The sequence below is a fragment of the Zalophus californianus genome, chromosome 9 (genome assembly GCF_009762305.2).
Source record: "Zalophus californianus isolate mZalCal1 chromosome 9, mZalCal1.pri.v2, whole genome shotgun sequence".
In the NCBI taxonomy this organism is placed as follows: Eukaryota; Metazoa; Chordata; class Mammalia; order Carnivora; family Otariidae; genus Zalophus; species Zalophus californianus.
This window is the reverse complement of record NC_045603.1, coordinates 94,253,016-94,397,194: the sequence shown is the minus strand read 5'-3', so window position 1 is coordinate 94,397,194 and position 144,179 is coordinate 94,253,016. Positions and strand designations below refer to the sequence as shown.

The 144,179-nt window shown below is 39.6% G+C and overlaps 5 protein-coding genes, 1 non-coding gene and 1 pseudogene across 6 annotated transcripts; 1 reads left to right on the top strand and 6 right to left on the bottom strand.

Annotated features, from left to right (window-relative positions):
• Positions 1–13,139: 13,139 nt before the first annotated feature.
• Positions 13,140–14,095, bottom strand: LOC113923037 (taste receptor type 2 member 46-like). Its single transcript, XM_027595528.1, is given in 2 exon segments — positions 13,140–13,840; positions 13,843–14,095. Coding segments are annotated over 2 exon segments (954 nt in total).
• An 18,577-nt stretch (positions 14,096–32,672) lies between these two features.
• On the bottom strand, positions 32,673–33,575 carry LOC113922281 (annotated as a pseudogene).
• A 1,026-nt stretch (positions 33,576–34,601) lies between these two features.
• LOC113922282 (eukaryotic translation initiation factor 4E type 2-like) lies at positions 34,602–68,590 on the bottom strand. The gene is made up of 3 exons (XM_035729330.1): positions 68,367–68,590; positions 62,756–62,981; positions 34,602–35,351 (listed from the first exon to the last, which is right to left on the bottom strand). Exons 1-3 carry the CDS (start codon positions 68,588–68,590, stop codon positions 34,602–34,604), a joined length of 1,200 nt encoding a protein of 399 aa, XP_035585223.1.
• On the top strand, positions 67,577–72,051 carry SMIM10L1 (small integral membrane protein 10 like 1). Its single transcript, XM_027594882.2, has one exon. It carries the CDS (start codon positions 68,589–68,591, stop codon positions 68,793–68,795), a length of 207 nt encoding a protein of 68 aa, XP_027450683.1. The 5' UTR covers positions 67,577–68,588; the 3' UTR covers positions 68,796–72,051.
• A 4,742-nt stretch (positions 72,052–76,793) lies between these two features.
• LOC113922283 (taste receptor type 2 member 42-like) lies at positions 76,794–77,782 on the bottom strand. Its single transcript, XM_027594245.2, is given in 2 exon segments — positions 76,794–77,479; positions 77,482–77,782. Coding segments are annotated over 2 exon segments (987 nt in total).
• A 6,718-nt stretch (positions 77,783–84,500) lies between these two features.
• TAS2R42 (taste 2 receptor member 42) lies at positions 84,501–85,475 on the bottom strand. Its single transcript, XM_027594246.2, has one exon. It carries the CDS (start codon positions 85,473–85,475, stop codon positions 84,501–84,503), a length of 975 nt encoding a protein of 324 aa, XP_027450047.2.
• A 50,480-nt stretch (positions 85,476–135,955) lies between these two features.
• LOC113923268 lies at positions 135,956–136,086 on the bottom strand. The gene has a single exon (XR_003520266.1). It is a non-coding gene; the product is annotated as a small nucleolar RNA SNORA22 (small nucleolar RNA).
• Between the last annotated feature and the right edge of the window lie 8,093 nt (positions 136,087–144,179).

Here is a 144,179-nt window from a genome sequence, read left to right as displayed (position 1 = left end):
GAGGAGGAGGAGGAGGAGACGGGCAAACACGTATGTAGCATCTCTTGCTGGAGGACCCTAAATCTATCGAAAGTAACATTTAAAAAGTGTCTCTTTCTCTCACATGAATACGTGTTTTAGTTTTGGATTGAGAGATGAATTCAAAGTGGTAAATGGGACAGGAAGAGAAGCTCTGTAAAGTAGTAACAGCCACAATCTGAGACCACTGAGGCACATGTGAAGGACTGGCATTAAAGTGAGTACTCTTGTTTTAGAACACTTAAGTCATTTTATGGTTTAAGTTCATGCTTATCACTTGACAAAAATGCCAGAATGAATAATTGGAGTACCCTGTATCATGATAAAAGAAAAGAAGGAAAGTAAAAAATCAGTGAATTAAAGAAAATATTTGGAAAATCAGACTGAAAGCTTCAGAGAGATAATTGTACATCCCTGAGATTTCAAACAAGATTTCAATTCCCAGGAAAGACTGCCAAGAGCAAGCTACTTATGACATTATGGAGGCTAAGAAATAAAGAGAACCCTATAAAGAGGGACACGGCTTTGCGGATTTCTGTTCCCTACCTCAAGGACAGAAACTTTTTTTTTGTAGACCTGCCACCGGCCAGTTCTTTTAACTGGAGGCCATCACGGGAGTTCATGGATACAGCAATCAGTGAAGAACAACCCAAATCCTTCCAAAGTAAGGTCTGGTTAGGAGCAAGGGTGAGCTGGGGCTGGGTGTGCAGAAACCAGGGGGCCCCATGATGGTAAGTCAGGCAGTGCAGAGATGAGGAAGTCAGGTGGACAGCATTGTATGGAGTATTTATTTCATCTTTTCAGTAGCAACCACTGTTATTGAGTCTGTGCTTTTCACTGGTGTATCTTTCTAAAACAGGATTTCTCAGCCTTGGCATTACTGACATTTTCTGCCAGATAATTCTTTGCCGTGGGGGCTTTCGTGTTCATGCTAGGATCTTTACCAGCATCCCTGGCCCTGTACGGTTACCTGGTAAAATACCAGATGATCAGTTAAATTTGGATTTCAAATAAGCAACCAATAATTGGCATTGTCTATCTAATTAACAAGTTTTCCTAGGTCCAAAACTGGTCCTCTATAGTATTTATACTAGACCTATCCCTAAGAGATACTAATAAAAAAAAGTGATTTAAAAAAAAATCTGGGGCGCCTGGGTGGCTCAGTTGGTTAAGCAACTGCCTTCGGCTCAGGTCATGATCCTGGAGTCCCGGGATCGAGTCCCGCATCGGGCTCCCTGCTCAACGGGGAGTCTGCTTCTCCCTCTGACCCTCTTCCCTCTTGTGCTCTCTATCTCTCATTCTCTCTCTTTCAAATAAATAAATAAAAGCTTTGTTAAAAAAAAATCTGATTTGAATTTAACTGAGCCTCCTATATATTTATTTGCTAAATCTGAGAAACTTAAACTAGATGCCAGTAGCATTCCCAATTGTGGTAACTAACAATGTCCCCAGATATTGCCAAGTGTCTCCTAGGGGGCAAAATCACCCTGCTTTGAGAACCACTGTCCTACAAAGAGTAGGTTCTTTGCAGATGAGGGCCTCATGGACTATTCTCCAGATATTAATTTTACTCACCCATTTAAAAATCTATTTTCAGCCTGCAATATCCAGGTCACTTTTCCAGGCTTTATCTTTCATTCTACTAATGATGATATAATTGACTCTTTAAATTACTTTCTGCAATGTTGAAGATTTGTCTACTAATTTTATTGCTGAGAAGTATACCATTTCCTTGCAATATCTTCTTTGCTTTATTAAAGAAAACATTGTAATTATTCTCCAAATTCTACTTCCAACTATTTTATTTAAAAAAATTATTGTTATTCTGTGCTTTTTCTGTGTCTTGCTACTTTTTACTTGTCCCTGATTTGTTTTTCCTTTGAAACATTTATATTTCTTTATTTGCTTAGTGGCTCTTATCAAATGAACTTCTGATTTCTACTATCTCTTAAAATTCTGTTCATTTTCTAATGTTTGTCCTTGCCTTCCTTAAACAGTCAACCAACTGAATAAAATTCAAATTCTGTTTTGAAGACTCAGAGTCCAGAGTCCAGGTCTGGTGGTTGTAACACATTTTTTTTTTTTAAGATTTATTTATTTATTTGAGGTGGGGAGGGACCAAGAGGGAAGGAGAGAAAAACCCAAGCAGACTCTCCGCTGAGCACAGAGCCCGACTATCTCATGACCCCGAGATCATGACCTGCGCCAAAACCAAGAGTTGGCTGCTCAACTGACTGAGCCACCCAGGTGTCCCTGTAACACTTCTTGATAGTCAGGGCTACTTAATGCTCTTTACTGATAACATTTAAAGAACAAGGTTTGTATTTGGAAATAACTATTAATGACATGTTACTTTGCATTAACTTTATTTTTATATTTTCAAATAAGGTTTTAGTTAAACAGGAGACCCTATCAGCTATTTGTATTTGGGCTTTCCTTCCCAGTTTTAAACTGATCATCATTTTTAGGAACTAAATCTGTAGATGTTTGTGCATGTAAATCTGTTTAGGCATACACATTGATACACATATAAATATATATTGTAATCCTTCATGTATTTCTATTTTATCCAATTATATGTTCATCCAACATATTAATAAAATTTAAAAGTGGAATGGTCTGTTTTCTATAGTACCTAATATAAAATGCATTATCAATATATTACAATTTTACTATTAAATACATAATTCCCATATCTAATGCAAACAAGGTAACAATTTTTTTCTTTCAACTTAAAACAAGCAGTACTTTCAGTAATGCTCAAGAACAAATCATAGAACACAGAGATAAGTAGTAGGCAAAAGAGACAAAAATGAAGTTCTCCTTTTCTTCTTCTTTTGTTTCCCCTTCAAAACATCATCATTCATATCAGATATATTTGTGAGAGCGAGGAATTATCTTCTCTCAGGTATACATCAGCTTCCCCAGGACACAGTGGGAGGCCTGTTTCACCTTGCTGTTCCAAAAAACCAGTACAAATGAATGGCCAAGAGGACAGAAAAAATGTTAGCATATTGGCAAACATCTTTGTCATCTCATTATCTAAAATAGAGCAGGTCAGGGGCGCCTGGGTGGCTCAGTAAGTTAAGTATCTGCCTTCAGCCAGGTCATGGTCCCAGGGTCCCGGGATTGAGTCCTGCATCAGGCTCCCTGCTCAGCGGTGAGTCTGTTTCTCCCTTTTCCTCTTCCCCTGCCCGCCCCGACTCGTGCTCTCTCTCTCTCTCTCTCTCAAATAAATAAATAAAATCGTTAAGAAATAAAATAGGTCAAATGGCAAGATCTCATCCTTTTTATGTCCAAGTAATATTCTATTGCATATATATACCATATCTTCTTTATCCATTCAACTGTCGATGGTAAACATGGTATAATGTATAAGCTTGTTGAATCACTATGTTGTACACCTGAAAGTAACTATATGTCAACTCTACTCAACTAAAAATAAAACAAAATAAAATAGGTCAAAATTATCATGGTATTGCTCAAATAGTACATAATAAATAGGAGTTAGAATGAAATCCTAGCTTTTGTAGCTCTTTCATGGGCTTCTGAGCTAAAATCCCTAGAATACGTACCCTGTAGCTTCACCAGCCTCATGTGGCTCCATAAGGAGAGGATTAGAAGAAGTAAGGAGATCAGTGACACTATAAAGAAGATTATGAACACCATATCAAGGAGAGTTTCAGAACTTAAAAAAATCACATGGTTTCTCTAGAAAATTGGATGTCAAGGTTTTTTCTGTTTTTTGCCCATTCTTGGACCAGTTTATTAATTAATATTTCCTTTAAAAGTAGACATATGTAGGGCATCTGGGTGGCTCAGTCGTTAAGCGTCTGCCTTCGGCTTAGGTCATGATCCCAGGGTCCTGGGATCGAGCCCCGCTTCGGGCTCCCTGCTCGGCGGGAAGCCTGCTTCTCCCTCTCCCACTCCCCCTGCTTGTGTTCCTGCTCTCTCTCTCTGTCAAATAAATAAATAAATAAATAAAATCTTTAAAAAAAATAAAAGTAGACATATGTAGAAAGAGAACATCACCTCTAATACAATAATGGGGTGTACTTTGTGAATTTTCCATTTCATCCAAGGGAAAATGGGATTAGAAAAGTTGGCTATCTTCAGGAAATAAAAGACATTAAAGTAGGTAGTACAGATCATGCAGAAGCAGTTGGATCCTATCCAGAGAATGTCAAAACTTAACATCAGATTCTTAAAGTAAGATATTTTCTCATTACCCATATTAAAAGCTAAAATCAATACCCGCAGAAACATCCTGGAGATGACCAACCAGGTGAAAATAAAATCAATCAGGAGACCTTCTGGTTCCTGATCCCATCAATGCTGTTTCCCAGTACAGTTAATCCATTTCCCAAAATCCCTATTATAAATTCTATGACAGAAATGATTATAAACAGGGTTTCCATCATGCTTGACATGTCTGTTGATAGGAAGTCTCTGCTTTCGATTAACCATTGACTGACTGATTGTAACTGCACTACTACAAATTTATGTGTCCAGAGCTGTGATACCCAATGAGTGTTTTCTTTCTGTTTTATTGGTAGCCACTACCAGTGTCTGGAAAGCCCCAAGCTATACTCCAAAAAATGTTCTTAGTTAAATTGTAAAATCTACACCCACTTTTCTCAGGTATCAGCTCGTGATTTTCAAGACAGATATTATATTCCCTGCCGCCACTGGCAATGATTATATTTTACGTGTAAAACTTTGCCTTAGAATTTGTATAACTTGAATCCCTGTTTGTTAACCTGCAAAATGGAGATAGGTTCTCTGGTCTAGTTTTGCAATGTCATCCTTAAAAGTTCATTCATTTTGATACCTTTTCCACTTGACTCATTCATCATCCTGGGGCTAGAAATCCTAAGCTATTTCTAAAGTTTATAATCAGCATATATACCTTCATTAGCAACCTCATCCATTTTTATAAAATACCCAAGGTTTAAGAAAATGCAAAAAACTTGCTCTCTCATGTTATACCAAAATCTTTTTCGAATCTGTGGTAGTTTTAAAATTTGCCATGAATTCTTTGACACTCCTTCTATTGACATTTGGAGTATATGTCCTCTCTTTGGTTTCTACTTCAACTAATAAAATAAATAAATAAATAACAGACATGACACCGTAGTAATTCATAAGCTCAGCCATAAAAAGCCATGCAGCTTTGTTCTCCACCACTGGGACATTTACTCTTGGAGCCCTAAGGCACATGCAGATAGTCAAACTACGTTGAAGCCACAATGACTAAACCACATGGAGAAGCTGCATATATAGGTCCTCCGATCAACAGTCTAATCTGAGCCCATATATTTAGACTGAATGTTTAATTTTAGCTGAAAAATTATCCTTAACACATCTACTTTTTGTTTTACTACATACAGCTGTTTCAAGTATGATGTGTATTCACCTTTTGTCTGTTTATTGATTTTCACAAAGAATCCTTTGCTTTACCCTCATCTATATTTTATTTTTCTATGTCATTTCTTTTTCTCATTATACGTGCAGATTATAAAGAAGTTGAGAATGCAACCTTGGAAATCAAATTGTTTGTGCTAACATTTTGATTTTTTTTTCCATTTTCTTAGGCAAGGTACTCAACCCTTTTTATTCCTAGTTTCTTTATGCACCAAATGTGGCATAATTGTTTTCAAGATCAAAAATGATAATATATGTAGAGCACTGAGGATAGTGTTTTTTTATATATACACTAAAGCCAAGTGAATGTTATTCTATTCCTAACTTCCATTTTTTAAAGATAATTTTGTCATTCACTTCTTATTTTTCACTGTTTATTTCCATTTAATGCAAATTCACTGAGCATAAGGAATAAAAGATCATTTTACGTCTTCCGTCAATATTTTGCTTAGTATTTTAAAAATTACATATTGACAAAGTCTTGAAGTCGGATTCACATATTTTCTCCTGTGTTCTTAATGTACTTCAGGCCAAGTGCACGGAGGGGCCTCTGGGGCTAGCATTATATATATAGATCAGAGTCTGAAACTTTCCAGCAGTTCATTTTAGAATGTTTATTTAATTTTTTTAATTTTTTTATTATTATGTTATGTTACTTACCATACATTACATCATTAGTTTTTGATGTCATGTTCCATGATTCATTGTTTGCATATAACATCCAGTGCTCCATGCAGTAGAATGTTTATTTAAAATCTGTTTCTCCTGGCAGCACCTGAGTGGTTCGGTTGGTTAAGCGTCTGCCTTCAGCTCAGGTCATGATCTCTGGGTCCTGGGATTGAGCCCCAGGGACGGGCTCCTTGCTCAGTGGGGAGTCTGCCTCTCTCTCTCTCTCTCTCTCTCTCAGTATCTCTCGGTCTCAAATAAATAAATAAAATCTTTTAAAAAATAAAATAAAATCTGTTTCTCCTTTAGTGTTTCATGCTCATTTGCATTTGTATTTCCTTTTCATTGTACTATGGCATTTGGCTTGCCTCCACATACATTCATTAACCTCTTGGCATTCCTATCGTTTTAAGGTAAATAATTGGCCCATTCATCTTTTTAAACATTTTTTTGGAAATACATGAATTCATAAATATGAATTTTCTAATTTGGCTGACATTTTGTGGCTTTGATTTAGATAGTGTTTCTGCTCTTGTTCAGTTCTAAATTTTGGATTGAGCCCAACATGGTTTTTCGGGGATTTTTTTGTATTGTTTTGCTTATGATGGAATTAGTGAGTAATTTACTTTCCAAGTTATGGAATATCATTACTATTAATATTATTATTACTATTACTATTATCTTACTAAAATATTGAGTTGTGGTGTTAAGAGAATATATTTTGTGTGATAGCCATTTTTTCCTTTTTGAGAATATTTTTGGCCTATTACATGATCAATGCTTGGAAAAATTGTTTCTTTGAAATGATTGTGTATTCTCTGCCGGTACAGAACTCTATCAAATTATACTTAATTGTCTTACTTAATTCTGCTTATCTATCAGCTTTTGAAATACTTAAAAATATTTCAAAATTTTAAAAAAAGGGGGGTGGCGCCTGGGTCGCTCAGTCATTAAGCATCTGCCTTCAGCTCACGTCATGATCTCAGGGTCCTGGGATCAAGTCCTGCATCAGGCTCCCTGCTCAGCAGGAAGCCTGCTTCTCCCTCTCCCACTCCCCCTGCTTGTGTTCCCTCTCTCACTGTCTCTCTCTCTTTCAAATAAATAAATAAAAATCTTTTTAAAAAAAGAAATATTTAATATTTCACTATATACTGACTCAGCATGAAGGCTTTACCCTTGAAGCTTTATCTCCAAATACAGCCATACTAGGGGTTAAGGCTTCAACATATGGCTTTTGGAGGGACTTACTTCAGTCCAGAACAGTCTTACTGAAGTAGATCCATTAGTAGCATTTAGTAGTATAGGTGTGTGTTGTGAATAGCACCAGCCTTTTTTTTTTTTAAGATTTTATTTATTTATTTGACAGAGAGAGACACAGCAAGAGAGGGAACACAAGCAGGGGGAAAAGCAGGCTTCCCGCTGAGCGGGACTTGATCCCAGGATCCTGGGATCACGACCCCAGCCGAAGGCAGACGCTTAACCATCTGAGCCACCCAGGTGCCCCAGCCCACAGTCTTTTTTATTTGGAAATGATACTATTTAATCAAATCCCCAGGACAAAGTTTCAGCTGAGAATTAGGAATTATAGTTACATTCTTCAAATGTAACTATAATTAGTTACATTGAAGAATTAGAATTCAGATTCTTCAAAGAATGACTCTTATTCTATACAAGTCATACTTTGAAAATACGAATCAACTGTCTTCTGACATATTATTTTTTGATAAGATTTTTCATGTTCTTCAAATTGATTATTCCCCCTTTGGAGATTACCTCTCACTAGTTGTAATTATTTTCTGAATCTCAATTTGCCTTTGATGGGTGCAATTTTTTTTACAATCTGTTTCAGTGTGAATGTGTATATGATGTTCCATTGAATTTAGAAAGGGCTAGAAAATGTATCATTGTTTTGTGTACTACTATTAACATGGATTATTATTTTAATTGGTCTGAGAAATCTTAAACAACAAAACACGTTTGATACTTTTCACACAGGTTTTATTTGAGTACCACACACAGAAAGATAGGAAGCGAAATATTGTCTTTAAAGACATTTTTAAAAGTTTTTAACACCAAAGCTAAACACTAGATGACTCTCCATTTACATACAAAGATGCCAGTTATCACCACAACTATTTAACACTTTGAATGTTGGAGGCATTTCATAACACAAGCCAACACCAAAACTAATAATTATTATTACAAATAATTAAGAAGAAGAAGTAAAACAATCATTATATGCACATGATATCCTTTTCTATCTGCAAAAGTCAAGAGAATGAGCCTTAAAAGAGCACATGTGACAATTTAGTAAGGCAACTGGCTTCTAACTCAACAAACAAGCAAATAAAAACAATGACCTTTTTGTAGACACATTAACCAGGTACTAAATATCACAGATAAAATTAAGAACAATTAATATACGCACCAAATTTACATATTTGTATATGCTTTTTCCACTAGATTCCAGATGTGGTTATAAGCAGCCTGTTCCTGTTGATATTTTGACTGAGTTTGGGGAGTAGCCTCACTCTACTAGGGATCACCCTAGCTCCCTCATGCACTCCTGGGTAAATCATGTAATGTCTCAAGAATTCAGTTTCTTCACATGAGAAACAGTATTATGCACATGTGAAGTATTAACAAGTAATGAAGTATACAAAATAACTGACACATAAATATCACAACTTCCTCTTTTTAGTGGCTACCAGTTACATATGCTCACTTCTCATTTTATTTTGCAGCTAATGTTTCTTATTAAAATGTCTCCAAAATGCACATAAAAAAGATGTCCAACATATATTTATTCAATGAATAGATGAATGAATGAATGATCCTCATCAGGAGGACAAGAAAATCTATTTCAAATACAAAGCTGGTATTTTGAAGAGATTTCTTTGTGAATATAAGCCATGAGTCAAGAATTCTTCATTTGTAAAAATAAACAGATTCTTTTTTTTGTATTTGTCTTTTTAAAATTTTTTATTGTTATGTTAATCAAAAAATAAACAGATTCTATCATACTCAATATTTAACGATACTGAACACAGGACACCTGATCATGATTATTGCTCTTTACTCCACCCCTTGAACTTAATTTATTCTAAATTTTTCACCTATGTAGCTTTCATTGCTGTCATACAACCAATATTAATAACATATAAACATATTTAAAGTTCATATTAATTATGTGTTACTTACTCAGGAGTTATTCTAAATTTCTGTACTATAATCTGGTTGTTTTCCATTCACCAGCAAAATAGAGGTACTTGATAAAATATAACAAAAATACCAATCTCCCATTAAGTTATGTACAATTAAAAGACTATCATCAGGGACGTCTGGGTGGCTCAGTTGGTTAAGCGTCTGCCTTCGGCTCAAGTCATGTTCCCAGGGTCCTGGGATTGAGTCTTGTGTCAGGCTCCTTGCTCAGCCGGGAGACTGCTTCTCCCTCTGGCTGCCGCTCCTCCTGTTTGTGCTCTCTCTCTCTCATACTCTCTCTCTCTCTTTGACAAATAAATAAAATCTTTAAGAAAAAAAAGACTATCATCAGCCAATCAGCCAAGATTTGGTATTCTTACACATTAAAATTAAAATGTATTGTGTTACATATTTAAAAGCTATGTTGGCAAATACAATTTATTTCTAAATACAAATTATATATTCTTAATAATGGTAAATGTAATCCAAGAATTCTTGATTGTGAAACTAATAATATGGAAAGGCTAATTGGAATTAAACAGCTTCATGATTCTGACAAATTTCTAAAATTTTTTTATTAATTCATCTCTTTGAAAAACAAAATGGCAAGAGCACAACGTTAAACCAAGCATAAGACCCCTCTAACGAGAAGCCCTGTGCCACTGCACAAGGCATGTACATTCAAAAAGCTGCCATGACTGGAGGGCATGAGTACATGTGAGTGACACAAGGGTGGACTGTATTGGACACAAACTTGTGTGCTTTGTCAGATTCCCTTCACCGTTTCCTATTCTTTTGGTCAGCACCATGCCTGAGCCAGATTATCCTTCCATTTTGGATTTGAAAGCAACACTACATTGTGGGGTATGAAATATGACTTTCAAAATGACCACCAGGGGCAAGATGAGCAGAGGTGTTAATCCCACTTTGGTAAACCCTGGCCAATAGGAAATAGAAGACAGGAGTGAGCTGATTAGATACACTCCCCGCTCCTCTCTCTCTTCCATAGACTAATGCTACATGTGGTTCCTCCTTAGAACCCTCCTGGAGGGGCACCTGACTGGTTCAGTCGGGTAAGCTGACCTTGGCTGCCTGCCTTCAGCTTAGGTCGTGATCCCAGGGTCCTGGGATGGAGTCTCGCATCGCGATCCCTGCTCAGAGAGGGGCCTGCTCCTCCCTCTTCCTCCCCCTGCCTCTCTGCCGGCTTATGCTCTCTCATGCTCTCTCTCTCTCTCTCAAATAAATAAATAAAACCTTTAAAAAAAAAAAAAGAACCCTCCTGGAAAATTTGTGTGTCAATGTGCAACACGTTGTAAGAGACTAGCTACCAGAGTGACACAACACAGCACATCTTCTCTTGCCTCATTTCTAGATGTTCTCCCTATTGCTGTCCCAGACTCAACCTTCCCGAACAAATGTCATCATTTTGAGCCCTGACTTTGATTTGGTTTTAGAGGCTCCAGGCTAAGATAGTCATTGAGTTATACAATTATTATTTGTTTACTTTATGTGAGTTTATAATAATAACAATAAAAATTGTATTTGGAAAGGATACAAAATATTATATCAAAAATAACATTTTAGTAAGGCAGCTGAGTTAGTAAAGCAGTTACTCAGTTTTAATAAATCAAATACAATTTTTGTTTATACAATACCCCGCTAGAAAAAAATCATGTAAAAAGATAACATTTACAACAGAGAAAATACATATACAAATGTACAGAATCTTTTATATGCTTTTTAAAAACTATTGTGATAGATGCCACCTAACTCCGGCGTTTCACCCTGTTTCCACTTCACACATATGAAATGGCCGTGCCAAGGTTATATTGTAGTGATATTTTCCCTAGAATTATGGAAGAGCCGTCTTCTGCTCTGAAAAATGCTTCTTCTTGGATAAGCCTGTCACCTTGATGTGAAACCAGAGCTGAGAATTCATGGCATCTGCAGGTTTTGTGATACATTTTATTTTCATTGGTTTCCCAGCTTTCCTAAAACTCATTCATTCATTCATTTACTTATTCATTTAAAAAAAACAGTTTTTAAAGATTTTATTTATTTATTTTTGAGAGAGAGAGGGAGAGAGCACGAGCAGGGGGGAGAAAGCAGAGGGAGAGGAAGAAGCAGACTCCCCACTGAGCAGGGAGCCCAACTCCACTCAGGGCTCCATCCCATGACCCTCAGATCAGGACCCAGGCCAAAGGCAGATGCTTAACTGACTGAGGCACCCAGGCGCCCCTAAAAAATTATTTCTGATCAACTCTTATATGGCTGGCTTATAGGTTTTAGGAGTCAGCAGTAAATAAGATCTTCACTTTTTCGAAGTGTATGTTATACCAGGAGAGACAGGTGATAAACAAAAATAGCAGATGTGGAGATGATTTATCTTAAGATGTAGAAAACTGTTAAATCGCCTAACACCAATACTTAACAGTCATGTAGAATTCGGTTGTTGGACAACATTACACATTTCTTTCCTATAATAGAGCTTGCTATCAATGAATATGCCAACACACATTCTCCCATTTCATTGTTTTCAAAAGATTATAATGAAACACCTCTTTAAGAAATCCCTTATGGGGGCGCCTGGGTGGCTTAGTCATTAAGTGTCTGCCTTCGGCTCAGGTCATGATCCCAGGGTCCTGGGATGGATCCCCGCATCGGGCTCCCTGCTCGGTGGGAAACCTGCTTCTCCCTCTCGCACTCCCCCTGCTTGTGTTCCCTCTCTGGCTGTGTCTCTCTCTCTCAAATAAAAAAAAAAAGAAATCCCCTATGATGATTACATGGACTTAACAGGTGCCATTTAATGTATGCAGAAAGGTTTATTGAATTATATACCATAATTTCTTTACTATTCTAATCATGAGTATTTTTTCAATGGGGAAGATTTGAGTCTTCTTTACTGAAGTTTTAAAAGAATTTTAAAAACAGAAGGTGTTTGAGATGTTTGGCGATTCGAGGCCCAGAGGTGGTTTAAGAGAAAACTGAAATATTTGAAATCAGATCTCAATTTCAAAAATGGGTCTGTCTTCAATCAAAAACTAGAAGAAATCACTTCCCTAACTGTATAAGGAAACTTACAACAGCATTAAAAAGAGGTCATGAGCATGTTTCTTTCTTCTATATCTCTGCTGTAGAACTCAGTTTTTTCTAAAATTTTCACTTACTTCTTTAAGTATTCTTCAGTAGAGTTTACTGTACACATATATAAAATTTACTTGCAATATGTTTGTCATTTATGAATTACACTGTGTACACCTTTCTTAATCATAGCCCTAACTGCTATTAACCATGAGGTAAGAATTTATGATGGAATAATATCTACCCCAAACATTCATCCTCACTGTGTGATTTAGAATTGACTGTCCTGACCATGGAAAAGACTGGAGATTCAAACAATGAAATCTAAGCACACTGTGATACAAATTACAATGAAAAATAGCAATGACATCCCGAGATAACTTGTCAATTCTGAAAAATGCATAAAGGTAGATCATAAATTTTTAATTGGAAGATGATACATAGAATATGTATGTGAAATACACATGGCTTCATAATTCTCTGGAATTTCTTATAATATTATGTATAATTAGATTGTTTATCTGAAAAAATTGGTGAGGGTATATTATTTCCAATCTTTTTTACATTTTTCATATATATATATATATGTATATACTTTCATGTGATAAGCTTAGGTAAGTCTTTTCTGAGTAAAACTCTGAAAATTACTCAATTACATACACTATGGAAGAACCAGTAGGAGGTATAAAATATTAACCTACATCAGGTAACTTTCTACTAGAACATATACAATGCCACCTCTTACTGATCTATGGAGTTGAGAGTTTCTGTTCTTTCAGCCAGCACGTCCCCTGGTATAAAACAGACAGAAAGACCTGTTTGAGCTTCTTGTTTCCCCAGATCAGGATAAATGAGTGGCTAGAAGGATACAAGAATCCAAAAGCTTGGCAAAGCATGAAGAATAGTTTGTTCTGCAGCCCATTAGAACTCCAGACTGTGACAATTAGAGTCAGGAAGTGACCACCTAATAACAAGAGAAAGGAGATCACAGTCTGCATGGCTCTTATGTGGACCTTGGTGCTGGGATCTTGGGATCTTCTACCACTGGATTGCATCTTCTTGAGATGTTTCCATAGGGAAAAGGTTAAGAGCAGGAAAGATGTCAGGGATATAGCAAAGGGCACAAAGTTTGCTAGCGTGAATACAGTCATATTCAAAAGGCTTACAATGTTCCCCAATTTGGTCTGCTTAGTGATGTTTCCTTCATATTCCTTCATCTTGCTTATGAAGGAATTTTTCTCATGTATGCTTTTCTCACATATGCTTACCACTGCAACATGAAAAACCAAAAAGAACAAAGACCCCAACAGTATTGCAAGAACTACACTTTTAACTCTCCACTTCAGGCGAAGAAAAATAAGGTTAGAGAAATTGGCTATTTTGAACAAATAAAATATGCTGAGGCTAGTAGCAAGCCAGATGCTAAAATGATTGTTTACCGTCCATGCAAATGAACAAGAAATCTTACTTCTAAACTATATAAAGGTGGATTCAACACAGTTGCATACCAGTTTATTAACATTACCCAGAGCAAACCGATTCTGGAGACCGCCAGAGCAGTGAGAATTTGATCAGCTGAGGACGTCTTTTGTCTCTTTATCCAGACAATGCAGTTCACCACTGCTATGAAGCCACTGGCAAAATTTCCTAGAACAAATTCTGTTATTACTAGGATGGAAAAAATGCCCGGTAGTAAAGTTACCATGTCTAGAAAGAAAAAACCAAAAAGCCAAGTCTAATGTCACTGGTGAAGAGTCCTTGAATATTCGGACCTTACGTTCTATAGGCAGCTGATTTCTGAGTGTGAAAGTAAAGTTCTTGTTTCTTTTAAATTCTGTGACCAATGTCAAGCAGGAAAGCACCAGGGTATGCTAATAGATGAGCTCAATGCTGTCTTGATGAAAACCATAGTTATTCCTCAAACAGCTCAAATTAACTTCTATTTATATACCTCATGTCCTTGCTGTAGGCTGGAATACTCATAATGGATGCTGAAGCGAAAGCTAAATTCTCATTTGCTAGCATGCAAATAAAGCCATATTGTCTTTCAGTGGTTTGCCATTTTTTCCTTTTTTAACCTCTTCATAATTTGTGTTCATCGACGCTATTTTTCACAGAGTAAAATTGAAAAACCCAAAACACAGAATATACAGTATCTTAATTGTTAGATAAAGCTGAGCCATAAGTAAGATTGTCCTCATTATGGACTTATTTTTTTAAGGTTTATGGATTTCTTTTTAATGTCACAATTATGTAGAAAGAATTCAAGCTTCTCCTATCAAAACATCAAGGGTTTGGGGGGAATGCCAATACTTCCCAAAAGCTGGTTGCCTATAACTAACACTTATGCATACTTCTATTGTTTACAAATGCATAAGCGCACATGCACACACACACCCACACTTCTTTAATAGAGAACTTATTGTCCTGTAATTTTCTTCTTTTTAAAGTAAGCTCTTTGCCCAATGTGGGGCTCAAACTCACAACCTCGAGGTCAAGAGTCACATGCTCTACTGAGTTAGCCAGCCAGGCACCTATGTCCTATAATTTTCAAAATGGAAAATGAATTTCAGGGAGTTCATCCAGGTTTAAATCCATCTTTTCTCTCAGTCAGGCTTTTCAGCCCATTATTTTTAGTTATTAAACATATCTCTCATGCTTAAGCCTTTGATAAAGTTTCTCTCTTGAGTCTATTTAATATTTAAATATTATTTAATTAAAACATTCAGAAATTTTCTAAATATCCCTTGGAAACTTAAAAGAACATGGGCTTCCACTGTAAAGTCTGGACTTCTCTATCTGTAAATATTCTGTTTAATTCATTTTTGATTTCTTAATATTTTAAGATTAATAGATGTTAAAATTAGTCTCTACCCTCAGATTTTATTCAGTTTCAGTTTTTATACTATAATATAATTATTTTTAGCAGAGGATCTTAGAGTTGGACTGCCAGGAAGGAAAACCCGGATTCTTTGCATCATATGTTTCTAATCTATTTCAAAATTACTCTGCCAGGGCACCCATGTGGCTCAGTGGGTTAAGCATTTGCCTTTGGCTCAGGTCATGATCTCAGGGTCCTGGGATCAAGCCCTGCATCAGGCTCCCTGCTCAGAGGGGAGTCTGCTTCTCCCTCTGTCCCTCCCTCTCCGCTCTTCCTCTGTCTCTCACTTTCTCTCTCTCAAATAAATAAATAAAATCTTTTTTTAAAAAAATTACTCTCTGCCTCACTCAAATCATCAAATAAAATGCAGATGATTGTATCTTCCTCAGGTGGTCTTTGTGAGAAATTAGTACATTATTTGTATTAAGTTCTTTCCCTTTTACCTGTCTGGTACAGAGCAGGCATGGAGAACTGTTACTCATTTGATCCTGTGTTATTCCATGCTTCAGAGTTAACCTGCAAGAACTTACATTAACGAATACAATGTAGCAGGTTGAAAAAGCAAGATTTCTCCCTGTTAACAACTGGGATTGGGTAAAAAATTGTCAAAATTATATTTTATATACATCACAGAGCTGTGCAAGGAAGGAGAACCAGCTGAACTAAAATCCAGCAAGAGAAGAATTTTTTTAGGTGAAGAGATGATCTATGTATTCAATGCAATCCATATCAAATCCTAGAAGCTTTCCTGCAGGAAATGAAAAATATTCCTAAAATGTATATAGAAAGGCAAAGCACCCAGCATAACTAAAAGAATTTAAAAAAATAAGAACAAATTTGGAAAATTACATTTCCAATGTAATGCTTGCTAGAAAGCTGCATTCATCAAAATAGTGTGATACTCCATATGACCTCACTGATATGAGGAATTCTTAATCTCAGGAAACAAACTGAGGGTTGCTGGAGTGGTGGGAGTGGGAGGGATGGGGTGGCTGGGTGATGGACATTGGGGAGGGTACGTGCTATGGTGAGCGCTGTGAATTGTGCAAGATTGTTGAATCACAGATCTGTACCTCTGAAACAAATAATGCATTATATGTTAAGAAAAAAAAAAGAAAAAGATAGCAGGAGGGGAAGAATAAAGGGGGGGAAATCGGAAGGGGAGACGAACCATGAGAAACGATGGACTCTGAGGGACAGACTGAGGGTTCTAGAGGGCAAGGGGGTGGGAGGATGGGTTAGCCTGGTGATGGGTATTAAAGAGGGCATGTTCTGCGTGGAGCACTGGGTGTTATGCACAAACAATGAATCATGGAACACTACAAAAAAAAAATAGTGTGATACAGAATGATAGACATATATGAATCAGTGAAACACAACTGAAGTTCAGAAATCAGCACTAATATTCATGGTTAACTGATTTCAAAAAAGGTATCATGTTAATTCAGTGGGAAGAATGATGTCTCATTTTTCTAACAAATAATGCTGGGAAAATTGGATATTCACATAAATAAAATTGACTTTAGACCCTTATTTCACACCATATGCAAAAATTAACTTAAAATTGATGTTAGAGCTAGGCCTATAAAACTTTTAGGATAAAACATAGGAGGGGCTTCTGTGTGGCTCAGGTCCTAATCCCAGGGTCCTGGGATCAAGTCCTCATCGGGCTCCCTGCTCCAAGGGGAACCTGCCTCTGCTTCTCTCTCTCTCAATCTGTTTCTCATGAATAAATAAATAAGATCTTTAAAAAAAAGAATAAAACATAGGAGAAAACTTTTGTAAACTTAGGTTTACAAGTTTAGGTTAGTTAGGTTGGGCAGACCTTTTAAATGAGAAAACTTATGTAAACTTAGGTTAGGCAGACCTTTTAAATACAAACCAAAAGCATGATGCATAAAACTTAGATATTAACAAATTGAAGTACATCAAAACCAAAAACATTTGCTCTACAAATACAAGTCTGATTTCATGATTGCAGAGCTGCAGTAATTAAGTCAATATGGTACTGTGGTTTGCTTCTACAAGTAGATCAGTGGATTAGAAAATAGTATCCAGTGATAGACCCACACATGTATGGTCAGTTCATTTTGACAAAGGAACCAAACAATTCCGTGGGAAATAAAATTCTCTTTAATAAATGATGCTGGGAAAATGAATAATGGTATAAAAAAATGAACTTCAATTTTTACCTCATGCCACATAAAAATTAATTTGAGGTGATCTTAGATTTAAATATAAAAGATAAAACAATAATGCTTCTAAAAAATAATTGGATTATATTTCTGTGACCTTGAGATAAGCCAAGGTTTCTTAGAACATATACATGCACATGCATGTACACACACATACAAAAAGCTAAACAAAAAAGAAAAAAGTGATGAATTATACTTCATGAAAAGACACTATCAGGAAAATTACAGGGGAGGCCTGGGTGGCTCAGTCAGTTAAGCATCTGCCTTCAGCTCAGGTCATGATCCCAGGATCCTGGATCAAGCCCCACATTGGGCTCTCTGCTCAGTAGGGAGCCTGTTTCTCCTTCTCCCCCTGCTTGTGTTCTCTCTGTCAAATAAATAAATAAAATCTAAAAAAAAAATTACACTGTTTGCCATATATATGTTTATAAATATATAACATATGTTATATATATGAATATATATATATTGCAAAGGGCTGTTTTTTAAATATATGTGTATACACTAAATACTCCTTCAACTCAATTCAAAGAAAACAAACATCTCAATTTAAGGAAAATAAGCAAAAGATTTCAAAAGACCCTTAACAAAAGAAGATGCAATAAACCAATAAAAAGTTGCTCGACATCAATACACATAAGGGAAATGCAAATGTAAACTACTTCAAACCCACTAGAATGCTAAAATTAAAGAAACTGACCATGCTAGATTGTGACTATGATGTGAAGCAACTAGAATTCTCATATATTTCTGCTGAGTGTAAAATAAACCAGCCACTTTGGAAAACTGATAGATAGTTTCTAATAAAGTTATACATACATACTGCCAACAATTCATCTATTCCATTCATGTATTTATTTAACAAAAATTAAACATATGTCCACAAAAAGACTTTAACAAGAATGTTAATACCAACTTTACTCATTAGAGTCCATTACTACTGGAAATAGCTTAAATACACATCAACAGGGAGATGAATTAAAAAATTGTGGAATATCCATAGAAGAAAGTACCACTTAGCAATAAAAGAAATAAACTTAGCAAAATGAATTAGTCTCAAAAAACTATGATGATTGAAAAAAGAGCTGGGCAAAAAAGAGTATGATTTGTAAAACAAGCAAAACTGAGACAGGAAGCACAAAAGTAGTCTGGAATCTGATCAAAAAAGAACATAAAATAATTTTTGGAGGTGGTAAAATTGTTCTATACTTTATCATGGTCATTGTTTCAAGGAGGTATATAATAGAGCTCATCAAATTACATAAAATGGGTGTGTTATACTATATGTAAGTTATACCTCACTAAAGTTAATATTAAAAATAAATAAATAAAAATGAGGGCAAAATATTTTCAGAGAAACAAACTTCCAGCAGTACCTCACCAGTGGAAACACTGAAGGGTGCTTTTCAAGTAGAAGGAATCCGACTCCAGATAAAAAGTCCGAGATAAGAAATCAGCCTTTCTGTCTCCGGTTTTCCCCATCCATGAGTTAAATAAATCATTCCACTTTTACATTTTTAGAAGACTCATGTTTTCAACTTTTAAAAGTTATACTTTGACTCTTTTCATGGCCAGAGGATTCCCAGGTGGACCCACATGCTGGAGCCAGCAAACTACACTATGCGGCCCAAGGAAAGTCTGTTATGGACTCTGCAGGCCCAGGCATGGGCATGTCTTGTCCAGGCTCCAAGTAAGTCCCACGTGGCAATAGAACTGGATTTTTACCAACTCTATGTTTCTCTTTCCTTCCTGAATCTGTGTTTTTATTTATGATTCTGAATGTTGAGCAAGTTTGGTTCTGGTTCTAATTTGTGTACTGCTAATATATTATTTCTTATTTGTGACAGCTGTGGTGTACAGACCCTACTATGGTCCCCATGATTACCTCTCCCTAATGTTCACATCCTGCATAATTCCCTCCTTTTAAGTGTGGCATTAAGTGTGTGACTTAGTTCTAGTCTGCAGAATATGGCCAGCATGAAGGGATGTTGCAGATACTTAAGATCCCAAATCAACTGATTTTGAGTTCATTGAAAAGGACACTATCTTTCATGGGCCTGATATAATCAGATTAAACTTCAAAAGAATGATCTCCACTGAGTGAGAGACTCTTGCTGGCCTTAAAGAAGTAAGCAGCCCTGCAATGAAGTGCCTATGGAAAGGGCCACAAGAAAACGAATTCTGCCAACAACCTGCATGAACGTGGAGGTGGATTCTTCTCTAGTCAAGCCTACAGATGAGGATGCAACACTGTCAAAATGTTGATTTCAACCTGGTGAGATCCTGAAGCTGAGAACACAGCTAGGTCTTGCCCAGATTCCTGACACAAAAAAACTTTGACATAACAAATATTGTTATTTTTTTTAAGTCAAGTCACTAAATTTCTGGTAATCTGTTGCATAGCAGTAACAAATGGATATAGTGACAGTGATTCAGAATTTAGTGTTTTGGTGTATTTGATAAAGAAGATCTCTCTTCCAACAGGTGAGAAATGCTCCACAATTGGTTTGCTAGTTTTTTGTTTATCTGTCTGTGCAAGAATATATCTTGCTTCTTCTGGAAAGGAGAATGTCTGTATTAGTGAATTTTATAACTGTACGAGTGAATTTTTGTGTTCTATATTTATTCCGTCCTGGGGCTGATGTTATACAAAGAAGCAAGCCCTCTGTGTTTCTGTTTGCAATTGACAAAAGCCTTTGCCTATTATTATGAGTATGAAATTTTTGCCTATAGAATAGATTATAAAGTCTCTTATATGAAGTGGCAGTGGCATATAGGAATGCTGTTTGGAGGTTTTGGCAGACCCCTATAGGAGGATCATAGTGTAGGTCCTTAGGATTTTGGAGCAAAGCCCTGCCATCCTCCAAAGCTCACTACTCTCCTTTTGAGAAACAGTTTTGGGCCTGCTACTGGGCCTTAGTAGAGACTGAATGCTTAGCCATGGGCAACCAAGTTACCACGTGAATGAGCTTCCCATCATGAATGGGTATTATCTGACCCTCTAAGCCATAAATTTGGACATGGACAGTGACATTCATCATCAAATGGAAGTGATATCTATGTGATTGGGCCTGAGCAGGCCCTAAAGGCACAAGTAAGGTACACAAAGAAGTAGCAAATGCCCATGCCCCCTCTCTGCTACACTGCCTCTCTCTCCCAGTGTGTACCTATGGCCTCATTAAGGAGTTGTCTCTGATCAGTTGCCAGAGGAAGAAAGGACCTGGGCCTGGTTTACAGTGATTCTATCCAATATGCAGGTACCACCCAAAAGTGGACAACTATAACACTACCACCCTTTTCTTGGATATCCCTGAAGGACTGCAGTGAAAATAAATCCTTCTAGAGGGCAGAATTCCAAGTAATGTACCTGATTGTGTATACCTTTGCTTAGGAGGAGAATTGGACAGGTATTCAATTATATACTCATTCATGGGCTATGGCCAATAGTTTGGCTGGGTGGTCAAGGGCTTGGGTGAAACATGATTAGAAAATTAGTGACAAGGGCGCCTGGGTGGCTCAGTTGGTTAAGCGACTGCCTTCGGCTCAGGTCATGATCCTGGAGTCCCGGGATCGAGTCCCGCATCGGGCTCCCTGCTCAGCAGGGAGTCTGCTTCTCCCTCTGACCCTCTTCCCTCTCATGCTCTCTATCTCTCATTCTCTGTCTCTCAAATAAATAAATAAAATCTTTAAAAAAAAAAAGAAAATTAGTGACAAGAAAATATGAGAAAGATGTTTATAGACAGACCTCTCTGAATAGGCACAAAATGTGAAGGTATTTGTGTCCCATGGGAATGTCCACCAAAGGGTGACCTGAATAAAGGAGGATTTTAAGAATTAAGTGGATAAGATGACAGAGTCTATGAATACATCAGTCTCTTTTCTCAGCCACCTCTGTTCTTGCCCGATAAGCTCATGAATAATGTGGCTCTGGTGGCAGGGATGGAGATTATGCATTGGCTTAGTAACATGAACTTCTGCTTACAATGGCCAACATTGAATGTCTAATCTGCCAGCAAGTGAAACCAACACTGAGTCCCAGATATGGCTCTATTCCCCAGAGTGATCCCCAGAATAATGCCAGTTACCTGGTGGCATTTTGATTATACTGGACTGTTTTAATCAAGGAAGGGACAATGTCTTGTTCTTACTGGAATAGTCACTTACTCTGGATATGGATTTGCCTTCATTGTACACAATGCTTCTGACAAAACTATGATCCATGCACTTACAGAATGCCTTTTCTACAATCAAGTCATTCCACACTGCATTTCTTCTGATCAAGGAACTAACTTCACAGCGAGAGAAGTGTGGTAATGGGCTCCTGTTCATGGAATCCACTGTTCTGACCATGTTCTCATCTTCCTGAAGTAGCTGGCTTGAGAGAATGGTGGAAGTCTCCAAATCACATAGCTCTGAAAGCAAACAGGGCTTGCATTCATGAATCCCACAGGACCAGAGCAAACAAAGGAACAGTTGTTAACTGAGTGCACAATTACCCCCTGTGGCTATGCTCCCTGAGCTTTGCACAGAGGTAGCAGGCAAAAAGCTCATCTCCTAGTGATTCCCTAAGAGGTTTAATTGCACACTTTCCCAGCTGCTGCCTGATAGGTCAGCTTCTAATCAGCCTGTATCTAGGTGCTGACTGGGATTGTCCCAGGAGACCAAAAGAGCTGGTGATATTTCCCTGGCATTCACCCCCTGGCTTGCTCCAACAATAAAAACAAATTGCCAACTTCTCCCTAGAAGGAGTTGGTACACACATCAAATACTGCAACTTTTGCAACCTAAGGGGCTAGGCCTCAAATCATTTAGCTCTGAGAACTAATGGCACCCAGCATTCATGAGTCCCCCAGGACTGCACAAAACATAAAGGTGATTATATTTGGGTGCACAGTCCCTCATAGTAATTATTCCCTCTGGCTCAGCACAGAGTGAGTAGGCAAAAACGCCTAGTTTGCAGTTTCTCCCTGATAGGAGCTGGATTGCATATCTCATGTTCTGACATTCACAGCTGCACCTAAAAGTTGGGTTTCCAATTAGCCTGCATTAGGGAACTGAGGGGGAAAACAATTAGAACTCACCAGGGAACCCGAACAGTCATATGGGTATTTCCCAAGCTTTGGGAACACTGATGGGCCTTAACACACCCTCATCTACAGGGAGCCACTATGAACAAAAGCAACAGCTTGGACAATTACACAGGTTTGAGAGGCAAAGAGGTTCTCATGCCAGGCTGATGATGAGGTTCATCTACATGAGGCAAGTCTGTCAAAAGTGGGAGAAGTGGGGGTGCCTGGGTGGCTCAGTTGGTTGGGCAACTGCTTTTGGCTTGGGTTGTGATCCAGGAGTCCTCAGATCAAGTTCTGCATCGGACTCCTGGCTCAGTGGGGAGTCTGCTTCTCCCTCTGACCCTCTCCCCTCTCATGCTGTTTCTCTTTCTCTCTCTCTCAAATAAATAAATAAAATCTTTTAAAAAAATTTTTTTAAAAAGTGGGAGAAGTGGCTGTTTTATCTCCTGTGTAAAAACCAACACAGTCAAAGAAAATGAAGAAACAGGGGAATATATTTCAAAGAAAAGAACAAGACAAATCTCCAGAAACCAACCTTAATGAAATGGAGATAAGTGATTTACTGGGTAGAAAGTTCAAAATCATGTTTGTAAAGATGTTTATAGGAGGTCAGGATATATAAAATAAGAATTACAACAAAGAGAAAATATTAAAAACTACCAAATAGAAATCAAGGAGCAGAAGAATAAAAATCATTGAACTGAAAAATTCAAAGAATAGTTCAACAAGACAAATCAAGAGGAAGAAAGGATAGTGAACTCAAAGACAGGGTGGTTGCAGTCATTCAATCAGAAAAACAAAGAGAAAGAATGAAAAAGAGTAAAGATAGATGAAAAATCTTAAAGCAAACATAATAGTAGACAAAGAAGATCATTATATACTGATAAAGAGGTAAATTCATTAAGAAGAAATACCAATAGTAAATATATATGCACCAAACATCAAAGCATCCAATTCAACAGCACATTAACAGGATCACACACCTAGCTAACAATACCACAGTAATCATGCTGCAATATATTAATGTACCAAACCAACACATTGTACACCTCACACTTATACAATGTTATATGTCAATTATATCTCAATTTTTAAAAAAAGGATCATACATCATGAGCAAGTGGGATTTATTTCTCAGATGCAAGGGTGGTTCAACATATTCAAATCCATAAATGTGACATACTACACTAATAGAATGAAAGATAAAAATCATATTATCATCCCTGGCATTCTCCCCCTGGCTCGCTCCAACAATAAAAACAAATTGCCAATAGATGCAAAAAAAAAATTTGACAAAATAAAACATCCCCTCATGTTAAAAACTCTCAACAAATTAAGTATAAAAGGAACAGATCTCAAAATAATAAAGGCCATATATAATAAACCTACAGTTAATATCACGTCCAGTGGCAAACAGAAGTTTTTCCTCTAAGATCAAGAGTAAGACAAGAGTGCCCATTCTTACCACTCATATTCAAAATTATACTAGAAGCCTCTGCCAGAGCATTTATGCAAAAATAAGAATCATTATGCAAAAAAGAAATTAAACATCCAAATAAGAAAGGAAGAAGTAAAATTTCCCCTGTTTGTAAATGACATAATATTATAATATAGAAAATCATAAATAATCCACAAAAAATGATAGAACTAATAAACAAATTCAGTAAAAATGCAGGAGACCAAATCAATATAGAAAAGTCAGTTATGTTTCTATACATTAAAAACAAACTATTGATTGGTAGGGGGGAGAGGGGAGGTTTAAGAAAAAAATCCCAATACTAACAGCATCAAAAAGAATACTTAGGTATAAGTTTAACCAAGGAGATGAAAAATCTGTACTGAAAACTATAAACTGATGAAAGATATTGAAGAAGACACAAATAAATGGAAGAATAGTCCATGTTCATGAATTGGAAGGATAAATAATGTTAAAATGTACATAACACCATAAAAATCTACAGATTCAATGCAATTCTTAGAAAAATTCCAATGGCATGCTTTGCAGAAATAGAAAAGACAATCTTAAATTTTGTATGGAACCACAAAAGACTCTGAAAAGCCAAAACACTCTTGAGAAAGAAAAACAAAGCTAGAGTCATCACTCTTTTTCATTTCAAACCATATTATAGAAGTATAGTAATAAAAACAATGATATGGGCATGAAAACAGACACATAGATCAATAGCATAGAGTAGTGAGTGCAGAAATAAACCCATGTATATATGGAAAATTAATTTTGGACAATGGCTCCAAGAATATACAATGGGGCAAGGAAAGTCTCTTCAAAAAATCCACTAGAAAAACAGGATATTTACATGCAAAAGAATTAAATTAGACTCCAGTCTAACACCATACACACAAATTAATTCAAAATAGACTGAAGATTGAACATAACTCTGAAGCCATAAAACTCCTAGAAAAAAAATAGGGATAAGCTCCTTAATATTGGTCTTGGCAAAATGATTTTTTAATATTTGACACCAAACAAAGGCAACAGAGATAAAAATAAATGAGACTATCTCAAACTAAAAATCTTCCACGAAACAAAGGAATCCATCAACAAATCAAAAGGCAACCTATGAAATGAGAGAAAATCACAGATCTGATGAGAGGTTCATATCCAAAATATACAAGGCACTCATACAAATCAATTAAAAAAATAATAATCGGGCTTTAAAATAGGCAAAGTTTTTAAATAAACATTTTTCCAAAGAAGACATACAAATGGCCAACAGGTACATGAAAAGGTGCTCAACATCACTGATTAATAGGGAAATACAAGGGGCGCCTGGGTGGCTCAGCTGGTTAAGCGACTGCCTTCAGCTCAGGTCATGATCCCAGGGTTCTGGGATTGAGCCCCGCATCGGGCTCCCTGCTCGGCCAGCAGCCTGCTTCTCCCTCTCCCACTCACCGTGCTTGTGTTCCCTCCACACTGTCTCTCTCTCTCTCTCTCTCTCTCTCTCTGTTAATTAAATAAATAAATAAAATCTTTAAAAAAAATAGGGAAATACAAATCAAAACCACAATGAGATATCACCTCATACCTCTCAGAATTTCTATTATCAGAATGACAAGAGATAAATTCTGGGAAGGATGTAGAGAAAAGGGAATCCTTGTACACTTAGAGGAAATGTAAATCGGTACAGCCACAGGAGGTTCCTCAGGAAATTAAAAAGAGAACTACCATGTAATTCAGCATTCCCATTTCTAGGTATATATCCAAAGGAAACAAAACCATTATCTCAAAGAGGTATGTGTATTCGCATGTTCACTGCAACATTATTCACAATAGCCAAAGTATGGAAATAACCTAAGTGTCTGTTAACAGATCAGTGAATAAATAAAATGTGGTAAGTATATAAACAATGGAATATTATTCTGCATTTAAAAAGAAAGAAATCCTACCAATTGTGACAACATAGATGGACCTTGAGGGCATTACGCTAAGTGAAATAAACCGGACAGAGAAGATAAGTAACACATGCTATCACTTATATGTGGAATCTAAAAAGAAAAGCTAAGCCCTTTGAAACAGGAAGTAGAAAAGTGGTTGCCAGGGGCTGGAGGTGGGGGAAATGAGGAGAGGTTTCTACAATGGTACAAACTTTCAGTTATGAAAGGAATAAGTTCTGAGGATGCAGTTTATAGCATGGCAACTACAACTGATAATACTGTATTGTATAACTGATTTTGCTAAGAGAGGAGATCCTAAGCTTTTTCATCAAAGAAAAGTGACCATTTGAAGTGATGAATGTATTAATTTACTTGATTGTGGGAATTCTTTCATACATAAAAAGATCATGTTATACACTTTAAATATATTACAATTTTATTTCTCAATTTTATTTTAATAAAGCTGGAAAATTTTTTAAATAAAAAATTTTTTAAAATCAAAGTAAAGGGTCATGAAAATATTTTCAACACATGATTTCAGAACTTCTATGAGCCATAATTGCAATATGTTTTCTATTATTCCTCTATTTGAATGGAGCTGTTTGTTATGGTTATCCTGTCATTTCAACCCTACATACCACATCTTTGCCAGGAAAATAAATTGTCTTTTAAATTTCTTAATTACCAGATTAATAAGAGACATAACCAAATAGGATGTAGATTTTAAGATCCTGGAATTCAAGAATAGTGCTCTAACAATAACACTTTGGGTGATGCTCAGATAGGAATGAGCATATTTTGTATGTGGGAGGAGCCGGAATCATTTAACCAAGAAGGTAAACTAGGATGGATTGCCTCATTTTCCTGAAATTATTTAATCCTCACTGTAGCTATACTCTTTGGATAGTAATCTTTCAGTACCCTCTACCATGGGCAGGGTGACTGCCTTGCCCCTTGGCTTTGAGGTCAGTCATGTAAAATTGCTTTGATGAATTGAGAATTAATAGATGGGACACAGTAAAGATTTGAAATGGCTCCTCCACTGGGGCCAGCCCCATCTTGCTCTTCTTCAATCACCATGAGAACATGCCCAGATTAGTGAACTTGTCCCAGAAGGAAAATGACACTAATGGAATCAAATTTTCCCAGCGATATCCAACCTAAACTGACAACCACCCAAACTGTACCTGACTCCCAGATATATACAGAACTCATTTAAAAATCATTGAAACAGGGTGCCTGGGTGGCTCAGTCGGTTAAGCATCTGCCTTGGGCTCAGGTCATGATCCCAGAGTGCTGGAATCAAGCTATGTGTCGGGCTCCTTGCTCTGTGGAGGGTCTGCTTCTCCCTCTCCCTCTGCCTGCCATTCCTCCTGCTTGTGCACACTCCCTCCCTCTCTCTGTCTCTCAAAATAAATAAATTAAATCTTATTTTAAAAAATCACTGAAACAGCTATTTCTTTTAATATAATCTGTTTTTCTCAGGCTGTTTATAAGATTTTCTCTTGATCTTTGGATTCTTGTAGTGTTTATAAGTTAAATTGTTTTTGTTATCTTGTCTGAGGTTCAGTGGTTTCTTAATCAAAGGATTGAAACATTTTATTAGTTTTGGGAAAATCTCAGCAATATAACTTTCCACCCCTTTTCTCTCTTCTACATTCTAGAACTCCAGACTGTTAGACTTTTTGACTGTAACCTTCATGTCTGCTAGCCTGTATTTTCCATTTATTTGGTTCTTTATGCTTCATATTGGATAGTGTGTGAATTTTGTTTGCTAATGATGTTATCAAAATATGAAGGGGGTGCACCTGGGTGGCTCAGCTGGTTAAGTGTCATCTGCCTTCGGCTCAGGTCATAATTTGGGGGTCCTGGGATCACTCTCAGTGGGGAGTTTGCTTCTCCCTCTCCTTCTGCCCCCCACCCCCAGCTCATGCTCTCTCTCTCAAACAAATAATTAAAAATCTTTAGAAAAATATGAAGGAAAGATTCTGTATTATTATATAAAAGCTATATACATGTTCATAGGAAAGTGCAATGTTTGTTTGGCTTGAGGTCATTTTGCCATAATTTTTAGAAAAAGTAAAGGGAAACCTAGCAATTAAATTACTATAAATAAGCAGGTGGAAGGAGAGGGAGAAGCAAACTCCCCACTGAGCGTGATCCCAGGACCCCCAAATTATGACCTGAGCCGAAGGCAGATGACACTTAACCAGCTGAGCCACCCAGGCGCACCCCCTTCATATTTTGATAACATCATTAGCAAACAAAATTCTTCCACCTGCTTATTTGCATTTCCAGTTACTGTGATTAAATCCGGGTTATTTTATTACAGTAGTCAAAGTAGCACTTTATATACACACACATATCCAAACACTACACTGAATATGTATTATGCTTTACAAATTTACCTTTCTATATCTGTGACTTTTTTTCTCTAACAAAGAACCAAGAAACATTATAGATCCAGTTTGTCCATTTTCATTGTTTCATAGTATTCTATTGTATAAGTATGCCATAGTTTATTTACTCATTTATCATAATGGACATTTGTATGACCTCAATTCCAGCTCTTAAGAAAAGTAGTAATATACACATTTTTGCATATATATCCTGGTGCCCAAGTACCAAACATTCTCCAGTGATTTAAATAGGAGTGCAGTTAATATGTTACAGGATACACATCTTCACCTTCATTACAAAATACCATACTGTTGCACAAAGTTGTTTTTCCCAGTTTTCAATTCTATGAATACTATATGAAACATCCCATTGCTTCGGATCCTTTCTAAAATTAGTAACATCAAACTAATGTTTGTACCTTTATATTTATTAGATTATTATTACACTTACTTTACATTTAACATAATCCCTTTTCTATTCTAATTTTGAATTTAAGTTGAAAAATTGAAAAAATTTTGTTATTCTTTTCCCTATGACCGTGATTACATATATTTCTTCATATTGCATTGGATAGCATATACATTTATTAATGTTCCATATTAGTTTTACAAACTTTCTTCTTTCTGTCTCAAATAATCTGCTGCTGCCAGCTAGCGTTACTATAGCAGTGAAATTTCCCTTAATGAAACATTATATCAGATCACTTTGAGAAAATTTATTAGGTAACAGCATGGGGTAAGGGAAATTATAGTGCTGTTCAACATCTAAAAGGACCTGATAAAAGGAATGTTGAAATTGAAATGAACCTACAAGGACTTCTGTTAAAGTCTTTTCCCTTAGAATACGGAAACTTCTTTCAAATTCTATGAAGCTAAATGTATTCATTTTCTCAGAATTTAAGATATCACAGTAGTCTTGGGTATCTGTGTTAGCTTGCTATTTCTCAAAATTATTTGCCATTCTTGACCCACTCAGTGCCGTTTGCCAGTCCCATGAACCCGTTTCCCTGCATTCCTAAGATGACTTCCGCTGCCACCACCAGAAAGAGATCTTCATTCCAACTCACATTTCCATCAATGTATTTCTGGTGTGGTGCCTCACTGATGGCTTCATAGCTAAACAGTTGCAGGTTGACATCCACTTAGAGATGTCTGCACCATAATTCCAGAAAGGACAACCAAAATTCTGCTGTGTGATGTAGATGCAGAGACCTTCACAAAAGAATAGTTCCCTCTATTGATACTTTAATTCCAGTGCTAAACCAATTAGTTCTGGGAAGAGATACGAAGTTTCATGAATACCCCTCTTATTATTTAGTCAGGTACTATCTAATTTCCAGAGGAAATGTTAATCAATCTCCACTGATCCTTGAACCAGCTGAAAATGTCCATTTGTGCTAATGATTAAAAGGATGAAGTCAGGTATGAAAACATGCAAATATGAGACATTATTTTTCCCCTAAGTTCTACTTTCATCTTCTCTGAGCCATACATTTGAATGCAAATATTTTAGATTTTGAAGGAAATTGCTAGAAAAAAGTTTTATATAATTATTATTGTCACTCATTCTATCAAGTATTTTTATTGATTCAATGATTTATAGGAATAATTTAATGAAATTAAATTATTTATAGTTCAAAGAACACTCTCATGTTCTAGAACAAATAAGTATAAATAATTGGTTGCATAATATTGTAAGAGCTAAATCAGAACTTATAAGCAACATATGCTGGGAATATACATGAGGAAGCTACAGATGTTACAGTGCAGAATCAACTATTGTTTTATGTGGCTAGGAACATTTAGTTTGAACTTGAGTTCTTTAGAATTTATGAAGAAATAGAGAAAAAGAGCTGATATTCATGATGGTTATAGGGCTTGTATAAATTGTCAAAGTGACACGAACAAGCTACATCATGCCTCTAAAGGCAGAAACTGTTTTACAATAATGTATTGGCTATTTCAATTGTAATGGTACTAAGTGCTCTCCAACATCCATGTCCTTGATTGCATTTCTGCTCTTCGTCTGGGCCACAGAGAGACTTACTTCCCAGCCTCCTTCACAGGTGGTTGTGGCGATGTGGCTGAAATCTTAACAATGTCATATGAGTGAAAATTATGTGCATCATTTAAAGGTCCAACCCAACAAAAATCTCCCCATGAACACTCCTCCATACACCTTTTTCTTCCTGGCTGTCAGGAATGGGGATGACCCCGGAATACGTTTGCTCAGCCTAATTCCCAGGGTAACTGTATTGAGAAGGCTCTTCAAACACATCAGTACTCTGAAAAGATCAATTTAAGTCTATACTATGTATGAGTCATTTTATGTTTTGTAGCCTATTTGTGACAACTTTTTGTCCACCCAGTCTAATGTTGAAATTGGAATTGAGAATATGCTGTTTCGTGTAGATGCATTTGAATAGTGAAGAAACAAAACCAAGAATCCACTCAACCTGCTGATTTTGTGACGGGTTTTGTTTTCATTGGTTTTCCAACCACAATACGCTCTATTCATCCATGTCTTCAGTCATTAGCACATCATTTGGACTAACTATTCCCAGGGCTGGCTTTATGGTCTGAGGAGTCAGCAGGAAACAACATAGACATGATCTCCACATTACATTGTGTATATTCTGCTGGGGCAGACAGATGATTAAAAACAAATGAATAAATTAGATGTAGGAATAATTTATCTTAAGGTTTCAATGATGTTAAAATTTCCTAATGTAAAAATCAATTTGGTATGTAAATTCAGTTGCTGAACCAGGTAATACATTTCTTTCTTAAAATAGAATTTGTTATTAATAATACATCAACACACTATTTCATTATTTTCCACAAGACTGTAATAAAACAGATGATGAAGACATTCCCTATAATTATTATATAAACATAACAGATACTATTTTAATATATGCAGAAAGGTCATTATGTACTATCATTTTTTTTTAAGATTTTATTTACTTATTTGTCAGAGAGAAAGAGAGAGCACAGGCAGGAGGAGAGGCAGGCAGAGGGAAAAACAGGCTTCCCACAGAGCAAGGAGCCCAATGCAGGACTTGATCCCAGGACCCTGGGATCATGACTTGAGCCAAAGGCATACGCATAACTGACTGAGCCACCCAGGCATTCCAGTACCATAAATTTTTACTATTCTTATAATGAACATATTTTTTTAAAGATTTTATTATTTATTTGAGAAAGAAAGAATGAGAGAGAGAGCACAAGAAGGGGGAGGGTCAGAGAGAGAGAAGCAGTCTCCCCACTGAGCAGGGAGCCCGAAGCAGGACTCCATCCTAGGACTCCAGGATCATGACCTGAGCTGAAGGCAGTCGCTTAACAAACTGAGCCACCCAGGTGCCCATAATGAACATATTTTTAAGACAAGGAAGATCTGAGTCTTGTTATCTGAAGCTTAAAAGAAACTTTTTAGGTAGCAAGAGGGAAAAAATGATTGGCAATTCAGAGATTCAAAGATGAGAACTGAACAATTTGACTTCAGATTTCAACTACCAAAAAGGTCTTCTTCATTCAAAAATTGTAAGAAATGACTCTCCTAGCAGCATATGGGAACATAGAAACATTGAAAGCAAGTCATGCTCATTTTTTTTCTTCCTCAATCTTATCGTAGAACTTGATTTTTTATCCAAGAGTTTACCTACTTGTATCAAATCTCATATTCTTTAGCATTGTTTATTGTACACATACATAAAATGTATTCTAAATATATTTATCACTCTTGAATTTTATTGTGTGCATCTTTCTTTTCCTAATAATAGCTCTGATGGCTTTCCGTTAACCAAGAAGAATTCATGACGGAATAATATCTACCCCAAACATTCATCCTCAATGTGTGATTTACAACTGAATATCATTACCACACAAAAGATTGAAGACTCAAACAATAAAATCTAAATACTGTGGTACATATGTGTGGTGCTGATTACAATGGGAAATAACAATGGTTTCCTGAGATCAAGTTGTCGGTTCTGGAAAATGCATAAATATAGATCAGAAATTCTTCAATTAGAAGATGATACATAGAATATGTATATGAAATACACATTGCTTCATAATCTTGGAGAAATTTCTTACAATATTTTGTATAATTAGATTGCTTACCTGCAAAAGATGGGTTAATGATATGCTAATCTTATAATCTTTCTCATATTTTTCATAAATACACACTCACACCTTTTGTGATACGCTTAGGTAAAAGACTTTTCTAGAAAGCACTTTAGAAAGCACTCAATGTTATACTCATTAGAAAAAGAGGAAAGAAGTATAAAATGTTATAGACTCCATCAACTTGTTTTCTCCTAGAAAACACATGATGCCCCTCTTATATCCTTTCTTTCAGCCAGCACCTCAGCTGTCACAGAAATGACAGAAAGTCCTCTCTCAGCTTCTTGTTTTCCCAAATCAGGATAAATGAGTGGCTTGAACATGATTCCAATAGCCTTGCAAAGCAGGAGGATCAACTTGTTCGGCAGCCCATTAGAACTCCAGACTGTGACAATTAGAGTCAGGAAGTAACCTGCTAATAACAAGAGAAAGGAGATCACAGTCTGCATGGCTCTTATGTGGACCTTGGTGCTGGGATCTTGGGATCTTCTACCACTGGATTGCATCTTCTTGAGATGTTTCCACAACGAAAAGATTAACAGCAGGAAAGATGTCAGGGATATAGCCAAGGGCACAAAGTTTGCTAGTGTGAATACAGTCATATTCAAAAGGCTTACAATGTTCCCCAATTTGGTCTGCCTAGCGATGTTTCCTTCATATGCATTTTCTCATATATGCTTACCACTGTGACATGAAAAACCAAAAGAACAAAGACCCCAACAGTATCACAAGAACTATACTTTTAACTTTCCACTTCAGGCGAAGAAAAATAAGGCTAGAGAAATTGGCTATTTTGAACAAATAAAATACGCTGAGGCTAGTACCAAGCCAGATACTAAAATGATTGTTTACCATCCATGCACTATGAACAATAAGTCTTACTTCTAAACTAAATAAAGCTGGATTCAACACAGCTGCAAACCAGTTTATTAACATAACCCAGAACAAACCGATTCTGGAGACCGCCAGAGCAGTGAGAATTTGATCAGCTGAGGACGTCTTTTGTCTCTTGACCCAGTCAATGCAGTTCACCACTGCTATGAAGCCACTGGCAAAATTTCCTAGAACAAATTCTGTTATTACTAGGATGGAAAAAAATGCCCAGTAGTAAAGTTACCATGTCTAGGAGGAAAAACAAACCAAAAAGCCAAGTCTAATGTCACTGGTTGTGATCCCTTGAATATTTGGACCTTACGTACTATAGGCAGCTGATCTCTGAGTGTGAAAGTAAAGTTCTTGTTTCTTTTAAGTTCTGTGACTAATGTCAAGCAGGAAAGCACCAGGGTATGCTAATAGATGAGCTCAATGCCGTCTTGATGAAAAACATTGTTATTCCCAAATAGCTAAGTTGACTCCGACTCACACACTGTGTGTCCTTGCCATGGGCTGGATTATTCCATAACTGATGTCAAAGTGAAAGCTGGGGTCACATTTGCTAACATGCAAATAAGGACATATTGTTTTGCAATTTGTTCCTTGTTTAACCTTTCCATAATTTGTGTTCACCAACTTTAGTCTTGAGGTAGTAAAATTTAAAAACCCAATACATAGAACAAACAGTGAATGTTCAAACTGTTTCATGGAGCTGGGTTATAGCTAAGATCTACAGCGCTATGGATTTATTATTACTTTTTTAATGCCAGATTTACATAGGAAGAATTCAAGCTTTTCCTATCAAAAGCATCCAGAAAAGATAATTCTCTCTAAAAGCTGGTTGCTGATAACTAATACTTTAAAAAGTTTTATTTATTTACAACCTCATAAACACACATACACACACACACACACACACACAAACTCACCCAAATACATATGCATCTCATGGATGGAATTACTGTCCTATAATTTCCAAAATGTAAAACCAGTGTCAGGAGATCATCCAGTTTAAATCCTCCCTTTCTCCCATGCAGACTTTTCAACCCATTATTTATTTATTTATTTTTAGTTTAGCACCATTTATTAAGTGATCTCAGCTGTTGTTATAGCTGCTGCGTGTCAGCCTGTTCTTAAAACATAAAATGCTCTTCCAATTCCTCTTGTCCAGGACAGAAGGATGTTCCAGGTAGCATGCCAACAGAACAAGAGACTCCGATGATGCCAGCTTCAATGATGGTGCCATCCAGAGAGGGAGAGGGTCATGGCACATTCAACCACGGCTCCAGAGGTTTTGAAAAAGGAGCCTTTGGGGGCCCAGGCTGCCTGGCATTTTGATGCTGTCGGTGTGGGTTTTGTACTCCGTAATGGTGTTGGGAGGTAAGTTAAGCACTCGCCGAAGCGTATCCCAGATTCGGGCTGTGGTTGCTTGGTCACTGACAGTCTTATTCCATATTGAAATAATGTCCTCCTGAAACCAGAGAGAGACCACAGCCCCACAGATCTCCTCCCCAACCATGAACTGTTCCCCCAACATGGCCAGGATAAGATTCTCCCAGCAACGGGATGCCAAGCCCTTCAGCAGCCAAATAATCCACTTGCCACCATTTTTATTTGCATCATCCTCCCACATGGGTTTAATTCCTTCTTTGAAGAGATGGAAGTCACCATGACCTGTCAGGTCCCCAGGACGTACCATGCGGCTATAAAACCTCCAGAACTGCTCCACAGAGGCAAAGGTGCCAATCTGTTTGATATTCTGTTCATAGCTCTGTGAGCTGGTGGGACGGCCGGGCATCCTTCTGGAGTACCAGAAAGTATAGTTGTACTGCAGGGGATGCTCTGCTAGTCCAGGAACAACAGCCTTCCTCTTACTGCTGCCCTGACTTTTGTCTCGTTCTGTTTCTTCCTTCTCACCATCTTTCTGTGTGCTGTTTTCTTCATTCTGATCATGGCCTCCACTGTCATCGTCTTTCAATGCATCGAACTTGTTGTTCAGCCTCTCACCGCCACCGTCGCCACTCTCAACCCATTATTAATAGCTACCAGATATATCTCTCATGCTTAGGGCTTTGATAAAGTTCTTTTTTGAGTCTATTTTATATTCAAATATTAATATTTAATTAAAATATTCAAGAATTTTGTAAACAGTTTTGGGCATTTCAAAAGAACATGTGTTTTCCATTGCCAATTCCAGTATTTTCCATATATGAATATTCAATTTTGTTTTCTCTGTTTAATTCATTTTTGATAACTTCTTTTTTAAGATTAATAGATGTTAAAATCAACTTTTACCCTTGAATTTCATTCAGATTCAGTTTTTGTAGTAATTGTTTTATTTTTTTATTTTTTATTTTTTTAAAGATTTTATTTATTTATTTGATAGAGAGAGAGAGAGCACAAGCAGGGAGAGCAGCAGGGGGAGTGGGAGAGGGAGAAGCAAGCTCCCTGCTGAGCAAGGAGCCTGATGCGGGACTCCATCCCAGGACCCTGGGATGATGACCTGAGCCGAAGGCAGATGCTTAATCAACTGAACCACTCAGGCACCCCTGTAGTAGTTGTTTTTAGCAGAGGATCTTGAGCCGGACTGCCAGGATGAGAAACCCAGATTGTCTGCTTCATACATCTCTGATCTTGGACGCTGTTTTGAAACTACTCTCTGCCTCATTATGATCATCAGTACAGTGCAGATAGTAATGATATCCTTTCCCAGTGGTCTTTGTGAGGAGTTTGTATACTATATTCCACCTTGCCTGTCTGGTACAGAAAGGGCAGGAATGTTGTTCCTTAGTCATTTGATCCTGTGTTGTTTGATACACTAAAGTTAACCAACCATAACTTCCATTTAGGAATAGAATGTAGCAAATTGAAAAAAGAAAGATTCCCTCCAATAACAAGAAGGATAGAGAGCAAATTGCCAAAATTGTATTTGAAATTCATCATAAAGCTGTGCAAGAAGGGAAGACCACCTGAACTAAAAACTGGAATACAGAGTCTTCTCAGGTAAAGAGATGATCTATATATTCAGTGCAATTCCTCTCAAATCCCGGCAGGGATTTGATATATATATAATATGGAATATTATGCAGCCATCAAAAGGAATGAGATCTTGCCATTTGCAACGACGTGGATGGAACTGGAGGATGTTGTGCTGAGTGAAATAAGTCAATCAGAGAAAGACATGTATCATATGACCTCACTGATATGAGAAATTCTTAATCTCAGGAAACAAACTGAGGCTTGCTGGAGTGGGGGTGGTGTGGGAGGGATGGGGTGGCTGGGTGATAGACATTGGGGAGGGTGTGTGCTATGGTGAGCACTGTGAATTGTGCAAAACTGTTGAATCACAGATCTGTATCTCTGAAACAAATAATGTAATATATGTTAAGAAAAAAAAACAAAAAAAGAAGAAGATAGCAGGAGTGGAAGAATGAAGGGGGAGAAATCAGAGGGGGAGACGAACCATGAGAGACAATGGACTCTGAAAAACAAACTGAGGGTTCTAGAGGGGAGGAGGTGGGAGGATGGGTTAGCCTGGTGACAGGTATTAAAGAGGGCACATTCTGCGTGGAGCACTGGGTGTTATATGCAAACAATGAATCATGGAATACTACATCAAAAACTAATGATGTAATGTATGGTGATTAACATAAAAATAAAAAATTTAAAGAAAAAAAGATAGTGCAGTATTCTCATGCAGCTAGATATATATATTAATGAAACACAATTGAGAGTCCAGTTTAATATTTACATTCATGGTCAATTTGTTACTGAGCCCAGTTGGGCTGCCTGTCACTCGAAAGGCCATTACTCAAGAGATGAGATTTTGTTTGTTTTATTTTTTAAGGTTTTTATTTATTTATTTGAGAGAGAGCATGTGCATACAGCAGGAAGGGGCAGAGGGAGAGAATCTCAAGCAGACTCCCTGCTGAGCATGGAGCCCGACACAGAGCTCGATCTCAGGACCTTGAGCTCATGACCTGAGCTGAAATCGGGAGTCAGACACTTAGCTGACTGAGCCACTCAGGTGCCCCTCAAGAGAGGAGTTTTTGATTGGAAAGGAACATGAGCTTTATTCAGGAGGCTAGCAACCTGGGGAGAAGGCCGACTCTTGTTCAAAGCCAACTCAGAGATTTCTGCCTGGCCCAGGGTTTTTAAAGGGGTTTAGGGTAGTTACTCAGCAAAAGGAGTGCAGTGGTCTGCAACATTTCTTGATTATGTGCAGACCCCATGATGCCAGCTACACACATGATCTCAGTGCAAGGGGGTCATGCTGGGGGTCCGGTTCTTATTCCGTGATGTTTAGGAGGACTCTGTTCTTTCAGCAAAGGAGGGCAAGGTCTCCTGATACACAAAAGAAGTTCAGTAAAATAATTTGTGACCTAAAAGAAGAAAAACATTTTGCTAAAAAGTTGCTACGTTAATCAGAAACCCAAGGTGGCTTCATATAGACTTGCTGGCTGCTGTGGCCTCGGAAAGTTCCGGTCCTTTACTCCTCAAGGCCAGTGGCCTACAAATCTCAAGAAAAGTAAATTAGTTCTTTCACAGATCAAGGGCCTTAAGTCAGTAAGTAAGGAGGGTGTTAACTTGAAGCAAGTGAACCCTTAAGACCAGCTGGAGTGCTACTACAAATGAATTCAAGAAAGGTATCGAGGCAATCAAGGGGAGAAATGATCTTTCTTTTGTATCCACAAACGAAGTTGGGACAATTAAATATCCACATTCATAGAGATAAATTTAGACCCTTATTTCATACCATACACAAAATTAACCCAAAATTGATTGTAGAACCTAAATGTAAGAGGAACAACTATAAACTTTAGAAAAAAACATAAAAGAAAATTTTGTAAACTTGAGTTAGTCAGACTTCTTAGATACAACATCAAAAGCACAATTCATAAAATTAATAAGCTAATAAATTGGACTGTGTCGAAATTGAAAACTTTTGTTCCCTATGATGTTCACACCCTAATTCCCTCCCCTTAAACATGGGCAGGACTTGTGACTTATTTCTAGCCTGCAGAATATGGCCAGCATGAAGGAATGTTGCAGATACTTAGGATCCTAAATCCCTAATTCTGAGTTAATTAAAAGGGAGATTATCCTTCACGGGCTTGATGTTATCAGGTAAAGCTTCAAAAGAGTGGCTGGGCCTCCACTGAGTGAGAGACTCTTGCTGGCCTTAAGTAAGTAAGCAGCCATGTGATGAAGTACACACGGAAAGGACCACAAGAAAATGAATTCTGCCAACAACCCATGTGAACTTGGGACTGGATTCTTCAGCCAAGCCTGCAGATGAGAATACAGTTTGTCAAAATGTTGGTTTTTAACTTGGTGAGATCCTGAAGCTGAGAACACAGATAAGCTTTGCCCAGACTCCTGACCCAAAAAAGCTATGAGATAATAAATGTGTGTTTGCATGCACCCCAATGTTTATAGCAGCAATGTCCACAATAGCCAAACTATGGAAAGAGCCCAGATGTCCATCGACAGATGAATGGATAAAGAAGATGTGGTATATATATATACAATGGAATATTATTCAAACCTCAAAAAAGTGAAATCTTACCTTTTGCAATGACATTGATGGAACTAGAGGGTATTATGCTAAGTGAAATAAGTCAATCAGAGAAAGACAATTATCATATGATCTCACTCTTATGTGGAATTTAAGAAACAAAACAAATGAACATAGGGGGAGGGAGGGGAAAATAAAATAAGACAAAATCAGAGAGGGAGACAAACCGTAAGAGGCTCTTAACTATAAGAAACAAACTGAGGCTGCTGGAGGGGAGGTGGGTGGAAGGATGGGGTAACTGGGTGATGGACATCAAAGAGGGCAAGTGATGTAATGAGCACTGGGTGTTATATGCAACTGATGACTCACTAAACTCTACCTCTGAAACTAATAATACACTATGTTAATTAATTGATTTTAAATAAAAAAAGAAAAAGACAAAGATCAAACTACCCAATACAGATCAACCAAAAAATAAATAAATAAAAATCAATGTGTGTTTGCTTGTTTGTTTGTTTGTTTGTTTTATTTAACGCACTAAATTTCTGGTAATCTGTTGCACAGAAAGAGCAAATGAATACAATGACAGTGATTCAGAATTTAGTGTTTTGGTCTATTTGATAGAGAAGATATCTATTCTATCAGGTGAGAAAAGCTCCACAATTTGGTTTGCTAGTTTTTTTGTTGTTGTTGTTTATCTGTTTGTCAATTTGTGCAAGAATATATCTTGCTTCTTCTGGAAAGGAGAATGTCTGTATTAGTGAATTTTACAACTGTACAAGTGAATTTTTGTGTTCTATATCTATTCTGTCCCTGGGCTGATATTATACAAAGAAGCAAGCCCTCTGTGTTTCTGTTTGCAACTGACAAAAGCCTTTGCCTGTTATTGTGAGTATGAAATTTTTGCCCACCTCTGGATACTCTTATGCAAGGAATTTTGTTCTAAGTGCTTTACAGAGTTTAAGAAACACTTATTAAAACGTAACATTTGAGAATTCCCGGAGAATGAAGAAATCGAACTTCTACTACTTTAAATATGCTCATCCATTTAAAAAAAAAAGAAAGAAAGAAAATCTTTTCTACAAAAACTACTAGTTCAGGAGTGTTTTTCTATAAGAAACCAGGCTTATATAATCCAAATGATTGCTATAACAGATCAGATTGGCATATGGTTTCCTCTGATGTTTTCAGTGTGGGATATGTTTTACTTGGTTTTTTTTTTAAAGATTTTTTATTTATTTATTTGACAGAGAGAGACACAGCGAGAGAGGGAACACAAGCAGGGAGAGTGGGAGAGGGAGAAGCAGGCTTCCCGCTGAGCAGGGAGCCCAATGCGGGGCTTGATCCCAGGACCCTGGGATCATGACCTGAGCCGAAGGCAGACGCTTAACAACTGAGCCACCCAGGCGCCCCATGTTTTACTTTTTATAAGATTTGGGGTTGTCATTCTAAATTCCTAAAATTCTTGTACTGGTTTACTGATAAGATAAGCTAATATTATGTTCACATGTTAAAATACACAAAAAATGTAAAAGTACATGTTCTAATAAACTGAATAGAAATTATGAAATGTTTTGTGTATCAACAGTAATTGTTTTCTGTAATATATCGGCTTAAAAATGTTCCAAGATTCTTAGTTATATTTAGGACTTTAGACTAATATTAAATTGGGTGATAATCAAAAATCTTTGGATTGTTTCTAGGTAAGATGGAATACTGAAATGTGGTCACCCAACATAGTTGATATATATGTATTCTTATACATATATATTTTTAAATATATATATTCATTTAACAAATTTATATTTTATGCAGTGCATAGAAAATATCTCTGGAAGTATTGCTTACTGAAGCTGTTTGGTCATTACTCTAGGTAAAACATCTTGTGAGTGCATTTTACTACTTTTCAGATTTACCTCTTTCTTTTTTCCCATTATTTCATGTAAAGAAAGATTAGTTGCACTACTAGGTATTTATCCAAAGGATACAAAAATAGTGATTCAAAGGGGTACATGCATCCCAGTGTTTATAGCAGCAATGTCCACAATAGTCAAACTGTGGAAAGAGCCAAGATGTCCATTGACAGATGAATGGAAAAAGAAGGTGTGATATACATATATATATATATATACACAAAATGGAATATAATGCAGCCATCAAAAGGAATGAAATCTTGCCATTTGCAACAGTGTGGATGGAACTAGAGAGTATTATGCTAAGTGAAATAAGTCAGTCAGAGAAAGATAATTATCATATGATCTCACTCATATGTGGAATTTAAGAAACAAAACAGATGAACCTAGGGGAAAGGAAGGAAAAATAAAATAGGTTAAAAACAGAGAAGAAGACAAACCATAAGAGACTCTGAGCTATAGAGAACAAACTGAGGGTTGCTGGAGGGGAGGTAAGTGGGAAGATGGGGTCACTGGGTGATGGGCATTAAGGAGGGCACATGATGTGATGAGCGCTGGGTGTTATATACAACTGATGAATCACTAAATTCTACCTGGAAATTAATAATACACTATATGTTAACTAACTTGAATTTAAATTTAAAAAAATAAAGATAGATTAGTGATCACTAGTTTTACAGTTTAGTCTATAAATTATAAATTATGGAGAAGAATCATGATGGAAATAAGGGAAGAACTGGCATTGTCCAGAGATCAGGGATTTGGATCAGATGAAACAAGAGTCCATTTTTGGAGCTCCAATTTTGGTGGTTGGAAATATGACCAAATGCTTTGACACAGTTTACATACATAGATGGTGTGTAATTCCCGTACCCTTCAATATGGGCCTCAGTGGTTTGCTTCAGTAAATAGCATGTCCTAGAACTGACACTGGTGAATCTGCCAGATGAGGTTTAAAAAGCCAGTCATCTTGGGACATCTGCCTTTGAAGCCTTGAGTCACAGTGCTGGAGGACCCATGTGGAAAAACCAAAGAGAAGCAGAGTTGAGATGCCTGAGCTCTTCCGGGGCCCAGCTGCTCGAGTGTTCCTAGTGCAGGCACCTGGAAGAGGCCATCACGATGACTCCAGCAGCCTCATAAGAGACTCAGTGCCAGAACCATGCAGCTGAGTCACTCCTGAATTCCTGACTCTTAGTAACCAAGAGGGGATAGTGATTATTGCTGTTTAAAGCTACTAAGTCTCAGGTGATCTGTAATGAAAAATAGGCATCTAATATAGTAAGGGATAGCTTCTTTTGTTAGATGGGAGCAGGGATTTTTTTTTTTTTTTGTCAATTTTAAATGGGGGGTAAGTGGTGAATGTTGGGGAGCTGAAGAAGCAGATTACATCGAACAGTTGTCATTCTCTTCAGTCACCCAAAAGCTGGATCCTACTCCTGGAATCATGCCTTATTCTATCGATCTCTAATTTTATTTTATTTTTTAATTTTATTTAATTTTATATTAGTCACCATACAATACATCATTAGTTTTTGATGTGGTGATCCACGATCCATTGTTTTCGTATGACACCCAGTGCTCTATGCAGTACGTGCCCTCCTTAATACCCATCACCGGGCTAACCCATCCCCCAACCCCTCCCCTCTAAAACTCTGTTTGTCTCTCAGAGTCCATCGTCTCTCATGGTTCATCTCCCCCTCTGATTCCCCCCCTTCATTTTTCCCTTCCTTCTCCTAATGTCCTCCATGCTGTTCCTTATGATCCACAAATAAGTGAAACCATATGATAATTGACTTTCTCTGCTTGACTTATTTCACTGAGCATAATCTCCTCCAGTTCCATCCATGTTGATGTAAAAGTTGGGTATTCATCCTTTCTGATGGCTGAATAATATTCCACTGTATAGATGGACCACATCTTCTTTATCCGTTCATCTGTTGAAGGGCATCTCGGCTCTTTCCACAGTTTGGCTATTGCAGACATTGCTGCTATGAACATTCGATCTCTAATTTTAGAGAACTAAATTGAAATACTTCCCCAGCCTCCCTTGAAATTATGAAAGCTCCTAGCATGGCTTTTTGATGTGCCAACTAGGCATTTTCTAGAATGTGCTGATGGTGTCCTACAAGGGAGACCCACTCAGGAGAGCTATCGGGCAGGGGGAGGCCAACAGCCATCTGCAGCACACACACACCTTTTTCCTGCTACCCATTCAGATGCTAGCCAAGGCCCTAGGTCCTAGGAAAGGATTTTTCAGATGTAATTAAGGTCTCAAATCAGTTGATTTTGAGTTAATCAGAGAGGAGGCTATCCAGAAGGGGCCTGACTTAATCAGATAGACTAGGCCATCCCAAAGGTTAAGAGACTCCAAGCAGCAGAAAGAAAGCTTGTGATCTTCCCTTCCTAACTGCCAACCACTTGACTTTGGGTTCAAACATTAGACAGCCTGGCAAAGAGTGCTCAGCCAGCCCCCAGGGTCCTGCAAGACAATTCCAGGTAATAAATCCTAGTGGTTCTGCTTCTCTAGTTCAACCCTGACTGATACAACACACATTGTGGGATCTATCTCCATTGTATTAGTATTGTACTACTGCACTGCATAACAAATTAATCTCCTGTAAACCTTGGCAGCTTAAAACAACACTTACGTATTACCTCACAATTCCTGTGTGCCAGGAATCTGGGCACAGCTTCGCTAGATGCCAGTGGCTCAAGGATTCTCACCAGGCTGAAGACAAATTATCCATCATCTCCAAATTATCCATCATCTCGAGACTCAACTGGGGGCTGATGCACTTCCAAGCCCACGCACTTGGCTATTGGCAGTTTTCAGGAATTCACTAGCTATTGACTTCTAGCCTGTTCTAGCTAGAACAGGCTTCTTGTCTTATAGTCCTCTCCATGGGGCAGCTCACAATATGGCATCTGGCTTCCCTGAGTCTGAGGAAACAGAGAGCAACTATATTAGTTTGCTAGGGCTGCTATAACAAAATACCACAGATGTGGTGGCTTAAAAAAACAAATTTATTTTCTCACAATTCTGGAGACTGGAAGTCCAAGATCAAAGTGTCAGCAAGCTCACTTTTGTCAGAAGCCTCTCTCCTTGACTGGTAGATGGATGGCCACCTCCTCACTGTGTCCTTATATGGTTGATCCTTTGCCTGTGTTTTCTGTGTTCTAATCTCTTCTTATGAGGACACTCAGCATATCGGATTAGGGCCCACCCTAATGAAACCATTTTAACTTAATTACCTTTTTCAAAGCCCTATCTTCAAATACAGTCACATTCTGAAGTACATGTGAATTTTGGGGGGACACAAGTCAGCCCTTAACAAGCACCTAAGACAAGTATAACTTAACATTATGCCCTACACATCTGCTATATTTTGTTCATTAGGAGGGAGTTACTAAGTCTACCTCATACTCAAGGTTACAGATTATATAAGGGCACAAACACCAGAAGGCTGAATCATTGGAAGCCAACTCAAGGCTGTGTATCACACTCATTTGAAGGGGGAAAAATAAATCATTGAGACAGTCACTTTCCCAGGCCTCCTTGAGATTATATGTGAGATTATGGCTGAGGCTTTATCAAATAGAAGCTAGTAGGCAAAGAAACAGGGACTATGCAGAATCTAGTGTGCAAGGTAGTGCCACCATATTGGTGAAACCAGTATCCATTGTCTATACAGTCTGAGGCATACCCTGTTGACTCTCTCTGCAGTGGGCATCAGTGTCAACTTCGCCTTGTCAAATCTGCAGTGATTTGTGGTATTGTAGGTGCCAGTGGCAGCCTCATGACCTCATCCTTTGGCGAGACTATAAATTCTCCAAGTTAACCAATTGTTACAGGATTTTTTCTCCCATCTTAGAAGATGGGTTAAACTAATGGAAGAAAATACCTCTAAATACTACCTTTAAAGAGTTTCCTGATAGAATGATCCACAGAGTGGCCTTGGTTTGAATCTTCCTTACATCTTCCATTTTTGTTTTTCTCAGTAATGTTACTATGCCATTGTTACTACACCAATGTTATACTATACTATGTGTTATACTACACTTACCAATGCTACTATATTCCCCTTTTAACATTCTCTAGATCAAAGTAGGAACATTTCCATATCACCACAAATGCTGAAGTTAACAAAAATACTACAGGAACCAGGGAGGGAGGCTACCTTATAATGTCTATTTTGCCGACATAAGGTCACAACATGTAATGCACCACAACCCCAAGAGAGAGCCCTGAAGTCCAAAACACCTTGAAATCTCAAAGTTTTGAGCCTCCCCTTGAGAAGTTTCAAGGCCCATCCAGTCGCTGTCCTAACTCCCACATACCTTGCTAGCCCCATATTAAAGTGTCCCTCGGTTCAAGACAAAGCAGATTTGGGAGTGTTCCCCTGCCTACTCACTGGGCTCCTTCTAAAAATAAAACTTTCTCTACATCAAAGCCAGTGACTCAGAGATTGGCTTACTGCACATGGTATAAATCTGATTTCAGGATTTTGTTAGAGGCAGTTAGTTAGGTTGTAACAGGATGCCTGAAGACCAGTGAAGAGGAAGTCATGGCCAGCTACTGGGAAAGTCAGAAGCCTGTCCAGCTAGCATTCCAAAGCCAAGCCACAGGAAGCTGGATCAAACCAGACAGGCCCAAGATAGCTGACAAAGTCGGGGGAAACCTTTGACCAAACAAGGAAGAAAAGGTGTGAAACCCTGCCTCCAAGAAATCCCCACCTCAAGTAATGAATATTCCACCCCCTTATTAACAGCTGTCAATAAAAGAGAAACTGGAAGCCCTGTGGTCCTCTCTCTCCCTCTCTTCCTCTCTTCCTCTCTTCCTCTTCCTCCCTCCCCTCCCTCTCCCTCTCCCTCTCCCTTCTTCTCCCTCCCTCTCCCTCCCTCTCGGTCTCCCTCCCTCCTTCTCTTTCTCTCTCTCACCCACTCTCCCAACTCGATACTGTACTTTCGCTTTAACAAATTTTCCTGATTGTACCACTCATCCGCGGTGCTGTGACTGTCCTTAAATTCTTTCTCATGATGAGACCAAGAGCCTTCAGTGGCATCTTTAGGATGGGCCGGGTGGAAGTCTCAGGGCATGGGGTCTCCCCAGTTGACCTGGCAACAGTTTGGCAACAGAAACCTGTGTAAGAATCAGCACAAGATAAATTAAAAAGAGAAGGAAGTCACCATTGTCATGGCTTTTACATGAACTTCAGTGTTAGGATCTTGGTACCCTATGATATTAAACGCTATCCTCCTGATACGTGTGCAAAAAGAAAAAAGTATCAGAAGAAATGATGCTATGGGAAAAGGTAAGGGGATGGTAATCTGAACATTGATGAGCACTAAGAAAATAATACTTTGTGTTTCATACATATTCATCTTCCATGTCTTGACTCTAAATTTAAAATAACAGGAATTATGTGGCCTATCACTGGGAACTAAAAAGAAAAAAGAGTTAAGACCCCAGAAAAATACTAATAATCACCCTATTTATTTTCCACTTCAACCAAAGAAAAGAGGATGGGAAAAAGTAGCAATCTTCTGGAAATACGAAGATGCCGAGGAAGGTGTCAGATCAGACACTTCAGTGGTTGATCATTACGCAAAACAGAATATTAACTTTTTCAATTTGACCAGTGCTATGCGGATCTGCAGAGAGCACCAGTAGAAGTGAATCAGTCAGCATCATGATCAAGAAACATATTCTGGTAATGGACAAGCTGAAGAGGATAAGACTAATGAAGTTGATCTTCCTCTTTCTTACCCAGTTGATGCAGTTCATTATTCCAATCAGTCCATTTCTGCAAATACCTGTTAGGAGTTCCACAGTTCCAACAACCAAAAAGGTTGTGTGCTTGAAATTTCTTCTGAGTGAAAAATTACCATCCTAAATATCACTGTTGATGAATTGATGGATTGAAAACAAATAGTTTTTGAAGTGCTTTTTGTTTTTATCCTGGCTTCCATTTCCTTTCAGTAGATGCCAGCTTCTATTATCACATTGGTCCTCAGCAAACATTGGGAAAACCATTTCGTTCATTTAAAATGTCTTAGTTGGGGCGCCGGGTGGCCTAGTCGTTAGGCATCCGCCTTCTGCTCAGGTCATGATCCCAGGGTCCTGGGATCGAGCCCCGCATGGGGCTCCCTGCTCCGCGGGAAGCCTGCTTCTCCCTCTCCCACTCCCCCTGCTTGTGTTCCCTCTCTCGCTGTCAAATAAATAAATAAATAAATAAATCTTTAAAAAATAAATAAATAAATAAAAATAAAATGTCTTAGTTGGTGATTTCCTTGCCAAAAAATGTGGATAATTCTTCTTTTTAGTAATGCCTCCTATGACTTTTCATGTTCTAAGATGAGTGAAAGAATAGAATTTAGTTTGCTTAGATGCAAATCGAGATTCTCTTTCATTGTTTATCTTCTGTCCTACTCCAAAATACACATAAAAAATGAAAATCCCCAAACAGGAATTTCTAAGAGCCATCTGTAGAATTAACATTGTTGTAGAAAACTGAATTAAGAGATGGAAACTCACCATCACAATTAGCATCATCATTGACTACAGCACTTAAAAAAGAAACCAAATAAAAAGCACCAATAATTCAACTCTACCTAAGCTGATAGAAGGTTGGTGCCTAGAAATAACATAAATTGGGGAAATGTGGCAAAAATGAATCTCAGTAGTTGAAGTTTAAAAAAAATAAATTATTTTTTACCAGAATAATCTTTACTTGGATAATTATAGTAATACTGATCCCTATTCTCTAGATAACGTGCTTATATATTACAAAGGATTTTTATCTTTGATATCACATTTGCTTCTCAAATACATCGTTCAGTAAAGATAGAAGAACATTCTATTGTGAAAATGTGCAACCGAAGATCACAGAATTTAAATGGTTTGCCCCACATCATGCAGCAATATGGCCGCTCAGGCTTTATACGATACCTTTTCATCCACAGGAGGGGAAGACTGATGGGAAGAAAGACCTTCCTCTGCCCTTTGGTCCTTCTAGCAGGACTTGGATTCAAATTGACACAAGACAGACTTAACAGGAGAAAATCAAATGTAATAGGCATAGGTAGGGGACATGAGATTCTGAAGACAAGGAGACAACAGGAATCTTACAATATGAGCTAAGGAGAGGGGGAGGGGCTGAGGACACAAAGGGAAGGAAGGCCATTAGCAGGAAGGTGAGAGGAGATGCTTGGAAAAACAAGGTTGTCCTATTATGCAGACAGTTCCTTAGGTAAAGGGGTGTCTCTGTTAATAGCTCTCTTCCTGGTACAGGCTCTCCTTTCCAATGTAAATTTAGGCAGTTGTGGGGGAGGCAGAGAGCTTTTCCTGTATCTGCTGGGTTTTAGTCACTTTTTTTTAAGGTTTTATTTTTAAGTAATCTTTACACCCAACATGGGGCCTGATCTCACAACTCTGAGATCAAGAGTTGTACACTCCAACTGAGCCAGCTGGGTACCCCTGGGTTTTAATTACTTTCAACTCAAAGTAATCTTTATGCCGAAGTCTTGGATCTGCTATATTGACGCATTATACTGTTTTTACACATAAAGAAACTTTTTAGGGGCATCTGGGTGGCTCAGTCAATTAAGTGTCCGACTCTTGGTTTCGGCTCGGGTCATGATCTCATGAGTCATAGGATCAAGCCCCGAATCAGGCTCCATGCTCAGTGGGGAGTCTGCTTGAGTGTTCTCTCTCTGCCTCTCCCTCCACTGGTGTGCACTCTCTCACGTGCCCACCCTCTCTCAGATAAATAAATAAATCTTTTAAAAAAAACTTTTTTAGAGGTTTGTATTCATCTTAATAAACTACACACATCTGTAGGACTAAATCTCCTTGCACTTCTGTAACTTTCCAGAATTGGGACCAAAATACACCAAATACGTATGGTACATATGTGTATCAAATATGTATGTGTATGTAGATACAGATATAAATAATATGAATATTTATACTAAATTCTCCTTCACAAGGAGTCTCCCACTATACCACCTGACCAGAAGTATATGAAAGATAGTGTCCATTTTCCTGAGCCCTTGACTAGTCCGGATGCCATTTTCTGGTTGTTGTAATATAGTTTACCAATAGATGTCCACCAACCTTTGCATTTTACATACTTTTTCTTTTGGGGTGTTTGTTTTTTTGTTTTCGTTTTCTTTTCTTGGGGTTTTTTTGGGTTTGTTTGTTTGTTTGTTGCCCTAGGTATTCATTCTTCTTTATTCTTCTGGGGAAGTCTGATTGATTCTATGATGTTTCCCAGACCTTAAGCAAAACAAGCTACTCTAAATGGGAGCTAGGGGATTGGAGGAGAGGGTGGGGTATTTACATATATGGCTGAATTTGGCAAGAATTGATATTGCTTGGCACATTGTCACTGATTTGCCAGCTTGGAGCATCAGTCAGGATTGCAGTTTGTCCAGTTCCAGGTTGCTCATCCAGCAACTTGGTGTCCCTGTGTGGAAGGCTGTACAGCAATGTGGCCATGCTTCTGCGTGTCGCATACATAATGTGAAGTTCAAATTAGAAACAAACACCAAGTCTAGTTTTTCCTCAAGGGTTACTGTTTTTCCTGCTATGTCCTGTTTATCCTGCTTCTCTGCCTTACAGCCAGATTTTCTTCCCGACTGCCAGCACTGCTGACCTCCTTTGCCCTCCAACCCACAACCTGACACAAAGGCAAAGCCCTCTTCCATTACAGACTTCCTCACAAGCTTTCACAATGGCGTAAGGTCTAATCCCTCCCTGTATAAACCCTATGTTCCATAACACTCACAGTGGCGATATGCAAGAATGGCTCATGGAAGTAGTTCCAAGGAAACCAAACTTTGAGGATATGTTCTCTGAGCTATCTGGAATTATTTCTTTCATAAGATAGAGTTAAGGTCATTCATGACCTTCTTTCCAATGATAAAGGGGACATCCATGGCATGCAGCGACAATAATTACTTAAATTATCATCTGTAGATAGAGTCCCACAATCAAGTGTCTATAGAAGAAGGCAAGGTGAGCAAGTAGTTGTTATCATCAAATATATTAGTGAAAAGAAGAAGTAGAACGGGGTTGTTTGGTTGTTTCTAAATGTGCTGGAAGGGGCACCTAGGTGGTGCAATCAGTTAAGCGTGCGACTCTTAATTTTTTTAATTTTTTTTATTTTATTATGTTATGTTAATCACCATACATTACATCATTAGTTTTTGATATAGTGTTCCATGATTCATTGTTTGCATATAACACCCAGTGCTCCATGCAGTACGTGCCCTCTTTAATACCCATCACCAGGCTAACCCATCCCCCCACCCCCTCCCCCCTAGAACCCTCAGTTTGTTTCTCAGCATCCATCGTCTCTCATGGTTCATCTCCCCCTCCGATTTCCCCTCTTCATTTCTCCCTTCCTATTATGTCTTTTTTTTTTTAACATATAATGTATTATTTGTTACAAAGGTACAGGTCTGTGATTCAACAGTCTTGCACAATTCACAGAGCTCACCATAGCACATACCCTCTCCAATGTCTATCACCCAGCCACCCCATCCCTCCCACCCCCCACCACTCCAGCAACCCTCAGTTTGTTTCCTGATATTAAGAATTCCTCATATCAGTGAGGTCATATGATATATGTCTTTCTCTGATTGACTTATTTCACTCAGCATAATACCCTCCAGTTCCATCCACGTCGTTGCAAATGGCAAGATTTCATTCATTTTGATGGCTGCATAATATTCCAGTGTGTGTGTGTGCGCGTGCACGCACGCGCGTGCGTGTGTATACACGTATATACCACATCTTCTTTATCCATTCATCTGTCGATGGACATCCGACTCTTGATTTTGACTCAAGTCATGATCTCAGCGTCCTGGGATCGAGCTCCTTGTCGGGCTCTGCCCTCAGCTGGGAGTCTGCTTGAGATTCTCTCTCTCTCCCTCGGCCCCCTCCCCCCTGCTTGTGCTCTCTCTCTCTCTCTCTCTCTCTCTTTCTCAAATAAATAAATAAGGGGCGCCTAGATGGCTCAGTCAGTTAAGCAGCTGCCTTCGACTCAGGTCATGATCCCGGGGTCCTGGGATGGAGTCCAGCATCGGGCTCCTTGTTCGCCCAGAAACCTACTTCTTCCTCTCTCTCTGCCTCTTACCCTGTCCCCGTTCGTGCCCACTCTCTCTCTTTCTCTCAAAATAAAATCTTAATAAAATAAAATAAAATAAATCTTTAAAAAAATTCTCTCTCCATCTACTTCTTCCTCACCCCCTAAAAAAATAAATGTGCTGGAAAACTTGAAGAACGAAAATGATGAGTTCAGGTAAAAGATCAGAAATTTGCTATGACCGTTATAAAAGAAACTTATCTGTGGGAGCAGAAGGGCTGAAATTTCTGAAAAACAAACCAAATCAAATCCTACAATAGATGAATTGCATTGCAAGATGAGTTTACAACCTCACAAACTCCTGTGTTTGTGGGCGTTCGTTAACAAGAAATGAGATCCTAACATTTGGGATGAGGATGTATGGGCAGATTTCAAAGAATCTGGGGAACCTTGAAGCCCTCAATTCTGCTGAGCCTCCTTTGTCAGAGGAAGCAGCCTCCCTCCCCTCACTGAGGTTAGTTTTCCCTTGCCTCAAAAGCCTATAATGACTTCCCCCGAGGTGGTGGCCTTGTAGAGGAATGCTGATCCTCCAGGATATATCTGTACCTCCTCTTGGTGCTTTGACCTATAACCATACTCAGCTCCCAGAAGGCCCCGAATGATTAGCTACAAAGTGTGATGTGTGAGAAGGTAAAATACAGACCAAAAGAAGTGTAATGTTTTGCTAATTTTGTATCAACACACACCTGAAGAATATGAATAGGAATGGATCCTAAAGATAGAAGGAATTAAAAATTGGAACAGACCAAATATAATCATATGGGCCCACTAACAGATATTCAAAAACAAATCGCAAACGAGGTTGTTGAATGAGTAGTCCACGTACAATGGAAAATACGTGGGGGGGTTTCCAGTTTAATATTAGAATATGGAAGTGATATAAAAAAATAGCATGGAGTATTTTTTTATTACAAAAAACTCACATAGTATTCAAAACTCGTATCGTATTCAACACAACCAATTCTGGAGATAAATGTGTTACAATAAAGTCACCCAAGGAAATCTGATACCAGAGGCAACAAATGCTTCTATGATATCCCTGAGGTAAGACCAAAGGCCACATGATGGTTTTTCTTGCCCTTTCCTTCCCTTACATCAGGTATTTAATGTGGCCCTATTATTAATATGTCCAGTATTTCTTCCACACAGTTTGGGTTAGTGTAATCAAGGGTAGAGTTTTCGTGGGTTGACAAGAGCAGGGGGAATTGGAGGAAGATCTCCAAGTTTTAAAGTATTCGGAGTTGGAAAGTTTTGTGTTGATTACTTCTGTGACCTGAATGACCCAGTGCATTATTTTGTCCTCAGAAGGGATGGATAGTGTCTGTATATTTGGAATTAAGCCATACCTGTTAAAAAACAACATTCAACACAGTAAGTTTGAAGATTTAACTGGCTTTATTAAACGATTCATGAATTGGGCAGCATCCCGTCCAGCAAATAGAGGGGGCTCCAAGAAGTCGTATAAAATGGAAGGTTTTTATAGAAGGGGAGTGAGGTCAAGAAAGTTATTAGCAAAAGAATTGTTCTCTGTGAGGCTGCTTTCTTGGGGGAAAAGCAAGGTATTATTATCATTGCAGATTACCTTATCTTTCTTTAGGGATGGACTGGACCCAGCAGGCAGATTCATTGGTGCTGATGGAAAGTGTGCTGACTGACCGGATAAGACTGCATTTCTGCGGGGAGGTTGAAACAGCATTTAGATTGGGTATTGAGCCTGAGTTTAGGACCTGGGGTCTAAGGGGCACCATTTTGGGCCTGTGGTTTTCTTTTGAACAGTCCCCACCTTTTGACCAGAATCGCAGTTTAACCGAGAGATGTGATCAAATTTTAAGGCGTTAACACCACTCTCGGCTACCACATTACAGTTCCCGGTTCTTGTTGCTCCTTCAAATGGTACCTGTAGGTCATGATGTTTTTTACTTAGTCTCTGTGAATATTCATAAGTCACCGTTTCTTTCTTTTTTTTTTTAAGATTTTATTTATTTATCTGACAGAAAGAGACACAGTGAGAGAGGGAACACAAGCAGGGGGAGTGGGGAGAGGGGGAGGCAGGCTTCCCACGGAGCAGGGAGCCCAATGTGGGGCTCTATCCCAGGACCCTAGGATCATGACCTGAGCTGAAGGCAGATGCTTAATGACTGAGCCACCCAGGCACCCCTATCTGAATTTTTGTGGTCTCTGCACTTTTATTCTCCCAATGTCAGTACTAGAAGCAGCCCACAGGTTTTGGGGAGGTTTGGTTTTGTTGCTGTTGTTGTTTGTTTTGTTTTGTTTGGCACCTCAGCTATAGAGGGGAACTTTATTAGGATTCTTCCTCTTTTATATCAAGAACAGATTGTAAATACGGGAGCCTGGGTGGTTCAGTCGTTAGGCGTCTGCCCTCGGCTCAGGTCATGGTCCCAGGGTCCTGAGATCGAGCCCCGTATCAGGCTCCCTGCTCCGCGGGAAGCCTGCTTCTCCCTCTCCCACTCCCCCTGCTTCTGTTCCTTCTCTTGCTGTGCCTCTCTCTGTCAAATAAATAAATAAAACCTTTAAAAGAAAAAAAAGAACAGATTGTAAAGAACATAAAAGATCAGATTCAGGTTGACCAGGAAATTCTAAGGTAAAGTCTCCATTAGAAGCAAAGTATATTAGCCCTTTTATTTTAGAAAGGAGATCTCTACCTAATAAATTAACTGGAGCTGGATCACATGGCAAAAAGGAATACTTCTCAGTTAAAAAGTCCCAGAGTCACCTGTACTGATTGAGATGAAACTGTGAACTTCATTAGATAACCCCCACTATGGAAACCTTTCTACTCAGAGAAATTTGTTGTCCTATGAGAGCAGGATTTAACATAGAAAGCGTAGCTCCAATATCTACTAAAATTTGGCAAGGTTTTCCATTAATTCTAATTTCAGTTTCCCAATGGCTATTGAGGGGAATTACTGGTAACAGCTTACCAGAGAATCCCTCCAAGTCCTATCAACCCTGGGAGGGGCCCATATAGGAGTCCTCCCTTAGGGGGCACTCAAACTGAAGAATTTGCATAGGACCTTTGAGGACAATTTTTTTTTTTTCCAGCACTCCATTTGATTACAAATAGAACACTGATCTTTAGGCCATTGTTTTGACGGTAGAGTCCTAGAAGGGCAGAATGTGCAGGGCCCAGATGTTATTTTAGGTCTCTGGCCTTGGAGCTGCTGTAGCTGTAAAGCCAACAATTTGGCAGATGTGTGTTTCATCTTACTTGAAGTTGCTTTCAAAATGCTCAGCTGTAGCTATGAGTTCAGTCGGGTTGGTGGCCTCCTGTCCTATCCTTTGCCCTTTTTTTGGGCCCACGGATCTCTGGGGACAATGCATTTACAAACAGAGCGACCAGAACAAGCTGGGCGACCTCATTTCTTGACTGGAATCCAGAATGCTGAAGGAAGAGCCTCCAGCCACCTCCAGAGAGGCTGGGACGTCTGCCCCGGGTTCATCTTTCTGTTGTTTGCGTGTTTGAATAACAGACCAATCCCTGGGGGGCGGGGGAGCTCTAGGAATGGCTTTTTAAAAGATTAGCTGCTATTCTGGGAGCTTTTTCTGATTTATAAGAGAACCATGCTGGAGACACAATAACTCAAATATCATCCTTGGAATTACGCCGTTCTGCTACCCACATCCATTTTGGGGCTTCGCCAGGTCCTACCGACATGTGCACTAGCTGATAAAGCTCTGGCAGCCTGGGGTCATGGGCTCAGATCAGGATTTTAAATTCTTTTAAAAACTTCTGGGGATCCTCCTTGGTTTAGAAAATTCTTTAACTATGGCCCTTAGTGTAGTCTTTGACCAAGAAGTGAAAGATAGCCCGGGAGGGTCGCCTGCCACCTCAGGTGGTTTTATCTTTAAAGGTAGCTGCTTCCGTGTCTCTTCAGAGTGGAAAGGCAGTTCAGATAGAGATTTAGTAGCCAGGATGACCTCAGGGGTAGAAGGGTGGAGGGGTACAGTGGGAGTCCTGTCCTCCTGTCTTAGGTACCTCTCGTGTTTTTAATTTCTCGTAACCTTCTGTAACGAGCCTCTCACTAAGGTTATTTTAGAATCTTGAAATCCGTAGGAAGAAGCTTCTGCACACCAATTAAAACAGGCATCCCTTTCTGTTTGCTTCATTTGGGAAGTCTTCCTTTCAAGCGCACTTCTTAAATGAACAACCTTGTCTAATTGGAATGTTCCCCATATTGGCCATTGTAATTCTAGGTTATTTTTCGTGAAATTTTTCCATCTTGCTACATGTCTGCAACTTCTGGGACTAAAGTTCTTAGACAGAAAATAAACCGGCGTGCCGGAAGGTAACAGGCTTGACTCTGTAGAATTTAAGGATCCCATTAGCTCAGACTTTGGGTTTCTTGAAGCCAAACTAATACCTAAAATGGATGTGCTGTGCCGTATATCTCACTGCAGTTTTTTTGAGGTTGTCGGGTGACCTAGAGTCCGTCCAACCTGTTCTGTGACCAACTTATTCTACCATGAGAGTCTTCTTGAGGTGGCAATCTCTCCAGCAACCTTTAAATGCTTCACCCGGGCCCACCAATGTTTGCAGTTTTTTGGCCTCCAAAGACCCCTGCTAAAAATAGCCTTTAATCGACCCAAAACAAGACATGCAAATGTGCGCCTTAAAATGTTGGCAGTACTGCATCCTGGCCACAAGAAGCCCCTGTGTGCACGACCACCAACTCCGTCGAAAATTTGCGGAGCTTTCCTACCCGGAGAATTATAAGCTGAGAGGCTGTAGGCTTGGCTCTGGGCAGACCTTTCTGCCAGCCCAGGTGGGCTCTGAGCAAATATACTAGTATAACTGGGCCCTGGGAAAATAGGCCAGCTCAGTTGGCTCTGGGCATAATTGTCTGCCAGTGCAAGCTGACCTGTCCTATAAAGGAAAGTCAGTTAGATTGGTAGCTCAAATGCAAAAAAGAGCCTCTTGAGGAGCTGACCCAAAGCCTTCAGAAATGGCGAGAAAGACCATGAACTCAAAGGGTTTGCAGGTACCATTGCCTGTGTTTTTCATCCCTGGATGCTGCCAGAAGTTTGCTTCAGATCCTGTTGCTTCCACCAAATCTGTTAAAAAACCCAAGTGCAGCCTAGTTTGAAGATCTAATTGGCATTATTAAATGATTCATGAATTGAGCAGCATCCTATCCAGCAAATAGAGGGGGCTCCAAGGAATCATACAAAATGGAAGGTTTTTATAAAAGGGGAATGGGGGCAAGAAAGTTCTTAGCAAAAGAAAAGGATGGTTCTAGGTCAGGCTGCTTTCTAGGTGGAAAAGCAAAGTGTCTTATGCAGACTACCTCATCTTTCTTTAGGGATGGACTGGACCCAATAGGCAGACTCGTTGGTGCTAATGGAAAATTTTCTGACTGACTGGGTAAGACTACATTTCTGGGGGAGGTTGAAACTATAATTAGGATTGGGTATTAAGCCCAAGTTTGGGAGCTTGGGTCTAAGTGACACCATTTGGGGCCTGTGGTTTTCTTTTTTAACAGACCCTTTTTCTCAGTCATACTTTCTCTCATAATTCTCGTAGCTGGTTGGTTACATACCCTCAGCCTTATCCTGTTCCTTGTACAATGACCTTAGAAATCATCTTGAATTACCAGGTGCTGAATCTCTTGGGGCTGGCTGCATGCTAGGGTGGCAGTAGGACCACAGCTAGTAAGACTGGAAGTTCGAGATTGTGGAATAGGGTGTTTGAGATTGGAGACTATAATCAAATCTCCCAGATAAATCTCGCAACAGTAAATCAGGTTTGTGTATCAGTCATATGGTCAATTAAATATATAGAAAGAAAGATATTTTTGGACATGGTAAACATGCTCTACCTGGCTGAAATTGACCTGCCAGTTAACTACAGTGCATGGATAGATACATATTCTGGAATTTAACCAGTCCTTTTCAGAAGCTGTTTATACAAAAAAGCTAGAAATCAAGGGTTTGGATAATCCATGAATATTGTTATCAAACACGTAGATAGGTATCATAAACTATCTATGGTGAAAAATTCAATGTGCTTTGCATTAGGAGGAATATTCTCCTATTGCTGCTATAATAATCACAAACAGTAGCTTAAACAACACGAATTTGTTATACAATTCTGGAGGGCAGAAGCCTGGAATGGGTTCCACTGGTCTAAAACCAAAATGGAATACAATTATGTGTAGGCAAGGATGCATTCGTTTTTCCTGGACGCTATAAGGGGATATTGCATTCCTTGCTTTTTTTTTTTTTTTTTTTTTTTTTTTTTTTTTGTCATTTTTAAGCCCTAGCACCTAGCCACATTCCTAAGCCCAGGGTGCCTTCTCTTCTTCCAAGCCAGCAATCACAGTACTTTGATCTCTGCTTCCATCTTCCCATTTCCTTCTCTTACTCTGACTCTCCTGGCTCTCTCTTCCACTTAAAAGGACCCTTAGGATTACAACAGGCCCACCTGGATAATTCAAGACAATCTCCACATTTCAGCATCAACTGATTAGCAACATTAATTCCATCTGCAACTTTACTTGCCTTGCTGTGTAACATGATCATAGGTTCTTGGGATTTAGAACGTGGACATTATTGAGGGGCCATTATGTTACCTACAACAGAAGGGAAGGTCATTAAATGTAATAAGGTTAACATCATTGACAGTGAGTCTACCTACATGTAAAGAATATTGGGGTCATAGGAGGGTGCATGTGTGTGATAGAATTCATTTTATTGTTGCTATAGAGATTGGGAATGGCTATGCTAATTTTCAAGACTTATCTTTGGGCTTGGCCACAGCTGTCATACTCATCTAAATCTAACCATACAGAAAGCTGCCCTATTCCTGGCATTTTCAGTGGTATAGAAATCTGTATGGGTTACTTTTCTCTGATTTAAAACTTAAATATCTCTGACTACTATAAGAAAATCCACACCCTGCAGTTACATTTTAACATCAATGGTTACATTATGAAATAGACCTAGGTACCTTTAACCCAGGTAAATTGGTTTCTAATACTTCCTTTTACCTAAATTTAGAGCTGTGTAATGAAAAGCCCAAGGATTTTGGAACTAAGACAGTTCTGGACTTATATACTAGCCCAAATAGAAGATAAACCTGAATCTCAATCCTGGCTCTGGCATTACAAATTCTGAGCTCTTATTGCTAAGATGACTACATAAAGCATTGACAGAACATGGAGATTTTTCTGGCAGTAATTCCTGAATTTCAAGATGTACCTGAATGTACCTCAGAAGTTAAGAATGGCAGGTATTAGGTATCAAAATGCAAAGAAATATATGAAATTAGGACATATGACATTAAAAGAAAGTATATGGAAGGTGAGAAAGAACCAGGCAAGATGACCATGGACTAAACTCACACTTGGAGTGGATGTTTGATGATGGAACATACCTTTGGATTATATTATCTATTCAATGACAAGAAAGTGAGTTGAATTTAAATGATAGGTGCTTTTATCAAAAAATGAAACATATTTATATCATAAGTCTTACTATAACAAGAGTCTTCAAAAGGTAAAATTCAGAGAAGTAATGCTAGGAGGGGAGAAAATAGGAACAAAAAAGTGTACATAAGTACACATAAAAATACTGTCTGCCCAGTATTTCCTATAAAGGCGAAGCAAATTGGCCAGTAAGACTCCAGTGAAAAGATGAGTGCAACCCATTAAGGAACTAACAGAATAGATTTAATGATAAGCAGAAAATTGTGAGAAGTTTACACATAGGACAGATGTGGGGATTTATAGGGAAAAAACAAAACAAAACAGAATTTACAGAATTCCAGAAAAGGTGACAGTGGTAATCATCTCTGAAATGTAAATCCAAGTGGAGCTCTCTATAATCTTTAGGATCTTACTATAGAAGGAGAATTCCAGATAAGAGTAGAAAATTGAGAGTCAGGTATATGCAAAGACATAAATGTGGCTTAGAATTGCTTTTATGATGTACGGGATGCTGTGGTTGATTGCTTAAGTTAGTCCCAATTCTTCAGCCTGTAACTGCCGTACCTTTTTTTTTTTAACTTTTATTATGTTAATCACCATACATTACATCATTAGTTTGGGATGTAGTGTTCCATGGTTCATTGTTTGTGCATAACACCCAGTGCTCCATGCAGAACGTGCCCTCTTTATTACCCATCACCAGACTAACCCATCCTCCCACGCCCCTCCCCTCTAGAACCCTCAGTTTGTTTTTCAGAGTCCACAGTCTCTCATGGTTCGTTTCCCCTCCGATTTCCCCCCCTTCATTCTTCCCCTCCTGCTATCTTCTTTTTACTGCTGTACCTTCTGACCACGAGAGGGATGATCTGTTCTATTCTTTGACTCCATGCTCAGCCATGTGATTTGCTTTGGCTGATTAGATGCTGGCATATATTTTACAAGCAGTCTTTCATTGCTAGACTCATATATCACTGGGCCTTTTGTATCAGGCCTTATTCACCCTTCACTGCTACTATCATCATGAGAAGGTTATGTCTAGACTAGTGAACTGGTCCAGGGAGAAGAATGGAAGATATGAGGAGCCAAGCTGCTCCATCAGGTCCAGCTTTGATGAACTAGCTTCCAGTTAGCCCCTAGACACATAACTGGAAATCTGAAAACAGCAGATATATCTAGGCAAGTCCAACATAGATCCCTGGTCTCCAGAGATATATAGAAATGAACATTTATTGTTATCTGTCACTGAGTTTTGTGGCTGTTACACAATAAAAGTTCACTGGTACAAAAATTGGTACTAGAACTGGGCTATAATGTCAACAAAAGCTTAAATATATGGCATTAATTTTGAGGAAACTGATAGAGGAGGCTATAAAAATGGTGGCATGTTGGGCACTTTTGAAATATTTGCAATTCTGTTTTCAAGACATCTTGGAAGACAGAAAATGAATGAAGTTAACTTTTGTATCTGAGTGAAGAGGCTATAAGGCAAAACATTGTAGGAATCAAATGACTGCTTCTAGCTGTATATTATTTGGTAATAAAATAAAGAGATGGACTCCAAGGAACTCTATGCTTTGCAAAGAGATTTAAAGAAGACAGAGACTATGTAACCTTCAGGTCACTCACCCTGTAGCCTATATTTTCCATTTTTGAATCTTTTAATGTTTCCTTCTGAGTAGTTATCTTCTAATTCACTGATTCTGTCTCTTCCACTGTGTCTGATTGGTTGTTAAATATGTCTACGGAATTCTTAATCTTTTTTTGTTTTGTTTTTAAAGATTTTATTTACTTATTTGACAGAGAGAGAGAGAGATAGCAAGAGAGGGAACACAAGCAGGGGGAGTGGGAGAGGGAGAAGCAGGCCTCCCGCTGCCACCCAGGTGCCCCTGAATTCTTAATCTTGTTTATTCATTTTCTCAGACTTAACTGATTCAGTGATGGGAACAAACTTTTGCGGCTAGAGGGAAACAAAATAAAATACAACACCAAGTTCTTAAAGAAAGCTTTTTTAAAATTATTAGTGCTAGCAAGAAAATGAAAATCTTCAGGAAATTACTTAGACATTGTCCAAATTATGTAGATAAACATTTCAAGTATATATCATTAAATGAGGTACATGATGATGATGATGGCAGCTAAATGGGAAACCAGTAAATGACAGATGTGACTTCACCTAGCTTTCTAAGTGGCAGACTTCACTGTCATAGAACACTTCCCCATGGCCTTAGGATACTTATATCAGTCTTAGCATTGGGGCTTAGCCTGAAAGAACACCTTCACCTACTACTTCATCAAGGACAACTTAAACCAACATATTTATAATGACTTACATCCTATTTTTTCCTTTATTACATTCTAAATATTGTGACAAAAGTTACCTCAACCACTACTTTGCTTTTATTGCATTTTCATACAGACATATATATCCTCTATAGAATCATAGAGTAAATTTCTTTCATATTTTAATAGTATCATTAGCAAGCAAAATTCTCCCACCTGCTTATTAGCATTTCTAGCTATTGTGATTAAATCTGGGTTATTTTATTACAGCAGTCAAAGTGACACTGTATATACACACACATATCCAAACACTACACTGAATATGTATTATGCTTTACAAAGCTACCTTTCTATGTCTGTGTCTTTTTTTCTCTAACAAAGAACTAAAAAACATTACAAATCCAATTTGTTCATTTGCATTGTTTCATAGTATTCTGTTGTATCAGTATGCCATAAGCTATTTATCCACTTTATCATAATGGACATTTGTATGACTTCTCAATTCCAGCTCTTAAGAAAAGTAGTAATATGCACATTTTTGCATAGATATCCTGGTGCCCAAGTACCAAACATTCTCTAGTGAATATAAATAGGACTGCAATTAATATGTCTCAGGATATGCATCTTCACCTTCACTACAAAATGCCATACTGTTGCACAAAGTTGTTTTTCCCAGGTTTTAATCCTATGAATATTGTATGAAAAATCCCATTGCTTCAGAACCTTTCCAAAATTAGTAACATCAGACTAATATTTATACCTTTATATTTATTAAACTATTATTACACATAATCTTTTTTCTGTTATGTGTATTTATCTTAAGTTGAAAATATCTTATTCTTTTCCCTTCCTATGACCGTGATTACATATATTTCTTCATATTGCATTGTAGATTATATACATTTACTAATATTCCACTGTATGGTTTTATAAACTTTCTTCTTCCTGCCTCAAATAATCTGCTGCTGCCAGCAAGTGTTACTATAGCAGAGAGATTTCCCTTAATCAAACATTATATCAGATCACTTTGAGAAAACTGGTTAGGTAACAGCATAGGATAAGGGAAATTTCAGTGCTGTTCAACATCTAAAAGGACTTGATGAAAGGAATGTCGAAATTGAAAATGAACCTACAAGATCTTCTGTTAAGGTATTTTCCCTTAGAATACAGAAACTTTTTTTCAAATTTTTTTTAATTTTATTTATTTATTTGACAGAGAGAGAGACAGCGAGAGAGGGAACACAGCAGGGGGAGTGGCGGGGGGGGGGGGGGAGAGAAGCAGACTTCCCGCTGAGCAGGGAGCCCTATGCGGGGCTCAATCCCAGGACCCTGGGATCATGACCTGAGCCAGAGGCAGACGCTTAGCGATTGAGCCACCTAGGTGCCCTTCAAATTCTATCTACGAAGCTAAATCTATTTGTTTTCTCAGAGAGAATTTAAGATGCCACAGTAGTCTCAGGCCTGAGTGACAAGTAGCTGAAATCACCATGACAAACATCTTGGCCTGTTTGTTATCTCTGTACCTTAAGGAAGATCCAACTTGCCATTGGAGTGGAAATAAGCAAATGGTGAAGAGGAGGACACCCGTCACCATTTTCATGGCCCTTGTATGGCCTCTGCTCGAGTCCCTAAAGCCCATCAGGTTGAGCTGAAAATTCTTGGTGTCTCACCAAGAACAGAAATACAAAAAAAAAAAAAAAAAGCAAAAAGGTCAGGGACAGGAGCAAAGGGGTAACATAGGTCAAGCTAGGAAGCAGAAGCCTTTCAAGACCAAAAATTTTACTTATATCTAAATCCAAAGTCATGTGTCTCTCATGGACTCTATGGGTACTCATCCACAACTCACCGGGGGCATCCTGCATTCAGAAGTTAATAGACTGTAAGAACAAAGGCCCCAGGAAAAGCACAAGACCCATTCTGTTCTCTCCACTTCAGCCAGATGAAAAAGAAGTGGGAGAACATGGACACCTTAAGGAAGCAGAAAATGTTAGGCAGGTGGCAAACCAGGTAGTTCACTGATTAGTTAGTGCCCAAAGAATAGTAACCACTTTTGCCATCTGTTTACCAGTGGCATAGGGATGTGGAGACAGCCCGAACATAAATTAATCAAATAGTGTTACCCACTCTTGAGTGATTCTGGCCATAGCCAAGCTGGTAAGGATGAAATCAGTTGATGAGACTTTGCCATTCTTGACCCACTCAGTACCGTTTGCCAGTCCCATGAACCCGTTTCCCTGCATTCCTAAGATGACTTCTCCTGCTGCCACCACCAGAAAGAGATCTTCATTCCACCTCACATTTCCATGAATATATTTCTGGTGTGGTGCCTCACTGACGGCTTCATAGCTAAACAGTTGCAGGTTGACATCCACTTAGAGATGTCTGCACCATAATTCCAGAAAAGACAACCAAAATTCTGCTATGTGGTATAGTTGCAGAGACCTTCACAAAAGAATAGTTCCCTCTATTGATACTGTAATTCCAGTGCTAAACCAAATAGTTTGTCCATTTGTGCTAATGATTAAAAGGATGAAGTCAGGTATGAAAATATGCAAATATGAGACATTATTTTCCCCTAAGTTCTACTTTCATCTTTCCTGAGCCATACATTTGAATGCAAATATTTTAGATTTTGAATAGAAATTGCTAGAAAAAAGTTTTATGTAATTGTTATTATTGTCACTCATTCTACCTATCAAGTATTTTTATTGATTCGATGATTTATAGGAATAATTAATGAAATTATTTATAGTTCAAAGAGCACACTCACATTCTAGAACAAATAAGTATAAATAATTAGCTAAATCAGAAGTTGTAAGCAACATATGCCGGGAATATGCATGAGGAAGCTACAGATGCTACAGTGCAGAATCAATTAGGGTTTCATGTGGCTAGGAACATTTGTTTGAACTTGAGTTCTTTAGAATTTATGAAGAAATAGAGAAAAAGAGCTGATATTCATGATGGACATAGGGCTTGTATAAATTGTCAAAGTCACATGAACAAGCTACACCATGCTTCTAAAGGAGGAAACTGTTTTACAGTAACTTACTGGCTATTTCGATTGTAATGGTACTAAGTGCTCTCCAACATCCATGTGCTCATTTCCATTTCACCTCTTCGTCTGGGCCACAGAGATTGTACTTCCCAGCGTCCCTTGCAGGTGGTTGTGGCAATGTGGCTGATATCTGAACAATGTCATATGAGTGAAAATTATGTGCATCATTTACAGGTCCAACCCAACAAAAATCTCCCCATGAACACTCCTCCATATACCTTTTTCCTCATTGCTGTCAGCAATGGGGATGACCCCAAGCAATCTTGGAAGCCACATGTTAAAGATAGAATATGTTTGCTCAGCCTAATTCCTGGGGTAACTGTATGGAGAAGGTTCCTCAAATACATCAATACTGTGAAAAGAGCAATTTAAGTCTATATTATGTATGAGTCACTTTGTTTGGGAGCCTATTTGTGACACAAAGTGGGCAGGTTTAGAGGCATTTGGATCATGAAGAAACAGATTTTGGAGGCTGGAAACACGTAGGCTCTACTTTGCAGCGGCAAAGTCTTTTAAAATGTTACATAGAAAATCTTTGAGGCAGGCCCTGTTTACATAGTCTTAGCCCTAGTGGAAGTGGTTGGTAAGACCTAAAATGTTGTGCTAAAGTTGTTTTTAGCAATGTATTACAAGACAAGATGAGAAAGGAATGAATCAACTGGGTTGCAAATAGAAAAGGAAGAGTGAGTTCAGAAATTTTGGGTTTCATAGGACTGTAAAAATCTCACAGCTCTTAGGTCTCAAACAGTAATAAATAAAACTGAAGATAAGTCCTTAACTGACAAAGGCCCATTAAGATTTTTCAGTTAAACAATAGGAAACTATTCCTTATAGAAAAGACCAGACCAAGGGTTTAAACTTCTGACATACGCCCATTATTTCAGATGGCTTCTAGGTAGCTACTATTGAAGTTGAGGTAGTCATGGGATGACTAAGCTAATTAATTGAGTAATTAATTAAAGAAGGCATTTATGTAAGGGAAATCTTTTGTCTCTGGACATCTGACTGAAAGTAAATAGATTAAACAAAATATTTGTGGTAATTGTACTTGTTGAGTTTGACAATGAAATCTGTGGCATTTGAATGACTTACTGGCTTCCAAATTTGTATTATCAGGGAGTAGGCTTGAAATTTGTACCTTGTTCAGGAGGGTTTCTTCCCCAACATCTACTTCAGATGTAGCCAAGAAGGATAATAATTATGAAGAACATCCAGAGGGTAGAGCCAGGAGCCACAAAGAATGATGAATAAGGGAGTTCTTCCCAGAGCCCAGACACAGGGACTAATCAGGAACTTCTCTGTAAAGTCAGTGCCAGGGGCTTCACAGTATCTACCCAGATTTTGTCACTGCTATGGACAATCAACAGCTATAGACCTCCTATTCTCTTTGCCAAATGAAAGGAGTGGGGAAAAGGGTACATATGGTGATTTAAAAACAGGCATGGAGACTGTGGCAGATGTAGTGAGGCAGACCAAAATCCTTATTTTCTTCTTCCTAAGCGTGCCTGAGACATCTCCCAGCCTCCTTTGCAGTTAAGTGTGATCAAATGACAAAGTTCTAGACACAGCAGTGTGAGAAGTAATGTGTGAAAACTCCACATCTAGTCCATAGATACTATCCACTCCAAACACACACACAATAGAGAATACCCCCGGGGCAACCATGGAAAATGAGCTGAAATATTAAGATGGTGACAATAGGACACTCCTGAATTTCTCTCCTCGCTACACATGGATCACTAGGTTTCTCCCTAGAAGAAATTTGCAGACTTTCACAGCTGCTGCCTGAGGATATGACTTCTAATCAGCCTGTATGTTGGAACTACCTGTGATCCTCCCAGGAGCCTGACAGAGGAGCAGGGCACATCACCTACTGTGTCCTCCCAGATCACTTCAACAATAAAACCAAATCTCCAGCTTCTCACTAGAAGCACATCCAGACACCCAGCATCCCAACTATTATGACTGGCTCCTGGAACTGGCAGGATTCAGCATTCACAAATCCCTGGGGACCACACAAACTAAAGAGGTGGTTCTAAATGTACACAAAAAGACTCCCAGTAACTATCCCCTCTGCTTAAGCACAAAGTAGGCAAAAACACCCAGCTCTGTTTCTCCCTCATAGTGGTTAGTCTGCATATCTAATGTCCTGACTTCCCAGTTGCTGCATGAAGGTCAGACCTGCATCAAGGAGCTGAAGGGCAAAGTAATTAGTAGTTCTCCAGGAGCCTGACTTAGGGACACTGATGGGTCTCCACATACCATCATCTGCAGGGAGCCCCTGGGAGCTGCTAAGAACAAAAACAGTGGCATGGACAGTCACAGAGGTTTTAGTGGCAAACATGAGTTTGGGGTGGGCTGATTGAAAGTTCTCAAATAAACAACTTTATACTTCAAGGAACTCCAAAAACAACACCACCACCACTAACAAGGAGTGTAAATGAAAAGCAGAGACTATACAGACAGTAGAAAAAAAAATCAAACTACAAGCTGGTTTTTTTCTTAAAGATACACAAAACCGACAGATCTTTAGCCAGACTCAGAATAAGAGGTAAGGCTCAAATAAAATGATAAATGAAAGACATATTATGCCTGATTAACTACAATAGTGAGAATTTGCCAATATAGTCCTTTACAGACCCACTGGTGCTTGCTTACCTTTAAACTCTTCCAAAGGATCATAAAGCTAACCAGGTCATTAAAAAGTACTAAAGGGTGGTGAGAGGGGGGGAGGGAGGTCGCATGGAGCTGCCTGGGTGGCTCAGTCGGTTAAGTGTCTGAACTCTTGATTTTGGCTCAGGTTGTGATCTCAGGGTCGTGAGATGGAGGCCCATGTAGGACAGTGGGCTTGAAATTCTCTCCTTCTTCCTCTGCCCTGCCCCCGACCCTGCACTCACCCATGCTCTCAAAAAAAAAAAAAAAAAAAAAAAAACCTAAATGGGAATAGAGAGTCAAAAAATGGGGAATAAGAAAGATTAGGAAAGGAAGGTCAAGTTAGTAGCCAATGCAGTATCGACTAGAGAAATGGTTTAGGACGTGTTACTGTTGATAGCTTACTTACATGTGCCTACTTGGCAAAAAATATGGATCAGTTATTCAAATGTAAAGATCAAAGGACAGAATAAAAACCAGAACCATGTAAAATATTGGTCCTATTCCACATTCCACTGTCAGTTTCACCTGATGGAAATCTTTTATCAGCTTTAGAGTATTAATGAGTAGAAGAGGGAGTTCATGACTACTCTTATTTGCCCAGTCCTTTCCCATTGAAACAGGACATCTACCTAACCACCTTAGCAGCAGATGGCTGCTATTTTCCCCATGGGCTCAGGATGAAAGACGGGGATTTTCCTGGAGTTAACCAGAGCTGGGTGTAAGGGGTGGGGTAGTAGAGAAAGGGTAGAGGAGAATGAATCCACATAGTTTATTATAGTTGGAAATGGAAGATCCAGAAACTTAATGACTTAAGTGACCCTGAATATCTTGACCTATTCTTTTTTGAATTTTCAGAAAGGGTAAATTATACCTGAATACTAAAATTACACATTTCCTCCTGGTTCTCAGAGTTGTCATTCATCTTATATTATTCTTCGGAATATTTTATATTCTCAAATATTCTATTTTATAAGTTGTCTCAAGTGACTGGTAATCAGTTCTTCTAAGTGCTGTCTACACAGTGTTGCAGGGGTGGTATTCGTAGAGCAAAGTAGAAAAAATTCTACCCGGAGACACACAATTACATTTTACAAATTTCATAACAGCATGTTATTTGTACCAATCATTATCAGTAGGATATAGAGAAACAGAGAGTCTCTTGGATACATTAATTGTGCTTCAAGTAGTCACTACAGCTAGTCAGTGCAAGTGAGATGTGGGCTATGTGAACATACGCCTTTTCAGAACTAGTAATCTGAGGATTTTGATCATAAATTACATATCTGAATAATCCCTGAGTGTAGAGGTTAAGTTAAAATGTAGATTGGAAAAGGTAATGAAATGTGCATCACTTAAACATCAGAAGGGTATGTGGCTATGGGAGATACACTATGATGTTAACCCTAAGGTTATTCAGAGTTGAGATTTTAGTAGTATTCCAAGCTTTGGGGCCTAGCCACAGGTTTCACGGGTGTATCCCCATGCTTCCATACCTATTCTGGACTTTTCAGGGGTTTACCTGGGTGGGAATTATATTGTATGTATGTAACATGTCCCCCCCCCCCAAATTAAAGTATATGTGCGTAGGTATGTGTTTCATTTTGTTTGCTTAAATGTCTGGGTCACTTGCAATTGAAAGAGTCCTAATACACAGGAAAATCCATAGCCTGAGATTGTGGTCCTTTACAGTTATAGTATGTTATGAACACAGAGACTTTTATTCTGAACCGGCTTATGTAAGGAGTGCATCTTGCCCTAATATTAGGGTTAATTTTATGAAATCAAAGGGTGATATTCCTGGCTAATACCCCAGATCACATAGCAGACAAACCTGTTTTAAATACAAACTGTGTTCTCTAGGGCAAATTCAAATTACGTAATTTTACTAAGCTTCCTTTCTTCATTTCAGAGTGAAAATAGTATGTTTGGCTGACCACATATAAGACAATGTGTATGACATATATACATGCGTAACCCCTTCCGCACCTACCACCTGTTAAGCTCTAAGCGCTAAATACCCGTGGGAGCAGCAGACAGGAAGGGGCGGAGCAATAGCGGCTGCCTTGGCCAGAGCGCCGCTGGGGAGGAAACGGGAGTCAGCGGGAGGCGCAGGTATGAGCCTGGCGGCTGCGTGATCACGCCCCCCCCGCCCCTCGCCGTCCCGGCCGTCGGTCGGGGGTCCACGAGGCCTGTGGTGACTCTCGGCGCTCAGCACTGGGTGAGCGGCGACCACCGGGTCCATGGCCACCGCGGCGGCTCCGTCTTCCTTGGCCCTCAAAGCCTGCAGCACGGCCGGGATCCCCAGCTCCTACGGAGTCTTCTGCAAAGGGCTGTCCCGCACCCTGCTCGCCTTCTTCGAGCTGGCCTGGCAGCTGCGCATGAACTTTCCGTACTTCTACGTCGCAGGCTCGGTGATCCTCAACATCCGCTTGCAGGTACACATTTAGTACCGTGATTACGCCCTGGACTTCCCGGCCAGGACATGGCCGACTCCCAGGAGGCTCGGCGGCGAAACGGAGCTACGAGCGCGGAACTCTGGAATCTCGCGAGAGGACTTGAGCGCTCTTTGCGGCTGCGCTCTTAAAGGAGACGGTCCTAGCCGAGCTGTCGGGGCGGTGGCGGGTAGCGGCTAGAGAGAGGAAGTACGCGGATTTCCGGGGACAGCGACGAACTTCAGTTAAGGTCTACGACATCTTTAAAACGAAAACAGAACGAACATGATGCATTATTAAAAAAAGGAGGGCTAATAAAGTTTTCAGAAAGATTTTAATGTACAAGCTCATGGCCCAAATTAAAATAAGACATAAATTTCGGGAATATTGGATTGTAAGCAAGACATTGGATGAGTAAGAAGCTGAAGATCTTAAAGATACGTGGAAGGCAAATATATTTCTTCAACAAGAGAAAACCATGACAATCAGAAATTTTCAGTGGAAAACACAACTGTACGGGAAAAGCGACCTTCTAATACCAAACAATGTAAAATGCTGCTGGATTTTGAACAGAGGGTTGGAGTGTAAGAAAGTGGACTCTCTTTCAGGGTCCCTGTGAGTAGCATGTAGTTCCAGACCTTGGAGCCAAAGAGAAGGAAATCCAGTCACAGCACTAAGCTTGGCTGCTTCGTCAATAACATTTAAATAATCGTAATAAATAATGTAAATGATGTTTATGGTTTTCATCTTTTGAGATAATACTTAATTGTGGTTACAAAGTAGAATGCAAATGTTACCAGCTTTGATAATGGAGAAAAATACAGTTTACAAGCAGGGATGTTGAAGGGGGAGGGGAAAAAATGGTAATGCTGTCTTTATAAAGTGGGAAGGTGAGAGATCCAGTCTGTTGTCAATGGGGGAAAAGGCGTTTTATTATTTAGAGAGTAAATGACCTAAGGAGTATGCCATGAAGTTGCTAAAATCGTAATACAACTACATTAAAGAGGGAGGAGAGTAGGGGGGAGAAGAGCATGAATTCAGTAAGAAATGCGTAAAGACAGAAAGTTACGTGGAATGTCTCAGAAAGAAAAACTGAGAGTGCCGGGTGTGTTTGAATATAAAGACGAGATTTTTAGTTTTTCAGAGTCTGAGGATGAATTGGTGGTCTGCAGATTTTTAAAAAAAAAATTAAGGAAACAAATCCATTATGAAACAGGAAAATTCAAAGTTTTTCAGGAACTACACTGCATTCTTCTATTGCGACTCATACTAGTCATATAACGTCAGTCATAATTATGTAAAACAATACTAATACAACAAAAAATGATTGTGTAGTAGTGAGGGGATTGGAGAGGAGAGGTGTGTGTAATGGGGAAAAATCAGTCAAGATCTAATAGAGAGGTCAGTAAAGCAGTATCAACACATTATTAAAAAAGCTACGATAAACAGAAGTGGTTGTCTCTGGAGAAAAAAGTCAGAGATGGGTAGAGAAAATGCAGAGGATTGCTGTGTTTCACTACCAGCCTAACAGTATTATTTTGGTTTTTCTTAATTGTATATATGTATTTCTCTGATTAAAACTTAAGTAAGTTTCAGTTTTAAAAGTTTCCCCCAGGCAATTGAAATACACAACACTGGTTAAGAGCCACCACAGTAAAATGGGATTGAGTTTTTTAAATCAGGCAGATCACTGTTAAAATACAAACTCTTAATTTTGTGGTTGTAGGTGAATCAGTCTACCTAAAACCCAGTTTGCTTAACTATTAAAAGAAGACAAAAATACCTACTTTGAAAAGTCAGAGAATCAAAAATAAGTCTGCCTTAGTGCTTGATATATACACAATAACTAGTATTAGTTCTAACAAAATATCTCATTAACATGTGAGTAAAACTTAAAACTCACAGAACGCCTGTTTTTTTCCAGTGGAGCTTTTCAGTCCCTAAAGGTGATCTGTAAGGTACTGACGGTGAGGGCCTGGGGCAGAGCCTCCAGAAGGATTTTAAGAGATAAAAGTCACCATTGTTTGGAGCGATAAAGATTTATAAACTATTTGCAGTTTTGTATTCCACTAATTGTGTCCAACCAACAAGTATACTCTTGGGTTGTAAACTAAGTTCCCCCTCCAGCACCAAGTCCTGGCTTTGGGTAATTGTGTTTCTTTATACTTAATTGTGGTTACAAAGTAGAATGCAAATGTTATCAGCTTTGATAATGGAAAAGTACAGTTTACAAGCAGGGATGTAACCTTTCTTTATTCCTTGTCTCCAGGCAAACTCCTGTAGTTTTTTTTGAGCACATCCTCTTTTACTTTCTTCTGCCTTCTCTACTCTTTTTTTTTTTTTTTGCCTTTTGTTACTTGACCTGTATTTTTAAGGCTAAACTTAGAGGTCATTTTTTTTTCATTATTTTTTCCCAGATTCCCCTGATTGTATTAATCTCTTTTACTCCATCTAAGGGCTGTGTTAATATCAACCTGTGCCATTTTCATAGGCTACCTTATTTTTGCCTAATTGTGCATTAGTTATCAGATGTGGGTTTTTGTTTTTAAATATCCAAGAGACAGTTTTCTATAATCTTTCCCTTGGTTCTTACATATTGCTGTGAGAGTTCAGGAACTAAAACATTTTTAAATATCAGCAATGTAATTTGATCAGTGAAACAATTCTGTAATGCCAGGGGACTTAAAAATGGTGAGCATCACTCTTCCCCAGAAGTAGTAGTGTCCCACTTTGTAACAAAAGAATGGGGCTGCCATTAGCCCTGGAATGGTGAGGGACAGGGATGCTTCATTCAGGTTGCTACATGAACATGTGCCTTCTTCAACCTTTTTCGTTCAGCTTAGCCTTTTGTTACACTGCTGAAACCAAGGCACTCAGCACTTACTGTATATCACATCCTCCTGCCAAATTGCATGCTCTGTGAGGGAGGATACTGTATCCTATCCAGTTTTTACAGCACATACAGTATCAGCAACTATGAAGTAGGAACTGAATGAAGGCTCCATGATTTACCCTTTATTCTTCACATTTGTTCTTACACCCAGTCTGTATTTTTCTTCCCACATTTATAACTCAGTGAAGTTTCCCAAGGGAGAAAACAAGATTTTTGCCCTGACTAAACCACTTATTCTAATTCGCAAGTAGTTTTATTCCTCTTACCATCCTTCCAGGCAGCATCCATGAAGCCAAAGACTGTTCATTGCTGTATCCCTTGCCTTAGAGTATTACCTGATGCAATGTAGATAATAAACATAGTTGGATAAATGCCAAATTAGTTGTTTTTTCTACACAGTCATTAGTCAATGAAGGAAATAAAGTTGCCCCTGATATTAAGGTCCACTTTATTGCCCATAAGTTAAGCTTTTTCAGGCCATCATGAATATTGATTGGTCCAGAGATCCTTCCAGCATGAAGAAGCAGAGAGGTGACATAGTTCTCACAAATAAAGAAAAAACATATTCATAAAGTGTAATTGATAAAAATACTGGGGAATGTGGACTGTGTTACAGTTTAAAAGGGAATGGTGATCATAGTAACATATAACTTGAAGGTTAGGGAATAAGTTTTTCTTTTCAGTTGAGGGCAAAAATATGTGATTGCTTGGCTAAAAGAGCATATCCTTATTATCAGCATCATTTTTTAATTTTATTGAAGTTTTTTTTTAAGAGCACCATTTTTTAATTTTATTGAAGTTTTTTTTAAGATTTTATTTGTCAGAGAGCATACAAACAGGGGAGAAGCAGGCTCCCCGGTGAGCGAGCCAACCAGGCGTTCCTTACTGAGTTTTTAGTACCACAAACTGCAAAATTATTTACATACATGATCTCTATAATTCTCATGTATATTCTATGAGGAAAACATTTTCACCATCATTTTTCAGATAAGGAAACTGGGATTTAAAGAGGTTAAGTAACTCCCCAAGGTCATAGTAGTTGGCCAAACTAGAGTTGAACCTCCTTTATCCCTAAAGATACTTTTGATGAGGGATTCGATTTTTTTAATGTATAGGTAATGCTGAATAATCCTTTGGCTTTTTTTTTTTTAATAATCCTGTTTCTTAAATTTAAAACAGCAGTATTACCTGCATCATAGTTGGCAATATCTTTTTTTTTTTCAGTATAGTTGAGGGCTTTATGTATTAGAATATAAACACTCAATATACTTTGATATGTAAATCCAAGCATTTTATACTTTCTGCTGTCTAAAGTCATTTGGCCTGTTAGTGGAGAGAAGGGGGATGAAGGGAGGTAGCGAAAAGGGCATTGCCCCTACGATTGAAAAGGAAACACTTTACTTACCCCTAAGGAGTAGAGGTGATAAGGTAAACATGAATTTTGGAACTATCCATCACTGCTCTGAGGAGGCTTACCTAAATTTTCTGTTACAAAGTCTTACAGTCCTATTTTAATGGGGGCTTTTCCTGGTTCAGCATTCATACATTCGATAGTCGAAAAGAAAATAGGACTTACACATGGAGACGTAAAGGGGTGGGAATGGAAAGTTTAGGAATATAGGAACAAAAGAAGACAGGAAACTGCCAGAAACTGAGCCTGGAAAGTAGCCTGAAGAGCAGACTTGGAAGGTTTCAGGCAAGAGAACCAAGAAAGGAACCCCTGCAATAACTAGGGTTTCCAGTAGGATTCAGTTGGTTCACAGCAGTTGGGTTGGATTATCATGAATATGGGAACTTCTTGCAATTTTAATAAGAATTCTTCAATAGCCGATTGCCAGGCAAGATTACCACCAAACCAAGTCATGAGTCTTTACAAATGAAGTCCGCTTCTCCCGCCTCCAATCTCAGCAATGCTCTGGGGACCATCAAAAGGCCAAGGACGTTACTGACTGCCTACCAACAAATGATAAGAAGAAACTATTGAATTCTTAGTAGCTTAATTGCAGTACATCTGAGGGCACCCCTGCCAGTTCCTATCCTAATTCGGGATCTGCATTAGAAAATTTTGCCCATCTTTATGGCTTTCAAATACCAAGTATGTGGATTTATTCACAGTAGGTAGTGGAGGGCATCAATGAATAAAGAGAAATGAAGGTTGTTCATACATTGAATGAAATGGATTGGGTATACCTTTTCATATGAACCAAATTGAGAAAAAATAAATTGTCACAACCAAAAGATAAAAAGCGCTAATGAAATAACTGTGCCCGGAATGTCTTCACTCTGAAATCATAGGCACAGAGAAGTGAGGCCAACAGATAAACAAAAGGGGGGGGGGGGGGCGCCTGCGTGGCTCGGTCATTAAGCGTCTGCCTTGGGCTCAGGTCATGATCCCGGGGTCCTGGGATCGAGCCCCACATCAGGCTCCCCGCTCTGCAGGAAGCCTGCTTCTCCCTCTCCCACTCCCCTTGCTTGTGTTCCCTCTCTTGCTGTGTCTCTCTCTGTCAAATAAATAAAATCTTTAAAAAGAAAAAGGTTTAATTTTTAAAAAGGAGCTTTTTTTTTCAAGAAACTAGTTTTTAATGGATAAAAAGAAAACTTTTGAGAATATCTCAAGTCAAAGAGTGAGTAATAGGAGCCTTAAAATTCAGAGGTCAGGTTAGATCTGTATGAAAGGGAAAATAAGTTATTTTTAAAATTAAACTCATTTAAACATGGGGCTAAGGAATAGAGGTACCATGGTGTTCCTTTGTCTTCTGAAGCTGTATGTATGTTGGTGTTTCCCAACTGCAAAACTGAAAATAACCCGTCTGTCACCTGTGGTTTTTTTTATATATAACCCTCTTCAATAACTTTTCTCCTGAATTGATCAAACCAATCATCTGATCAATTTTTTAAATGAAGATTTATTCTGAGAGTAACTTTTGATCAATCTTTTTTTAAAGATTCTATTGATACATTTGTGAGAGAGAGAGAGAGCAGAAGCAGGGCGAGCAACACAGTGGGAAAAGCAGCAGGCTCCCTGCTGAGCAAGGAGCCCAATGTGGGACTCGATCCCAGGACCCTGGGATCATGACCTGAGCCGAAGGCAGACGCTTAACGACTGAGCCACCCAGGCATCCTTCAAAATATCATTTTACTAGGGAGAAAGCAATACACCAGTAGCCACCGCCCAATCTGTAACCCAGGCCTCATTTTTAATAGTCATTTTGTGTGCTTTTTATCAGGAATAGGCCCCTACTTCTTAGAGCTTCATCTCTCCAACATCAGTACATGAGAAGTGAGGACTTAATCCTAATGAGAACATTTACTGCTAAATCCCACTCATAGGAAGCAAGGGCTGTGCATGGTTGTTTAAATCTTTTTTTTTTTTATCTTGGTTAATAAAAAAAAGTTTGCTGATACTAATGTGTAAATCTAAAAACTAAAACTAAATATGCTTACTTCTAGTAAGTACAAAGTAATCTTCCTTACGAAAAAGGATGTGTTCTAAACCAAATTATCCTCAATATCTGAATCTAAATAATAGCTAGTATGATTAGAATTCCACCTTTCCAAAAGTAAGATAATCCCAGTGACAGTCATTAGGAAATTTCTTTTAATTGAGATATAATTGACATACAGCACTGTATAAGCTTAAACTGCACACCACAATACTGCAAAATGACTACAACAGTAAGTTCAGTTAACATCCACCATCTTACATAGATACCAAAAAAAAAAAAAAAAGGATTTTTTTCTTCCTTGTGATGAGAACTTTTAGGATCCACTCTCTTCGCAACTTTCAAGTTTACCATACAGCAGGTGTTAATCATAGTCATCATGTTGTACATTACATCCCTGTATGTATTCTTCTTATAACTGGCAGTTTGTATCTTTTGATCACCTTCATCCAGTTCCCCCACAGCCCCCCACCCAGGAAATTTCTTATATAGGATCCAACATAATGAGTGAAGTTAAAAAAAAAAAATCTAAATCTTTTTGTGGGTGGGTTATGTACATGTATCCTCCTCATCATCAGAGCACCCCATAGCACAGTTCCCTGGAGGAAGAGCACACTTCAAAAAGCCCTTATGGTTTTTATATTCCCAGCATTAGACTTGACCTACTGCTCCATCAAAATTAACTTATAACCCACATATTTTTCAACATTTATTATCTAGTTTGTTTTTGTTTTTTGTTAGCTTCTACAATTGAAAAATTATGGCAATTTAAAACCCTACAACGATTTCTTCATTATCGATAGTTTAATATGTTTAAAATTTTAATTTCTAAAAATTACTAGATAACAAACTTTTATTCAGAGTTGCAATATCACTAACAAGCACAATTTTGCCAAGGGCTGGCCTTAAGATTATGTACATTTTCAGCTACTTTGATTTCATTTCAATTATTTTATTATAAACATCAACCTGGCACCATATATATATATAATACACACACACACACACACACACACACAAACGTGTTTAAAATTTACACAAATACACAAATTTCTCCTGTAAACTTTTTGTTCTTATCCCTGGTGAGTTGGTTGTCTTTGTCCTCTCTGACAAGGGGCACCAGCCTTCGTATAATCGTTACATGCAGACACACACCCCACACAAACTCTGATTTTGATCCTTGTAAAGTACACATAAAAGTATTCTTATACAATTAGGGATCATTATTCAGTGTCTTTTTATAAACTAAGTTGATTTTTCTCTTATTAGTGTCTATTCTAGCTTGGATTCATACTGAGAGTCTTGTTTCTTTGTTTTAAAAGTTATATCTGTTGTTATGGGATGATGATGCACTTCCAGCATTTTTATTCCTTAATTTATTTTTAACTTAATATTGTACAAATATTCCACCTACTTCAACTTGGAAGGGATTTTCATTTCTAAGTAACCCTTTTCTCACATAGTAACATAATAAATATTTGCTAGTACATATAAAATCAATACATGCTGCATTACATATTTTAAATTCATATTGTCTCAAATATATTCTTGTTACTAGCAAGTGTTATAATGAATGATGCTCGCTTTTTACATTTATAGGTCATTCTGGGGAAAGTCTGTGATGTTTAATAGTATCTAAATGAATCCAGTGAGAAAAACAAAGGTTAAAATGGATCTTCAATGTCTCTTCATTAATTTAATTCTCTTGGGATATAGGAAATTCTGGAAAAGTCTATGAAGATAAGGTTTCACCATTTTCAAGTGGTGATTAAGATGCCACAGTAGTCCTAAAGCAGTTTTTCTCAACTTGCTGTTTCCCAAAATCAGAATAAATGAGTGGCCTGAAGGAAAAAGAGTTGATAATAACATGACAACCAAATTGACCTGACAATTCTGCAGTAAAAGGAAAATCCAACCTGTTAAAAGGACGGAAGAAAAGTGAACCGTGGAGAGGAGAAGGAAAGACATCACCATTTTCATGGCCTTTTTATGGGCCTCTCTGCTGAAGTCCCTAGAGCCGGAGTTCAATTGCACATTCCTGGTATGTCTCATCAGGGAAAGAAATAAAAGGAGCAGTGAGGTCAGGGACAGAAGAAAGGGAATTAAGTAGATGAAACTGAAAACAATCAAGCTGTTAAGATACAGAGTTTTCCTTACATCTGGGGACCAAGTTGAGTTTCTTTCATATCTTTGATAGACATTGACCCAGAAATTAGTAAATGTATCTAATAATTCAAAGTTGCAAGACAGTAAGAATAAAGACCCCGGTGGAAGCACAAGTAGCACTCTGTTAATTCTCCACCTCAGCCAGATGAAACAGGGATGGGAGAAATTGGCTATTTTAAAGAAGTAGAAAACACTTAGGTGGCAAACCAGGTAGCTAGGTGATCGCTCAGTGTCCCAAAAATACTAACGAATCTTGCTAGTTTATCAATGGCATAAAGATGTGGCCGGAACACCATTAAAAATGAATTGAATAGTGTTATGCAAAGAAGAACAATTCTGGAGATAGCCAGGCTGGTGAGAATGCAGTTAGCTGATGAGAGCTTTTGATTCTTCACGCAGTCAATGCAGTTAACCAGTACAATGAAGCTGCTCCCCAACATTCCAGCTATGAATTCTCCTGTTGCTGCTACCAGAAAAGCATTTTGAATTCCAGATGGCATTTCTGTAGAAAGAATCCAGAAAGTTAATCCTATGTCTCACTGATTTTTTGGCTGTCAAAATGTTGTGGAATAAAATCCAAGCTGATACTTTTCACTAAAAAATGCTCAGACACTGTCTCACTTATCTTCCTGAAAGATCCTTCCCTTTTATTCCAGCCGAGGCTCTGAAGTACACACAAGGAGAGCCAATCTCGCAGATTTAAATGAAAAACTTTAACATAACTTCCAGTCAGCGACTGATTTCCAAATTAAACAGTAAATGTCCCCACTCATCATTGGCACTGACAGCAGTTTTCCACTTGTGAGAACATCCGGAAGAATAAAGTCCAATATGCAAACATGCAAATATGAGACAGATTTCTTTACACTGATTTGCACTTTCCTTTGAACCCAAAAATACCATTTGGATCCAGGTTTCTTAATTGTAATATAATTGTCTAAAAATAAATCTCTCTAATATGGGCATTATTCATTAATTCCATTCAATAAAATCCATAATAGTTCAGATACTATTGTAGATGAAATAAGTGAATAAAGGGAAGCAACATTAAGGAGCTCACAGAGTATTAGAAAAAGCAACATTAGGTAAACTATGACTTTTGAATGTGACAAAAGTTTGACTGCAATGCAACTGCAACTCAGAGGAGTGTGTTACAAAAATCTGTCAATAGTTCATTCTGGTTTTATAAGGAGAGTGACAACTGGGTTGGATCTTGAAGCTTCTTAGGATTTCTTGAAGAAATAAATACAAAGGGAAATCATTTTCCAGAATGATATAAAAGCATATGCCAAGGCACCAAAATCAGACCTATTTGAGCTATTACTCTGATTTTTTGAGCTTTGTTCTCAGTAAGTTACTGCCTATTTGATTCTGAATAAGCTCTTGTCAGCTGAGAGGGAAAAAATAGTAAGAAAAAAATATGGTAGGAAAAAAAAACGGAGGGGTAGGGGAGTGGGAGGGAGGTTCTCCTTTTCATTAATTCGGCTTCTGGTTAAAGCCTTCATCTCATCAAAAATTGTTACAGTAAAATATAGTTTGTTTTTTTGTCTCCACAAACAGGTAACATTAATACAATGATCTTTCAACCTTGACTGCAAGGTTATCTCTCTTATCCAGAGAACTTTAGGTATATGTATGTGTGTGTGTGTATACATTATTAATTATTAATATATTAATATATATTGATGCCTGTGAGCCAACCCCGGGTATTCTGACTTAATTGGTCTGGGATATATTGTTGGCACTTATTGAGAAGTCCTTGATCTGTGTCTTAAATTACCTTCTAAACCCAGGCAAAAATCTTTGTACCCACAAGCTGCAAATCTATGAAGATTCTCCAGGAATAAGATAGGAATTTTGCCTACCTGCACTCTGACAATGCATTCCCCATTCAGCCAGTTTTGACTCTGCTTAACAAATTACCTGTTTTGCATTGGGCTATGAACAGAGATGCTCTAGATTACCAAAGCCTGACGCACTCATCCGGGGCCCACTCCTTGTGTGGGCCCCCACAGACTTTTCCCCACCGGAGCTGAGGTGTGGCTGTGTTAGAGTAGGCAGTTAGTTAGGCTTTAACAGGATGCCTGGAGGCCAGCAAAGGGGGATGCAAGGCCCATTATCAGGAAAGTTAGCAACCTGTCCTGGCAGAATTCTGCAAACAAAGCCACAAGAAGCCAGATCAAACCAGACAAGCCCAAGACCAAGAAGGCCAGAGACCCTCATAAATATGGGAGAAAAGGTGCAAAACCCTGCTCCCCCCAAAATCCCCTCCCCAAATAATAAATATTGCACCCCTTAGTTAATACTGTCAAAGAAAGATAGAGACCCAAACCCCAGGCACAGCTCTCCCTTGAGGTGGCCCACTCTCTATTTCGAGAGTGTATTCTCTCTCTTTAATAAACTCTTGCACCACTCAACCCTGTCTGGTTGGTCCTTAAATTCTTTACTTGTGATGAAACTGAGAGCCTCTGGCAAAATCCCAGTAATGGCTGGACAGATGGTCTTCACTAGGCAGCAGTTGGATTGATCTTCTTGGCTTTTATTATGATTCACCTCAGCAACAACCATCAGGGAACTTTGAAAAAACAAGGTTTAGGGGCACCTGGTGGCTCAGTCGGTTAAGGGTCTGCTTTTAGCTCAGGTTATGATCCTGCCACCCGGGGATCCAGCCAGGCATAGGGATCCCTGCTCAGGTGGGGAGTCTGCTTCTCCCTCTCCTTCTGCCCTTCCCCGCCCCACCTCCCTCCCCTCCACCTCCCGGCTCAGCTCTCTCTCTCTCTCAAAGAAATAAATAAAATATTTTTTAAAAAGAAAAAGGAAAAAAAACAAGGTTTATTATTCACAAGTCCTGGAGGATACATGGAGCAAGCCCAAAGCCACACAGGGAAGTCATGGGGAGCCTGGGGGAGCATAGACCTGGTGTTCTGTTTTTATTTACATTGGGAGTGGACGCCTAGGATTTTACAAGCTCATACTTTACTGGTGAATTTTTTTTTAAGATTTTATTTATTTATTGAGAGCGAGCGAGAGAATATGCGTGCGTGAGTCAGGGGACAGGCAGAGAGAGAGAGGCAGAGGGAGAAGCAGGCTCCCCACTGAGCAGGGAGCCCGGTTCGGGATTCGATCCCACGACCCTAGGATCATGACCTGAGCCGAAGGCAGACCTTAACTGACTGAGCCACCCAGACACCCCTTTACTGGTGAATTTAAAACATAACATTGTTAATTAGGACTTGGGAAGGGAGAAGTGGGGTCATGCAAGCAGTCAGTTATCTAGGTTACTCAGGGCTTTCTAAAAAGGGGAACTTCATGGATGGGAGTGGCCTGGCTTCTTAACCAGGTGTTTTATTGGAAGCAGTGTCGTGAGGCTGGCAATATGTTTGTTCAAGATGGCTGTCTTTTGAAATGGATATCTTGGCAATCAAAAACTTTACGTCAGGCATGTACACTACATAACCTTAGCTACCAAGGACCTCGGCGATGACATCAAAGTCCATAAGAGAAGGGACTATTTTGTTGTCGGCTGATCTATTTCCAGTTCCTAGAACAGGGCGGACCAGGCAAATAGTGGGCCCTTGATAACTATTTATTAAATCAGGAAACGCTGACTTAGGTGTTAATCCTCTTGGGAGCAAAGAAAAAGGGAAAATGAGTAAGACTTGACTGTGAAACTAGTATAAGAACAAGAAAAGAAAGCAACTCTTTAAAACTAGGGAAAATGTCATGACATACGTATGAACTCATGCCGGATTTCTGTTACTTCTGAAATAACCAATACTGCTCTCCAGCCCTCCTGGCTCAAACCAGAAGTCATACAGAGTCATAAATCCTTGAAGGAGATGAGGTCCTTTGTACTTCTCTTCAGGAAAAAGACTACTTCCAGAGGAGGGAGCTGGAGATGGATAGAAAACACTATATTTGGTGGCAGGAAGCCAAGAAATCACTGATGTTTTCAGAAATGCTCTGACATGTTGTAGAAGGCTACCTGACACTAGGGCTTCGTTGGTAGACTTGGTTCAGCAGGGACAAAACCCACATAGCAACAAGTCAGCCAATAGATGCTTAGTCATTATGGAATACTCGAGTTCATAGTTACACTGAAGAAGAAACTCAATCTAAAGGATATAATAACAAGTATAAAAATCACAAGGGCTATATGCTATGAGTTGAATTCAAAGTCCAGGCTCACATTTTTAAAAATCTGCATAACTACAAATCCGTCTCCGCTCCTGGGTTGAACTGCCTTTATACTCTTCATTCTTAAAATGGTTGCATTATACCCGGTAAAGAAAAAGTCTTATTGTATGTATAAATATAAGTAATATTATTCCAACAATGCTTGGGTAGATAACAATTAATCAAATTTATGTATATGCTACAGGGACAGCCCAAAATAACTCATCTAAACTTCCAACGATGACTATATTTAAATCAGAAAATCTATAGACACGGATTTTAAAATTAGCAGTTGAGAGAGTGACATTTCTTCTAAGGAATGGTGAGAGAATACATGCAGAAATCTATTTTGCCCAAATTCAAATGGGAGTACTACAGATTTCAGAGAAAGACATGCAAATTTCCTCAATGTCTCAGGTGGTTTTTCTGTTGTCAGTAGGTGGCTTCTCCTAGCAAGATCTTGATTAGACCCCATCTCCTCTGAGCCAGGGATACCTTTAAGGGACATTTGCATCATCACACAGTCTGTCCCAATTCTGTCATTCGAGATACTAGATACGTTGTCTAGAGTAATCTATGTCCTACTCAGAACCTTAAGACCAATCTTCACAAAAACAAATAGATTTGAAAAGTTTGAAGAATTTGGAAAACATATACAGGTGAACATTTTTGTTTCCTTGTACACTAAATCCTGTGTCATAGACTATAGACTATAGCTTTTCAAATTTTACCTTTTTTCCCTCCATCGATACAAAGACAGCCTCAGGAGACTACAGAAATGCGCAGCCATTCTTACTTTGAGCATGAGACTAATGTTTGCCAGGGTGGAGGTTGGTATTAGTTACACTGGCCCTGTCTTAGGTTTGAACTTATTTGGTGGGTGAGAAAGATAGTTAACAAGAAATCAGTGACAATCTCCATCAGTGACTTTATCCAACCTTGGTTCCAGAGTAGGATATAATTACCAGTATTTCTTCTCCAGGTTGTACGAGACTGGCAACACACGTGTTTCAAGTGGCTCTTCTTGGCTGGTGGTTCAGCTCCTGCTGAGTCCCCCACAAAGGCTCTTGTTATGGGGAAAGTAGAGGTGCAGGGCTTGATCTCACTTGCTATTCAAATATACAGATTACAATACATCAATTGCAATAACCCCAGCCCATGACCCTGTCTTATCTTACTAGTCCTTTGCTGTACTTCTTTGTCAAGAATAGGGCCCCCGTTCCTTAGAGTTCCACCTCCCTCAGTTTGCTGGGTAAGCGTGGACTTACTCCTAGTTAAACATTGACACACTTACCCTAAGGCCCACTTATTAAAAACAAGAGTTGCTCATAAACTGGCTCAATTACTTTATCTTGCCTACCAAAGAAAAGTTTAATAAAACTAAAAGCTAAATAATATTTTTGGTTATCATCTTTTAAAGAGTATGTGATTATCTTTAAATCATATATATGAGAGAATATCTAAAACAAAACAAACTCAATATCTGGATCTAAATGTACCCAGCTTGATTTGCATATTCCCTTTTACCAAGGCCAGATAATTACAGTGACAGGACTAAGTTAGTGCCCAAAATAATACATGTACATTTTCTTTTGTAAAACATAAGTTACTTTGTAAAAAGAGTAAAATGTTTCTTATCATTAAAACCATTATCCACATTGTTATTTTTATTGATAACACAGAAGCACCACATAGCCTGGATGTGTTTGCAGTTTAGTTTTCTATATACAGTGAGAGAGGACGGGGAAAATGTTAATAAATCTAACATCATTCTGAGCTCCAGGGAACAGCCCTAGAGCAGTGCCCATACCTATGGCTCCATCAAGATTAATTTACAACCCACACACTTATCATCATTTAATTACAACTTTCTGTTTCTTTAACATAATCTAAAGAATACATCAAAGGTAAACCCTAAGAAAGATGTCTTCATTTTTTAAGAACTCCATTATACATACCTGCACAGCATCTGTATGATATAATCTATACCATTATATTTAAAATTTTATAGTAAACTTTCCCACCCTTAATCTTATTTACAATTTGTCATTACCTTATCTAAATTTAGATTATTATAGTCGAAACAGCACCATATACATATTATCCACATTTACACTAAACATACAGTGTTATTATAAATTTTGCTTTCTATGCCTTCTTTATTGACCTGTTTTCTATTTGTTTCTCTAAGAACTCTAGTGATCAGATTGCAACAAAGTATATGTGCACAAACACAAGCATAATCATTCTCAAAATGTAATTATGATCTTTTTATAGTAGCAACGAGTGTGATTTTTAATTACAGAATAATTTTTGTGTTTTTAATTCTATTACATAGCATGGTAGAAATATCAATATCTACCACTCTGAAAATAATATTGCATATCCTGGAATTTAGCAAAATTAATAAGTGCCAAGATATATAAAAAATGTTTATGATTTGGGATTTCAAATTAAGATTAGCATTATAAGCATGTGTTTCCAGTTTATTTTATTTTGTACTGTGAATATTATTTTCCAACATCTCGTTCCCATGTTATCAACAAGACCTCTAATGACAACAATGAAAAGCTTTTTTATAAAAAAAAAAATTAGACCTTTAAGCTGCGAGGTCGTGTCTTTCCCATCTATGACTTTAGTTGCTCAATTAACTTTGCTATCAACATTTTATAGTTCATCTACCTAGTGAAGTTTGTAATTTATCTCAGTTTCTAAAACATGACATGCCTCTTCCCTCACATCTGAGTTACAATTACATACATCTGTTGCATATAAAATTAAATAATTTAGATTCTCTTTGAAGGATATTTGAAATTTTAAAATATTGGTAACCAATGTTTTAAACAAAAATGAATACTTTTAAAATTATATTGGCTGACCATGTGTCAATTATTATCAAAAGCAACCTTTTCTAGGGAAAATTTCGATAATGCTCAACAATGTTTAAAGGAACCCAGTAGGAAAAAAACAGTAGAAGTGAAATGGATCCAAAAAAAAAAAAAAAAAAGAAATGGATCCTCAAAGACTCCTAAGTCTTCATCATTAGAAAGGCTTTGGAAGGTCTTTCTGTAAAGAGGAAATTGGTTTTTCTCTTTTCAGGGAGCTTTTAAGATGCCGTAGTACCTTCAAGGCTGTCTGTCTTAGCCTGCTGTTTCCCAGAATCAAAATTAATGAGTGGCCTGAGGGAAAGACATATATGGCCAACATGATAAACTTTGTGCTCCTGTTGTTCCAAAATAAAAAAAGCATCCAATTTGACAATTGTATGGAAAAAAAATGAACTGTGAAAAGGAAGAGGAAAGACACCACCATTTTAATGGCCTTTTTATGAGCCTGTGTGCTGAAGTCCCTGGAGCGCATGGAGTTGAGATGCAGATTCCTGATGTGTTTTACCAAGGACAGAAATAAAAGAAGCAATGAGGTCAGGGACAGAACAATAGGAATGATATAGGAAAAACTAAGAAGAATCAGGGTCTTAATATAAAAAGTTTTACTTTCATTTATATATAAAGTCAGATTACTTTCATCCATTGCATAGATATTCAAGAAGAGATCATTAAATGTTTCTAGCAATAGAAAGTCAAACAGTAGAAAGAACAAAGAAAATACAAGAATTGCGAGAACCACTCTGTTCATTCTCCACCTCAGCCAGAGGAAAAGGGAATGGGAGAACTGAGCTATCTTAAGGAGGTAGAAAATGCTTAGGCAGAGGCAGGTAGTAAACCAGATGGCCAAATGATTAGTTATTCTCCAAAGCAAAGCAACAGGTTTTGCTAGTTTATAAGTGGAATAGAAAGGTGGATTTAATCCCATCATAAATGATTCAAACAATGACACCAATAGCTGAGTGATTTTGGAGATAGCCAAGCAGGTGAGGATAAAGTCAGCTAAAGAGATCTTTCGGTTCTTGACCCATTCAGAGCAGTTTACCAGTCCAATAAACACATTCCCCAACATTCCAATTATGAATTCTGCTGTCGACAGTATAAGAAAGATTATATCCAATCCAGCTAACATTTCCACAGAAAAAAAATCCAAATTTCTAATACTGTGTCTCATTAATAAATTTATAATCAAACTCTTTCAGAATAGCATCCATTTCTGGTAGTTATCTTCACCGCCTTTATTGCAATTCCAGTCTTTAGCGGGACCTCCTGCTGTTGGATACAGTCTCATATATATATATATATATATATATTTTTTTTTTTTTTAAGGAAATCTTTCTGCTTTTATTGTAATGCTGGTCTTAATCCAGAAAGATCTGCTAAAGTGTATGGTCTCACATACTTTCATGAAGATGTTTTTATTTATCTGAAAGAGCTACTAATTTCCAAACCAAACATTTTGCATTCCTATTTATGACTGGCAAGAATTCAAATTTTCCACTTGAGGTAACGATTACAAGGTTAAAGTCAAATTTGTTAGCATGCAAATATAAGTTAGATTCTTTTTCACTGATTTGTGAAAAAAATCACCTCACCTGAAATACTATACCATTTGGATCCAAATATTTTAGTTGTTTTTCATAGAAAGCTCTGAAATAACCTAATAATAATCTAAATCTAAATAATCTAGTCTAAAATTTAGTTATAATTCAGTAAATATATCTTGAGTGCCTGCTATGGGTCAGACCCATTTCCAAATGCAATATAGTTTACTACAAAAAAAAAAGCATTAGGAAATCCATAAAATAGTGAAAACACAGAAAGAAACAATAAGAAGAAAATGTAATGTGAACACAAAAAAGGTAAGTACAAACACTACTGTTGGGGAAAGAGAAAAAAGGGGACATTAGCCTTGGATTGTATAGATAATTAGAATTTCTTGAGGGAACTGCTAAGTTATATTTTGGACTGATCAAACAATACAAAAAGACAGCAAAACCCAAATTACTTTTCTGAAATTAAAGTCTTCTTACTCATAATTTACTGTAATTACAATCTAAATGTTCTTCGGGTATCTCTGAGTGACATGTCCATGATTAAACATGTTCCTCAATTTTGCTCTTTATCTTTGTACCTGTTCTATTTGTTTTGGCCAGAGACATAATGCTGGCTAATTAGCCTTAATAAACAGAAAATAGGTAAAAAAATCATTTTAATCTGAATTTCATCAGATTAAATAAGGAAATAGTAAACAAAATTATCTGTTCTGTATTCTAGAAACAATGATTTTGACAAAAGCCATCAATGTATCAGAAATGAACTCAAAGTTACAAATTTTGTGTCTTGTTGGCATTAAGTGTTCAAGTGTTGTCAAACAACATCCAAAATAATGAATGAAATCATTAAAAAAATACTTGGCCCTTTTCAACATTACTGTCACACTTCTGAATTAAATTCTATTAATTTTTAAAGTGTGTATATTAAGAACAATGATATATAATGAACTATTGGTAAATCATCTTGTATGAGAAAATTTTTAATTTAGGACAAATATTTAAAATTATAGGAAGAAAGAGAAAGAAAGAAAAAAGGGAAGGGAGGAAGGGAAGGAGGGAGGGAGGGAAGGAAGGAAGGAAGGAGAGAGGGAAGGAAGAAATTTATTGGATAGAGCAAGGCTGAAGGAAAATAAAGAAATTTGGTAGTAGTATTTTCAGGAGGAGAATGATAGCTTTGACCAGATTAATGTCTAGAAATAGATAGAAATTCATGGCTATGAGAAACATTTAGGAGGTAGAATTAGTAAGTCTCAGTGATGGATTTGGGGCTATAAAAAGGAAGAGAAGCCAGCATATCCAGGCTTCTTCTTTTGCACCTGGATGCATGGAGTGTTGGGACTTGAGGGAATCCCTGCAGGGAGAGTAGGTTTAGAAGCAAAGTGGGGAGACAGAAGAAAAGTTGGAGGATGATGAGTTCTGTTTTGAACATTTTTGGAGTATCTGTAAGTCATCCAGGTAGAAAGGTGGGGTAGGCATTTGGGTATTTGTGACTGAAGCTCAGAAAAAGAAATTTAGATTATAAGCAGTGACTTGGGAGTCATCAGCATGCACTTGATCCCATAAGAGGTGATGAGCTCCAAGGCCCTGAGGAAGACCAAAGGGTGAAGAAACCAAAGACAAAAGCAGTCAGAGAAGGGAAACCCAGAGGCTAAGGATTTCAAAGCAACCAAGAGCAGAGAGTGTTACAAAGAGAGAGTAACCAATACTTCCTGATATTAACAAAAGGGTCTCTTATAAGGAGGTAGCAAGGAGGTCCTTAGTTAGTACAGAAAGAATAGCTCAACTGATTAGAAGACAAACTGCCGTGTCAATGAGATCTCAATAATGAAGCATTAGAAAATTAATGTGATCAGTACATTAATAGACTAAAGGAGAAACACCAAGAAAAAAAGTTTAATATAAATCTACATTTATTCATAATAAATGTTCTTAGCAAACTGCGAATAGAATGCAATATTCTTTTTCCTGATAAAAATTTATGTACAAAAACTTGGAATAAATATCGTACTATGGATACACTGAATTCATTCCCCCTGAGTTTGAGACCAAATGAGCTAAAAACATCTCACTCTTGTCTGTTTTTTGAAGGTATTTACCAATCATGTAAGGCAAGAAAATGACATAAAAGATATAAGATTGTAAAGCAGAAAACAAACAAAACTGACCTTATTCAGAGATGATGATTGAGATTACACAAAAAATTCAAAAGGATTCTTTAATACATTGTTAAAATATGATCCATTTACAAGGTTTCTGGACCACACAATAAATGTGCAAAAATCTGTTCCATTTCTTCATACCATCAACAAACAGTTAAAATGAAATATTCTTTTAAAAAATGAAATTTCCATAACCTCAGCAAACATCAAGTATCTAAGAATAAATCACACACAAAAAAATGTGTGCAACACCTTCATGGAGAATGTTAAAAAGTCTGAAATGGCTTTAGCTTTTTTTTAGCCAGTATGTATTAATTACACACTAGATATAATCAAAGCCTCTAGATTTTTTAAAAATTTTAAACCATTATTATGCACATTTTTCCATTTTAGGTATGCATCCAAGGACATTAAATTCTCCGACTTCATTGTCGAATGTATTAAAATTTCCTGCTTCACATCTAGTTCATGAATTTGTCTCCAGTTGAAAAGCAACCACTTCTAATATTGTACAGACAGTTCCCATCTCCACGAATATTCAACTCTGTTCCTTTCATCTAGTCCAGTCACTTGTGTGTGTGTGTGTGTGTGTGTGTGTGTGTGTGTGTGTTTAACCATATTATAAAATGCAATTTTCCATGTGAGGAAGTAAGGGTGAGATAATTCTTGTTTGCTAATGTGCAAATACAGACTGATATTCTATCATTTTTTTTTGCATTTTCTTTGCCTAACAAATTTGTGCCTGTATCTTTAGCTATGAAAGATAATCTAAAGCTATTTATAGTTCTCAGAACGTGGTTAGGATAACAAAAAGTAAAGCAGATGCTAGACTATAAAACTGGAATTTTCTTCTACAGTACCTGAGTATTCATTGAAAGTACTTGGGTCTAAATAATGGGTATAAGTTGATTTTATAAAATTAACTAAAATTAACTGTGTGTGTGTTATATGACCCAGACCCCCTAAAACAAAGGTTGGATTTATTAAATATGGTTCCTAGAGCCAACAGTAATTATGCCATAGAGAAAGGGGTCTCAGAGAAAAGTTGGCTTGGTTTCCATTAACAGAAGCAGATGGAGGTGTGAAGAGCTTTGTTCATGGATTATAACTCAGTTGGTGTTAAAAAAAAATTTTTTTTTTCATTAGAATGAAACTGTGATATCTACACTTACTTTTATGGCTCCCCCAGAGATTAAAAAAATACGGATCCAAAATACTTCAGACATAGTCCTTATGGAGCCATTTTACATTATGTCACTTTTAAACTGTATCTACCCCATGGGTGACCCTCAAATCTGGCTGTGATGAGATGGGAGCCTGGAGGGTTGGGCCATTGGTGCCATTTTGATCTTTTTTATTGGTCCCAAGCACCCAATATATGAGGTTTTTTTTTTAATGTGTATGGTGTTAAGAATTCACAGTGTGAACACACATTGGGGTTATCAAAATAGACTGTAAATCCCTGCAGTTACTCAATGGGATTTCAACACATATCCACCCTTGCCCCCCGATGTGGGGCATGGATCTGATCACTGGAGTTTGTTGTTACTTACTGTTGTTTGTTTTTCCTTTTCTTTTTCTTTCTTTCTTTCTTTCTTTCTTTCTTTCTTTCTTTCTTTCTTTCTTTCTTTCTTTCTTTCTTTCTTTCTTTCTTTCTTTCTTTCTTTCTTTCTTTCTTTCCCTCTCTCTTTTTTTTTAAATGATCTAAATCTGTGGTCATAAAGGTGTTATAGCTTCACCTCTAAAGATAGGCTTTGTCTTCATTTTCTCTTCTTTAGAAATTGACGCACATTCTGTCCACAACTGAAATCACGGATATAAGTTTGTCTCAGAAAATATTCAAAATTATGTATCAATCCCTAATTCCCAAGTCGGCAAATGAGGTATTACCATGGCAGACATCATCACACATGCAAAAATCAATCCTGTAACAATTGTTTTTAAAATTCACAAAATATCTTCGACAGTCATGGAAGGAACTGAAAAGGTTTGCTGAAAATAACCACATCCCTGTCCCATAACATAGTTGAACTGGACAGACAGACAGCCTGACTCGAAACATTGGTCACAAATAGAAGAAAATCACTGTATCATCAAAAAATCATAATAAAGAACCATACCTGTATTGTTCTATAGTTGATTAATTAAAAATCAGATCATGGACTGTAGAACTATCTCTTCAGAGACCAAATGCAGTGTCAGGACTTGGTAATTGACTGAAACAGGAGAGCGTGAAGGGAAAGTCAAGCATGTGTCCCAGTTCTCTAAGCTTGGATACATTCTGTCAATTAACAGACAGGAGAAAATACAGGAGAAGAAGGAAAGAGAGCAGAGGGACATATTTTTTAGTCTTAGACATGTGAATTTAAGAGGCCTGAGAATAACCCTTATATTTAGCTAGAATTCTACTTTTACACCCATTTTCATTTTGTTTTGTTTGACATAATATATATTCTCTATATAAAATTTATTTTCATTTTTTTGGGGTCTGTTAATCCAGGTGTGTCTCAGTAACAGCATGTGGTAGTGATTTAAAGAAAAACACTTTCTTTGCCCATCTTTTTCAACTTTTGTTGGGGGCTGCTTGTAATCCCCTTTTTAAAATATGCTGCTATATGGAATAGATTTTCCTTGCCTCTATCTTTTGAAAGTTTTTACCTTTTACATTTTGAAACGTATTCCTTTCCAGGAAAGAATAAACCAAATTTTCCTTCCTTCAACAATCCAAGTGACTGTTCCACCATATCCTCAACACTATTACCCATTTGTATAAATCTTGGCCAGTATGATCATTATGCAGAAAATAGTTTGCTTAAATGTGCATTTTTATTATTGTTAGTGAGGTTGAGAATCTTTTCTCTATTTAATTGGCATTAATATTTCATTATCATTAATTACCTGCTAACACCATGGGGTTTTAAATAGGTTTTATTGTTTTATATAAGAATTTCAGAGGTGCCTGGGTGGCTCAGTCATTAAGCGTCTGCTTAGCGTCGGCTCAGGTCATGATCATAGGGTCCTGGGTTTGAGCCCCACATCGGGCTCCCTGCTCTGCGGGAAGCCTGCTTCTCCCTCTCCCACTCCCCCTGCTTGTGTTCCCTCTCTCACTGTGTCTCTCTCTGTCAAATAAATAAATAAAATCTTTTTTAAAAAAAAGAATTTCATACATACTAAGGCTTTAATCTTTTATTTGCAATTCATTTCACAAATGTTTCGTACTGTATTATTTTTGTCATTATGTTTGTTTTAACTTCATGGGAATTTTTGCAAACAGATTTTTTTCAGCTTTATTGAAGTATAATTGACACGCAAAATTATAAAATATTTCAAGTGTTTGTTGTGCTGATTTGATATATGTGTCCATTGTAAAGATTCTCCTCAATTAGGTAACACCCCATCACCTCACATATTTATATTGTGTGTGTGTGTGTGTGTGTGTGTGTGTGAGAAGATTTAAGTTCTAGTCTTAGCAAATTTCACTTAATACAAAGAGGGTTATTAACTATAGTCACTAGGTTTCACATTAGAGCCTCAGACCTTATTTATCTTATAGCTGAAAGCATCAGAACTAAGTTGACCATTAGGATACCCAGCTGGTATTAGAGAATTGCTTAGTGCTATGGGGAAAAATCCCGACACATCAGAATTAGGGATAAGAAAAATAAATCACAAAGCTAGTAAGTTATGGGCTGGGTTTCAAACCTAGATCCTCTGGTTCCAGAATCTGGGCTTTTAATACCTATGTTGTGCCACTTTTCATGGCGTAACAAGACACTTTGCATACTACCTTTGTCTTCCACAGGGACCCAAAAGCTTTACTTAGAGGATGATATTGGGGGGGTTGTTTCAAATTTATTATTATTGTTATTATTTTTTAAGTTTGTTTATTTATTTTAGGTAATATCTACACCCAACATAGGGCTCAGACTCACAACCCTGAGATCAAGAGTCTCATCCTCTTCTGACTGAGCCAGCCAGGCACCCCACAGGAAGATGTCAGCAATGGAATGTATTAATTTCTTTTCTCCCAGCTGGGGAACAGGCACCCTCTGTGTCCTAAATGCCACTTTCTTATTATGTTTTGTGTCCAGTACAGTAAACCAATCCCCACACCTTCAAGTGAGTCAATTGGTGAACTGCATCTCCCTTCAATGCCGCCAGATCAATGCCGCCAGATCTTGATTATTTGCTGGCATTTTAATTTATTCACTCCTCCTTTGGGGATTCTGATGTCACTTCCCTATTCAAAGTCATAAGAGTAAAAGAGCAGGGCAAGATGTATAGTAGCACGGAAAGCACTGGGTGGCACCTAGAATTGAGACCAACTTTCTTACTGAAGTAAAGCGCATTTAGTACTTAACAGCTTACTAATGGGTTTTGTGGACAGTCCCTCTTACAATGGAGCAAATATTTTCTAAGTCACAAAATTAAAGATTAAAAAGGATGGAATATGTAAAAATGCTTGTAAACTTTTAAACTATATACAAGAATTAGTTACTATTAACAGTAATCACTACCCAGATCCAGATCCAGAAATTATATAATAATTATTTCTATCTACTGTGAGACCACCAGAGCAGAACTGGGTACAAACTGGTACTCCAAGTTCAAAGACTGAAAACTGATCGGATAAACAAAAAATCCTGTGGGACTCTTTATCATCCCATCATCACAAACCAGAGACTTTTATAGGCAGACTAGTCATCTCTATTTGGTCTGATAAGTAAAGCATAAAGAGAGGCATGAGATAATCCAGTGGTTTTCACTGTATTCAAAGGACAAGAGCAAATTCGTAGAAAAACCCTACGATTTCCATCTGTTGAAATTTGCATAATCTGCCTGGGAATCACACAAAAATTCTTGGGTTTCTAAGCCAAGAAGAACACAGGACCCAAGAAGCTGAGTGAGACATTTGGAACTTGCTATGAGATTTCTGTGGCTTTAGTGAGAGACTTCCAAGACCTTACTAGGTCTCTGTGGCTTTAGCATGAGAACCTCTATGGCCTTAATAGGGAAGGTTTCTAGGACCCTCGTATGAGATGTCTGTGACTTTAGTGTGATTCTTCTGTGGCTGGCATAAATCTGATTCACTGAGGCTTAGCTTTGCACTAACAGATCTTAGACAAGGGACTTAATATTAAGGAAATTACACTTTAGTTGTAATAAAGCCCATAACAAGAAAAGTACAATTTCAGTGTCTAGCTTTATGAGCATTAGATGGAGAGAATGATTTTTATATTTTTTAAAGCTTTTATTTATTTATTTGAGAGAGAGAATGAGATAGAGAGAGCACGAGAGGGAAGAGGGTCAGAGGGAGAAGCAGACTCCCCGCTGAGCAGGGAGCCTGATGCAGGACTCGATCCTGGGACTCCAGGATCATGACCTGAGCCGAAGGCAGCCGCCCAACCAACTGAGCCACCCAGGTGCCCCAGAGAGAGTGATTTTTAGTTCCTATGTTTCTCAGGAGGACCACAAACCAAAACTTTAAAATGGAAATATAGCTAAATATGCAGAGTATGACAAAACTCTGATGAAAGGAATCAAAGAATACCTAAATAAATGGAAAGATAGTCCATGTTGATGGATTGAAAGACTCAATATTGGTGAGATTTCAGTTTTTTCCAACTTGATGTATAGATTCAATGCAATACCAATCAAAATCCCATCACACTACTTTGTAGTTATTAATAAAAACATTCTAAACTTATATGGAGGGCAAAAAGATACAGATTAACCAAGACAATAGTGAAGAAGAACAGAGTTGAATCTGATTTCAAGATTTACTATAAAGCTACAACAATCAGGACGGCATGGTATTGAGAAAAGAATAAACACATAGATCACTGGAAGAAAATAGAGAGGAGAGAAAGAGATCCACACAGATATAGTCAACTGATCTTTGACAAAAGAACAAAGGCAATTCAATGAAGAAAGGATACTCTTTCCAAAAAGTGGTGCTGGGGGCGCCTGGGTGGCTCAGTTGGTTAAGTGACTGCCTTCGGCTCAGGTCATGATCCCGGAGTCCTGGGATCGAGTCCCGCATCAGGCTCCCCCTTCTATGTGGGGAGCCTGTTTCTCCCTCTGCCTCTGCCTGCCACTCCCCCTGCTTGTGCTCACTCTCTCTCTCTCTCTCTCTGTCAAATAAATAAATAAAATCTTTAAAAACAAAACAAAACACAAAAACAAAAAGTGGTGCTGGAACTGGACATTCATATGCAATAACAAACAAAAAAGGACATAAACACAAACCTTATCCCTTTCACAAAAATTAACTCAAAACAAATAAAAAAACTAAATGTAAAATACAAATCAACAAAACTGTGGAAGAAAACAGGAGAAAATCTAGGTGAGCCATATGAGTTTTTAGCTATAACACCCAAAGAATGACCCATGAAAGAAAAAAATTGGTAAGTTGGACCTTATTAAAATTTAAAACTTGTTATGAAAAAAAAAAAACAACAACTTTCATTCTGTGGTTCCTGAGACTACTTCTCCATTGGCACCAAAGTTGAGAGGGAGAAATTATTATATCTTATTATTATATCTTATTATTGTATCTTCTAAATCTTCAGTGGGCTATTTTTCCAAGTCCCTGGGCAGACTGAGAAGCAGATGCTAAATAAGCATGCCACCAGGCCAGGACAGAAACAGGCATGATTGTTTATTTCCTTTTGAATCAATGGGTGGATAGGAATAAGTCCTGTGAAATAAGGACATAATCTCACAAGCTCAAATATGATGAAGAGTGACAATAAGAATTGATGCACCTGACAATACAGATTCTGCTTTCTTCACATTCAGAGAGCTTAGCACTTCTCAAGAGAGATGTGGTTGTTGAAAAGTTGAAGTATGAAATGTACATCTTACTACAAGGGCAATGGGAAAATGGGGGGGGCAGGATTTTAAGCAACATGATCTAATTTATATTTTTCTTAAGCAAGATTATCTAATTTATATTTTTCAAAGACCTCTCTGGCTGTTGTAAGGAGAACTGATACCAGATGTGGTAGAGGGCAATGTTATCAAGACCAGGGGGGAGATTGTTAAGTCCTCCAGGAGAGAGATGAGCACTGCCTGAACCGGAGTCTTGTGGTAGAGATTATGGATTATGGAAGGAGTCATGTTTGCGGTGTGTTTTGAAGGGAGAGCCAGTTGCACTAGCTTACGGGCAATGAGGTAAGAGGAGCCAGCGTCAGCTGACACGCCAGAACTGATAACGAGCAGGACCAGAGGAGGTCTGCGGGGGGCCTGAGACAGATTAAATCCCTTTAAAAACGGGAGAATTCTTGGGGCGCCTGGGTGGCTCAGTTGGTTAAGCGACTACCTTCAGCTCAGGTCATGATCCTGGAGTCCCGGGACCGAGTCCCACATCGGGCTCCCTGCTCAGCGGGGAGTCTGCTTCTCCCTCTGACCCTTTTCCCTCTCACGCTCTCTCATTCTCTCTCTCAAATAAATAAATAAAATCTTTAAATAAAATAAAAACGGGAGGATTCTGGCAGCGAACTGTCAGATTCTTCACACCTGACCCCTCTATGTCTGACCACTTCAAAAAGGCAGCTGCCCCTGAAGGCTCAGCCCAATGGATCTCCGAACAGAAGCGAGGTCCTTCGCTGCTGGAACATCAGAAACAGTGAGTGTCCAGAACGGATGGACCAGACGGAGGCCTATCTCAACTGCGCGGCCCCAGATTGACTTCGCCCTTCATTCGTTACCTTCCAGCACCCTTCTGTTGTCTTGTTTGTTCTGTGGCTTGTTGTATTGTTACAGGATTGCAGGGTTCTTGTCCCACAGAGTGAAAGAACGAATCTCATGGACGCAAAAAGGTGAAGGGAAGTGAAGTGAAACATTTATTAAGTGAAGGTGAGAACAGAAAAGAAAGACAAAAGCTCTCTTAAGTGAGAGGGGTCCCGAATGGGTTGCCACTGAGGGCTTCTAGTGGCAGTCTTTTATTGAAAACTTGACCAGGAAGCTTGTGGCCTTGAGATTGTTGTGCCATCTTGGTTTGAGCAAGGACTATTGATAACATCCTTAATGGTTCACTTCTCTGAGGTCATTTTCTGTGATTACAACGTAGCTGCCAAAAAAAAAAAAAAAAAAAAAAAATACTCCCTAACATTCAAGACCAGGTGGTCTGGTTTGTTCCCTTCTCTCTGGTTTTGTACGCCTCAGCATTTCTCCACATTTGGGATTTCTGTGAGCCTAGTCAGGAGAGTCAGGGGCCTCCTGTCTCTCCCTGCCTAGACCTTAACCCTTCCCTTACTCATTATGCCCTGCTCTGTGTGCTGTGTAAGAAGCCAAGCTTAATCACATGGTGAGATGTCACCGAGTTTGGAATCCTGAACCTACTTTGTAATTGTGATTTCACTTTGCTTTATGATTGAATAAAGCTGACATTGTGGAAAGATGCAACTCGTGTGTGCGCCTTCCTAGCGTACTCATGACAGTTAATTCTCCCGGAGCCTCCCAGATGTGGTTTCATGGAGAGGAAAACACCAAGAAGGAAGGAGAAGGAAAGCTCCCAACTCCAACCCTTCACTCCCCACTTGACCTCTGATAAAACCTCACTCTCCCCAAATTGTTTCTGGCGAAGACGGAGCTGGGGTGAATGACAGCAAAGGGGCTGTTCTCTCCTAGTAAACCCTGCAGTGTCCAGCTCCAGGTGCTGAAGATTCTTTGGTGGTGATTTTTTTTAGAACAAAAAAGTATTTTTGCCTTTGTTTACTGTTAAATCCTATAGTCACCAACGTCAACTCTGCATCTAATATTACCTGTTAATTACACTTGTATTTCTGTCATCGCAAAACTTTTTGCTTTCCCAAGAGTTAATAATTATCTTTTCCTCACTTGTTTTTTTTTTTCTTTTTTTAAACATCTAAGCCATCCGGCAACCTCCAACTAGATCAGCAAAGTCCCTCTCAGTGCAATTTTCCTCACCCTCAAAACTGTCAGGTAATTTGCTTTTGTCCTGGAGATTTTCTTTTCTCCCTTTTAAGAAGTGATGTGGGAACAAAGGCGGAAGAAAACGTAGATAAAATTAGATGTCCTTATAACCCTCAGCCCACAGACAAGTACTTGAGGCAGGCAGAGTTTAACATTCCTCCAGAAAACCCCCAAGAGTCTTAAAGTGAATGCCTTGCTAGGGGGAAGAACAACCTTCACTTGACTCTTGTCCAGCAGGACCCTGTGAGTCTTCTTTAGCAAAGAAAGTCCTTTTGGAAACTTCCCTTATCTTTACCTCCCCTGACTCCACAGTATAGAATCAGTTGCTCTTCACAATCCCGGGGCAACTGCCCTTTCTGCCCTCAGGTCCTGTCCTTTATTAAAACCACCTTTGCGCACCAAAGATATCTCAAGAATTCTTTCTTGGCCAATGGCTCTGAAGCCCACCCCTTCGAACCACGTCAGGTAGGATGATGACTATCCTGAGTTAATGCCTTCCTCTTTTTTGTTTTTTTCTTCATTTGAAGCTCACCATGGCTCCTCTTCCTGCAAATGAGTGCATGAGAGGCAAAATATTTCAAGATCTTGCATGTCTGAGAATGGCTTTAGTCTTCCCTCACTCAGTTGATACTGACTGGATATAAGACTCTAGGATGAAAATTATTTTTACGTAGAATCATGACACAGGTTACTGTTTTCTGACTTGCACTGTTGTTCCATTAACATGCTGATTCTCAGTTCATTGTAGATGACTACTTTTCCTCACTGAAATCTTCAGGATCTTCTTTTTTCTCCCTAAAATTTAATTAGATATATGTTGACATGGATTGTTCTTCCATCTATTGTACTGGGCACAGTATTCCAAGATGGGCTCCTGTCCTGGGCCCTGCAATTTAGAAGGGGCCTCACACAAACACCAAAACCAAAGACATTGTTCTTTCTTTTTAGTCATTAGACACTATTTTAAAAGCTCAGCAAGTCAATTTTTAATAAACAAGACTTATGGGAGAGGGGCAAAGGCTGAACTGGTGCCCTTCCAGCCTGAGAAGGGGGGATTGAGAATGTGTCAAGAGAAACAATTCAGAGTTTCTGCCTTGGGGCACCAGAGACAAGGTGGACCGGTTCTCCCACCCCATCCCCCTACGGGCAGCCATGCTATCTGCCACTCCTATGCTCAACGATAAAGATTGGGGAGGTGTTTGAAAATTTCTGGAAATCTTAAATCAAAATTGAGGCATGAGGGAGGAAAACTGACCCAGCAGGTTCCCACACAAGCTTGACTAAGTCAGCCTTGGGCCCAGTCCAGCTTCCCCCTTCTATTCCTGCAAACAGCCTGCCCACTCCTCTGTTTGCATCGGGAAGGGTGTGCCTGGGAACACAAGGCTCTTTTCGTCTCTAGGCTTGGTCAAAAGGGCAATCTCCAAGGAAAGGCAGCAAACTTGGGTGCATATGTGACCTGAACCTAGGGTCTAGCTCAGTTTATAACTTGTGCATATTCAGAGATAGAGTATGCAGGCCTCCATTCATACTCCCGCACTGCCACTGTTTTGTTTTCCTTGAAATTTGTGTTAATTGAATTTTCTTATTCCTTTTCTCACCTACTGACAATCTCTTTGCCTTTTTTTTTTTAATAGGGGAGTTCCTTAATTTTATCTTCTATTGAACTTATCAACTAACTTTACAAATGTCAGTATTTATGTTTTCTGATTTTTTTTATTTTTTTTATTTTTTTTAAGATTTTATTTATTTATTTGAGAGAGAGAATGAGAGAGAGAGAGAGCACATGAGAGGGGGGAGGGTCAGAGGGAGAAGCAGACTCCCTGCCGAGCAGGGAGCCCGATGCGGGACTCGATCCCGGGACTCCAGGATCATGACCTGAGCCGAAGGCAGTCGCTTAACCAACTGAGCCACCCAGACGTCCCTGATTTTTTTTAATTAAAGATTTTATTTATTTGACAGAGACACAGGGAGAGAGGGAACACAAGCAGGGGGAGTTTTCTGTTTCTTCTGATTTCCCCTTTTAGTGTTTCTTAAGTGTTTTCTGATGGAGATTTTCTTCAAGTATCTCGTGATTCCCCGTTTTCTTTTCAAAAATTAGACACTGAGATAATCAGAAAATTCTGTGTGCATTGCAAGGATTTTGTAGAAACATGTTCATCACAGTAGGATGACCAGGTGGCCTGACAGCTATTTTGCTGAAGACCTATCTCCATATGCTTTCTCTGAAACTGCTCTCAGTCTTCAGAAGAATTCTCCTGTCTCCTGCTTGGCAGGCATAATCCTCACTACTGGCACTTGGGAGCTGGCCAGGATAAGAGGTTGGGCATCTCTCCATTCATTGCACTCAACTGCCCTGCTTTTGTGCAACATCTCTATCCTATCTTCTTCAGTGACAGCTATCCCAAGTCCTGCACCTCTCTGGTTCAGTTTTCCAGGAAACAAATCTCTCTCTCCTGCTGGAATAAGGGAGGATATGAATCTGTTTCCTGCCACCTGTTTTACCAACATCACCACCCCTCCTTCAACCTAATCTTCAGAGCACCTGTGCCTACAGTCCTTGAGCACTGTCAGTGCTCTGTGAGGACAACTTCATACTTCTGTCAGTACCACTTTCCCCAACCAGACATGCACAGGTACTCGAGCATGGCCTTTTTTTAAGATTTTATTTGAGAGAGAGAGAGAAACAGCATGAGGGGAGAGGGTCAGAGGGAAAAGCAGGCTCCCCACTGAGCCAGGAGCCCAACGTGGTCTGGATCCCAGGACCCTGGGATCATGACCTGAGCAGAAGGCAGACACTTAACTGAGCCACCCAGGCGCCCCTCGAGCATTGTCTTTCTCCTTTCTGTTATGTTATTAACCATTCTGTTTTCAGTCTTCATATATTGTGGCTTATAATTGTCCTTATAATTGTCCTAAAATGTCCTACCTTTTAGCAAAGATGGTGTTTGCATTTCTGTTTCTTGTTGTTTTTGTTTGGGTATGGCCTTTGAGAAGGAAGGGGATGAAAAATGTTTTTACTACTAAATTTAAAGTTACCCTCAGTTATTAGGAAAGCAATTTACCAATATGCTAAGAAATCAAAACAGGGGCACCTGGGTGGCTCGGTCAGTTGAGCGGCTTCCTTCTGCTCAGGTCATGATCCCAAGGTCCTGGGATCGAGCCCCGCATCCGGCTCCCCGCTCCATGGGAAGCCTGCTTCTCCTGCTCACACTCCCCCTACAGTGTGTTCCCTCTCTCGCTGTGTCTCTGTCAAATAAATAAAATCTTAAAAAAAAAGAAATCAAAACAAAAAGTTGCCAGAGGCTTATAAACCAAGGCTTCTGTTCCTATCCTTCCACTTACACAGCTCCCATCAGGGAAGCCAATAACTTTTATGTTAAAAACAATCCACGTGGCATTGTTTAAGTTAATTAAAATGAAGTAAAATGTTAAATTCAGTTTCTCACTCACACTAGCCACATTTCAAGCCCTCAATAGTTATATGACTACCAGCACAGAGAACATTAATTTCATCACAGAAAGTTCTATTAGCCACTGCTTTAGACTTTAAGCTCCAGTAGAGAAGAACTGGATCTGGTCATCATTGTGCCCACAGTGCCTAGCACAGGACTTGTCAAATACTTTTTAAATGAACATATGAATTAATGTTTGAAACATTATTCTCAAAATAAGAAACAACCTAAATACTCAACATCAGAGAAATGGCAAACTAAAAGTAGACTCAAGCAATCATTTAATGTTTGTAAGGTTTTGTAATAACACAGTGAAATATTTTTAAAATAAATGTCAAGTAGAAAAAGAGGTAATAGTACCATGCACATAGTATGATCACTATTATGTAAAACAGTGTGTATAGAATGAGAGGGAACAAGAAAATAGTAGCAGCGGTTATCACTGGAAAAGGACTATGGGTTAATAAATGGCATGTTGTCCAGACTTCTTTCTGTATTCAGGGTTTCCACAATGTCCTTGTGTCACAATAGAAAGAAAACTGATTTATATTAAAAAGTTTAGGATTGGCATTAAGTTTCATAATTTTAACCTATGTTGTCATAGACAATGTAATGCAGTTAGAATACATGCATAATGTATGCAAAATTACCTAGCATGGCGTATGGCAATAAAAGTTCAACGGATGCAAACCCATTCATCTATTCTTCTATTCAAAGAGTAGTTTTCTTTTTTCTCTCTCCTGACAGCTTTCTAATAATGAATTATCCAAAAAACAGATGATTTAATAAGTAGTTCCTCTCTTCAGCACTAGACGCATTCAAAAAGAAGCAGAAAAGCCATCTAGAAAGAATGTGGATGAATGAATCCATCATGACGTATCATCTGATGGCTCATGAGCATTAATGGTATCTAACTCTTGTTCTTCATTTAAATGTCAGTGATTCTGCATGTTGATATTTAAAAGATTCAGCCTATTCTTTACTTCTAGAGTAGGGTCATCCCCAAGTAATCTTCCCTCCACTGTTTTAATATGGGAAACAAAACCCAGTCCCAACTGAAAAAGTGCCTGCTCCTTTGTTTATTCAAAAAAAAAAAAAAAACAAGTTCTACCTCTAAAAAGATAGAGTATATGCACTTTTTTCAATTCTTCCCACTAAGCACAACTAAAAACCCTGGAGTTCATGTGTAAAACACACATAAGACGACTCATGTTGGTGAGCTAGGGGCCCAAAAAACATGTGGTGAGTTCTCTAGATTTTTTTTTTGTTTTATAAATCTCACATTTGTAGCTGAACAAGCGAGCAACACAGAAATGCCCATGGGCACAGATGAAAAAAAGCCCCAAACAAAAACCTATCCCCTCTAGATAAAGGGCTGGGAAACAGAGCTTGGCAAGACAGAAAGCATTTAGATAATAACTACTCTGCTACAGTCAAACAGTACAGAAAAAACTATGACCCCCAGTGGAGAGCTTAGACTTCCACACTTGCCAAGCTGTTGTTACAGGTACCCCAACCTTCCGCTAGACTAGTGTCAGAGAAGGCAGAGTAGGGAATGTAATTTTCATCCCCAGCTAGCAGTGAATGCCTCAGTTTCTCCACCCCATGAGGTCAGTGGAGACCAGATAGGGAGTCTGGCCTTCCTTCCCCATCCAGCAGGAAAGCACCACCCATCCTTGCCACACTGCGGTGGTGTCCATGGAGACTACATGGATAGCAGTAACAAGGCACCTCTACTCCCAGAACTAGAGGTGCTATCAGTGGAGGCTTAGTGGAGCTGACTGCGTCTCCTGAGGAACCAGAATTCCATCCCTCACCCAGCAATAGTGAAGAGCCCATCCCCTGCTTGCTGTCAACAGTGGTTGAGGGGAAAACCTGTTAATTCTGCCCCCAGCTGCAATAATGTAGTGTGCTTTATCCCCCTAAACCCCTTTCCCCTACTGGAGTGGTATCAGAGGAAGCCAACTAAGACAGAAGCTTTAAATAAGATCCAGAGTCTCACAATACCTAAAATATCCTGGTTCGGTCAAAAATCACTAAGAATCAGGAAAATCTCAACCTGAATAAAAACACAATCAGTAGATGCCAGAAGAAAATAGAGATAATTATCTGACAGATTTTCAAGCAGACACCATAAAAATTCTTCAATGAGCAATTACAAACATGCTTAAAACAAATGAAAAAAACTTTTAAAAACTAGGCAAAAGAAACAAGTCTCAACAATGAAACAAACATACATATGAAACAAAAGGAAATTTTAGAAAGAATTGAAATTGAAAATTACAATAACCAAATTTTTTAAAACTTAAGGGATGGGTTCAAAAGCTGAGAGGGAAAAAAAATCCATGAACTAGAAGCTAGAACAAGAGAAATTACCCAATCCGAACAACAGAAAATGAACAGAAAAAAAATAAGAGAAAAAACTAACAGTCTCAGGTCCTATAGTATTTTAACAAAAGCCTAATATACTGTCACCTGAGTCCCAGGAAAACAAGAGAAAGCGGGCAGGCCTGAGAGAGAACTCTAAAAAGTAATGGTTGAACACTTTCCATTTGGTAAAAGATGTAAACCTAAAGATTCAAAAAGGAAAGCAGACTCCAACTAAGATAAACTCCAAGAAATCCATACCAAGACACACAGTCAAAAATCTGAAAATATAGACAAAAAAAAAATTTTTTTTTAAGATTTTATTTGAGAGAGAGAATGAGAGATAGAGAGCACAAGAGGGAAGAGGGTCAGAGGGAGAAGCAGACTCCCTGCTGAGCAGGGAGCCCGATGTGGGACTCGATCCCGGGACTCCAGGATCATGACCTGAGCCGAAGGCAGTCGCTTAACCAACTGAGCCACCCAGGCGCCCAACAAAAAAAAAAATCTTGAAAGCAACAAGAGAAACAACTTGCCTATAAGGAAAACATAATACAAATGATAGTAGAAAACATTATCAAGAACAATGAAAGCCAGAAAAAAGTGGCACATGTTTTAAGTGTTGAGAGAAAAGAACTGTCAATCTTGGAAGATTTCAATGTATGAGTTTATCTTCCAGGAATGGAAGGGAAATAAAGACACCAGATGAAGGTAAACAAAGAGAATTGGTCACCAACAGACCTACCTTAAGACTGGCTAAAGGAATTTCTCCAAACAGAAAGGAAATGATCAAAGAAGGAACTTTGGAATATCAGTATCAAGAAGAAAACCATGGAAAGGGGGGGGAATATGGGTATTTGTTTTTTGATTTTTAAAATTTTGTTATGCACCATACAATACATCATTAGTTTTTGATGTGGTAATCCACCATCCACTGTTTTCTTTTAACACCCAGTGCTCCATGCAGTAGGTGCCCTCCTTAACACCCATCACTGGGCTAACCAATCCCCCCTCCCCTCCCCTCTAGAACCTATTTGTTTCTCAAGAGTCCATAGTCTCTCATGCTTCATCTCTCCCAATTCCCCCCACTTCATTTTTCCCTTCCTTCTCCTAATATGGGTAAATAAAATACATCTTTCCTCTTCTCTTGAGCTTTCTAAATATGTCCGACAGTTTTAAGCAAAAATGGTACACTAGGGGCGCCTGGGTGACTTGGTCATTAAGTGTCTGCCGTCGGCTCAGGTCATGATCTCAGGGTCCTGGGACTGAGCCCTGCATCAGGCTCCCGGCTCAGTAGGGAGACTGCTTCTCCCTCTCCCACTGCCCCTGCTTGTGTTCCCTCTCTTGCTCTCTCTCCATCAGATGGATAAATAAAATCTTAAAAAAAAAAGGTAACATTATGTGATATGGATGTATGCAGAGTAATATTTAAGGCAATTATAAGAGCAGAAGGTAAAGGGAAACAAGGAGGTAAGATTTCTATATTTCAAAGTGGTAAAATGTTGACCCTAGCAGACTGTGGTAAGTTATGTGCATATAATGTAATACCTATGCAACCACTAAAGAAATCTGTACGAAGAGATACACTCCAAAATACTAGAGAGAAACCAGAATGGAATTTTTTTTTAATGTTCGAGCAACCCACAGGAAAGACATAGAAAACAGTAAAAAAAAAAAAAAAAAAAATAGCAAAACACAAGATAAACCAAAACCAAAAAGTAAAATGGTCATTTAAGCCCCAGCATATCACTATAGTAAATGTAAATGGCCTAAGGCAAACCAAATATTTGAAAACTGGGATGTTCCTGGATTACAGAAACATAATAGCTTACACTATTATCGAAACTTAATGCAGTATTTGTATTTCTTTACAAATTACACTAATATTTATTTTAGGGTGCAAATTTTTGTACAATTTATAATATTGTACCAACATGTACATTGATATAACAATTTATGTCAAGCTCTCAGCTCAGTCCTGCCTGGCACAGGTAAGCCTTCAGTGGTAGCCACCATCAGGACAGTAATTATGTGGGGCTCCTCATTTGCTTGCTCTGTCAAGTTTCCCCAGGGCTGTCCCAAGTGCCTTACTCACCCACTATGCACACTACGCCTAAATGACCTCATCTAAAACCCATTGCTTCAATGCCACTCCTACCAGGATCAGCAAAATACTTGGTACACACATTACAAATTCCCTTCAACCAGTCCTCAGGTTTGGTACTCACCTCATTATTCTCTAGGCAGCCACCTTTAAATCAGTTGGAATTTGGAAATTTTTTCTTTTCTACATAGATACTCATGAGTGCCTATTCTTAGTCCACTAACTTTTCCTGACTTAATTTCACAAACCATTCCAATGGTCCATCATAAAAGTCCATGCTGAAATCTACTTAAAACTAAGAAGAACATGCAAAGAAAAATTGGAAAAATAGTGATTGGCTAAACAGAAATAGATTTATTGTCTTAAAAGGGATAGGCAGAGGCCTTGGAACTACTTTTCTATTTAGAGAAAAAGACCTGAGACAAGCTTCTAAGAACTGAAATGCTCTGGAACAAGTTGATCCTAACAGTGAGGGATTTATTGCATATTGTATAACAATCACTGAAGAACATGGAATAATTTTCCCCGAGACAAGCTAGTAAACTACTAATTCTTTAACAATCCCAAACATTGGTGTATTATTTGTTCAAGAGGAACTTTCAGTCAGCCTGGTGTAATTGACTCATTTTACGGAAGCTGGAGCTCACAAGCGGCAGAGGTACACCTAAAATCCATTTGTCCCCCTTCCAAGTCTAAATTTCTGCCATTTTAGTTTGTCATTTACACTACTGCATATGCATACTGCTGAGTAGAGATACGTGCAATGCCGACTAATTTTACAAAACTCATATATATCCTTTTATAAAAATCTAGTGTAAATACTAAAAAAGCATGGATAATTGTCTCCATCCTGCACTGAACCAAACCAGCTCTGGAGTGAGATGTCCTATCCTGTCTGTGGTATGAAGATGACCTCGCCAAGATGCTCACCTACTAATTCCCAGAATCAGTGAATATGTTAAATTACATGGAAAAAGGATTAAGTTGCTAATTAATTGGCCATGAAATAGAGATTATGCTGGGTTATCCAGGTGGGCCCCGGAAGTGTTCTTAGGGTCCTTCCATCATGGGGAGGAGAGGCAGTACTCCGTGTCAATGACTCTATGTGATATATAATGAGAATCAACCAGCCGCTGCTGACTTTCAAGATGAAAGAAGGCCAAACAAAGCAGGCAAGAAAATAGATTCCCCCAGAAAGGAACTCAGCCCCACCGACGCTTCCCCCTCCAACACATTTTTAACCCAGTGAGATTCCTTCAGACTTCTGAGCGACAAACTGTAAAATAATAGGTCTGTGTTGTTTTAAACTAGTAAGTTTGCAGGAATTCATTAGAACAGGTGTAGGAAAACTAATACACTTTCCATAGTTGATTTCATGCTTTCCTGGGGCCATCAAGAGTTGGAGCCTGCCTATAAAAGTGTCTACCAGAGAGGAGTAAAATTATTATTGGTACTAATGCAGGCAACTAAGCAATTTGTTCCCTCATAAAATAAAAACCCCCTCTCAAAATTCAATTCCAAAAAACATTTATTGAGCCCCTATGAGATGGGACATGGTAAAGAGACAGCCCCACTGTTATCCTCAGCTGGTACATCTTATGTCTTACTAGTCCTCTCAGTCTCCTATAATGGAACGGAAGCCTTGTTCAGAAGCTCAGAATCTTGTTAGGAGAGAGATGTTCACAACTAATGGAAGATCCGCTTCATTTTCTAAATTAAAAAAAAGGGGGGGTTACTAAGAAAAACGAGACACACTAGTTTAAGATCAGACATGTCTTTCCCACTGCCCACTGTGACTTTGGACATGTGAATTTCTTTCAGATGTGACAACTCCTTATTCTCCCTCCCTCTCCTGTGCCTCAACGGAGATACTTACACACTGTCCAGGTAGCCATTTTACTTCACAAAGAAACCATTTTAGAGGCTTCCAGAAAAGCCAAAGTCAAGGCCAAGTATTAAAACCGGGACCTCCTGCTTCAGAGCTCCAAGGCACAGTTTTTAACTAAATTATATGTTCTGTGCATTGGAAAATCTGATGCCTTCTCTTCTACCTCTCCCTTTTTAGAGTCCACATATTGAACTGGAACCCATGTCCTAGATAAGATTGGAAAAACGGACAGGAGTTTATCCCATGCCAACTTAAACTTGGAAAACTCTAGGGAGAGGAGTTTATCCTATGCTGGCTTAGTTGCTGAACATCCAGACAGATTTGCAAGATAAACTTCAGACAGGAAAGAGGTTGCCTTTGAGTTCCATGTGAGCTTTTCTAACTAATCTCAGCATCTGGGAAGTCTCAGTTTGGACTCCTTTCCCAGTGTATGAAAACCAGCACTGAACATGGTATCAAACCCCTGTTAAGGGATCAGCAAGAGAGAAGAAACTTACAAAAAAGTACTGAGATGAACTTGTTGCTTCCCACAGAGGTGCTCGGCTCGTCTGCAATTAAGTAAAGAAATGGTTGGTTATATTCACTTCAGTAAGGATTGCACGCAGTATGTCTAGCATTCAGGTAAGAGCCTCAAGTAGCTCTGGTAAACGGAGGGCTCCACTAAGTCTGTGGCACACAAACCTTCCTTCTCCTAACTGCCAAGGCACTCTGCCATGCCTGAAATCCTATCAGTAGAAATGGAACCCAGATGCACTCCATGAAGAGCATCTGGTTGAAGGGGAGGTCTCCACTCACTCAACTGGCATAACTTCATGTGTGTAAGAACTGTATCCCCTCTACTTCCCCAGAAGCTGAGCAACCATGGTACCTGAGTCAGAAGGGTGTAAACATAGGCAGAGTACCTCCCAGAGTCTTACTTCTTGAGTCTGTCCTGGAACGCCTCCCAAGGGGGGGAAAAAAAATCCCTCAAAGACCGAGAAGAGGCAAAAAAAAGACAAAGATGTTTGGCCTTACCTGGTCTTCTAGTCATGGGCTCTTCTGAATGAGCAGCAACGACATCTTCTAGAAATAAAGGAGTAAGCTTCTTAATTTAAAAGGCTGAATTTTAATTTAAAGGTTGGATTTTCTCTTCCTATTAAAAATCAAAGCTTCTCAATATATATTTATGTCAAATCACTCTATGTTGTACACCTTAAACTTATACAATGTTATATGTCAATTGTATCTCAATAAAACTGAAAAAAGTTAGATAAATGCATTATATAGAGAAAAAAATAAAGAGCCTTATTTTATTGGTAATTTCCATAGTCAGAAAGCATCTCCTAATAAGCAGGTATGGGGTCCAGTATATTTGCAGAAATGACCTGATGGATCTCGTAGTCAAACATGAGATGCTAATGCCCCATGGGAGGGGGCAGGAGGAGACATCATTAATTCTTTAATCAACCACTACAGTTTGGGTAGTTAGAACACAATACTGAAATAGAGCTTCATGTTGCAAATGATGTATAGTCTTTGGGGAAGAAAATTAGCAGAAGAGAAAGATTTTTTTTGTTTGTTTTTTTAAAGATTGATTGATTTGACGGGGGGGGGAGCGCATAAGGAGGGGGAGTGGGTGAGAGAGAAACATCGATGCAGGGCTCCATCCCAGGACCTTGGGATCATGACCTGAGCCAAAGGCAGACGCTTAACCGACTGAGCCACCCTGGCGCCCCTAGAGAAAGATTTTAAAGCCAGGGAAACTACCCTTTTAATAGGCTTTTCCACTAATATACAATTCCTAGATTCCTCCAACTACTACCTGCAATACCCCCAATATACTTACAGCAGGGCTGGAAGATAGTAGATCTCAGTAAATGTTAGCTATTATTTGCAGATATAAGGATCAAATGGTACAGAAATTTGCTTTTAGGTAAGACCCAAGGGTCTTTCTTAGCCCAGCCATCCCTCAAAGTATCAGGGTTTATTTGTTCGGGGTAGAAGGCATCAGAATCTTATGGCTCCTTGGCTAAGTGGAAGACAAAAAAATGAAAGAAGGTGGAGACTTGAAAAAGAGGGGTGGGCAGAGATAGGACCACTGCTTAATTCATGAAGCTTTTAAATTCCTTTTCTCTTTTGTTCAGTCTCGAAAAGATTTACATTTACCATAACCTTCGCTCAAGAAGTTCTCTATGTAAACTGCATTATAATGAACTAGAAAAGAAAATTGTTAATCTTTTTGGCCACCACATCCTTTGATCCCTTGGAGACACCAAGGAGTGCCTCCTCTGAGAAGCCCAGAAGGCTGGTCCTGATCAGGTCTGGGCAAACCTCTGGGATGGAGCTATGTTGGCATTCAACCAATTCCACTTTCTTGACACACTGGGAAAATGCTTGAATTTTCCTCAATTATCAGAGAACTTTTGGCAAAATTTACTCTACCTCAAAGCAGCAAAGTATCCCCAAATGTGTAAGTTACCACAGGAAATTTCTATGCAATAACCTATAAACAAGAAAAGAGAGGGAGGGAGGATGAAATTATGAATCCTTACCCATGGCTTTAGTTGTTGCTTCCTCAAGGCTGTAAGTGTTTAATATCACCTCAGTAGATAATTCTAGGACAAAAAAATGGAAGATAGGTATGATCATAAGCTTACATTGGGGAATCAAGTACACTGGAGGAAAGCAGGCTTTTCCTCAGAAATGCAAAAAATGGGAGCCCACCCATTCCTGCCCAGGCCTCCTCTGAAGCCAAAACCCTCACGTACGGAAAGCTTGTGTGTCCTCAAAATGCACATGCATGGTAGATTCTACATCACTAACGGAGACCAGGTCAGCCGTGGACTCGGGGGTCTTGGTGGACTCCAAGTCAGCGGGGTACTCCGGGGTCTCGGGGGACTCCGGGGTCAGCGGGGGACTCGGGGTCTCAGTGGACTCCGGGGTCTCGGTGGACTCCACGTCAGCGGGGGACTCCGGGGTCTCGGTGGACTCCACGTCAGCGGGGGACTCCGGGGTCTCGGTGGCCTCCACGTCAGCGGGGGACTCCGGGGTCTCGGTGGCCTCCACGTCAGCGGGGGACTCCGGGGTCTCGCTGGACTCCACGTCAGCGGGGGACTCCGGGGTCTCGCTGGACTCCACGTCAGCGGGGGACTCCGGGGTCTCGCTGGACTCCACGTCAGCGGGGGACTCCGGGGTCTCGCTGGACTCCACGTCAGCGGGGGACTCCGGGGTCTCGCTGGACTCCACGGTCTCGCTGGACTCCACGTCAGCGGGGGACTCCGGGGTCTCGGGGGACTCCGGGGTCTCGGTGGACTCCACGTCAGCGGGGGACTCCGGGGTCTCGGTGGACTCCACGTCAGCGGGGGACTCCGGGGTCTCGGTGGACTCCACGTCAGCGGGGGACTCTGGGGTCTCGCTGGACTCCACGTCAGCGGGGGACTCCGGGGTCTCGGTGGACTCCACGTCAGCGGGGGACTCCGGGTCAGCGGGGGACTCCAGGTCAGCAGGGGACTCCGGGATGTCAGTGGACTCCAGGTCAGCGGTGGACTCCGGGGTCTTGGTGGACTCCACATCAGCGGTGGACTCAGAGGTGGTGGTGGACTCTGTGGTGGCCAACTCTAGGTCAGCAGTGGACTCTAGTTCAGCGGTCAACTCAAGGGCATTAATCATATCAAGTTGATTAATCAACTTAAGGTCAGTGATCAAGTCTAGGTCAGTAATGACTTCTAGAGGAGCCAAAAAGAAAAAATAAAAAGGAATATTTCATATAATACACACACACACACACACACACACACACACACACACACACACACACACACACACACTCTCTCTCTCTCTCTCTCTCTCTCTCTCTCTCTCTCTCTCTCTCTCTCTCTTTCTGGGAAGACTGTTTTCACTATCTCTACACCATTCCAAGCTAGATCTCCTTCTGGGGAAAAGCCGGAACATAAAAGGGTATATTGTATCAAATACGGTCTCACCCCAAGTCTCTCTTCTGCCAAGTGCTAGCAAGTGCAGAAGACTAGCTGCCATCCGGGAGTGTCCCCTCAGAACCCCTTACACCACCGTCCTCTGGCAGGGGACGGTGGTCAGTGTAGGAAGGAACATTCAATACTGTGCCTCTGTATGCGAATTGGTCAGATTGGAATAGAATAAAAATGCCAAGAATATTTCCCCTATAATCCTTCCAGGTCCCTGACAACAAACACCAAAAACCAAAAGGGGGCAAGGAGCTAGGAAAACAGCTCTTTCCAAGATGTATAAAAATAGAATCCTCTAGGACCTCATTTTCTGGTCTGTCCCATAGAATGAACAATCCAGACATTTGGGGGTTTGCTTACCATATGCAGTACATAACCCCCAGCCCAGCATCTGAGAAAGTGACAGCTACCAGAGGGAGCACTGGGAGGAAGACGATGGGGGAAAATAATTATTTTAATGCCAATGAATGAACACTCCTCCTCCTGAGGGATCAAACTGAATTCAGAAAGAATTAAAGCAAGCTTTGGGGGTGGATAGCTTTCTGTCTGTCTGGTTCATGAGGACACCTGCCTCTTTCCTTTCTCAGTCTGATTCACAGGTTTCCAGACCCACTGATTTCCATTGCACGGACTGAATTAGTTGCTGAAGCACTTTGAACTGTACTCGTCTATTCTCAAACGAGAGTTCAGCCTAGGACTTTTCAACCTGCACTAAATAGAATAAAGCCTCTTTAGGGCCCAGGAGTTAATAGGACCCTGGTAAACCCTCAGTTCTCCCGTCACCCATCCTAAGCCCATCTAGCCCAGCCTTATTACCTTAATACCCAGGTCAATTCAAGCACCTAATCCACATCTTAGCTTAGCCACTCGACATGTCCAAGGCTTCAGAGCTCAGCCACCCACCCATCCCCACCTTAACACCAAATCGACAGTCACTTTACAACATTCACTGCTGGTCTGTTTCTCTTTCTGCTCCTGCAGAAAGAGATACACACACACACACACACACATGAATTTTAGTTCCATTCTCCAACAGACTTCCCAGTGGTCCACTTACCCCGGTGTATTACGGGGTAAGCCACAGCTAGGGCGAACCAGGCTGTGAGTACCAGGGTCTTCGCGAGCATCGTGCCAACGGGGAACACGTGAAGGTAAGGGAGGTGGCAGGCCACAACTGTGCAGGACAGAGTTCCTTTGAGCTTTTATGCAATCCACAGCCCCAGGTCCCTGAGGGTGGCATTTTCAAGTGGTTGTTGAAAAAAAAAGGAAAGAAAGAAAATCAAGCCTCGCCCACATAACTTTGAGAATGCCCCTGGAGCAAAGGCGGGAAAGGGAACTGGGGGCAGGGCGAAGCAAGGAGTATGGAAAACTCTGATAAGGACTTGGGCGAAATTAGGTTGTCCCTCACCGTTAGCACCCACTATCTGCTTCTCAAAGAGGCAGGCAAGAAAGCTAGCTTTACCTGGCCAGAGGCTGCAAGTTTGTCATCCAGGCCGGGGCCAAATACTGCTTTACAGAGCCCCTGAAAAGCTACTTGGTATCAGAGTGTGGACTAAGAACCACAGTCAGAGCCTGCTGGCTACTCTTATTCTAAGGGAGAGCCCTGTTGCAAAGTCTTCCCCCCGTGACCCCCCGGCAACCGGTCCCTTAAAGAGAACTGTCAAAAAGAATAAGAATTACTATTACTACTACATACTAACAGAAATAGCTAAAATCACAAGGTTTCACATGTGTTACTATCTTATTTTATTCTCACCCACAATCCTATGTGTGAGGCATTATTATCTCTATTTTTTTGGTGAGGAGATGAGAGGCTGAGGGACTAAGTGACTCCGGATTCACCTGAAGCTACGCTCTGCGGGAAAGTCATTGACATCAGGTACTTCTTGGCAGTGAGGACAAGCTTCTGCTACTGACGTTCCCAAGCCTCTAGGGGGCAGTAGTAAGTTGCCATGCGCTCTCCGCGGCAGCCCTGACTGGAGGACCCCCTCCCAGGAGATGCAGACTGAAAACAGACAGGAGGGTGGGGCTGGCTCACAGAAGTCAGCCTGGGCGCTCAGTTACTAGTCACGACCCTTACCTGGAAAGGAGGTCTTTATCGCAGATGCACGACTCCCATCCCGGGGTCAAACTCCCGTGAGGTCTGTAGGTCTCAGTTTTCTTTACTTAAAAGGTCACAGTTGAGTCCTGCTCCTCAGAAAGCACTGAGTTGACATTAGCATTGAGAGAAAACTCTTCAGTAATAGTAATAACAGCTCATGCTTATGAAGTGCTTAACTGTGTGCCACAGGCATATAGTATTTTACCAATTCCAAACCTAGGGTAATTTTTTTTATTCTCCTTTTCTAGATTAAAAAAAAAACCAGGGCACAGAGAGGTTAGGGAACTTATGAAAGGTCACACAGTAAGTGTTACAGAATCAGGAAGCAATTCTGTAGGCAGTCTGTTGCCAGGGCCGATGCTCTCAACCACGCTACTGTTCATCCCCCAGTCAGTTATGGCCCTGACCTCTTCATGGCCGGCTCTGTTCTGTGAAGTGTGGCACTGCACAGGCTTCACCTTCAAGGTGAGGGAAACACACACACACACTATAGAACATTTTGTTCTTCTGCAAACTACCTTTCCTTGGCAAGCCCTGTGCAATGAAGTATAACCCAAACACAACAGTCACGAGTTTGGGAAGCAAGCAGCTCTCAAAAAACTTGCAGGAAAAACACAGGACTCAAATGAGACAATAATCCAATAAGTCATAGGTCCGTGGAAGAAGGGGGAGTTTATCTGCATCAGCTACAATATAAGAATATTTCCTATCCTGGAAAACGGCAAGAATCAACTTCCAAATGTGCAAAGTAAGATCTCTTTGGGGGAGAACTGGACTCAGGAGTTCAGGTACGAAGGGGCAGAAACAACCAACATCTTCTAGAAGCTTTGTTTGGCAGCTCAACCAGCCAAAATACAGATACTGCTTTAGATGGTCTTCTAAATATCATGGTTCCATTTTTATATGCCTCAGTTTCCCCCAGAGTCAGTGAAAGGACATCCATTTGGTGACCTCTATATTGAAAAATGGGAGCAATTTGGTTTCCCCTCCTGAAAACATGTCACTGTTTCTCACCATCTGAGTATTGTTGGACGATTGACACAAAGGGTCCTGGAGAGGAACCAAGCTGAATAAAACTGTACAGTTATAATCACTGTTTTCTTTTTATTAACATGGGGTTATCCTTCTGTTATGTATTAGTAAGTTGTTTGGCCTTCTTGACTTTACATATGCTAGCAAATGTTATAGAATCATGTAATCTCAAGGCTTGAAGGTATATTAAATTGTATCCAGCTCAACCAGACCTCCAGTGTCTCTTTTTCTAATATAAGAGTAATATTTTTTTCCTTATATACCACACCTATCAAGTGGCATGACAGCCCTAGGGATGGGGAACTCACTACCTTGAAAAGAGTAGTTCATATTTGCACAATTATTCCTTGCAATGGTACATATACGCCTTGCTGTTATTTTAACGAGTTGACCTTAGTTTTATTTTGGAAGCCATATATAAAAAACTGGGCTCTTCTTTTCCCTTCAGATGTCAGAAGTAGCTATCATGGAGGGGAAGAATGAAGGGGAGTAAGTCGGAGGGGGAGACGAACCATGAGAGATGATGGACTCTGAAAAACAAACTGAGGGTTCTAGAGGGGAGGGGGGTGGGGGGATGGGTTAGTCTGGTGATGGGTATTAAAGAGGGCACGTTCTGCGTGGAGCACTGGGTGTTATGCACAAACAATGAATCATGGAACACTACATCAAAAACTAATGATGTAATGTATGGTGATTAACATAACAATAAAAAATTAAAAGAAGAAGTAGCTATTATTTTATCAATTTCTTCACCATCCTTTTTTTTTTAAAGATTTTATTTATTTATTTGACAGAGACAGACACAGCAAGAGAGGGAACACAAGCAGGGGGAGTGGGAGAGGGAGAAGCAGGCTTCCCGCTGAGCAGGGAGCCTGATGCAGGGCTTGATCCCAGGACGCTGGGATCATAACCTGAGCTGAAGGCAGACTCAACGACTGAGCCACCCAGGCGCTCCTTTCTTCACCATCCTAAAAGAAGTATAAGTTCTTCCCTATCTTGTTTCCTCAAATTTCTCTAGCACCTAGCACAGTGTCTGGCACACTGGAGATGAGAAAAATATTTGTTAATAAATTAATGACTAGATGACTCCTGGTCACTGGTCTCTGATCTCATTTGTCCATGGTCTTCTAAAAAGAAAACACTAAAATTAAATGATCAAGATTTGACCCAATTAGAGTGGGGGAGGGAGAGGAGAGGGAAACGATCACTCTCCTTTCTGGAAATTACATGACATTAATCTGTTTGTATTAAGTTGATTTGTACCTTAAATGTTAAGTTAAATGCTGAAATGTGGGCCTGGCAGAAAGTATGGGCAATTTCCCAACAGTGTTAAAGGATCTCAAAAGCCTTTGCATTTGTTTCTTCCAGAGTGAGCTCAGTTTCAGGCAAGAGGGTTGAGCTAGGAGTACTATCCTATGAATGTGTCTCTGTCCCTCCCGAATTCCCACCCTCAGCACACAGAGGCCCTGGAGCACCCAGGAGCATTTGACCCCAGGGTAAGGTGCTTCATTCATTTCCCCTCTGCCAACAGTCACTCTCCCCTTAAGGAGCAGTTTCCAGAGACTAAGACTCAAGTTTCTCCTCTGGGGAACGGGGAGCCCAGAATGGGCCATCTAACCTCACAGATCAGATGTGGATAAAGACTTCCAGGGTCAGACCAAGCATTTTTCTAACATCTGTTCAGGGACCCAGCGATTACACTAAGTACTCAGAACAATTCAAAAGAAGCCCCCAAACGGATTCCTTCTTTGGAGTTATAACCGTGGAGGATGTCAACGTGTATCATAAAGGCAGTTTATAATGAGATACTAAGAAATCTAAAGCAGTGCCAGGAATTCAAAACAATGTCTATTCATTTAACAAGTGTTTACAGAGCAACTGGGAAATACGGCCACTAAACCAGAAGCACTAGACAAAGAGACCAAAACTGCAGACTCCGGGAGCCAGTGGCCCGAGTATCAGTCCTGGCTCTGCAACCATGGGCAAGTTACGCAACTTACAGGACTTTACTTTTCTCTTTTACAAAATGGAGATAAAAGTGGTTTACTTCAGGGCACCTGGGTGGCTCCGTAGGTTAAGCATCTGCTTTTGGCTCAGGTCATGATTCCAGGGTCCTGGGATCGAGCCCGAGCCCTGCATCAGGCTCCCTGCTCAGCGAGAAGCCTGCTTCTCCCTCTCCCTGCTCGTTCTCCCTCTCTCTCTCTCTCCCTTTCTCTCCCCAACAATAAATAGATAAATAAAAACATAAAAGAAAAAGTGGTTTTACTTCATTCACTGGATTTTGTAAGGATTAAATTAATATATTCATGTTAAAATGCCTAGAATAAGGAAAGTACAAGATAAAAATTAGCTATTACTATTAGGTGCTGAAACAAAAAAGGCCCAGGTCCCAAAGGAGTTGATAACATTGTTTTACAGCAGGAACAAGATGGGGCATTGCTCTGGAAAGTTCCTTGGGGAAGATGGAAGAAGTTGAAGAGTAGAATTCTCTGAATTCAATAAACATATCTTTGGGTTTATCTTTGGTTCATAGAAGGTAAACAAACAGAAAGGCCTCTAGGCAAAAAGAAATAATCTGTATTGAATTCTAACATGGAAAAGGTGGGAAGGCATCATCATGTGAGCAGTAGAATTGTGGCTAAAAACGGGGGTTCTGGACTCAGATTGTCTGGACATGAATCCAAGTCCTTGTGAGAACTTGGGCTTGCCCACATTACTCTACCCTTCTGTTTTCCTCATCTGCAAAATGCAGATGGTGACAGTAATGGTTTCATAGGGGCTTTGTGAAAATTAAATGAAGGAATCTGTGTAAACTGGTAACTGGAATATAGTAAATGATCAGTGATCGGCAGCTATCATGATTATAGCTTGAAATGGACCTTAAAGAAGGAGTTAAAGCTGTACGATTAACTACTCCATTACAGAGAAGTGGCTGAGGGGGAGGGTGGGAGAGGAGGTAGTGAAAGTCTGAAATGGCATTTGGGACCAGACCCAAGAGAGCTGCAAAAGCGAAAGAGTTGCGTCGTTATTCTGCCAGCAGAAGAGGGTCATTGAAGTTTCATCAAGGATGGTCATGGTAAGATCTAACCAAACAAACCTGCACAGTCAAAAAGCGGGTCAGCTATGGCTCTGCATGGGGCAAGAGCTACTGTGGGTTGAACAGGGTGGTGGCCTTCGGCATGAAAAGGATTCAGATATTACCAAGGTGCAGTTAAAGGAACTTGGTGGCTGATTGGATATGGGGAAGGCAGCCCCACTGTGAGATATGTATAGGCTCACAAGAGTTGGCCTTGAAGGCTTTATTTCCTCTAGGACATGAATCCCCAGAGTCAAAACCCCTATACTAAAAATCAAAAGAAGGAGACAGAGAGGAGAATGAGAATGCTAATTCCTGAGATTTGGTTGAGAGTCTTGCCTGGTGGGAAATGAACAAGGAAACAAACACACTATGGTACACCAAAAAATGGATTTCACTGGGTTTGAATGAAGTTATAAGGCCCATGTTTTCTTTGGTACTAGTACACGCCCTCATGGGAAATTTTGAGACTGGAGACAATGGTTTTGTCTGTTCAATATTTTGGCTCAAGGTCAGACCCTTTTAAGTCATTAGTGGGTAGGGGAGTGGTTCCATCAATGAACTGGTAAGAAATAAAACAGTTAAGACAACAAGATACCACCTCACACTCATTAGGATGAACACTATCAAAGAAACCAACACAGAAAATAGCAAGTGTTCACAGGATGTGGAGAAATTGGACACACACACTTGTGGGAACATAAAATGGTGCAATCATTATGGAAAATGGTATAGAGATTCCTCAAAAAATCAAAAGTAGAACTACCATATAATCTGGCGATTTTACTTCTGGGTATATATCCAAAAAAATTCAAAGCAAGATCTCAAAGAGATATTTTCACAACCTGGTCATAGCAGTATTATTCACAAGAGTTAAGAGATGGAAGCAACCCAGATGTCCATCAATGAGTGAGTAGATAATGAAGATATGGTATATATACACACAGTGAAATATTATTCAGCCTAAAAAAAGGAAGTCTTGTCACATGCTATGAACAAGGTCATATGGATGAAGCTTGAAGACACTAAGCTATGTGAAACAAGTCAGTCACAAAAGGACCAATACTGCATGATTCTACTTACATGAGGTATCTAAAGTAGTCAAACTCTTAGACACAGAAAGTGGAATGGTGGTTGCCAGAGGCAGAAAAGAGGGAGAAATGACAGTTGTTGCTCATTGGATATAGAATGGAAAGTGCCAGGTGGTAAAAGTGTTGAGATAAATGACAGCACAGGGTTGCAAAAAATATGTTTAATTCCCTATTCACACGTCCATTTTCTTCTACCAAAGTAAGCAATTTTTAGGAAAAGATCAAGTGCAATTCATATTTGCACCCCAAACAGATTCCTTGTTGTCCCTGATACCTATTCTCCCCTTCTCTCCCAGATGACAGTTCAATATGAAGACTGCATTTCCCAGAGTACATAAGCAGGAGTAATATGTGCAACTTCTAAGTTTTCTCCTAAAAGGGAAGAGGCGTACCGTTCACTTCCCCCTTTCAGCTGTATGGGATGTGGGTGTGGTGGTAAATCATCTTGAACCATCTGGATGAGGGCAACACTGTAGGGATGGCAGAGAAGATATAAGGAAAGGATCCTGCATTCTTTTGAACCCTCTCTCCTATTAGAGGTGCTGACAGCATAGTGTTAGTGTGGGATACACCCTCAGGGTGTTCCAAGTGGCCCAAACTAATTTACACGCCAGCACCTTGCATAGCTCCTACAAATTGCTTCATAAAGATGGAGGGAGAGGAAAGAAAAAATTTCCAAAGTCTGTGTCAGTAAGGAGATATCTGAGATGATGGTAAGACCATAGCAAGTGAAAGGAACTTTGCTTCAAGTGAGTCATGAACACACCAGTTTTGTTTCCCTGTGTTTCCATTTCTTTGCACCAAGTCAGGCTTGCTGTGAGGACCCTCTCCACTTTGGTCTTGCTTCACTTAGTTATTTATTTAGTGAAAAGCTTTGTTATTAAAAGTCTTGTCTTAAATGAGGCAGGAATTTCTTTCTTTGATTTGCAGCCTTTTGTTCTGAGATGCATGAGGTTTATAAATGTTTCAAAGGGCTTTCAAATCCAAATTTACTCAACACCAGTCTGAGAGATTGCCGGAGTGCATGTTATTAATGTCATTCTACAAGCGAGTGCCTAGCACATGGCTGCCTCCATAAATAGTTACATACTGAGCGCTAGCCAAAGAAATAGAAATACAAGATGGTAAGTGACTTGCTAGGTCACAGCTAGTTAGGGCAATGCCATGACGAAGAGCCAAGGCCTGCAGAGCCAAGGCCCTCCCACATCTAATCACTCTAGATGAATGAACAATAACTTCTGAAGAGCTTCAGTCAACTCATCAAGAATAAGTTTCTCTGGAAATACTAGGAGGCATCCAAATCCTCATCATTTCTGTTTGAAACGCAAAATGTCTCATGATTGGCATCTTTCTCACCATCACTTATGAGGAAAAACAGAGAAGCACATTTTCTAATTATTTTATACCAGCTCCTGGAACTGGTATAAAATGGAGCAGTGGGAAAGTCAAGGAAAAGTCTCATTCATTTCCAAGTAACCAAGATCAATACTATAGGGAAGCAAAACTTGCCACCTCAAAATCTGTGTCTTTGGCATTGCATTTTTTCAGGCTGATTATTACTTTAAGAAACAAAAGCCTCAAAAAGGTTTTCTTTTTTCCTCACCCCTAACTACCTAAAAAAATTTTAGATAGAGGACTTACTCCAGGTAAGGAGTTATCAGAAGTGATGTTAGTAACCTCTGTATCATTCAACATCAAATACAGTTGTAGATGGTGGAGAAGGGGAGTAAAATATGAATTAGGTGTGGAAGGGAGGAATTTAGCAAAATCTCTGTTAAAATTCCTCTCCATGCCCCATTGTTTCTGCATAGCCCAACAAACATTTGTTTACTGAGCATTTTTTCATCTTCCTGTGAACTGTCTTCCTTCCATTAAAGTCCCAGACTCCTATCCCCTTCTCTTGAACTCTGGATGGTCATATAAGCCTCAATTACCTGACTGCCTGGGGACCTCATATTCTCATAGAGCCCCTCTATGTTCTGTAATTAAATTTGATTTTCTCCTGTTAATCTGTCTCAGGCCAATTTAATTTTTAGACCATCAAAAGAGTCTTGAAAGGTAAAGGAAAATGTTTCCTCTCCAATGATACATTCTCAACTCATTCCACTCTTTGCTTCCATGAAAAGCAGCCCTTCCATATAACAGTAAATACCTTGTTCATCTTCATTCTTTATGTTTAGCTAAAAAGTACTGCTGCAGACATGTAAGCTTGCACGTTCTCTTGCTTAAGACAGAAAAATATTTGTGTAACCCATAAAAATATATATATATTTTAAAAAGACACAGCAAGAATCCACTGAACATAATCACGGGAAAGTTTCTGAAAGGAGATCCAGACAGGCTTTTTGCCTTCCAGGACCTTGTGACTAAGGTGCCTCATCCAGTTGGCCTTGTGTGTGCAGTTAATATCAATGACAAGAACAACTTGTGTTGCCTCTAAGCCACCAAGGAGCCTCAGTGTATACTGTTTCCAAATCATAGTCCTCAAAAGCCTGGCCCACCTCTCCCTCTTTCCTTAAGAACTTCCCTGATCTTTCTAGTAGCTCTCTGGATACATTCCCTCTTAGACTCACCCTAGTCCTTCTGCTGTCTCCCCTTCTCCACCATCTACAACTGTATTTGATGTTGAATGATACAGAGGTTACTAACATCACTTCTGCTATTGCTTCATCACTTCTGCTATTGGTTCATCCGCAGGGCAAATACGGAGAGTCTCATTCCACTGGTCACTCCAGGTGTTTTCTTGTGTATGACTTCTGTGGTTACATTTTACTCTTCTGGGCTATAGTTGTAGAGCTGGGCCCACATGTTATATTTCTTTCCCCATGGGAAGAGGAAGTGGTCTTCCCCACCTGTCCTCCACCCCAATGGGACTCCAAAAACCTGACTGGTGGAGCACAGAAGTGAGGACAATCTTTTTTATTCTGGCTGGAATCTCACCCACTGAGACCAATCCCTTTTTCTATATCCTTAACCATGCTCTTCATATAATGGGAGCTGAATAAAATAAATAGTCATTGAATAAATAAGTCAATAAATCAAGAAATTAAGTAGGTATTCTTTTTTTTTTTAAGATTTTATTCCTTTATTTGAGAGAGAGAGAATGAGAGAGAAAGCACATGAGAGGGGGGAGGGTCAGAGGGAGAAGCAGACTCCCCGCTGAGCAGGGAGCCCGATGCAGGACTCGATCCAGGGACTCCAGGATCATGACCTGAGCCGAAGGCAGTCGCTCAACCAACTGAGCCACCCAGACGCCCTTAAGTAGGTATTCTCTGTTCTCAATTCAGTGGCCCATCCTGGGACAGCCATTCTGTGTAATCCAGCAATGGGTACCCCCAAGCAAGAAAATTGTGTGCAACACAAGCCCAAACATGTGGGAAGCCATAAAAAAGAGCCGAGGAAGTTCAGGAATTAATTCTGTTTTCCATGCAAGAAACTAAAGATGGATGATAAGGATGAGAATGAGAAGCCTAGAATCAAGCAGAATTTTAAAACCACGATTCAAGCAGCATCTTAAGTGAAACTGGAAGCATTTTTACCCTACCTACATTTGTTACTACTAACTAGTTAGGGAAATATAATGGGAAATGTAGTGGCATGGTGCACCTGGAAACTCTGCTCGTGACCCAACATCTTAGAGGTTTGTTAATGGAAGCTGTTGTGTCTTGATCCTAGAAAAGCTAGAGCCAAGCTGGAGGTGTCTTGCCCTTGAAATTAGCACAGGCACTAATGTGGGCAAGCAGGATGTCTGTTCAGACTTCCTAAATGCAATTTGCACAGAAATCAAATGGAAAAACTGGTCCCCCAGGTTCTGAACTGAGCATCAGTGTTATAAGATGGTACTGATAATTCCTTGCATTTATACAGAACTTGAAGTTTCAGAACAGTTCCCAAGCATTATCTTATTTGAGTATCACAACAGCCTTGTGGGGTGGGTGTTATTCCAAGTTTACTGAATATCTTTAGGACTTGATACTGCTTCTTCGTGAGAGGTCAGAAAAATGGGTCAATTCCTGCTTCCTTTTAACAAACAGATATTGGCCCCTTTGTCTCAATTGATGCCACCTTCATGCCCTAAAAAGCAAAACCAAAAATAAAACTGGGAGTCAGCAGGGAAAGCTCTTACATTCTTGATAGAACCAGCTCATCAGGGCACTCACCTGTGCTGCTTACGATTACTGCAGGAAACGAAGCAGCCTGCAATTGTCACGGTGGGGTTCCCATCTGTAAAATCTAGGAGACTCATAGAGTTTTAGAATAGAAATAAACTTAGAGATTATATGGCCCAATACCTTCACTTCAATGAGAAAGAAACCAAGGTCAAGAAAGATGAGATGAGAGTGTCCAGGTTTCAGTCCCAACACTGCCCCTAAGCTAATTCCTTAACATCTCTATGCCTCAGTTTTCCCAGATGCAACATGGGAATAATAATATCTACCTCCTACTGTGGTGAAGATTAAGACAGTGCCTGGATACAGTAAGTACTGAGAACTTAGTAATCGATAAAGAGTTGATACTATAATCACTGTCATCTACCCAGCACAGATAGAAGGGTTGGGATTAAAATCTGACTATAAAACATGACTCCCCAGGATTCTGTCCCCAACAGGACATTATCAGTTTCTGTGAGAGGAATTCTTCCGCTCTCCTGAAGTGCCAAGGGCATTACAAGTAAATTCTTATTTTTCACATCTAAATGCATAACAGAACCTGGATTTAGAGAAGCCTTGGGGCAAAGGGCGTCTAAGAATGTGGTATCAGGAAGACATCCACCAGTGCGCTGAAGAATGGCACAACCAGTTGATCTGGAATCTTTGTTAGTCATGGAGTTTCAGGCAGATGAGCTACAGCAGGGGGAAATGGTAATTTCAGGGATAGGATCAGAGTAGGTATGTTCTCCCTCTCATTTCTAGTGGCTGATTCCCCAATGTCCTTGATGTGCAAAGGGAGGGGGAGGGAGTGAAACAAAACAAAAAACCAGAAAGTCTGATATTTGAGGGTTATTGCAGACAAAGAAAAATAAATGTACACAGGGTCTAGACGGGGAGGAAGGGGGTGGAGAGGCAGATCACAGAGGCTCTTTAAGGTAATGAAAATATTCTGTATGATACTGTAATTGCAGATACGTGGCAGCTTCCATTTGTCCAAACCACAGCATGTACAGCACCAAGAGTGAGCCAAGAGTGAGCCCTAATGTAAACTATGGACTCTGGATAATGATGTGTCAGTGTAGGCTCATCAATTGTAAAAACTGTACACTCTGGTGGGACATGCAGATAATGGGGGAGGCTATGCATGTGTGGGAGTAGGGGGTATATAGGAAATCTCAATACCTATACATTTTGCCCACAACTGCTTTGAAAAAATTAAATCTATTTAAATAAATAAATAGGGGTGCCTGGGTGGCTCAGTTGGTAGAGCGACTGCCTTCGGCTCGGTTCATGATCCTGGAGTCCCGGGATCGAGTCCAGCATCAGGCTCCCTGCTCAGCGGGGAGTCTGCTTCTCCCTCTGACCCTCCCCCCTCTCATGCTCTCTCTCTCTCATTCTCTCTCTCAAATAAATAAATAAATAAATTTTAAAAAAAGAATAAATAAATAAACCTACCATGTCTAACTATAGACTTGGCTGATTGCAGATGTCCCTGGAATAATACATTTAACGAGATACGGTTATTTAATTTGAAGGGAGACAGAGCAGCTAGACCCATTCCTAGAGAGATTCTCATCAGAAAAGCCAGTCATGGCATTCCAGAAATACTCAGGTACAGAAGCATGTGGAATAGAGTCACAGAATGTTAGACCATAAGAACCTGGAGAAGAAGGTCAGTCGGTCCAAATCTTCTTTGTATTCCCCAGAGCCTAGCCAGAGGCCTGGAACATAGTAGGTTCTCAAAGTTTGATAAAGAACAGGGAGAAACTGAGCCAGAACATTTATGAGATTATTAAGACTCCATTTGTCCCCTGTGGCATTGAGGTTCCGTAGGACTACATGGCCCAAGAGAATGAAATCAGATTGTGAAGCCTGATGACCACACCCCTCTTTGACAAGTGCTCGTCACCTCCACCTGTCCTGAGAGCACAGCCTTGTTTTCATAGGGCTGGCACAGTAGCCCTTACCCAGATCCTGGGACTATTAGAAAAAGCAGATGAATCTCAGATTTTTCCAGCTGTCCTCTAGTCAGGAAGAGCCATCTTCTTTTCTTCAGGAAAAAAAAAAGAGAGAGAGAGAGAGAGAAGGAGAAAAAAATTAGAAATAACTGAAGTATTTGGGACTGCGCTAGCACAAACACACTATGAATCACTTTTATAAAACCATTCCTATGATCTTGTTCTATCCACGGGCCAAACTGAATGCCATTATCCTATTATTATTGTTGTTGTTGTTTCTTACCATTGTTGATTTTCCGCCCCTGTCCAAAGGCTGAGGTCAGAGACTTTAACAAACAAAGGAGTTAGAAACTCACCAACAACCAGAGTAAACTTAGAACTTGGACTTTATTTCAGATTTTACCACTTACTGTCACCTTAAGCTAGTTGCCCCCAGGAGGAAAGAGCACGGTAACACTGTTCCCCTAAAGAATTATTATGACGATGTCTAGAAAGAAAGATGTACATGTTACTTATTGTTATTATTATTATTATTCAGGGCCCCAAATGGCTTGAGATTGCACACAGAGTCTCATAGCCTCTCCTACTGCTATTTAGATGATAGGTAGAATGGGAATATTTTCTACCCGAGTTACACTATGTTCTTCTTCCAAGACTTTTTCTTTGTAACTCATCCAACATGACCCTGGCAGGCTTTGTATAACCAGGATCTATGTCTAATACATTACAGATACTCTAAAAACATTTCTTGTATGGGGGCGCCTGGGTGGCTCAGTCAGTTAAGTGTCCAACTCTTGATTTCAGCTCAGGTCATGATCCCAGGGTCCTGGGATGGAGCCCTGCCTCCAGCTCCCTGCTCATCGGGGAGCCTGCTTCTCCCTCTCCCTCTGCCCCTCCCCTCACTTGTATTCTCTCTCTCTCTGGAATAAATGAATTCCAAACCCACAGGTATGGAAGAACATGAAAAATACTCTGTACCTGCAAATACACTCCGGGAATACACGAGTGCTGGCAAAATCCAGTTGGCATTTAGGTCATGTTTTGGTTTTAAAATTGGTCTTCCTCCATTGAGGAAAAAGAGTTAGGGGATAGAGAGGGTGAAGACAAGAGGAAGATCGGCAATGCTGGGGCCATAAATCACGGGAAGGAGAGGGAGAAGGTGATAAATTAGGGCTCACTTGCAAGACAAGAGGATGAAAAGAAGTAGCAAGTTTAGAGAAACTCTGAAGAGTACCATGACAAAGGAAGACTTCACTGGGTCCGTGTGCGGGGATGGGAGAAAGATTCCAGCACAGGGGAATTTCAGAGTCAAGTGAGGAGTTAATGTTTCTCTGAATAAGCAAGCATAACTTACATGTGTGCCACCTGAAACGGGAAAGCATATTTGAATAGCAAGAGCCTCCCCAGGCCCAGAGTGGGCAATAGAAAGCAGAGGAGACCAGCCCTGCCCGCAAAGAGCATCCTGTTTACTGCCCATGCCCCCTGGGTCTCCTAGGAGAAACCGGGGCCTCAACACGGTTGCCAGCGCCTGGATCCCACCGGACAGTTCCTTTGCTTCCGTGCCTCTGCTCAGATGGCTCGGATACCTCCATAAGGGGTGCACCCCACAGGGGCCCCCAGAGACACTTGCCTTCCTCACTTCAGGCTCTGCCCTACTGCCCAGCACTCCCACCAGTTAAGGGAATGAAGGCAGTTATGGTGGCCCTAGCCTCCCTTCCAACTACTCACCCAGCCCTTCAGAGTCCATTTCTCCTCCTGTTGCTTCACCCTGAGCTGAAGCACTCCCAGCAGAGTTCCCAAGCCTCTCCTGAGTTTAACCGGAGCCCAAACTGCTTGCCCCCTGCCTGATGGGCACAAAGCCGCATGCAGATCCAGGCTGCCTCAAGAGCTCAGCTCTGGGCCCTGGGCCTCACCGCCTCAGCTTCCACCATGCCCCATCCCTTTGCCCAAGTCCTACACATTAGTCAAATCCCAAGAAGCTGTTTCCAACCAAATTCACCATCTGTTCTTCCTCAGCTTCCACCATGCCCCATCCCTTTGCCCAAGTCCTACACATTAGTCAAATCCCAAGAAGCTGTTTCCAACCAAATTCACCATCTGTTCTTCCTAGAGAATTTGCAGTTTTGCATCTTGAACCTGGCACTTAGCTTGTCATTTATCTTGTTCATTGTTACCCTTTTCTTTCTAAAACAAAATGCATAATCTTCATCAGGGCAGGGACATGTTGCTACTCCTGTTTTTATACCCAGAGCCATAAAGCATATAGTGATTTTGGTAATGAGGAGGAGGAAGAAGAACTTATGCTCCTTACGATTTCTGGATACATTTCCACACCGTCGGCCGACTACATTTTACAAGCCAGGCACTGTCCTCAGCATCAAAGAGGCATGATTATCCTCCTTATCGTCAATGAGCTCCTGATCAAAAGGGCAAGACAAACATGCAATACAATGGGTTTTAAGAGTAAAATTAGACATTTAGAGGAGGAAAGCACTTCAAAGAAGTACAGGTCAAGATAACGAGATCATACACGTCCATGATGGTCTTTCATTCATTCAAGAAAAATCCGCTGAGTATCACCATCCAAGCCCTCTGGTAAGCATTGAGCATATAATGATGCATAAGACATGACCATCATCATTGCCATTAGGAAGTTTACAATCCAGAAAGGAAGAGAAGCAAGCAGGTAGCTAATTAATTGCAGTGCTATTCATTTAAGGGGGAGCATGCACGTGGGCTACTCTCTCTCATCTGAGAAAGATTCAAGGAAGCCATGAAACCTGAAACCCCAGGGATGAATTTTGCCCTGTGAAGGGGGTGGATGCTGTAGGGAGAAGTTTCTGGTAGAAGAAAAAGAGGGAAATCCCTCTTTCTCAGTCTAGAACTATATATCCACCTCCTCTCTGCCATGTAGTTTAGGGATAAAAAGAGAATTTAAATTCAAGAAAGGAATGAATGGCAGAGAAGACTAGAAAAAATAAAGAATTTTTGAATTGTGCTTTAAGATCGTATTGACAACACACCATCTTGATTTTAAAGGCAATGTGGGCAAAGCCTATACTACAAAAATCTGTAGTGAGGGAAGAAAGCAACATGCAAAACTGTATCTACAACTTGCCTATAACTGAATAAAAAGAAAAAATAGGGCATAGTAGCTAAATATGAAAGTCTATGAAGAAAACACTATCAAATTACCTATTGTGTGACTCTATTTTTATAATAATAATTTGGATGTCTCTAATTTATTTTAATAATAATTGTATTGAATGAGCGTGACTCACCTTGATAATAAGGGATAAATTATTTTTTAAAGAAAATATAAATGCTGCCATCCTTTTTCATGTTGTGACAAGTATATTAATTTATTCAACAGATATATATTGAGTATCAGGCATTATTCTAAGTACTAGTAGAAAATAAAATAGGCTTAGTCTCTGTCATCATGGTGAAGGAAAAGAGACACCAATAAATAAAGAAGTAAATATAAGTAAATTAGACGAAATTAGTAGTACGGGAAAAAATCATCCAAGAAGGGTTACAGACAGTGCTGTAACTTCTGGCAGGTCTGGAAGTTGGTGGATATGCTATTTTAGATAGGGGCTCTGAGAAGGGCTCTCTTAGAAAGGCTTTTCAGCAAAGTAAGGGAGAGAGACATAGGCTATCTGGAGAAAAAGGGGTCCAGGCAGCAGGAACGGTAAATGCAAAGGCCCTGAGGTGACGTGGAATGGGCTTGGTTCATTTTCTTCATGCACTACTGCCTAGTCTTCTCCCAACATGGTATGAGTAAAATTAAGAACAATCATTGGTAAATATATACACTCCAGACTTTATTGTATTCAACAAATACTTACTGAGTGCCTGTAAGATACCAAGCGCTGTTCTCGGTGCTAGGGACCAAGCAAAGTCCAAAACAAAGTTTCTGGCCCTAATGAGGCATCACATTGTAGAGGAAACAACTATCAGCTTAAAGAAGTAACAATTACTTTGTGTGTTACACAGTATAAACGCTAAGAAGGAAAGTGAGGCAAGGAAGAGAAAGGGGGACTGTGCGTGTGTTCGTGGGGGACGAGCCTCAGAACCTAGACGGACTCTGAAACAGCTGAGTCAAAAGAGATGAAGGGACACGTGGCTGGTTTTCCTGGAAACTGGTGCTTCAGTGTGGCCCAAGAGTGAAAGACAAAGATCATAATTTCAAAACAGCAACAGGATTCTTCAATTCCAGACCACGGTCCATGTTTTTGCCTCCTTTTACACGGAGCAACTGGCCTGTGCTTGAGGCATGCCCAGTCACAGTGAGCTTAGCTTAAGCAAAACAAAATTAAGGAATCAAACCTCCTGGAATAACAGCAACCTTAATCTACACAGCAACTCTGAGGTAAGTATTGTTATTGCCAATTTATGGACACAATGAATGAACAAAATGAAAAGTTCAGCTGCTTGTCTGAGGCCACTCAGTGGGTGAGTGGCTGAACCGAGAACACCATCCCACGGTATCGGACATTTAGGGGCAAACGTTGAACCTCTGTAACATACTATACTTCTTCCAATGCCAGAACAAAGGAAACCCAAATATAATGAGTCTCATAGCAAAAGGAGGACTAAGAATCACACAATGTTCGAACTTGAAATGACTTCAAAAATCTTGTCACATACCCTGGTCTTAGAGATCCAGGATGAACGGCCTGAAGCCAGTTGTCAAGTGTTCTCATTCTCTCGCTGGCCTTTTCTCATACCGTGTTTGGTTAGCCGTTGTTCATGGCTCTATATTTAGATCACATCTCGACTTAAAGAGCACAGAAAAGCAAAATTCCTAATAGGGTGTGTCTGGCCTTTCGTGCTTAGGAAGCCAGATTTTTACAGAATGCATACTCATGAAGATCCCTAGATATTACTGTTCTAATCTGGTGGATAGCTCCTCAATTCTCCTAGGCCCCACTGTTTCTAGTTATCTTAAATATAAAGAATAAACACCTTCTGCTGGGCAGGAGGCCCAATTCAAATACATCTACTTATGAGCAGAATCAAGGCAATCAAGTCTCCAGGAGATCAACCTGACCATGCCCAGCACCAAGGCTGTCTGTTCATTTATGTACAGAGCACCACCTACCCAGATGAATGCTGTCTTTTCATTCACTCACAGGACAGGCCTTTGTTATGAATTGTTGCGTTGCTATGTGTTGCTCTGTTGCGTTGCTGGGCGACGTACCCTGGAAGCCACAAAGAAGGGTGAGACTGTCCTCATGGATGAAGGAGGCAGGTAAATGTCAACACAAAGGGCTCAGATCCAAAATAATAGACAACAGGAAGCTAACATCCATGCAGTTACAGACTAATGTATTCAAGAAGCATTTCTTAATAAGCATTTGTGGGGTAAGCTAAAGAAGAAGGCTCAGAGGGACGCCTGGGTGGCTCAGTCAGTTAAGCGGCTGCCTTCAGCCCAGGTCATGATCCCAGGGCCCTGGGATCGAGTCCCACATCAGGCTCCTTGCCCAGCAGGGAATCTGCTTCTCCCTCTCTCTCCCTCTGCTTGTGCTCTCTCTGTCAAATAAATAAAAATCTTAAAAAAAAAAAAGACCTTTCATCCTAGATAGATAATAAAAACCTAGTGACTATACCAATTACTACTGCTGAAAAACAGTTTAACCCAAAATTTAGCAGTTACAAAAATAAAAAAGAAGAAGAAGAAGGCTCAGAGATAGGAGAGGAGAAAGCAATGGGCTCATCATGAAGGACGGGGAAAAGTGGACAGTCAGAGAAGGCCATGAAAGAACCTTACCAAGGAAGCGATAAAAAGCAGAAACAAAGGCAGGAGGAAATAGGAAAGAACTAGAAGAAATCATATTCCAGAAAGACTGGAAAAGTCTCAGAGCATAAGCAACAGCGCTAAACTTATACCGGCCATATCATTATTCTGAAGGGTCCTAGAATCCACTCCATTTGATAGTATTTCAAGTATAGATTATCACTGGCTCACCACTAGCTTTCACTGGTAACACGTTCCTTGGCTTAGGAAGACTTTACACCTCTTCTAGTCAAGACAGTAAAGACTAAGCCATTCATACTAATAATTCCTGAGAGTTTGATTCAGTCACAGTCCAACTTCACAACATCATGGTCATTCCTAAAGCTGGAGCCAGGTAAATATTACATGAAATAAAATAATTTTTTATCCCCAACAAATGTTTGTTGAGCATTTATTACATGCAAAATTAAGAGGAAAGAGTGGTCTCTCCTCCTGCCCCGTCCCACCTTCATTTGAGAGGAAAAATGGACAAAAGGGAAGAGCATAGGGTTCCAGGCCTTGATTTTATAATCTAGTTTAGGAGGCAGGTATGTAATGAAGCAAATGAAAAAAAAAAAAAAAAAAAAAGGAAGAAACAATGCTCTGAGAATCCAGAACATGAGACTGAAACCAAGAATTGAGAAACTTGTATCGGAAAAGGTAGCATTTGGTTTGGACTTTGAAGATTGGGAAATTAGAGTTGAAAAGGACATTCTGAGCCTGAAGCCCTGTTTCATCAGGCTACTAATGTTAACCGCTAAGTAAAGATAAGTAGTAATTAGCCTTTGGGTGGGAGGTAGTCCGCTGACATTCTGGCCCTTTGCTAATTCCTCCAAAGGGATTCATTCCACTGAAAGGATAAGGAGCCCTTCTTCTTCCTCGAGGCCATTAAGACAGAAATTCTTGATGTAATTGCCTCATTTATAGAAAAAGAAGTCATGTTCTGGTTCTTCTGCCTGCCATTCTGAAATGAGATTTTGTTTCTCTAACCATCTTTGTCTCACTCCAGATCCATCCCCCCAAGCCATACAAGACGCCATACACCATACAGTATGCTGAACCATGCCCCTAAGAAGATCAAAGTGACATGAGGTCTCCCTTTCAAGATTTCAAAAAGACTCGTGAGAGAGAGAGGCACACAAAGAAATACTGGCACACAATAGAGCATGAGTGAGAACGCTTGTCTGAATGAAGTTCATGGAGAGATAGTGTAAAAATTGAGTGACCCCGGGGCCAGGGGAAGGAAGATCTTGAGGAGAGCCTGGCTGGAGACACTTTACAGAGAGGGAGTTTGCCCACTAGGGATGGGTTGGATGTAGAAGAGCAGGGAGGACAGCCTTTGAAGCACAAAGAAGCCACCTGGGTTTACAACAGAATGGTGGGTGTAATGGTACAGAAGCACACAATGCAGGACTGAAGCGTGGCTGGAAAACTCGGGGTGTCATGTAAGGGATATAAGGGAGCTTGGGCTCCACCCTGTAATTCAGTGGGAAGATAACACCTGCTTCAGATCCATAGGGTGAATTGCTAAATAAGAATCTACATTTTTAACAGGTTCTCCAGGTGATTCATAAATAAGTATTGATAACAATGTGTAGACTAAGGAAATCTTTTTTTTTAAGATTTTATTTATTTACTTGTCAGAGAGAGAGACAGGCAGAGGGAGAAGCAGGCTCCCCTCTGAGCAAGGAGCCCGATGTGGGACTCGACCCCAGGACCCTGGGATCACGACCTGAGCCAAAGGCAAACGCTTGACTGACTGAGCCACCCAGGTGCTCATTATATCACAAACTCTAATTAAATGTTTTTGACAATTCAGAGTAATTTAGGAAGTGCCGAGACCATAATCTAAGTGTCGTTCTTATAGATGACAATGAGATGACATAGCAAGAAAACTGGAAAATCGATAATTCATTCATATTTGCCTTGGATGTTAACATAAACTCTTGACATAAGGAAACTACTCAGAGAGCAGTTGATACCATAGGTGTCTCTAAAAATCTTTGATTGCAACCAGCAAGTCTCCTCACCTGATAGATTAGGTTGTCCTCTTTGGTGAATATGAACAGTGTAACAGTTGCCAATCTGGCTTTCCTAGAATTAAAATGAGTTTTACCCTGTTGTAATTACCAAAGCAGAAAGCAACAACAACAAAAACATTACTACTCTTAGCATTATTTTTATTTCTAAATAAAATTACATGAAAGCACATATATTGAAAAGTGCACTATTTAATAACTTACATTTAATAACTTTTTTCAGTTTAAATTGAGGTTTCTCAACTTGGCACTATTGACAGTTGGGGCTAGATAATTCTTTGTCACAGGAAGGAGCTCCTGTGATTATAGGATCTGGCCTCCACCAATGAGATGCCAGTAGCACTTCCCAAGTTGTGACAACCAAAAATGGTGCCAGACATTGACAAATGTTCCTTTAGGACAAAATTGTCCGTGATTGAGAACCATTCATTTTAACGGAAAGCCCCATATTTTAAAAACTGAGAAGTAACCATTTCTATGTTGATTTATGTAGAAGGAAAAGTGATTCTGATAGTTGTGATATTACAAATTTACAGAAACCTAGAAGAGTTTTGTGAGGAGCTAAAATAGAAACCAAGTATGTGTTTCAAACTTGTGATTTATTCTTTCTGAATGTATTGCCCCATAATAAGAAATGGAAATGATAATACCTCTTAGAACTATGGTGAGAGCAAATAAAACTGAAAAATATAATACAGATCAGAATGCTAGGCACATGGCAGGTGCACAAAAGTCTGACTTTCTTTCTTTTTTTTTTAAGATTTATTTATTTATTTGGGTGGGGGAGGGTCAGAGGGAAAGAATCTCAAGCAGACTCCCTGCTCCATGTGGAGCCCAATGCAAGACTCCATCTCAAGACCCTGAGATCATGACCTGAACCAAAATTAAGAGTCAGACACTCAACCAACTGAGCCACCCAAGTGCCCCCTTTTTCTTTCCTAAGAGACTTATGGCAGCTTTTACTGTTTTGGTTATGTTTTGCTGTGTTATGTTTTGTTTTTCTGCATTTCGGCATAACTTTGGTTTTGTAGGATTACATTAAGACTAGGTAAGTGATAGGGGCGCCTGGGTGGCTCAGATGGTTTAGGCGTCTGCCTTCGGCTCAGGTCATGATCCCAGGGTCCTGGGATCGAGTCCCGCATCGGGCTCCCTGCTCCTTGGGAGCCTGCTTCTCCCTCTGCCTCTCTCTCTCTCTCTCTCTCTCTCTCGAATAAATAAATAAAATCTTAAAAAAAAAAGAACTGAAGTTTAAAAAAAAAAAAAGACTAGGTAAGTGATAGTCTTGTCTAAGCCAAACTGGAATTCAGATTTGGCTATTTGTCCAACTCTTGCTTTCAATTTTAAGGGATACCTGAAGAGATTGGAAAAAGGGGGGAGGGGCAAAAAGGAGAGAGTATCTATTTCCTGCTGCCACCCAGACACCATCTTTTAGAGGAGTTAGAGAAGAAGCTAGGGAGATCATGTTCAGAAAAGGTTGTGAAAGATTCAGAACATAAGTAATGCTAAACTGACTCCATAGATTCCATTTTTCAGAAAGATCTCAAAATCCACTCCATTAGTGGAGGGCTTTCTCCCATGCGGCATTACTAAAAATGTCTAGCTTTCCATGGTCGCCCATCCCGGGGTGCAGTAAGCTTTCATATCTCTTTCACCCAAAACATCAATAACTAAAACACGAATCACAATAGTGTGTGAGGAAGAGGGACCCATTTGAGTTCAGTAATGAGGTCAGACTATAAGGGAACTTTTATATCTTTAGACCAAATCAGTCTTCAAACCTCACATTTACATGTCTAACTATCCAATGGATTTTCTACAAGGGCCTCAAACCAAGTAAGTTCAAAATTGGCCTCATCTTGTCTCCCCAAAACCTGTTCCCCTCCTGGACCATCTATCTCAGTGAATATTACTGATCTCTAGTACTCTACTGCTCATCTTTACTCCGACCCTAAACCTGTCAAGGGTACCTTGTCTCCTTCTCTTCCCTTACCCCATGGATCTAAAAAACTAAATCCTGTTGATTCCATTTCTTAAGTAGTTTTTAAATCCAAGTCTTCTTCCCATTCCCAGTGGAACGCCATCCTGTTTTACAGGCATTTAACTAGTGTAGCCTTCAATCTTGCCCCTCTGATTTAGTGAACATAGTACAGAGGGAGTGATGTTTTTTCTTTCTTTCTTTTTAAGACTTTAGTTATTTATTTGAGAAAGAGAATGAGTGAGAGAGAGAAAACAGAAGTGGGGAGGGGCAGAGGGAGAGGGAGAAGCAAACTCTCCACAGAGCAGGGAGCCCGACATGGGGCTCAATCCCAGGACCCTGGGATCCTGACCTGAGCAGAAGGCAGAGACTTAACTGACTGAGCCACCCAGGCGCCCCTGATTTTTTTTTTCTAAAGAGCAATTTTTTTTTGCCTCTTCATCCCACTTAAAACCTTTCATGGGCTCCCCCACTGCCTTCTGGATAAAGTCCACACTTTTAATACAAAGCCCATGGTTACTTCCCCAAGTTCATTTCTCAGCACTAACTCTCTCCAACCCCGGAGCACCATGATCACTGCATTTCCCCCAGTAAACACACTGCTTCCAGTTCTCCAAACACCAAGCGCCCTGCTTCTGTTCATGCCCATTCCCAACCTTTGGTCCCCTTATGGGAACCACTCTATTGGTTTCAGTTCAGATGTTATTCCTCCAGGGAAGATTTCCTTGGCCTGCCAAGAGAGGGTCACAAGTCCTCCCAAAGGGTTTCAATTTCCTATTTATTTACAGGTCTCATGACACTGAGCTTCTTATTTCACAATTTCATTCCTAGCTCCTGGTCCACAGCATGCTGTTAATAATATTTCTTGAATAACTGAAATACCTGGCAAATGAAAATAAAATTCCAGTTGAACTCACTGCGATCCTTATATTTATCTCACTGTCTCTCATATGACATAGTTATTTATTTGTTGAATAAATCGGCATACTTTTTCCATCACACACAGATCATGCAGTCTATACCCAAGCCAGTTGCCTTTATTGTCTCTGTTCAAAACAGAAAACTTTCTCTTCACTCCAAGCCCAAGTTGGTTTTTTTTCCTATTAAGTTATTTTAAAGAATCACAGAAAAAATGTAGCTTGTGCTTGAAATGTCCTTTTAAAATATTTTAACAATATTTTTAAGATATCACTGGTGTAATCTGATTTTTTTCACATATTTCCTTTTCGAAAAAATCGTGCTTAGAGAAAAGGACATAACATTAGCTTTACTATCTTAACCATTTTTTTTTTACAAGGAATGTTTAATAAGGTTGGTAACATATGCTTAACTAACATGCATTTCTGGATCACTGCAGCTAAAACAAAACACCCTATTCATTAAGTAAAAACGGTTTGTTTTATGTGTTGTACACTTCAGGGCAATTAGTAAAAAAAAGAAAAAACCCAGGATACACTTGTTTCGTATTCTAATGACACGTAGCACGTGAGGATGTATCTTCTACTCCTTTTTTCGTATCAGGATGCAGTGGCCCATCATGCATAACGAGACCTCTGATTAAGCATATATCAGTCTCATATTTCTGTTTCATTTCCATGATCTTGACCATGAAGAGATCAATAGGTTAATTTTGGGTTTTACTGGCCAAAGTGGAGGCCAGTATAGCCTCTGTTAAGACATCGGCAAGTTCAGTGTGAACCCACGTAGAGGTGCTCCCGCCACACCTATAAGTGTTTTTCTGTTCTTCTTTCTGCTTACATGACTCACTCCAAAAACTAATGTGCCTTTTCCTTTGAAGCTTCAGATCCCTCTCTTATTATTCTGGGATAAAGACCCTAATAATAAACACACAATTACAAAACCACCCCCACACTAGAGTTCTTCCATTAGGTGCAGCTATAGTTTGAGTGAAAGATAGTTTTTGAAGGGATATTCCGGATCATTCATACTTGTATTGTCTCATTGATACAATTAAGTTAATATAATGTGCTGACTTTCTGAATGCATTTAAAAGGATAAACAGTCCTTTCAATGCAGAGGGAAAGAACACACATCACTCTAGCACAGTGTCAAAGCCAAGGGAACTATTAAACCATCTGTTTTAAGTGCACAGTTCAGTAGTGGTAAGTATATTCACACTGTGGTGTTGCGGACCTCTAGAACTTTTCCATCCTGCAACACTGAAATTGTATACCCATTAAACATTTATGTCCCTCCTCCCCCAGTCCTTGCCAACCACCTTTCTATTTTCTGTTTCTATGCTTTGGACTGCTTTAGATACTTCATATGAGTGAAATCATTATAGCATTTGTCCTTTCGTCACTTGCTTATTTCAGTTAGTTAGCATACTATCCTCAAGGTTCATCCATGTTTAGTCTGTGGAAGGATTCCCTTCCTTTTTTAAGGCTGAAGAATATCCCACTGAATGGATATACCATCTTTTCTTTATCCATTCATTTGTCAAAGAACATTTGGGTTGCTTCTACTTCTTGGCTTTGTGAATAATGCTGAAATGAACATGGTGTACAAATATCTCTTTGAGATCCGATTTTGAATTCTTTTGGATATTGGAAAGTTCAGGAGATGCTGTTTTTCAACTTCATTATGTATTTTTTGAGCTTATTCCTTTCACTTAGCATTCTGTGTGTGAAATACAACCAAATTGTTTCCTGTAGTTCAGATAATTTTAATTTCATTCTTCTATGTGATATTCCTTTTTATGATTTTACCAAAATTTAGTTATCTATTCTAATATTATGATCCTGCTAAGTACTTTCTTATTCAACTATCTTGGTGAGCATGTGCTAGAGTTTCTCTAAGATATATACCCTAAAGCAGAATTGCTAGGCAGTAGGTATGCATATATTCAATTATACTAAATAACTAAATTTCTTTTCCAAGGGGATAATGCCAATGTAAATTCTTGCCACAAGCATTACGAGAGTTTTCGGTGCTACCCATCCTCACCAATAGTTGGTATAACCCCATGTTAAATTTTTACTAACCTGGTGCGTGTGTGATAGTAACTTATTTTGCAATTACCACTTTGCCTATGGATCTCACAAGCCGAGAGAGACACTAGTCACTTCCATTTTTGGAGACTCCTATGATATTCAAAAAAAATCAAGAAATGGCAAAATGCAGATGCAATATAATATTATTGTGCTATTTATAAACTAATCACAACTGAAAAAATAATCTGTGGTACATTATAAAAGGAATGGAATGCAAGTTTGAAGTCTTACAATGAAATCTTCAGTCCCATGAGTGTACACTTATAACTGTATGTGTAACTCTCATTTAGAGATTCCATCAAAAGTCTCAGATAACATGAAAAAATCCTCCTGAAGGAACTTTCAAATTGAAGTCCGGAGCAAAATGGTCGTACTGACTGCGTCCACCTACCCACTGACTCAGCCTCCACTCCCAACTCCTGCTCTTAAGGAGACCAACCTTAATGTCTGCCGGACCTATGGGTTTTATCCTAATTCATTAATGAAATACTTGCAAATGAACACTGCGGGGAATAAAACTCAAAAATAATTCACAGAAGGATAGTCCAGTGGGTGTGTCAAGAAAAGATGAATGCACCTTCCCTTCTGCCTTGCTTTGTGAGAATATTTGTTTATTCAACAAGTATTGACTTTCAAGTTCAAAGAAGTATGCTAAGCACTTTGGAGGAAACAAAGAAGAGCAAAACCAGGTGCCTGCCATCCCTGAAGCTCATCTGCTCGCTGTGGGGACTAGTCATGAAAATGACCCACAACTGTAAGGCAGTGTCTTTGGTGCAAGGGAAGCAGACACTATAAAGGGATTAAAGGAGATGACCCTTGAGGTAGGAGTGGAAGTATGAGGAGGAGTTCACCCGGTGATCAAGAAGGATGTTTCCATTAGAATTAATAGCATGTGTAAATGACCAGGAATCTGGGAAAGCTCAGGGCCAGTTGAGAGAATACTTAGAAGTGTTCTGTGGTCAGTCTGAAGGTATGCCCTGGAGTCAGAGATAAGGGCAATTAGTAAAACGTAAAACTGTGGCCAGATTCTCAATGCATTAAGCATCATGACAAATACGAACCATTAACAATAGATTATCAGCCATTTAAAACAGCAGTGATAGGATTTTATTTGCATTTTCCAAAGATAATCCTGTGGGAGTGCAAAGGATATTAAAAATAAGGACACTCACAGAGGAACAAGGGGACATGGGGAGGGGTTTGGGGGAGGGAAGGCATATTACGGGCTGACTCTATCCTTGTAAGACCCACTCTTTTCCAGGACATCTGCTCCTTTCCCGAGTCACTGGACCAGTAAATGGCTCCTCTGGAACCACCAACCCAATGGGTCTCAGAGCAATCGTCTGCTTCCTGGGGGAGTCAATGGGTCCTTGGGACAACCCTGGGCTCGAGTCACCCACCTAGGCCTGTTCCACAAAATGTGAGAATTATATTGCTGAAAGACATTCTAGACTCCAACCCAGCGCTTACAGGAGGAACTTTAGGTCCAGAGAAGTTAAGTTACTCACCCAACTCTAAACAACTAATCATGGCTGAGTCAGTACTCAAACCTGCCCCAGGACTGAGGTTCCAAGTTAACCACACAACAAAATCAAGACAGAACCAAAACTAGTCCTTGTTTCCTGTTGTATTGTTTTTCTACGACTGAGGGTCACACCCAAATTTATTAGTAGTAATGTTTACAAAGTCATTCACACCTATCACTGGGTAAGGTTCTATTGTTTTCAGAGCTCTCAAAATGGTGGAGACATAGGACCGGCTCTGAAACCCAGGACTAAATACATTTACTCTCTCTAGGCATTCTACCCCAGGCAGTTCGGGTAGGGCTTGCCTTTGTTCCTTTCTGCCCCAAGAATCTAGGGATGAGCCTTCGTGTAAGCACAGCACCAATCATAGTCTGGGAAACAAGCTCATTAAGAAGCAATGGGAGGAAAAACCCAGTGGATTGGTGGTTTTCAGAAAGGCTGATTTGGAGAGAGGAAATTCAATACAGGATTGGTGCACTTTTGGATTTAATACTTTAAGCAAAATACATATAGCCTGTCTGAGACAGAATTAGGCAGGTGGCCAATGTGGGGTGTGACAATGAGGTATTCCTGACCAAAGCCACACGCCTACCATACTTCCAAAGCTGCCAAAATTTGCCACCTTTATAAAAACCTGTTTGAGTGGTAGGCCATTATTTCTAGATACTTTGGCCTTCCTCCTCTATCCCTATTGAAATGATATGATGTATGAATTAATTCATTAATATCCGTTATTGCATGCACAGTAATATGTCAGTGCTGTGGCAGTGTGTTTAAGACAAATGACCGGAAGTGCAAAGGTTGGTTTATACATTTTTTTGTAAGATTTCATTTATTTATTTGAGAAAGAGGGCACACACACAAGCAGCGGGGAGGGGCAGAGGGAAAGAGAGAAGCAGACTCCCCACTGAGCAGGGAGCCTAACTTGGGGCTCGATCCCAGGACCCTGAGATCATGACCTGAGCTGAAAGCAGACACTTAACCCACTGAGCCACCCAGGCGCCCCAGTTTATAGAACTTTTAACACAAACTTTATCTCTCTTGATCCCCAAATCAGCCCATTTTTCCCCATTTTAGGATGAGAAAACTGAGGCTCAGAGAGGTTAAATGAATAATGTCACATAGCCAGGAAGTGGCAAAACTGCGATTTTAATCCATGTCTTCTAACCTTAAGTGTCATATTCTTTCCATTACATCTGTTTGGTATATTAGCAGAAATCTCTAAGACAAATGGGGCTCACATCTCAAAGAAGTTAATAATGTAATGTGTAAGGGAGTACAATGTAAATAACAAATCCAGATTTAAAATATTTTTTTATTATATCAACAGTGGCCTGAATGTTACTGAGTGCATACTATGCGTGTGGACTGAGCACTGGATCTAGAAAGTGCAAGCCCACAGCTCCATATATTATGATACACCCTGCAGCCATTGTTTCACGCCCCCCCCCCCCAGGAGAAGGGGAGGGCTTGAAAAAAAGACTTAAGTGAATTCAGCAAATATATTTCCCCAAACACTCCAAAAACCCACCCATCCTCTTAAGGCAGATCTAAGACCACACTGAAGAATTTCCTAATTAAGCAGAGACTGGAATTCAAATCTTTCTTCTATTCTGTAGCTTGTTTGTTTAGACTGGGGGGGTACAGCAGGAGAGGGAGAGAGAAAGAATCTTCAGTAGGCTCCACGCCCAGCACGGATCCTGACTGGCACTCTATCTCATGACCCTGACATGACCTAAGTGGAAATCAGGAGTTGGAATGCTTAACCAAACTGAGTCACCCAGGTGCCCTCTATACTGTAATTTTAATACTAACTAAATGTCAACTACAAACAACAACAAAAAACAACCCTTCTTTAAATTTTAAACTTTCAGTCTGCATTCATTCTTTAGAAGAGGCTGAGGTAATGCTTTAAGAGCAATGTTCCTCAGACTTCACTGTGCCTAAGACTCACCTGGACATCTGTTCAAGTGCAGATTCTGATGCTATAGGCTTGGGTGGGGTCTGAGGCTCCGCATGTTAATAACAAGCAGCGGGGAGGGGCAGAGGGAAAGAGAAGCAGACTCCCCACTGAGCAGGGAGCCTAACTTGGGGCTCTATCCATTTCGAGTTAGTAAACCCCAGAATATACTTGTATGCTCAGGTTTACGCATATTGTCAAAGCCTGGCTCCCCCCAGAAACTAATACAACAGTCTGTTGAGCAGCCCAAGTTGAGTTCACTGCTCCCACCCTAAAGGAGATCACTACCTAGGTTAAGTTCTAGCAACGTCTCAAAGGTGGAGGGCAAGGTCAAGATTTCTGTGACATTTGGGGGTTTGGTATAAGGTGGGTCTTTCATTATGCAACTTAATCAGGATTTGTTAATAATAATTATAATAATAATTTGTTAATAATAATTCAGGATTGGTGGACAGCAAGGGTGTCAAAGAGTCTTGGGGAGTAAACAGCTGTTTGATACCACCAACTGGAAAGTTCAACAGTCTCATTTCACAAGTTGTTTCTTCCTGCGCAAGAGTTCCAGGGATAGCAAAGACTTGTTGATGACGACAGTGAATAGTAAAAGCGGTACTGATAGTGAACTGTCGGGGTATAGATGGTTTGGGTTTTTAATACAGATGAGCACGCACGCGAAAGAGTCAGGGAGGAAGGCGGGAGGACGCGAGTCAGAAAGACTTTCTCGGCCGAGAGCGCCACCTGCTGGCATTGTGTGTAACAAAACACAAAAACTACAAATGCAAAAGCCGGTTTTAACAGAAAGACTCGGATGCCGCCTACCGACTTATTTTTAAATTTTTCAAATGGTTTCCAGAAAGATGATTCACTCTCATTATTTAAAATATATGTGTTATGGGCGCCTGGGTGGCTCAGTTGGTTAAGCGACGGCCTTCGGCTCAGGTCGTGAACCTGGAGTCCCTGGATTGAGTCCAGCCTCGGCCTCCCTGCTCAGCGGGGCGTCTGCTTCTCCCTCTGACCCTCTTTCCTCTTGTGCTCTCTGTCTCATTCTCTCTCTCAAATAAATAAATAAAACCTTTTTAAAAAAATCTTAAAATATATGTGTTATGCATCAATTATTTAAGAGATGCTAGAAACAGAAAAATAGATAACACAAGATGGGAAAGGCAAGTCTTGAAGACAGGCGAGCCCAGAGAAAAGATCTGGGTGAGGGATAGAATCATGGTTAAGAGGGGTGCTGTGTGCAACCCAAAGAACAGACTTGTCAATCAAGTGACCAGGGGTGACCAGGTGCAGGAGAGCTAGGGAAGCTTTATTGAGTCAAGGAAGCCTGAAGTGTCTCTTGAATGCGAATTGACAGTAGGTGTGAGAAGGAAGGTCTGAGAGTTCCAGGCAGAAGGAGAGGTAAGGTATGGACCTGCCAAGTGATTTAGTATGGTTGAACCATGTGAGGTACAGGGACTAAGAGAGAAAACTGGGGAGGGGTGCTAGGGTCAGATCCTGGAAGGCTTCACATGCTGCACTGTGGAGGTTATCCTGACCAAATAAACCCTAACCAAAGAATCCCTGTTGGGGGCGCCTGGGTAGCTCAGTCGCTTGGGCATCCAACTCTTGATTGATTTCAGCTCAGGTCATGGTCTCATGGTTGTGGCATCCAGCCTCATGTCACCTCCACACTGAGTGTGGAGCCAGCTTGGGATTCTCTCTCTCCCTCTGCCCCTCTCTACCTCTCAAGCACGCATGCTCGCTCTCTCCCTCTCTCTAAGGAAAAAAAAAAAAAGAACCCCTAATGGATATTAAGCAGGGAAATGCAGGATTAGACCTCTGTTTACAAATACTACACGGACAGCAGTACCCTTTCTTTGGAAGAAAGCAAAACTGGAAATCAGCACATCAGTTTGGACTTTTGCTGTTGCCAGTCACATAAACCTGTTCCACTCCCTTAAATAAAAAGGGAGAATTTATCAGACGGGCATCAGGAGTACACCAAATCATTGAAAGGCTGCGAGAGCAGGCTTGGAATCAGTTGGGAGCAAAGTCAGTTTGGAGGAGGCACAGCAATTGGGTCAGAGATGGAAGTGTGGCCAAGAGGATTCAGCGGCAGCAGGACGTGGCTGACCCTGCTGTTCTGAACTGGGTCGGCTGGCCCGGCAGGAACATGCGGGATCGTCAGCCCTCAGCCATCAGCCCATGCCTTGGAGGCTAGGTAGGCTAGGTAGCTATGGGAATTAACTGGCCACTCTGATTTCATAAGCATTATTGGTTAGGGTACCTGTTCGGCTGCAGTAACAAAGATCAAAATTTATGACCACTTAAACAAAGCCAATGTTATTTCTCCCGCGCATGGATGCCCAAACTGGTTTGGCAGCTGTCCTCTGAGATGCACTGCTGGCCGAACCGCCCTCGGTGTTGGTACTCTACAATCCTCCCGCCTAGTTTCTGTTTCGTGGTCCAAGAGAGCTGCTCCAGTTCCCACCATCATGTTTCCATTCCAGCTGCAGGAAGCAGGAACATAAAATGAGATGGCATGCTCCTTTCCTTTCAGAGCACAACTTGGAAATTTCATATCACTTCTACTTAGAAGCCATTGTCCAGAACCTGGTGACATAGCCACATCTAGCTGCAAGAAAAACGGACAAGTGTAGTCAGGATTCTGTGTGGCCAAGTGGTCAGTTAAAGTTCTATTGCGGGGTGCCTGAGTGGCTCAGTCGGTTAACGTTCAACTCTTGGTTTGGGCTCAGGTCATCATCTCACGGTCGTGGGATCAAGCCCCGAGTTCTATCCCTATGGAGGAAGGGAATGTATACTGGGGGACAACAAAAAAATCCCCAAAATAGGAACTGAGGAGCTAGATTCTGGAGAGACCAAAACAAAACAAAACAAAACAAAACAAAACAAAAAAAAAAACAAAAAAAAAACCCCACAAAAAACAGACAAACAAACAAACAAAAAACAAAGTCAACTGTCCAGTTCAGACAGGTAGATTAAGGGGAAGAACGTTTCATTTGTCTGAGTAAGAGATAACAGGGGCCAGAAAGAAGGCAGTATAATGAGGTTGGAAGTAAATGTTTGAAAATACGAGGAGTTAGACTCTTCAGGATTTGGAGTCTGACTGAATATAATCAATAAAGAAAGGGAGGAGAGATAAACCCATCTCAATTTTCTGACTTTTGTGATGGGGTTGATCTTTGAGCCATCGCTCAGGTAAGGAATATAACAGGAATTACACATACCACATTCAGGTCTGTGGAACTTTCCCTTGGAGGAGCCAGTATTTGGTCGGTTATATGGTTCTTGACGCAGGACAGCGGAATTTGATGATTGTTAGCATGTTGGTGGTAGATGAAGCTGTGGCAGAGAATCACATCACCAGAGGAGAGCATGAAGTCTGAGACTGAGGGTGGGGGACCAAAATTAACATACGAGCACAGACCCCCAAATTAACCAAACCCATTAACCAAGCCCAGAGCCACAAGGAAAGCTATCAAATTATAGCGCCCATGATAACAGCTGGATGAGGCAACTTCCAATATATCCCTGGCTCCTGACCCATCTTTTGTAAGCTAAAGCATTAAACAAGCACTCACCGGATAGAAACCCAAAATTTTCTCTAGAGGATGTCTAGATAACACAATCCCAGACATCAGTGGGGAATCTGCTCAGGCCCTTCCTCCTCCACTGAAGTGACAAACCATTAGTAACCAGAAATTCC

What these genes read in the sequence shown, in the direction of transcription:
- LOC113922282 (XM_035729330.1), bottom strand. Translation starts at nt 68,590, where the DNA reads ATGGACCCGGTGGTCGCCGCTCACCCAGTGCTGAGCGCCGAGAGTCAC. An exon ending in CCTGTCTGCTGCTCCCACGG is followed by an intron (nt 62,982 to 68,366) that starts GTATTTAGCGCT and finishes GCAACTGTTTAG; the next exon opens with CTATGAAGCCGTCAGTGAGG. An exon ending in CCAGAATCACTCAAGAGTGG is followed by an intron (nt 35,352 to 62,755) that starts GTAACACTATTT and finishes TAATGGGTTGAG; the next exon opens with AGTGGCGACGGTGGCGGTGA.
- SMIM10L1 (XM_027594882.2), top strand. Translation starts at nt 68,589, where the DNA reads ATGGCCACCGCGGCGGCTCCGTCTTCCTTGGCCCTCAAAGCCTGCAGC.
- TAS2R42 (XM_027594246.2), bottom strand. Translation starts at nt 85,475, where the DNA reads ATGTTAGCTGGATTGGATATAATCTTTCTTATACTGTCGACAGCAGAA.